Source organism: Lonchura striata, chromosome 4 (assembly GCF_050655825.1).
Source record: "Lonchura striata isolate lonStrDom1 chromosome 4, ASM5065582v1, whole genome shotgun sequence".
In the NCBI taxonomy this organism is placed as follows: Eukaryota; Metazoa; Chordata; class Aves; order Passeriformes; family Estrildidae; genus Lonchura; species Lonchura striata.
In genome coordinates, this window is record NC_140706.1 from 24261167 (window position 1) to 24405345 (window position 144179).

Sequence of the window (144179 nt, forward strand, 5' to 3'; positions counted from 1 at the left end):
AAAGAAAAATATCTACCACCTTTCAGGGATGAAATAGTTTATACATTTTGCTATTAAATGAAATCAACCAAATAAAGGTTTATTATCTAACTGCATTTTAGCTTCCTACTCTCATGCACATTTGTACTAGAACTTGTATTTGCAATCTGCTCATAATGTTTGCTTACATTTGAAGGAAGATTATGAAAAACTGAAAGCATTATATTTTCCACAAGTAGCATCAGCTATAGCCCAAGCCCTGACATAGTTAAAATCAAAATTTAGACAAGTAAAGCCCTATTTTATTCCTTTCTTTCTGTAGAAAAGAACTTGAATGTTTGTGTCATTGTACACAGCAATTTGTTTTGCTACTCTCACAATGCCACATGCCCTTCACATTTTTATTGCAAAATTCTCAGAAGTGGGCCCAAAGTAGAAGAGCCTGTTTCTGGCACAATACTTGTGAGCTGCTCTAGACTCTGCTGGAGCAGACTAGTTCACATTATCCATTAGTACTTTTAGTCCTTTGTGAGACCTGGGGAAAGATTGCAGCACTTCAGCAGAGATTTTGGGTATTGTCACGCTCTACATGAAGCCATGTTTTCTGCAGCCCACTGTGAATGAGTTTTGGGTGTTGTGGGACACATTGGCACCTCTCCCAATATGCATCTGTGAATTGGCCAAAATATGTGTCATAACTAGGAACACATGATAGATCTTAAGTAAGGTTTCTGTGTTTCACAGAATAAACATAACTACTTGTCATGTTACCCAACCCAAACATGATTACCCTGATTTTCTATTAAAGTTTTGAATTACTTTATTTTAGCATTTTACTTTATACCATCTATTTTAAGCTTAGCAATTCCTACTAGTAAGTGTGTATAGACCTACAGCTCATAAAAGAGCTTCAAATAAGAAACAAATGCTGCCCTTCAAAACTGAAAATAAAAATAACATGAAATGCAGTCTCTTCTCAGTAACCACTTCATGTCAGAAAGAAATGTGGAGAGGAACATTTTTATCTGTCCAAATTATATATTTAATCAGTAGCAGTGGTTATACTTACTTAGTAGAAGATGACTAGTAGTTACTTTATATGCTGCAAGAACAGTCAGAGTGATTTTTCCTGGACCATGTGCATTCATGGATACTGTAGGACAATCCTTCTCATAAGGTCCCATGTTCAACCGTGTACCTCTAGTGCTCTCCAATAATATTCCACCTAGAATGTTTAAATGTCAATTCTTACAGATGAAAGAGGCTATATAATCTCAACTCCTAAATTAGTGAAATTTAGCCTGTTAAGTAAAATTAAAAAAAAAAAAAAAAAAAAAGCTTGCCTGGAAGAAGCATAAGCTATGTATTCAGTTTTTTAAATATAGCTTTAAAATAATCACAAATAAAGGTCTCCCCACAAACGCATCAGTTCACATTAGACATTTAATAGTAATAAAAATCATGCCATTTCAAATATATTTATCTGGTAGTTTTCTGGGCTTTCAGTCACTGCACAAAGGACAGGCTCTTCACAACCTTTCTGTTCTCTTGCCCATATGTATCTCATCTCAATAACAACTTGAATGCTTTCTCTTCCACTATGTTCTCAGTGGCACAACCTAACAGTGTCTTACACTGACCTCTCACCTTCCTCTCTAAAGTTCTGGAAGGCTCTTTGTTACCTTTTACTGTGTCTGCTAACTTTTTCGGTTTTCTTTCTATTTTGGATATTCTTTAATTTCTTTCTTTTATGCCAAAGAACCTTGAGTTTTTCACGGAGACCTGGGTTTGCCCTTTCTGAGAGAAAATGCAAAGTGCCATTCTGGTCTATGCTGGGGCAGGATAGCTTCAGACTCATTACTCCTTGGATACAGAATTATATGAAAGTATGAGATCTTGCCTAATTTGTTGTTTGCTTGACTATTTTGTTCTGGAAGGCAACTATGAGACAACTCAAGTCAATCTTGTTACTCTGCATAGTGTCCCTTTGAAGTACACAGTGAAAGTTTGGTTTGGCATTGGCTTCTTGACCAGTTTATTTTAGGCAACCTTGATTTGTTTCTAATTTCTATGTCAGTAATCCACCACAATAATTAAATAAGCAAAACTTTTGTTCCTGTATCAAAGTTAAATTGTGTAACATTTAAATTCCTAATGATTTGAATAATGAAAAGTTCTTTCAGTGCAAAGCACTACTGGCATCACAGTCTCCTTGTGTAAATGAGCATTAATTTTTTTCTTTCCATTAGAATGAATTCATTTTTTTAACAACAGGAAAAATTAACCTGATTAAATTTATCACAACCTTATAACAAATGGAAATTGCTGCTTCAGTCCAGAGTCAGTGATCATGTTAGATGCTCATTGAAACTAAGAGTGTTCTCCAAAATGGTATTTAAGTAGCTTTGATGTGCAACTGCACTAAAAAGTCACATCTCTGGTGACACAATGGTCTTGTTGCCTGTAATAAAAACCACTGAAGTTGAGTTGCATTCTAATATTAACTGTGAATGTCCCTGCTGTGAAATTGTGGTGTTAGTGTTAATTTAGTTTTGTCTTTCTGTCCTACGATATTGGAACAAATCACCACCCAGTACAAAGAAATTCATAATAGCTACATCAGAAGCCAGGTCCTTCCTCCTTAATATAACTTAATTTATACATAATTTTTTGTTTCTGGGGAGGAAAGGACTGAGTAGATTATCTCTAAAGTAGGAGCAGTCTGTTAGGCAAACCAGAATAGACAGTGAGACTGTGAGACCTGTAATGGGAAAAAAATATGATACATGATACTGTAGTTTCTTTAAGTTATGCCATGGAGCCTTTATTGGGTTTCTAGCAAGTTTAGATTTTTTAGCACTGTACCTTCTGCTGCAAACTTTGTGTTACTGTAGGAGATCCACAGCACTTGAGCTTGGAAATGCAGTTTTAGAATAGATTTTCAGCAGCACTGAGCTCTTTAACAAGAGAAAGGATTTGAGACTATACACAGTAATAGCTGTAGATAAGTCAGGCTGGGCAGAAATATTGCCTAAATGCCTTCAAAGTTATTTGATCTGGAGGTAGTAATTTGTTAGTCTATTTTTACTTCATGGGGAAAGGTCATGGAATCCTGAAAAATATTGCTGGAAAAAGACAGCCTGCACACAGTAATCATGCAAAGATCACATGTCTTCTGGATTGAATGCAACAGAAATTCTGGCACAGCACAAGTGATTTTGAAAGACTTAAAATAATCCTAAAGTAATTGGCATTACAATCAAAGGGGCAGAAGTGTTATTTAATTCTAGGGAAAGTAGAGATATATTTGGGGAACAGTGATTAGCCAAAAGTTGCCACTGCACGTCTCCAATCATACTAAATGATGTAACTATATACATAAGATGGAGATTGCTGCAAATTAGAAGTTTGATGAACAGGAGTGAACAGGCAGTGAAACCATTCTTGTTTTGTAGTGATGATGAACTTAAAAACCTTTGGATTTTAAGTTCCTGATGAAAAGTAGATGCTGGTTCCACCTCTCTTAATCTAGGGGATTGCTCTCTCTAATTTCAGCTGCTTAAAGCTCATGATTTAAGTGCATATCATATATCACAATTTGGATGATCAGGCTGAATTTTAAAGATGCAGTAGAAGAATTCCCCTTTGAAAGGGTTTCTGCTGATCCAGTACCATAACTCAGGTGCCAAAGCTATGCAAATTATCATAGGATCACTTGTCCCTAAATATTTGTTTGTGTTTTCTTGGAAGAAAATACTTTCTGCTTAAATCTTTCACACCTCTTGTCTCACGTGGCCATACCACCTGAATTTACAGCTGGTCCTGGCCTATTACATTACCCAGTATATCAATCTGAAATATGACACAGGGGAACTATGTAGCCTCTGCAATATGACACACGTTGGAGCCATTATGTCAGCAAGTCATGATGTCTGTGTAAGGCAAATAAAATATTGACTATCAAAAAACAAAACTAACACTGGTCTCAGTTTTTAAGGTTCCTTGTCAGCTTTAGCACACATTTATTACAAACCTAGAAATCAAAAATAACATTTCATAATATATGGGGGATTGGCTGGTTTTCCATCCTCAGAGATAACACAGTAAGAATCAGGGAAATAAAATAAATAATTTGTCAATTGCTAAATTCTTGAAACATAGTAAAATAAGTAGGTATTAAAAGCTAAGTCTACTTTTTCTCATCTTGAACTAAAAAAAACCCCAAAAAATAGACAGGATTTACTAGTAGGGCAATACATTTGATTGATTGTTCACAGTAAAAAGGAGAGCATATCCTAATTACAAAAGATGAGATTTCATTTCAGAACTAAAATGATTATTTGGAATACATCACATAAGTTTAGAAGCTTGAAGAAAGTGAAAAATAATAACCCTCTTATCTAAGAAATTCTAAAAGCTCAAAGTTGCCCTTCTTACTTCTTTAGTCTTTTGGCAAATCTGGACTTATTGGCAAAGCTGTTGAGTTTCTTTAGCTTGAGCACCTCTTGAAGGATTTCTTGAAGCACCTTTCAGAAAAGTCCAAAGTGAGGACGTAAGAGAACCGGAGTGCTCCCCTTTGCATTCTCATCACTGTACTGAATTATTAAGGTGGAGAAAAGGCAGGAAAGAACCTGTCTTTGGCAGGATGGAGATTAATGCCTCTTTTAAATCTGCACCATTTCTTATGAGTGCCTCATGTTTGATTTTCCTCACTTGGAAAGCACAAAGTGGTGTGTAGGTGGGAATAGAGTCAAAAAGTCCTTTGCATGGTTTGTACTAGGAACTTTCACATCAGGACAGCCATTTCTGGAAGTAAGAAATACATGGCTTCTAGTGCTGGCAGTGCACCACAGGGATTAGAAGAAATATTGCCAACAATATACAAGAATGCAGTGAAACCACAAGTTTGATGAAAACAGCACCTGGAGGACAGCAGAGGAAAATGTTCTTCCTAATATTGCTGTAAATGAGAACCCAGCAGAGTAGGTAGATGTCCATGTGGGAAATGTTGTATATTATCAGTGAACTTCTTTCCTGAAAACATTTTATTGTCAGGAGTTTTATAGATACCAGAAGCAATTTAAAATGGTTAGAAAGCTTCTTAATGACTATATTGTTCACACATTGGGCAAAATTTGTGGTCACACTGGGACATCTAGCGATACCATGGACATGTTTTTACACAGTATTACAGTACACTTTTGTCATATTTTTGTCTTTTCTGAAAGTAAAAAAATGCACAAAAGCAAAATATCTGCAGGAAACTGGCTGAACTTGCTGGTTGCTTAAGAGTGTTTTCTGCAGTCCCAGTTGTTTCTGTCCCAGGCAATCCAGTGCTGTAAGCTTATCTTCAAACTCTCTTTTATTGTGATGGCAAAATTGTCACTGCTTTTCCCAGTGCTGTTCTTGCTTCTTGAGGGATAAATCTGTGTACCATGATGTAAGAGGGAAAGATCTGTTTACTTGCCTGCTGCTTTCTCTGCTGGCAGCACAATTCCCTGCTTCCCTATTCTGCTACTCAGAAAGCTTGTGTCACTTTGTTCAAAAATGAATAAGAAGAAAAAAGGCACAGTAATAATATAAGAGAAACAATTTCTGTTTGAATAAGAAAGAGAATATGTTGTCCCCAAAAATCTTCAGGACACCATAAGGTTAAAAGTGGAGGACAAAGCCTCCAGCTCTGGAACAGTGGTTTTATGTTCCCAAGAATAATTAGCTGCCTGTGGAAAAGGGCTGCTCTTTTTCACAAGAAATATATTACACTGAGACAATCCAAACAACATTAACACTGGACAAGGAGAAATCTGGTGAGCATCAGCAGTAGCTGAGGACCTTCATTCACAAGCAGTTACACAGAAAGAGAGGCACCCTTGGCTGAGATTAAAGGGATAAATAATGAACAAACTCAAAAGGAAACTACTTCTTTTGCTCTGGTGTTTTTAAGCCATAGCTTAAAAGAGATTGCTTCAAAGAAATAGCCTTCTTCACTGAGTCAAGCTTTTCCAAACCAGAGAAAAAACAACTAAATTGTTGTGTGGTATTTTCTCTTGTCACCCATGAGAATATTACTGCATTTAGGCTAGCAAAAGTGCACTAAAATAAATTTTTAAATGCTCATGATTATTTGGATTATATAAAAAGGTCTGAAAATGTAAGAGTGAATATATACTGTTTGGATAACTGTAAATATATGCATATAATTTTTTCCAAAATGAAACCATGTCTCAAGATATCTTAAGTAGGACATGGGTTTGTTAATTATAGATAAATACATATACATATACATATACATATACATATACATATACATATACATATACTAGATCTATTATTGGTATAGCATTTATAACTATGAATACAGATATAAACAAAAAAATTTACACCATGAGCAATCATATGGACCTCTTTAAGCCTTCCCTTTAATGCTTTGCTATGCATCATCATTCTCATATTTAGAGTGCTTGCTCTTTAGGGCCCTGAATCATCCCTTACAATTGATTTTAAATATATTTATTGGAGAAAGTGCAATAAATAACTAGAATATTTACAAATAACACTATATTTATATGAGCTTATCGCTGTTCTGTGGTCTCTAAGAGTTCAATAAAAAAGACTGATCATGACATGGTAAGACAGAGATTATTTTGCCTCCAGACTTGGCTCTGAAAGTAAAACCAAACTAAAATATTATCCTTACAGCGAATTTCTGTATTCTGGGAAGATGTGGTAGATTATAAAGAAGTTGATGAGTTTATGTAGGAAGTTATCAAGGTAAAACTGTCTCTCTATAAAAAATAATTATTGTAAGCAGAGAAAGTGTGAAAATATATTGATCACTGATTATATTATGAACCACAGATGAGAAGGTAAAATAAAATATGCTTGTATGGAATTTATGATAATTTTTATTTTTCCCCTGTAAAACAAATCCTGTTACTGCAATTTTCATTTGGCAATGAAGACAAATTCATATCAGACAGATGTTTTAATAGTAATTACTCAGATTGGGGCATACATAGATTTTATGCTCTCCTATAAGGAGGAAAAAGGTTGTTTCTGTTCCTAATTTCAAATCAGTGTTGTTACTTATGTTCCTTTTTTTCCCCTTCCTTCATCACCAAACTCTGCTCTGAGCAGACAAAGCCCTTCAAAGAAAAAAAGTACTGCATGGCATACTGGGCTCCTGTAATTCCCACTGAAACACCACTGAGTAAGGAAAACCTGTTGAGTGTAAAGCCTGCAGATCCTTAGAGATGACTTGGAGGACATTTTGCCTTTGACAGCTTCATCCCTTGCCAGACTAAGTTCACTGGCATTTTTGTTAACAACTTCATCAATGTAAGACTATGACCTCATTGAATATTATCCTGTGATGAGACTTTCTGTACTGTGTGATCTTAATTGAATGATGCATGGGAGCAGAAAGACAACAGAGCCATTATACTGAGTATTTTGCTGTCTGCTAGGAGATAAAATGACTGGCAGCACCTTTTTACATGCCTTTGAAAAGACAGCCAGTCAAAGGCAAGTGACCTTAACCAACAGAAATCCACAAAAAAGCCACAGAAAGTCACCTGAAGTGAAAAATGGTGTTGAAGTAGGGTCAGTCCAGCCCTTGTTTTTGTGAGTAGGAGGGCACATGAGCCAGGAACTGATTTTAAAATCAAGGCCATGCTGGCACTGAGCACTGGGAAAGTGCTTCCCATCTAGCATTTTCTTGGGGACGCTGGCAGCGATATGACAACCGTAACAACACAGATTTTGGCTGTGCACAGTAAGTGATCTGGAGCACATAGTAAAGCACAAAGGAAGGCTGAAGACAATTTGAGCACAGCTTTGGTGTTACAGTGGAGGCAATTGCGTTTCAGTGAAGGAACTCCACATGAACAGGACTGATACTGCTGTGCAAGTTGTGTGAGAGGGGTGGAAATGAAAACTGTCTTGCCCCAGCACAAAAAGGTCAGCATGCATTGACTGAGTCAGTGTGTGGTCACATTGGGACCAGCTGGTTATGAGGGAATTTAATTGGCTTTGGCAAAATTTGGGAAAAGACAGATGTTTCAGAGCTGGCTGTGTTCCTGCAGCATGATTGTCATAGTGTAATTTCCCACTGGTGTGTTTCACATCCTCGGAAGCCCAATTAGCCACTGAATCTTTGCTTGCAGCAGGCAGAACTAGGAATGTGCTGGTTTTCCCCCAAGCAGCTACTTTCTTGTTTTATGCATGCAAGGAAAAAAAAAAAGTCATCTTTTTCAGTTAACTGAGTCACAGCACCAGCATTTCATACTAGCAAATCTTTAAAAAGAGGCTCTTCTGTATATTCACAATGTCTCATATCTCCAAAGCACTCTAATGTTTTCCTTTCAAAATTACACACTGAGGACTTTTTGTCCCTTTTTCTGGGAAGTACATAACTTTATACCTGAGTCAATCTCCCATTCTCCAAGCCATTTCCAAAACATACTTTTTCTTTAGCTGTACAGCTTTATGACCACTATTTTCAGGGCCTTAATCCTCTCATCCAGATGAGTCTGCTTACTTTTCTTCCCCAGACTCTCCTTTTCCCCTTATCTCAACTAAAATCAGACATACTGTAGTCCAGTCCACACGTAGAAGATTTTTAAATTCATAACAGTGTTCAGGGAATACACCAGAGTCACTCTGCCCATTGTAAGCTGGTCTGGATAGTCTACCTCTTTCACATGGATGGAAATGGGTTGAACACTGCATCAATTAAAGAAAAAATGTGATGGTAGAAGGTTTATATTCTTCCTCGTATTGTCAGAGAAACAGTCTTCTACTTTTCTCCTTCCTTTCTCCAAGTTTTGCTAGTAGTGCTCTGAAGCAAGTTGATTGTTTTTATTGGTATCAGTTACCTTATATTGAGTTCAACCACCAGCATTTCTTGTCCGTGTAATCTTGTGCCTTGGCAAAGATACTGTGAAGATATTTCTCATGAAACTCACTGGAGTGTTTTAGAGAACATTGTCCATTAATACAGAATCCATGCAGGAAATGAATTTTATTACCCTTAGTCCATGATAACATGATGTGAAGATCAGCATTTGAAGACATTATGAACACACAATCAATCAAGACTATCTACTGCCACTTGGGATGACTTGAAAATGCAAATGAATAGTGCTAACTTCTTCATCTTCAGTATGCAGAGGTCTTGAGGGAGAATAATTCTTGGTCTTTGCAGAAATCTTAGAGCATGCCTCCACTGTGAAACAAAAGAAACACACATACACAAAAAGTGCGCATATAAAAATTACTGTTACAAGGGAGTGTTCCTAACTCTTCATAAAATTCATGTAACTAGATATGAAGATATTTAATTTTTTATGATCTATCTCCATCTGTTGAGGTTCAAGGCTTGCTAAAACTCCAAACTGAAAGTTTGTGATATAATAACTTACAAAACTTGTTCTTTTGTGGTAAACAGGGAGAGTTAGAGAATCACAAATGGAAAAGGGAGTTTCACTCTAACACAAAATGTTATGTTGGTACTGTGATGAGCTGTTATCATCACTGGGTGTTCTTGGACTTCCCCAAAGAAGGATAAGTGCAGCCAAGTATTTCTGTGTAGGTTTCAGGATAGAAACCAGTTATATTTGCAATATAGAAAGAACTCTGTGCCTTAGAGATATTGCACAGGTGTGGTGGTTTGCTGTTCTATAATTATTATTTTACAGCATTTCTCAAATGTTTGTTGTTTATAATGGTTTTGTCCCCCTAATGGTTTAGCCCTGAGTTGTTTACTTCAGTATTTTCCTGCCAAGTGGTTGTCAATCCCCATGTCATTTTCCTCAGCAACACCCTTGTCTCCTTGTATGCCCTTGTCAGTCCCCATTGCACTGCCTCCTACCCCTGTTGGTCAAGTTGAGCACACCTCTTTTGTTCTAGAATGTTTCTTGTCTGTTGTCCCTTCCTTAGTAAGCCATTGGACTGTCAAACCTGCTCCCTCCCCTGCGTGTCTTCACTGGACATTGCCAGTTGTTTTCTCCTCCCCTAATGCTTCCTCTTTGGATGAAGGCTGTTTCCACCCATCTTACCCTACTCTCTTTAAAGGATGTTGCAAAACCTTCAGCTGCGGTCTTGTCCGTGACTTCTCCTGGGTATTAAACTGCATTGGAACTCATCTAAGCGGCCCCTCTCCGTTTCTGCACCTCAGATCTTCGTATCGCTCGGTTGCTGTACCACCCAGGCCACAGCTTACTGCAGGGGGCTGCAAATCCCATAAGCACCACCACCCAAAGGAGGTCTTGGAAGGGATCTGGGGGTGGCCACTCTCAAAAGTGCCCTCCAGCCACAGGGAGTGAGCTAGCTGGGGAACCTCCACCCTGTGGCCACAGCGTGAGCCTTACACACAGCTCTTGTCCTAGTGTATAGATCTCTAGGATTTATAGACATTACAAAATCTTGAATAATTTTCTTTCACCTACCTGACACCAAACAGGTTGCATTTGACAAATTTATATCTCTGGGAGAGACATTTAATCTGCATACAAAGACATGAAACAATTAAAAATTCACCATTTCCCTTAAGATCCCCTATAATGATTAATCATCTTCATTGCTGGAAAAGTATCATACCAGAAGTGTCTGGCATTACTTTCTGTCCATATGTTCTTATTATGACCCTCCATATTAAATATCTTCTTAATACATAATTTATTACTGTGAAGGCACCTGCAAGCTGTAATCAAGCCACTTCTCAAGTCCCTCTTTTTGGGCTGAACAGATTGGGCTCTCAAACTCTCACTGCAAGGCAATTTCTTCAGCCTTTAAATCATTTATGTTTCTTTCATCTAGAGATTTCCTAGCTACCTTTTTGCTATGCAGACATTTAAACTATACACAATTTCATAATATTAATGTCAGTCTTGGCATAGCTAAAAATAAATTAATTTCTCATACACCTATTGCTAATTTAAGTATCAAGTGACTGCCAGCTCTTTTTAGTGCTCATCACGAGTCCTTGCGTGTAGTTGTTTTTTTATTAGGGGCATATACCAGGTCTTTAATTCCTTTGAAGCCTGCTTTTGGTTTCTAATACTAAAACATTGCTCAGATGTTTATTTTCATATTTACTGAAATACTAATTTAGTTCACTCATCCTGCTAACCTATTCAGTTATTTTTCTTTTTTTAAATTTTTTTGCCATGTTTTTTCTTTTTTATTTATTATGGTAAACATTATGGTTGTTAATGGACAAAAGCATTCTATGATGCTTCAAGTAGAAGCAGAAAATACTACCACAAGGAAAAAGCAGGAACATTAAAGGAAAAAAACAACCAGATTCCTTGCAAATACATTTGCCCTTCCATGTTCTGACTGGCTATGCTGTCTTTTTAAAAGTTTCTAGCCTTTTTTTTTTCTTATCATTATTTTAAACTCTTTTTCAGAAACCTTAGTTCTCCTTCGTATAGATATGAATTTTCTTTTTTTCATTAAGACCTTGGCTTTGATTATTCATTTGCAACAAATCGATTGCTTGTAAGCTTTATTGATTCCATGGCTTTTTTACCCTCCTACAAGCGTTTGCCAGATAATGATTTCCCACACTATCCAAACTGCTCCTTGATCCAAGTAGTCTTCTAAATATGACTTTCCTCCATTTTGAAAATATGTTTTAAAACAGACCCATTTTAATGTGTTTTTTTTTTTTGAAAAACAATAGTCTAGGAAAATCAAAATAATTTTTATTTCCAGCAGAATTCTTACTTTTTTGTGTTAATCATAATTTTAATGAGGGTGGGTTGACAGAGGCAGACTGGCCAGAGATTGCCTCCCCTTCCCTATAAAGCTATACCTTTAAATATTGTTACTGAAGAAATTCTACCAATAACACAGAAAACCTCAAGTACATAAAGGCCACACAAATGCCTGGTAAGGCCTAGGAAATAAATGTGCACAACAGAGAAACATAAAAGAATGCTCAAGGTAAAATGTAAAATGAACAAGTAGACCACACTGCTTGGATAGGTTTATTTTTATCTGACAAAAAGCTTGTTCTACTTAAATAAGCAGACCAAACAAACCCATTACACCCTACAACTACATGTAGCTTGAGGACTGTCAAAAACAAGCAGAGGGAGAAACAAATTAAGTCACTTCTCTTAACAGAGACTACATAATGCTCTAATTTCTCTCCTTTCCCTTTCTCATTTTTTTTAAATTTTCTCTTTTCATTGTGTATCACAAGCTTTTATTTAACAAAGGTTTTGATCTTAAATATATTTAACTTCAACCACTTATTTCCCAGCTAAGGTGCTGCCAAGCCTAAATGCTGGTTTAACTCATTAGGTATCTATTCACAATCTGACAAAGAAAGGCCATTCCCCCAGAGAAAGGGCGGTGCTGCTGAGAGCTGCTAAACCCATGTGTGGCTTCCCATATGTGACAAAGGAATAAAACTACTTTCTTGCCCTTAGCTCACTGTCCTGCTGGTGTGTGGGATGGATGTAACCTCTGCAGGCTGTGGAATATGGCAGAGTAATTACATTTGGGAGACCTTACAGCTCAGAACCCATTTCTGGGTAAAATCAGTCCTCTTGGTAATGATGTGAGACTTGTTGTCACCTTTGAAATTGTGGAAGATGGGAGATACTTTGGATGTCACATGTGAACCCTAGAAAGGTCTAGTTGTAGAAAGAATATTTAAAGCACTTACTGTGTTTTTTTTTCATATCTGGTGGATAGTACTTTTCGTTTCCTTTTTTTGTGTCCCTTTTCCTCAGCTGCAGCCTAAGGGACCAACATTGTATTTTCAGGAGTGGCTGTCTCTCCCACTGTGGAATCTTGTTTTATCTTGAATAGGATATATTCATGAAAGGAAACACCCAGAGGTTACTGAGAAGCTTCACTACCACCCTATATTCAGCTTCCTTGGTATTAGAATCAGCACAATGGGTAAGTAAAATATGCTAAGTAACTGTGTAACTGAATGCCCTAGATTTTCCACCAGATTAACAGCTGAGCTGTGAAAATATGCATGTAGTCCCAGAGATAGTAAAGTCACTATCTGTAAAAAGTTTATTCTGGACTTTTCTTCACAGAATAGCAAACATTTCACTAGAACACACTTTTATAAAAAAATATAAAAAAATTACAAACAGCTACTTAAAACTTGGTGGAGAAGATCAAGCACAAAAAGAAGTTTCTCATCACCTCTTGTGAGACACAATCCTCCCATCTAACAGAAAAGACACTAAACACAGAACTTGATAATTAGAAGCCTGTGTAAGTACAGTAGAAGTAATAAGCCAATCCTACATGTGGGGTGTGTTTAATATTAATAACCTCTGTGAATCCACAGATACACTAGTGAAATGATGCCAGAACAAAGCCCTTCATGTACCTTAGCAAGGCTAAAGCTTTAGAAATCTGCATCAAAAGAGTCTGTGGTTGCTCAGAAGAAATACCAAACTTCGCTATTCAGTTTTTGTGTACATGCTATTTCCTTTGCCCTTGTGGTTATCACTTTTTTTTTTTTTCTCACTGTATGTCTATAGCCCTTTTCCTTCTTCTTGCTGCCCTTGTGGGCAGAAGCCAGCCAGGACTTGAGCACAGAACACCCACAGAACAGGACTGATTTGTACTGCCCAGTAATCTCCTGTTCTTGACAGCTCTAAGTTTTCCCACAGTTGAGTTGGATCTTGGGGCCTTATTCACAGAAAGGCTATCACAGAGCTTGTTCCATTCACAATTGCATGTCAAAACAGTGTGTCATAGGGTTGTTTTACCTGACTGAGGTATCTTCCAATTGATTAATGGAAACCTTTTCTTTAAGGTTAAACTATCCTGGCTTTTTGTCTGGTCTTTTAAAGTTTACTTTAAAGTGGGGAACAATTATTGTTTTAGCATTTCTGCAAACTGTAAGGATTTATCAGTAAGAAAAATACTTGCTTCATGTCTGGTGCTCTAGCTCTTGAACTGGATTCAGTGTCGTGTGAATTACTGGCTACATGCCAACCTGAGATCTCCTAAGAAGGAATTCTTTATTTTGTTGTATTTACTTTTTTATATTCCACTCCCTCCTCCAATTTTTTTTAATATAAGCTGCAAAAATAGAGGTTTTAGTGACTTCTATGCAGAATTGTCATGTTAACGTACTTCAGATAATTTTCTCTAGTGGGGGTAGGAGGTAAAGAACTGTCACTTACTTTTCCTTTAGAATAAATTTACAAATTTTCATTAATAACAAGAAAAGTATTCATTTTGACATGAAACCTATTTTACATAGAAAAGACACAATCTTCTGAATCAAAGTTTAATTCAGCCTGTCCTTACATGATCACAATATTAAGGTTAGTTTTGTGATTAAAATCTTTCAAATCTGGTTAAAAGCTGCATAGTAATTATAGGAGTATTGACATAAATGGAGGAGAGCAAATCAGGAAATTGAAATACTAGTGATTCATTTTTGTAATGAAGCTGTTTATTCTCACTGTGAAAGACTGCATTTCTACAAAGTAGATTTTGAGGCAATTAATACAGTATGTTTTTATTAAGTCAACTTTGACAAAGGAACTTTCATTGCAGTTTTATCTCCTTTCAGTACTCATCTCTCTATATCAACTGGATTATGAGAATAAATCTCCTATTTAACCTGGCTGTTTAAAGCTCTGCAGGAGTTTCAGCAGATGGAGCTAGTGTGCTTCCAATCTTTGATACCTGTGCTCAACATGGAAAAGGATGGGTAGAATCGTTGACAGAACTGTGGCTGGGGATCTGTCAGGGTCAGGGGTGAAGATTTTCTTTTGGCTTAGCAGAAAAGTAGCAAGCATAAGAGGGAATTACCTATCATTTATCAAGTGATGGTGGATAACAGGAGGGCAGCTCAGTGATATGCCATAATATGGAAAATAACTTGAGAAGAATAATAATTACTGCATTTGTCTCCAAATTATTTTATGATATCTTGCTACTTTTTCACTGTTACTCTCACATAGTAATAGACTGTGTTCATAAAGTACCATAAAATAAAGTATTCAAAAAAGCTGTGGCAAATTGTTTAGGTCTTATGGGTTGTGTTGGTCATACTGAACCACAGTAAGAAAGATCTGTCTGTGGAGCTACAGTCACTTAATTCAAGCTTGTACTGACCTGAAGAATGTACTCCAGCTGTTTTCTCTGACAAGAGCCTTGTGCAGCAACTGACACTGAAATTTTAAAGCAGAGAAATGCTGGAAACACCCATCTTCCCAACAGAGTGGTCATAAGATTCCTGACAATTAGTAAAAATCAATCCTCTTGTTCTCTGTTTTTTAAACCATTAATTTCACTCTACACTTCTTGGCTCCAGAGGTACTTCCAGCCTTCCCAGCAGTCTGATTGTACTGATTGCAGTGGGACCTCACCAACAGTTTCCCTTCAGACTTCTCCTTTTTGCCTCCAAGCTTAGTTAACAGGTGCTCTCCTGCAGAGCTCTTCTTGCAACAGGAGTTTTTATTGCATGAAGGCCCATAGCTAAAGGTCACAAGGAAGGAGAGGACAGGCTCTTGGATATAATGTGCAGGTCTGTAGTGCCTATAGTCCATGCAGAGCTGTATCTGGCACATGCAGAAGGCCATAACCTACACTGAAGGGTACATGTGAGGGACACAAAAGATAGCAGAACTATGACAATTGTACTGGGCTCAGTTTTCAAGGTCAGTGGTTTTCCTTTGATGTACTAGCAAGCACAGAGGGTGGGAGCTTCTCACAAACCCTGCTTCAATGCAGTGCTAGAGGCTAACAGCAGGGAAAAGAAAGTGCTCGGAGTTCTTAGCCAATTTTTGGAGTGGTCCTGCCATGAGAAGAGCACCTGAGAGACTTGGGATTCAACATGCATGTCCACACTTTCAGTCTGGGAAAGGGAAGGGAGGCAAGAAAGCCAAATGGTTCAGGAAACTTTCCAGGATTTTCTCTTTGTGACACTAAATTTCCAGCAGGAGAATATGCAAATGCTGGTGGCATCCTGATAAGAGGAGAGTTATATGCTATTTCAGAATTAATATATAGTGTCAGTGCTATCACATTGTACCTTCTCTGCAGTTCTTCAGTTCCTACATTGTGATTTATCGTAGCACATTATAAGAGCAGTGTGTGAAAGTTTCAAAGCCATCATTGGTCATTGTTACAGCAGCATAGCACTGACAAGCAACTGATGGAAAGAAAGGTTTTATTGCTGCACTGTTCTCTCCTTCTTGCCTATTTAGGTCTTCAGCTTCAGTACTTCAGTGACTCCATAGGCTACTGAATTCTTGAAAAAAGTTTCAGTGGGTATAAAGTAAGGCATTATTTTGTTATATGCATGTCTGATACCAGAAGGACACTTTTATTTTACTGTAAATTGCCTACTGCAGCAACCAAATGAACCACATTTTTTGCGTAAAAATGTATAAATTTTTTGTTTGGCTTTTGAATTCTCATTGGTTAGGTTCTGAAAATCTAATTGCAATTTAGTTATCTTTAAGAGATTGTCCAGTGCAAATTTGAATATATTTTTAGTATTTTGAAACTTTTTTTACATAAATCAGCCAGTCCTGAATCCTTACTAGTGATTACTGCTCTCAGATACCAGGAATGTAGTAAAAAAATGTAGGGAATTGATCATATATCAGAATCTTCTCTGGGTTTTCATGTGTGTTACTTACATAGAGCATACATCCATCCCTAATTATATTTGCAATGTAATTTCCTCTAAAGGAGTAAATGCTGCAAAGTGTTTAGTTTTCCTTGTTACAATAAGTCAGCTGAATAATGACAATAAATCTTGGCTGGAAACCCAGAGATTTGAGGGTTGTAGCAGGTTTCCAAAAAAATTTCTGAATGACTAGTGTTTGTATCACATGATACCTTGGTTTCTAAAACAGTACTTGTGTTCATCTGTTTTTGTAAATTCCTTGAAATCAGTGGATGTAAAGGGTAGCATAAAAGATTGGTTTAACATTGCAGCATTGTCTACAAAAGAACATGTGCACAGTTTCCTTTTTGGCTGTGGATGACTTGGCCTTTGAAAAGCTGGTTCCCATTAAATTAGAGACTGAATTTACAGCATGTGATTTACTCTGCACTGGCTCCAGGTGAGGACATTCTCACTGTAACTATCCATCTCACCAGTGCAGCTGTTCCCAGGCCTCTGTACTGCCAATGGAGAGCCTCCTGAACAGAGGGACAGAGCATGTAAGTTAGACATGCTGTAAATTCCACTCTACAGGAACTTCTCTCTCCCCTCCTAACTACAGAATCTACACAGCTTATCCTTCAAGTGATGTGATACCTTTCCCACTCACCTGCTTTGCCTCTTATCATTGTCTGTGAGACAAATTCTTCCGTAATTTATTTTGGAATTGTACACATTCTAGGGGGATATACTCATGGGACTCAGACTCCCTCTACAACTTACAGGACAAAAAAGAGAAATTTATTTAGGAGAGCAAAAAAGTAGGAGACTGTCATATGTATAACAGAGATGTCTCTGCTTCTCTCTTTCTTACTGTCTTTCTGAGTGTAAAGATAACTTTTGGGATGAGCAGATAAGGGGGTGGATTGAAGAAACTCAGGATTCACACCCTCCCTAATTCACAACACTCACTAAAATCTGCGTTGTTAAGTCAAAGTGATTTGCAGCTTAATAACAAAACCACTGTCTTTATAGAAACTCCCAGAAAGTGAACCAGGGTCCTGGGGACAAAGATTCCACATTTACTCTTGGGAGTTTCTAGTATCTCAGCTATTACCAGTGGAACATTTAAATAAGCAACTTACAGTATTACTTTTCCAGTGGTAATACTTACTAGAACTAAAAGTACTTTTGGATCTTTACTACTGTGAAACTACATCCCAATAAGACTATTGCAATGAAATATAATTTTCTTACTGATACCACAGTTTTAGACCCATGTGACCCACTGATGTATGCAGAAAAACAACTTTAGAAGAGAAAGAGTCATATATATATATATATATATATATATATATGACTAACAACAGCACTTGGGAGGCAGAGCTGTGCAAAGACTAGCAGGAATTGTAGAATTTGCTAATAAATGGCTTCTGTCAGGATCTTGGCAGCAATCAGATAAAAAAAGCTGTAAATCTAGTGCGAAAGGAAGTAGAAATGTTTTTTGGAACAACTGATAAAGTCTTACTACCTAGAGAAGAGATCTGAATTCTGCGCTGGCAAAGAAATCTTCTTGACAGTATTGGTAAAGCACTCATCAAGGATTGGAGGCTGAAGTGGGTACATGAAAGGAAAGAGCTTCTATATTGCATTGGCTATGGCTAAAGAACATCAATTGATTATTGAGCAAAACTTAAAATATCATACCTTTGAATTATTCCTGCACACAAGTTCATGAACAATCACAGTGATGAATGAGATCTTAAATAGTTCTGTACCAGGAACAGATTCACAGTAACTGGAGAGGCCTTTCTAAAAGCTGCATGTTGGAGATGTGGGACAGGACAGAGGAAACAAGGGATTTAGCTGCTGAAATAGTTTAGGTTCTTCTTTAATGAGAAATATACTCTTATTTAGATCTTCTAATAATGTAATGCTCCAACAGTTGTAAATGAAATAAATTGATTGTTACAATGTAAATGTTTCTCTGTCCTGTGTATTCTAGGCTCTAGCTGTTACAACCCACCCTAATCCCAGAGGAGCAAAGTGAGCTCTTAGTGGATTACAAATCCTGAGGTTCAAAATATACCCTAAAATAGGATTAAAACCAAATGAGGTTAAATGTTGGTATAAAAAAAAATGATATATTTTATTTAACTGTAAAAGAGATGAAGGGAAAGAAAGAAAGAAGGAAATAGAAAAAGATGTGTGTGGGGGGGAAAGGGAATGTGACAGAGACAGATTAAGTAGAAGCATATTGCCTTTCCATGGGTCCAAATGATGTCTTGTTGCTTCTCTCCATCAGGTCTTCTTGGCAGTGAGAGTTTCCTGCTGAAAAGTATAAAATCCCATGGATTAATATACATTTGGGCCAGGTGGGAATGCCCAGGTACCTGCCCTGCAGGGCATATAGTTTGACATTGTGCCTTGCAAGACTGTGGATATGTTGCATCACGTCTTGCATCATGTGCAGTGCTCTGGTGCAGGATCTGGGGAGCCATTTGGGGAGCCTTTGATGGACCATGACCCTCTCTCAGCTGCTGCTCACCTGCCTGTCCTGTAGATGTGGCTCTCCTGTGCTGGGGGTTGCTGCAGCTGGGCTGCTCTGCACAGCAGAAGATGGGCGTTCACTGCCCTGTCAGAACCAGGGGTTTGCCACAGCCCCAACCTCCTCCTCCTCCTTCCTTTGGTGCCAGGGGTCTGTGCAAGCCTGGCAGCAGGTAAGTCCAAGGTTGTGGCTTCCATTCCAAAGCTGCTGTGTTTGGCTCTCCTGTGAATGCTTATCCATTAGTTCCCAGACCTTAGATGCTTAAAATGATAGTGTCACTTTCTCTTCTTTCTATCCCTTAGGTGATTTAACTTACAGCTGGGTTTCAGCCAGGAGACCCATTTAGGGTGAGCTTTGGTGGTGCAGGTTCATTATATAGTTTTGCTGTAATAGGCAAAAGTCCTTCATAAAAATTTTTAAGCCATAAACCATAACATTTCAGCCTCTAAAACTGGCATAGTAGGATTTGATGTTATTAGCTATGTTAATATAAAAAATTATTAGTAATTGGACTAATAAATCCCCCCACCAAATGTACTCTGAGTTTACGGATTGTTTCTTCTTAAGTTAGCTGAAAACTAGTCTGCAGTAACTTAAATATTTTTCTCCAGCAGTATGGATATTTTTCTCTTTTTTTTTTACCCTTTGTCTCTGTTATTTTCACTGAAGTGAAAACAGGCAAGAGAAATGCTTTTCAACTTATTAGTTTTGTACATAACTCATCAACTACACGTGGAACAGATAGAAAGTGTCCTTTTCAGTATATTTCATCTGAACGACTATTCATGGGGTGTGTATCTTGTTTAGAACTTTTATAAGTTAATATTCAGTTACATATGATTTTCTCTGGAGATTACACACATGCACAGGCAATTCTTTTCTTAGGTCAAGGTTCACCAAAATGCAGCTAACAAGACATTTATGACCCATCAATCTCTTGTATGTGCTTCACAAATCACATATGTCCTTTTGTCCACCCTCAACAGAACAAAGGTGTAGAATCACAGAAAGCTTGGGGTTGGAAGCTGGTTGGAAGTCTGGATGCTGTCTTATCCAACCTCCTTACTCAAGCAGGCTCACCTGGAGCAAGGTGTCCAGGACTATATCCAGATGATTTCTGAATATCTCTAAGAATGGAAACCCTGCAACCACCCTGCAGGTGCCAAGTTGCCCCCTGACAGTGAACAAATATTTCCCAGTGTTCAGAGGCAACCTCCTATATTTTGATTTCTCCACCTTGCCTTATGTTCTGTGACTGAGCACTGCTGAAATGATGCTGGCTGCATTCGAACATGCTGCTTTGCACCCTTCCTTGAGTGATTTATATACATTGGCAAGATCACTCTTACACCTTCTCTTTACTAAGCTGAAGAGTCAATTCTTTTGGTCTATGTTTGAAAGTGAGGCAGCGTGCATGCCATTAAATAAGCCAAAGCCAAGAAAATGGTTTTGACCATTACACTATAACCATACACACTGTTTAGCTGTTAACATGGTTCATGACTTTCTTATGGCTTACTAGATTGTCTAGACAACTCTGATCTAGGTTTGAGACACCTTGGGACAGTTCCCACAATGAAGGATAGGTGGGACTACACCAGTGCTGTGTCACATTGTGATTGAGTTCATCGTGCCCAGGGAGGGTGCAGCTGTCAGCCTGGGAACAAACAAGATGAGTCTTCCTTTCAGAAAGCTCAAGAATCCTTTTATCACCCTCAGGGAAGAGGGGTGGGATGGATACAAAAGACTGGGCAAAGGCAGGGTTGTGCAGTTTTATAGGGTATCGAAGGGATGGAGTTTAGGGTTTGGGTCAAGGGAGGAGTTATTAGCAACACAAAAAGGGTAAGGTAAATTCCTGCCTTTTAGGAACAGAAGCACTCCACACACCAGGTTTGTCTCCCTACCCTCTCTGTAGTCCTCTAGGTCTGCGTCAGAAGGCTTTGTATCCTCAGATATCCTTCCTGCTCTGCTTTAGGGCTATTGCACATTCCTTCAGACACATACTGTGAAAATTCCTCTTTAGCTGTAAAGGCCTACATGATGAGCAGAAACTCAACATCCTTTCTCCTCTAGGCAGCTGTACAGGACAGGAATGGAGATGTATAGGACTGAATAGGTAGAAAATAAAATGCTTTTTATGAAGAAATTTAAGTCTATCCTTGCTGCCTTACATTTTGGGCAGTCAACCTTACAAAAACATCATGCTGATTAGAAGGCATCAGCAATAATGTTGAAAAGCATATTCAGCAGCAGAAAATAAAGCATGTTAAACTTGACATAGCACAGGAGACTGCCATAACAGGAATGCTGTTTTCATCTGTGGAGTGACAGAAAAATTCTCAGAGGGCCTTGCTGCTCTCAAGAGCCCCAAAGATCACGTTGATTCAAAAAATAGCTATTCTGAATGCCACACTATTGATGAAAACAACACATGAGAAGTTCATCTCTCACTGGTGTCATAACAGATGGTGCCTCCTTTATGATGGTTAGATATAAGGGTGTTGTGGCACTTATGAACAGAAATTGTTGTAGAGTATGGAGCTGAAGACACTGTTTTATTCATTAGCAAACTCTTATTGCAAACTTCCTTAAAATAGAGCGTGTCATACACATTGATGTTGAATGCATGAAAGTCTCCATACCCAAAAGTCTAGTCCTCTGTGGAAGGCCATGGATCTGAATCTAGAAATTATGTGTATTCACAGCCATTCAGCATATTTGTGTGGCTTTGTTTTGTTGGAGGACATAGATCTATTCCTGCAAAAGAGAAATAAGCATAACAGCGCCTGCCAGGCTGGGACTGCACAAGCCATTTCATCTTTTTTCATGTCTCTGTGAAGTGAATCAGAAGATTTGCAGTGGCAGAAGTTCCCATCTTCCCTAATTGACTGTATGAAAACTTTGAAGGGAAACCTCAAGGCACTGCAGAAACATCAGAAGCATAGTGACACTTCCAGGTTGCAGCAAAGAAGAATTAGTGGAGAAAAAGCTTTTTTCTTTAGAATGTGAGTATCAGTAGTGACCCAAGAAATATCCCAGAATATGTGCAGGTACATCTTTTTGACTTGAAGTGAACTTTGAAGATAAAGATAATATAACATGGATGTTGTCTGTTTTTTTTCTACAAGAACTTAAATTATGAGCCTACTTAGTGATTGCTGGTACTCCTATGAGATTATCCTTACTTTTCCAAGTGTATCTAGATGTGAGCAAATATCCTAAAATGCAAGTATTAAAAAACATACTTTGGAGTAATGACATGAATGGTCACTTTGTATCAATCATCTTCATTACATCGAGTTCTAAAATCATGCTATTGCTAATAATCAGCAATAAAAATCTGATGTGGAAGTCCAAGTCAATGATAAATGGAACAACAACAGTGAATTCTCTTTACACAATCTTTGAATATCTACCACCCTACATCTGTGAATTTCTCTGAAGTCTTGTGTTGCAGATGGGACATTTTTCTATGACTCAGATCCTGATACCCTATCAGTATGTCTGTCCTGAATAAATTTGTGAGTGGGACACCTGAAATGGATGCTTTCAGGGTAGCAGTCAGACTTTATGATTCTGGATTCTTCCTCTTTTTTGAGTGCTTCAGATAAGAAAAAAAATGTATCTGATTAACAGAGAGTGAGTGATCATCAGGAATTCACCTCATCTTCCCCTGGAACCTATTTCTGACAGCAGTGATTTTACAACTGATTAGTTAGTATAAGGACATAATAGTGTGTATTAAAATAGGAAAAAGCTTTCAGAATGTCCCTAACAGCATCCTGGATGCCAGCCCTGTGATTTCTAGCACACAGAGTTACTGCCTCTCTGGAAAGACTCTAGCTTTTATTAAGGGCAAAAATTAATATCTGCTACAAAAAAATGCCACTTTTAGATACAAATGAATGCAGCTGGTCCTACAAAAGCTGTAGTACATGTTATTCAGTACTGCCAACACTGTGCAGGGCTTGCTGAAAATAATTTCAAATCCAGAGAATCGTCTGCAGATCAGTTTTCCCCCAGATCCTGCTGGTGTGTCTTCTCTATTTGAGCATGGAGTTAGGTCTTGAAAATAATTATCGCTTTATTTTTCTGAGAGAACACATTAAGGAAGGGACTTATACTTTCTCTTCCATTATTCAGTGCTGCCTTTTGTTTACATGTCTTTTCCCTCTTCCTCTCTCAATGAGGACTTGACAGTTTTCTGGCTAACTTCTTATCCAGAGTTCAAAGAGTTTTTAATTTGCCTGACAGTTTCAGTTGTCTAAGTTAGGATATAGCCGTCTTTCTTTCACCTTTTTTGAATTGTTGGCTTCATGGGTTATTTCCCTTAACAAGCAGAGATGTTATGGTGACCCTGTTTTCCAGGTCTTCTGCTGTTTTTTGTTGTGCTTGTTTTCAGCTGCACAGAGCAGTCTAGGCATGGGGGTTTCAAGGTGTCTGTGTTTCTGAAAATGTCTTTCCATTTTATTTTGCTTTATATGAGATAAACAGATAATTCTGAATTTTGCAGATTCTACAAACTTTGAGTTCCTTAGTTGTGAAGAAAGTCTACGGTCTGCAAACTCAGTCTGTGGAAAGAAGTATACAGCAAGCTAAGATGTGAAGATCAGGGAAAGCAGGTACTATTTTATGTCTAAGATATTGTTTTGTCAGTCATCTCAATAGTTATGACCAAACATAAGTTTTTCTTGCTTTACATGAAGAAAAATGTGTATGTAGATTTTGTATTTTTGTATTATGTATTTACATATATACGTAATTCTAGTTTACTCAGGTATTTTACCCAGCGAATAAACATTAGATCCCTCTTCCAGTTAGAAAGATAGAAAAGCAGAAGTTTCTGGATTAAGGATTTGAGAACATCGTCACTCATACTTGTTTTGTAAAGTGCATAGTGTGCTTTGGTTGTGGTTCCATTCTGGAAAATATAAAAGAAGCAAAAATTTTAAGTCATATGTATTCAGTATTTCTTCATGAACTACAAAGCAACAATGAGCAAATAAAAGTTGGGGTATTAATTCTGGCTCTGGGAAATAGCCTTACACTTGTTTATAACACATATAGAATTATATATATATATACATATAAATATATGAAGAGTGAGTTGCTATAATATTTTTATTTAAGAGACAGTTTAATTTTTATTTTAATTTTGTGGTTTTGCTGTTTTTTTTCCTTGTTTGTTTGTTTGTTTGTTTTAGCAATGGCACCTCTTTTTTCTTGTCTTGTCTTCTTGAAATAATTATGGTTTTCTAGCCCAGTTTTTCTTAAAATTGGGAAAGCAAGCAGATAGTACTTAAAACAGCAGTATGCAATACCTGTTGTTATGTGCACATGTGGATGCAGAGCCAAAAAGCATCTTTGGACAGAAGAGACAACTAATTAAAGTACACAGCAAGTTCCAACTCCCTTGCCTTAGAGTTATGTACCTTTTAGAGTAAACAGTGTACTTGCTAAGTACAACCTGTTATGCTTTAATGGAGTTTGTGACATACTGAATAACAAGCTAGAGGGTAAATGGAATAAATTAGCACCTATTTTGTCCTTGGATATCATGAATTTATATACTGTTGGAGAATTACAGGGAATAATGTCCCTGCAGGATTTTGTCTGAGTACCTGTTGTGTTAGCAGATTAAGGGAGCTGAGCTCCAGATTTCTCGGGTCTCTGTCGCTTCACACAGTCCTTGTTGGGAAATTTGCAGCTACCTTATCTATCTCAGCTTTGCTCCAAAGGAACCACTTTTAATCACAGGCTCTAGAATACTTTAAAACTACTCTTTCCCCCCCTTTTTTCTTATTGAGCCAGATGACAAATCCTTTCTTGTTAACTGCTATGTTTTAGCTCTCAGATTTCTCTTTAAACATCATTGAATGTTGTTAGATCCTTGAAAGATCCAGTGTCTTACTCTTTTCTCTGTTTAAGGAGATTACCAGCTCTATCAACCAACTCACAAATACTTATTTTCTTAGTAATTAATAATAGAATATTTTCTGTCATCTGTTTTCTTTGCTAGTATCTGATTAGGTGTTTTGGCATAGACATAAGCTCTATATAGAGACTCACACAGAAACTTTAAAAATGTGATGTAAAAAAACATCTTTCTCTCTTTCTGAGATCAGGACAGGGCTACAGCCACAGTATGGGATTGAGGTTCTCTCCCCTGTAACACCCCATCATCTATGAGGTGCTGAGGTCAAAGATTCCTTAAATCTTATCTATTTGTTGTACAAAATCTAGACTTTCACTGCCTGTTACCTTAGTTCAGAACTCTATATTGGCATCAGTAACCTCTCTACAAGGATTGGTGTAACTTACTAGCTCCCACCCCATTTTCTTCCACAATTTTGGATTGCAAGCATTCAGAAGTCATAAATCAGACAAATAATGTGTAATTTAAAAAATGGTTTAAAAACTAAGCTTGGGACTACTCTTTATTTTCTTTTAGTGCTGAAATATTAGGGACAAATTGTTCTGACCCCCAGAATGAAGAAGTTGGGGGTTTTAAACATATTTAATGTAAATGGAAATTTCTAGTAGCTGGAAAGTAGCTACAGGAGGAGTAGCTACAGTAAGACTTACTAAAGAAATGGATATAATTGAGTTAATGAGATAGGAGGAAAGCAGAAGAAATGGTTATGCAGCTTCCTGGATAACATTTTTTTTTGAAAGAGTTTGGTGTTATTTTGCTGTTTGCCCTAAATATGATGAAAAGGTTGGAACAAGCAGGGTAAAAGCATGTATTAGAAAAAAATTAAGCTATTTAATGTTTTATACATCTGCATTAGAGTTTCCTGTAGTGGTTATTACTATAATGCCTAAGTGTTCTCTAAGTAATTTAGATGTGCTCTGTGGAGGTCTTAATGCAGTTAGGTAGAATCATCTCTTCTTTTCACAGTAGAGACACAATGCTCAGGTGCACCACTCTCCAATTTTCTTCCTTGCTGTGTCTTACCCATGCTGTTAATAGTGGAAAAGCTTTCTCAGAGAATATAATTTTGCATGCATCTTGATGGTGGTCAGATGTGTCTGAAAGCTGATTGCACTGATAACCCTTTATAACTCTGAATATTTTCTGGTTTTGGTCTTTGTGTCTTTCACCTCTTATGCACCCTCCTAGTGCAGCATAGCCAGGCATGGTCAGAGATGCATTCAGTTTCAGGTGACTTCTTAGAGTAGAACCTACCTTAGAGTAACAAAAATACCTGTGAACTGAGAGAAATGAGCCAGGCATCATGTGTTTTCAGTCACAACACTGATCAGGAGGCAGCACTCACTGGTCAGCAGAAACCTCTCAAATCCCTGTAGAGATCCAATTCCTGTAAAACTGCGTGGGGTAATGCAATACAAGGTTAATGCTTTCAGATTTATCTCAACAAATGAATTCATTTGCTTTAACGTAAACTCAGTTGTGGAGTGCAAGGACTTTGCATCAGAACTGCAATATTTTAGTACCTAGAAAGGTTGCAATAGAAGGTTCAGTGCCTAACTGCCATTGAAGTGCAATTCTGAAAATCTCATGAGGCATTGACCTACCTCTCCTAAACCCTAATTATTTCTGTGTATTCCCTTATTGAAAAGCTATGCTTTCTCAGTAGTGCATTTTTGTGCTCATTCCAATATGGCACTCCAGCAACATAACTATCCAGAAATGGCATCTCCTGTGGTTAGTACTGTTCCTAAATAGCAATTGTATTTGCAGAGAAGAGATGTATATGTTCACTTCTTTCTTCAGTAGTTTTACATACTTGTTATAATTATAAATGTTACTTGGTTCTACCTGTAATACACTGTGTCTCTCTGGTACACTCATAGATACTCACTTTTCCAATAGTGTATGAAAATCTACCAATTGCTATGTATATTAATAATTTTTTCCATTTACAAGATAATGAGCAGATGTATAAAATGTAGATGTCTTTGATTTCACACCTTCCCTTCTGCCTTTGATATCAATGTTCTTCGTAGGTGAACAGTTCTCAACCTTTGACAAACTGAGACCATTAATTTAAACCATTCAAGCTGTAATTTATATTCCTCTCAGCCATAATGAAATTGAAGTGTGTTTTAGCTTTCTGAAGATTGCTTTTGATTTGCTGAGATATGACCCTATGCCTGAGACCACTTGTTTTAAATTAGGAAAAACTCTGAGAAAGTGATGCATATATATATATATATATTCATAAGGCTTCTAATGCCATCAGTGTTCGTCTCATGATAGCAGAGATGCTTAATTTTGGAGAAAACATTCATGCAAAGAATACAAAATAACAGTTATTATCTGCTAAAGTTTCTCTTTACATGATCTTCCTTTCCATTTTCTATGTCTTACAACAATGTTTAGGAGGTTTGGAGTTTTTTGTATTCTTATTGAATCTTTAAAAAATGCTGAAGTTAAAGGCTGAGAGGCTATTGTGAACTGTTCAACCATTATTTTGACTCTTCCCCTTTGCATTTATTGATAATTCTGTATCCTCTTCAAGATATCTGAGACTCACTTAATGAACAGCATTATTTGGAAGTTTTTTAAAAACAATTGTTGAGGGGATGGGCTAAGGACTTGTCTTTCCTGGAAAGACTTTAATACAGCTCAGGACCATTTCAGAGAAAAGACAGGAGTAATTTCTAGACCAGTGACATCATCAGCTTTACCTCTCTAGGTTTTGTTCTAAGGAGAATAAATACTTACAGATCACAAGAACATGCCTGTAATCCCCTGAACATATTCTGCTACTGGTCTGGGATTGACAATTCTGGATGTCTTTTAGTGCTCGTAATGGCACATGTTCCAGTCTAATGCTGCCGTCAGATCTGAGATCTGAGATCTTCAGCTTGGTCCAGAGCTCTGAGTGTTAGAGATTTATTTAACTCAAAAGCTAGAACTGGAAGATGAAACAGTGGAAACAGCCCTGTTTGAATAGAGTCTCTGCAGCTCCAGTAGTTACCTTTGTGAACTCTCCTGAAATCTGATTTTCTCCTCTGCAAATACATGAAAATACCATATTTCAGAAGTTTCCTTACAGTAAGATTCTGTAATTCTGGGATATGCACTGGCTGGTATTTACACCAGAAACCTTTATACATGAAAACACCACTGGAGCTGCTGAAAAATAAAACTTGTCAGAAATGTTCAGTTTTTGTGAGAAGGCACTAGAGATAAATGATGGGAATTTGTTTCTGTGTTAAGCAACACATAAGTCTGAGCAGATCAATTTCAGTCCACTAGAGGTCTGTGAAATCATTTTCCAAATATGCTTTTAATCTTGTTTTGCAGCAACATTGCTGTGTCTGATAGAGTTAAAATAAAAAAACTTTTTTTGATCCAGTTTCTATTTTTCTTAAACAAAGAACTACTTCCACAGAGTTCTATTTAAGAGACATATCTAACCTAGAAAGCAATCCTAGCTGATTCCTTATCCTTGGATCAGTACAGGGAATTGCACTAACTACTGATGGACTAATATTTATGTAAAATATTGGCTTTCCTTGCAAATGGTCATTTTTTCAAATAGGAAGAGAGTACCATGTGGTGCAGAGAGTTCATTAGCATGAAATACCCACTCCATCATGGTTCTTCTTAGTGCTAAATTTACTTAAGTGGAAAAGGAGCCAAGATCCATGGCCTTGCATTGCTAATAAGGTTTTCCAGAGCACTGAGAGGACACAGGTGGTTATCTATTAGCATCTAGCTCATTCTGTTTGACTTGTTTTTAAATCGCTTGTTAAACCTCAAAATTTAAGTTCAAAATATATCTGAGGTATTATTTTTTTCTACTTTTTTGGTGCTATACTAGCTAATTTTCTTTAATTTCTACTCTAACTATAGTTATATTAAAGCAGATTTTATCCCTAATTTTATGCTGCATGTGTAGCCAGTTTAACTTAAACAGATGAAATAATGCTCTAAAAGGCATTAGTAAATTTGTGATTTTTGTAATGAAACCAGTGCCTGGTGTTAGCTTTCATAAGCAGAGCATTACAAATCATAAGATAATTGTGGCTATTCAGAAAGATACAGGTAGGCTCCATACAGTCTAATCTTCAATCCCAGTTGCTGCAGTTCAAAGAGAGTGATTGTTCAGAGCATAAGATGTAGCAAAAAATGGTGGTATTCAAAATTGCCTGAATTAATTTGAATGTATTATTTTCATCTCTGTTCAGGATTCAATATTTCACTTGGTTTCAAATACAAATTCTTTGTATTTGGTTGCTATTCAGTATGAAGTTCGTTTGTGCACTGCTAAACAGTGCTACTGCACAATTATTTTTTGTGCCTTGAAATATAATTAATATAAAGCTGAATATCATTGATAAATGTTGGTTACTTATCAGTATTTAGCATATAGGGAAATATGAAAAGGAATAAAGTAATTTGTCTAAAGCAATTAGTTGTCTAAATTAGAGATAAAGGATGAAGAATGAGACATTTAAAGAACCAAACAGAATAAACATATAAAATGTTCAAAGGTACAAACACGACACTTTTAAATGGGTAGCGCATTGTAAGATAACAGGTGCCTTTGTATTTGCTGTGGACAAACACAGAGCACACAGTATTAAATGATGCCTAGGTGTGATACACATAATCACCCTAGAAAGTAAAAGATAGGAAAGGTTGCAATGCATTGAAGTCTTGAAACTTGCTCATTGTGACGTGTTTCCACTAAAATGAGTGGTGACTACTGGCAAAATACATGGAGAAGCAGAAAATAGTACATGAACCTGCTTACAGCACTGTTACTTTTGATGTCTGAAATAGATTGTGCTGGATCTTAGATTAGAATGCACTTCAGCTGCCAGGAATCAGATCTGCTGATTTTTTTTTGACCATAGGATAAAAGTCTGACCAAGGACTAATGCTGGGCCCTGTCCTGTCATCTGGATGTGAATAACAGCAAATGCCAAATTGATCAGGAAACTATGCCAAGTATCTCTGGGTACTTGTGGCATTTAAACTATATATATATATATATATATATTTACAAATATATACAAAATTACCTTTCCTTCTCTCCTGTCTCCAAAGTTGATTCAGCACATATTGAGCATCAACTGCACGTTGGTCCATCAATGCCTTGGAAGCCTAGTCATCATCACTTGTATCACAAAATAGAAAGGTACATTTTTGTGTCTCTTTTTGTCAAGGAGTAAGAGAGAAGAAACTCACACAAGAGCCTGGGATGTTTAGAGGGTTGTAAGAAAAACATCATTCTACTTTGTGGGTGTTCCACAAGAGGCAAAGACAAGATCTGCAGGAATGCTAAAAAAACCCCTATGGGCTACCTTCCTAAAAGAAAATGTAAAGCTACCGAAAAAGAGTTCCTCCAGGGTTGAAACTCTTTTTCTGGTCTTTTAAAGTAGATCAAGAGTTTCAGTAGTTGGGTGACACAGCAAACATGACCTTTATTTGAATCAAAGATAATATTATGGTCTATGTCAGAGCTTGAGTAGCAAGTAAAAGAGAATGACCCTGATCCAAAGGACAGGACCAATTACAAAACAAGACCCTTCACAGAATCCAACTTCTTTTCCTCATTTCTGTGAAACAGAGGGTAGTGTAGTCATCATCACTACTGCCATGAAGAGGCTCTGGTATGATAATGAAGTGAAAGTACCTTTGAAACAATTATTTATGTATCATTTTTCAAACAGAACATAGAAGATATTGGGATGACTTTGTAAATTTATTTTATGGGCAATTTCACAGCTTTTCTCTCCTGCTGAGAATTTGATAATGGATATTGATTGTCTCTAAAGTGAGTGCAGGAGTGTGTGTAATGGTATTGCTATGGTCTATTTGCTTTACATGCATTGTAGCTGAGAAAATAAATAAGAGTCCCCATGTTAACAATTATGTCACAGAGAAGATCACTTTTGCATTTATGGATCATGGGAATATATTACTAAGCAAAGGTGAATCCTAAATGCCCCATATAAAGTGCCTGTTCCCACTTGAATGTCTGCTTTTAGACCCAGAGTGCAGGACCTCAGACAGAGCTATTCTAATCTGTGATTCTAAAGGGTGAAAAAAACAAACTGTTATGCTCCTGGAACTCTCTCTAGAGGAAATGTTGACCCTTTTTTAACAGGAAACTGCATTTAGTGTAGATCTACCATATTACATACTATCAGCGTGATTTGGCTGACTGCTGTGGCTGTCAACTCACTGAAATGGAAGAGAATCTTAGTGAAGAGTTTTCTTCTGTCCTGAAAAATACAGTTGTGAAGGTCAGTAAAAGATCAAGGATGACTTCTTGACGCCCTCTTTTCTTGTGTTATGTGAAGTTTGAATGCCAATGAATAAGAGGAGAGAACGGATACGCCTGCATTCAGCAGCACCCTATGTCTTTATTGTGGAAGTTATAGTGGTCTTTAGCTGGGCATTGGTTTTCTGGGAATGTGGGCAGATCAGAGTCTTGAATTCATATGGCCTGTGAGCCAAAAGTAGATGGGGCCTCCAAATAGATCCAGGAGCAAGTTCCTACCAAATTGCATATGAACATTCAGCATGCTAGCTACAACTAATTTCTTTTGTCTAAGTTACTCTGCTTGCTCTTGATTGCATAGGAAAACTGAGAAGAAAGTATTTTCATTACCAGTGTTTTCTTAGACAATGTTATTACCTCTGCATTTCTGATTAGTTTGACTACTTCTGTTTGAAGCTTTAGAGGACTGAAAGCATTTCCTTAAGAAAGTATGCACTGTTGTCACAGTCCAATAGACTTCAACCAGGTTTTTTTAGATATTCCATATGTAGACAGTGTAAGGTATAATATCAAATTTACTTATTTGAAAATAGGTGAAATTACTTGGGATATCTGAATTAGCAAAGTAATACAAAATAGACTGAAAACACAATACAAATCTAAGTACCACCTAGCAAAATATAACAACTGTACTGGGCATCCCCAGTTACTGGGAAGGAATACATGGCTGGAAGCCAGCTCAAGGCCATTGCTCTCTTCTGAATACTTTTGCTATTTTTCTGGATTTATACTCTGTGTTGGGCTGAACCATGTATTCACTCCCCAGCCTCCATGCTGGTCTGGCTGAGAAAGGAAGATATTTGCACTCTTTTAAAAACTCAGGGAGAAACCCTTACACCAATTGGTGAACTCAGCTCTTGGTATCTGTTTCTCTAAAACAAAGGCTGCCTTCCACTCCCCTTTGTGTTGTGATATATAGTCAGCTTCTTTGCAACAACTGTTGGCAGTCACAGCATTACTCCCTGACCTTCACAGGCACAGCCCTGTTGCCCATCTCCTCTGAGTTATCTTTTATTATAAGGTTTTATTGGCCAGTATGCAAAGCAATATTTTTTACTTTTTCTTCCAAATATGAAAATTATAGGATTCATTAATGTAATAGGTGCAAAGATGAATGAAACTTAGTTGTGCAATTCTCCTGATTCTTCAAAGAACCCTTAGCTTTTCTATATCCACCTCTTTTTAAAACATGAACACGTGTAGTGTTCTAACTGAATGTCTGAACAAATTCTGGCTTATGGTGATACAGAGTTCCCAGTAGTATAACTCTAGCTGTGTCCTCAAAGAAACACCTATTTAACATAGGCATGTAGCAGCTCACTACTGTAATGTTCCCTGAAGAGGAATTTAATTTTTAATTAAGTGAAGCAGTGTGTTTATTCTTGCTATAGAGCTGATTTATCAGAGCTTTTTTAGCTGTGTAGGGGAAAGAGGCTAAATTGAACACACCTTTAGTGAGATGATGGGGAGTTGACCTTTGCTGTCATCTGGAGGACAATGTATAAACACAATATTGAGGGAATTGGTCCAAAGAGGTTATATAATAGCCATTAAGAGGCATCTTAAGTAGTGGCAGATTGGTGGGAAGAAACCTAACCCATGTGACTAAATTAGTTTTGTGGAAATTGTTGAAGTTACATCTCAATTATTAATAATTACCTCTGAAAAAGAACCTAATGTAGCACAGTCTGCCTCTTCAGAAAAATTAAATGATCTGCAGGTCCCCTGATGACAAAGTCCTCAGTAAAATATATAGTTTGTCACAAGATCACAATTATTTTGCTTAATATCTTAATTAGGCAAAGAGTAGAAATGGCATGAAGATGCTTCTAGTAAAATTGTGTTGCTGTGAAGTCAGTAGCAAAAGTATCAATTATTTCTGCAGGATGGAAATTTCATATGAGATCTTCCTACTCCATCCCTAGTGCAGTACAGTATAATCCTTGTGCTAGGGCTTCATTTGGACAGGAAGCAGCCATAATTTTGTCAGTGAAGTCCTTGTACTGGGATTAAATAGATCTGAGCATGTATTTCTTGGCAAGTGTAAGGTTAGGGAATGAATTGACTCCACCAGTGTGCTGGTGACTCAAGGGAGAATATATCATAGCAAATCATTCTTATAACAGCAAAAAAATAATAACCTGACATTAATTTTTTATCCCCTTAGTCTCTGAAAAAAATGTACTTTGTGGGAAAATTGCTACATATTATGCTTTAGTGAGGGCGTCATATTTTATGATGAGGTTATATTGCTAAAAATATTTAAAAATATTCAGGTGGTTAGAAATAAAAAAATATGAAGTTTGCTTATGGAGTTATTGTATGGTTTTCTTAAAAATTTTTTGCATAAAACCTATATTGATGAATTACTCCTCTACCATTCAATCACTAGAAAGAATAATAATTCAATCTTTATATTATCTTTTTTCTCCTCTAGCCATTTCAATTAAGCTGCTATGTGGTCTCTGTTCCGAGGACATCAAGGGGAATTAACCTCAGTGATTTTTTTAGTTGTCTCTGTCCTCATTTATGCCTTAGGCACTACTCCAGGGATACAACTAGAAGGTAATTATCTAGACACCAGGGAAGGAAAGTTAGTGAATTGGAAAGCAGTATTGAAAGGTAGCCTTTGCTAATGAACATGCACATTTTCTGGCTCTGTGAAATAATGTCCTTGGAAAAGCAGTGGCAAAAAGAGAAGGCCTTTAGATATTTCCTTAGGGCTTTTGTATATGCAGCTGCATATTGACTTACAGATGTGGACTCATGAAACCATACAAAGTGATATTTCAGAGCAACCTTCCAGTACTCCTTATAGGGCTGAAAATCAAATTTGTTTTATGGTGGATCATATTTAGTTTATGAAAGAGTTATGTATTGATAACTAGTGATTGGACTGGACCTGTTTTGCTTTGCTTGGACTCTCTACATTATATTGGGTGTGATCACCAAGCCTTTCAGTTTGTTTTGAGCAAATTGCTCATGACTATTTAATGATGATTTTTTTCTACTTCAGGAAACTGAATCAAGGACCTTTTAAAATTGCAACAGATATTTTGAGGGAACATAGGGGAATAAGATATAGCTTTCTGCTTGATGCCCACAGTGAAGTTGCTCTGCTCTTTTATCTGCTAAGAAATGCATCTGGCATGTTGGAGAGATGTGGAGATGAGTGACTCACACTCTGCATATATGGTGTATGAAGTAGTTGTGATTCTCCTTAGAGTATCAAAAGATGCAAATCATACAAGCATGCAGCTTCAGGAGCTGAACCTGCATAAAGGTACCCCTATAGCCTTGTAACACCATTGCCTATATAAAAAGAAGAGGAGGATACTTCTTTGTTGCTTCCTCTTCCTGACAGTACATGCCCAGAGGCTGAGAATGCACACAGCTAATGAAGCCTCTCTGGTCTACGCCTACTGTCAGAAATTAGCAGCTTATTCTTTCCTGCTAGAAGAAAAGGAGGACCTAATTCCTAAGTAAGATGTCTCCCTTTCCCCTTGTTGGAGGAAGCTGCTCTGCACTTTGCTCTCCCTTGGTATCAACACATGTCTGCCATGTGTGCTGTTACCAGTGTGCTCTTGTGAGTCTGATTGTGAGCTGGGTAGCTTGAGATGCCAGGGTCAGGCTGTTTGCCAAGTTCCATTTGAGGTCTCTTTCTCACATTGCTTCTTACAGCAGGTGTTGTCATCATCCCTTGGGCATGAGGTTTGACTCACATTGTTGCGGCTTCAGGAGGTTCCAGCACAGGTGGTGAGATAAAAGATTTCGCCATGAGGGCTCAGAGTTGTTTTTCTGTTCTGGACCCACTCATGTGAAGGTGTTAACACACCTGGAGTATCTTTGCTTAACCCTAACAGGTGTCTTAATATGTCCATGACCACTTTGATGCATGAGTTTTACTCCAGTAGTAAAAGGACTCCATGAGTGCTTATGGCTTGTTCTGCATTGGTCTGGGATCATAAGGTCAGTATACTATGGAAGCAATCATCTTTCTTTCTATTCCATAAAGGAAGTTGGATAATGTTGATTTTTCTTTTATGGCAACTATGGGAATGTAAGCTTCTGGGTAAAGAGCGGATTTTCATTGTGCTTTATTTCTGCATCTTTCATCCTCAATGAGCACAGGCATAATCTGATCTAAAGAAAAGTCACATAGTGAGCTGATGCATATTTTTGATCCATTGTTGCTTTATAGGTGCATTTCATAGACAAGCAGAATTTCTGAGTATTACTTTAGTGACTGCATTCTGCCAGTAGATTTGTTCATATTCTGGGAAACGTTTTTCCACTTCAGTTCCTTCTGTTAATAAATTTTAAAAAATAACAACTTCCGGTTGATTTATTGCTTCTAGGTATTGTGTCTACCACATAAATTAAATCACAGAATGGAAGAGACCACAGGAGGTCATCTGCTCCAACTTCCCTGCTCAAACAGGCTCATCCCAGAGCATAGGATAGGATAGGCATAGGATTGTGTCCAGATGGTCCTTGAATATCTCCAGTGAGGGAGACTCCACAGCCTTTCTGGGAAATCTGTTCCAGTGTGTGGTCACCCACACAGTAAATTTCACTCAGTAGGAATTTCTTGTGCATCAGTTTCTGCTCATTGCCTCTTGTCCTATTGCTTGGCACCACTGACAAGAGTCTAGTTTCATCTTCTTGACACTGAACCTTCAAATATTTACAGATATTGTTGAGATGCCCTCTCACTTGTATTTTTTGAGTCCGAACAGGCTCAGCTTCCTCACTCTTCCCTTGTAATAGAGATTCTCAAGTACCTTAATCATTGTTGCCCTTCTTCTGGGCCTGCTCCAGATATGGCCTCACCATAGCTGAGCAGGAGGGCAGGATCACCTCCCTTGACCTGTTGGCAATGCTCTTCCTAATAAGCTCCAGAATACCATTGGCCTTCTTGGCCACAAGGTTAATGGACAGCTTGCTGTCCACCAGGACCCCCGGGTCCTTCTCTGCAGAGCTGCTCTCCAGCAGGCTGGCCCCCAGCCTGTGCTGGTGCCTGGGGTTATTCCTCCCCAGCTGCAGGACCCTGCACTTGCCCTTGTTAAATTTCAGAAATTCTTCTCTGCCCATCTCTCCAGCCTGCTGAGGCCCTTCTGAAGGGCTGCACAGCACTCTGGGGTATCAGCTGCTCCTCCCAGCTCTGTGTCACCAGTGAACTCACTGAGGAGGCATCTGCCCCTTCATTTGAGTCATTGATGGAGAAGTTAAACAATCCTCTGCCCAGTACTGAACCTTGAGGGACCCCACTAGTGAGAGGCTTCCAACTCACAAAGGCTTCCCTGTGCCATCGATCAAAATCCTGTGGGATCTGCCATACAGCCAGTTCTCAACCCACCTCATTCTCCACTCAGTGGAAAATATGAATAAACACACATTAAGCATAATGATAATGGTCTGATGTTTCTCAAGACCACCTGGCCTTCTGTTCTATGCAGTTCACAGAATTCATATGTGTAGATTATGATGATGAATGATCAGGGTTGTAGAAGATATATATTTTACTTGCTATCAAGAATTTTCAGCCTCTATTACTGACAGTGTTTTGCTATACTGACAATCAGAATGTCCATAAACCATGTGTGCTATAGTGGGTGTTGGATTTAGCATTCGAAATAGTGAGCTGAGTAACTACTGTCAAGAACTTAAAGTATTCTGCCTTTAATGGACATATTTTCCAGTAAAGATGCTGTGTTATTCTGTTATTCCCAAGCAGGAGGTAATTATTTCTCCTTTTTTTTTTTTTTTTTTTTTACAAGGCAAAGAATAGAAAAAAATTAAATAAGAATTTCATATGCTTGCCAAGGAATCTCTGTTCAGAGTAATGCACAAAATGCGTGACATGCATTTTTTCATATGTTTCTTATTATCAGGAAAAATAAGAGGATTTCTAATTAGTCTGATGAACTAATCTGTATTTTACAAAATTTTAATTAAAGTGCAATAATACATTGAGAAATTACGCCTAACAAGGCTGGGAGGGGACAATTAAAATTATTGTTTTCATTTTATTTCATGGTCTCTCAATGAATTCTGTGTAAGTCATATCAAGAAAATGAATTTTAAAAATATCCACCTATGTAAATTTAATCATCAATGGAAGTCAACAGGGGAACATTTTACAATTTTCAACACATCATCTTCAATATTTTTAATTTATATTTTGTGAATAAATACATTATTGCTGCATGAACCAGAAAACAATCCATGTTTTGCATGTATTGCTTTTATTTTATGTGCTGTGATTCAAAAGGCTAAAAATATATTTTTATAAGAATTCATAGAGGCTAAAAGTACAGTTCACAAATTCACTAACATGTACTTTACAACAAACAAATTCAGTGTTTGCCAGGCTGTACCTTTGTGGGCTTGTTCTAGTATAGATGCTTGTCTTTTTGCAGTGAGTGACAATGTTGGCTCGTGCTTCCCTTGCAATCCATTATAAACTGCATATCTTTTCTGTAGAACTGCTGTCTAGGCAATCATTCCTGATCCTGGGTCATGCAATTTATTATTCTTGTCTCTATGTGTGTTCCTGCTCAACTATTACTTTTTTCAACCTGTTTTCCTATATATCAGGATGCTATTGAATTTTAATGCTGCTCTCTGTCATAGTAGTGGTGTGTTCTGGAGTGATACCCTGTACTGAATTAGTGAGAATAATCTCTCTTCTACCCTCCAGGTCTTCAATATATGTACGAATTAATACAAATATATTAATTAAGGCCAAAGAAAAAGCTTTGCAAAACTGCAAAGTGTCTTTCCATTTTGATCACAAACTGATGACATTCAATCTCTGGCTAACCATTTTCCAGAATTTTGCAATTTATAATAGCTTTTCTGTAATGTTTTTGTCCAGCCCAGGCTTCTCTGGCCTGTTTGTAGGAATGCCAAGTGAGAAAGTGCCAAAATATTACTAATCTTTGGAAAGAGAGGAGACTGGCTACTTAAATATGTTCCTGGTTACTGGGAAAACTGATATGACGTTTTATCTCTGACAAACCCATCTGCATTCCTCTTTGTCATTGTCCTCTTCATGAATCTTTCAGCTGGTTTGGCTGTCCGTTCCTGGACTGAGGTTACACGGGTTGATAGTTCCTCGGCTCCCACCCCACAGCTCTGTAGAGACAAGTCTGTGCCATCTGGTACTCACCTATCCTTTTCTGAAAAATAACTGTTAATGTATCTGACATTGCCTGACTCCATTTCTTAAATTTACGTGGTGAAATTCTTTAGGTTCTGTCATTCAAAAGCAACTAAGCCCTATAAATATCCTATAGCATAGAGTGGCCTACTTTTCTTTTTCTCCCTGCTCCCTGTTTCCCTAAGGAAAAGAAAGCACCCAACAACAACAACAATAACAAACCCCAAAACCATGGAAATGCATATGTATTTATAAAAAGGAGAAGACTAGACACTCCACATGTTGGATTTCTACTGCTCTGAAAGCCAGAGCCTTTATTATTTCTAGGCTATATTAGTAATTTAAGATACTTTTCAGATACTTGAGGCAAAATAGCTGTGAAACAATGAGTTCTCTTGTGAAATTGTTCCATTTCACTCTCCAGAATGAATTAATTTTATCATGACAAGAGGGCAGCACTGCTGAACTGAAAAATTGTTTTATTATTGATAAGGTTCACCCTTATCCTATTAATCCATTTCCAGTTATCTTGTAGATAGAAGGTATTAGACAGAAACCTCAAAGGTGGACAGAAAGCAAAATTATTGCCCCACACTTGCCAAGGAAAAAGCTGCAAAATGGTTTGACTATGTAAGAGACAGTAGAAATATTAAAGGTTATCACTGTAACATAAGTATAGGATCTGTGTCAACTGACAGTGATCGAGGGGCTTGTAGGATACAGTGAGAGTTTAGTACATGACTTTCATCTTGCTTGAAAGACAGTTTCAGGTTCAGGACTTGTACTGGGGCCTTCAAGATTAGCATTGTTTCTGGAAAACCTTGGGTGTCCTTATAGCATCACATTCCCATCTCAGAAACATTTTAGGCAACGTCAAAGAAGATATTATCAATGCTGATATAGAATAACTACTTCAATAATTATGTGAAGATATCATCGGGATTTTTATAAGAACCAGGATCATCCATTTAGCATTGCCACAGACAGTGGTCAGTGTATCTGTACGTGTCCCAGGTGCTGTGGTTGATGCTGGCTGGTGTTGCAGGAGGGAGGAGGTGGCTGGCAGGGCCCCTGCGCTCCTGGGCTGTGGGGGCTTTTTGCCCAGGGAGTGAGACAGACATGGGATGTGGGAGAGATCTGAGAATGGCAGTGGTGTAAAGCTGATGACACTGAGGTTCATCCACCAGAAGATCACAGAGGTGTAGGTTTTGCTAGATTTCCTATTCACAGGGCTATTATCCTTTATTATGGATACAGAATTACATTAGAGGATTAAACTGAAAAGTTGGGTTTTGCCTTATCAGAAGTTTAATCTGCTAGTCGTTGTATATATTCATTAAAACAGAGATGTTTGGGATGCTGCAAGTTTCTCTTAAGAGATAAAGCACCTTTTTATTTTTAAGGAAAGATTTTTAATGTTGCTTTTTTTACCCTTTAACTCTCTTTTGGTCCCTGCTGTTTATTAATCTAAAGGAATATAGGATTATCTTCTCCATAATACTGATGTGCCACTTCTAATGTGTCTAGAGGCAGCATTTGAGTGACATAATTGAACTTGGTGCGAGACTGTTTTAATTACATTAATTATAATTATATACAGTACATTATAATTACAGAAACTGAGACAGAGGGGTTCCCATCTATTAAGATCCTCTGCAATATATTTGCATAATGAGACCTATTTCTGTGTGCAGTGTTACACTTTTTGATGGCTTCATTATTGGTGGAAGGTAGATTTTCTTAAAAATTTAATTTACATTTGTGTTTCTAGTAATCACATTTAAAAGCCACCTGACAGCCTTCATTCCCCTGCACCAAAAAGATGCATTCTAAACAAAATATTTGAAATTGATGACAAATTAAAGAAGCTTCTTTGCTTGTTCCTCAGTTCCTGTGCAAGACAAGGCTTCCAAGGATTTAACCAGCAAACCAATGTAAGAGTTTTTATAATAGTTGAAGAGTACTCATTTTTAATAAATGAATAATGCCCTACATTTCTGTTCACCACAAAATCTCCATGGCTATGGTCAAATAAATGTTTAGAGGGGTGTATATTTGCCAGTCAATATAGATTTCTCACATCTATCTTTCATCTCTGCTACCTTTCTTAGATCCCACTTTTATGTCCCTTCTGTGGGAAATGTGCCTTCTTGTGTTCAGTGTGGAAGCTTCCCTGGAGTCCACAGAAAGGTCTCAGTCCATGTCCACTCTCCATGTGCTGTCCCATCCTTTGCCCTGGCACACAAACTGTGCAGGGTAATAAATTTCCTTTTGTAGGAGCATGGTGATAAAAGGCTGGCACAGGGCTGGCTCAGCTCTCCTTTCAACACTGAAGCGACTGTTAATAAGTCCTGGGTGGGCTCAAAGTCATGGGTTTCATCCCCAAAAGAGGAGCTGTGCAATCAGACAGATTGTGACAATACTAGGCTACGGCGACCCTCCCCCTTGGCACTTTGTGGTATGCTTTGGAGATAGATTGCACCTTTAATTCTAAAAATGCCAACACGCTCAGAGTCTGCAACATTCACAGCTGTCATTTACTTCTGCTGTCTTTAAGCATTTCCTAAACACCTGTCACTCTGATACTACATTAATTCACTGAGCCTAACCTCAATACATTTTTCTCTCACAGAGCAATATTTCTTTGCTTGAAATTCCTTTCTTGTGGGATTTGGAGGATTTTTTCTTTCCTACTGAAAACTTTCTCACTAAAGTGAGACATAAGAGCAAATACAGCAAGGAACAAACAATAATTTGTTTTGGAATAGTAAGTGAATGTACAGCTCTGGGGGTTTGTTTTTTGAATGCCTCTAATTAGCAGTCTGGAATCTAGACCATAACATCTAAATATACCTGCCTGATTCAATACTTTATGTCTGGTCTTTGAAAAAACATACAGCACTTCTTGAGGTTTGGGGCACAGTCAGATGGATTAACACATCTAATCTAATTAACTGCTCCATACATGTTGGTCTTTTCTATTTTCTCCTTCCAAGTGGGTATTTCCCTCTCCCAGTTCAGATGACTGCTTTCTCCATCTATCTTTTACCTAAATAATTTTGTGTAGAATTGGTAAGGTAGTAGTAACACCAGTAGACTGGGATGTAGTGTGGGAAATGAGGCACAATTCTCAGTACAGAGGTAGAGGTACACAGCTGGAGATAGTAGTGGTTTATCTTGAATCAAAAAGAGACAGAGTAGTTTAGTCTGTAAATTCTCAGAATACTGAACTGCTCACCAAATATGAGACATGATCAGAAGTTTTCTAGTCATACTTTATTGAGAGTAAACAATTAATGGAAAAATGAATTCTTCGTCTATCTGGAAAATCTTTATTTTGGCACTTTCTAATATTTAATATTAAGTTGAAAATGTAATAAATTCAATGCTTATTTAAATTAATTCAGTATTTAATAAGAAAGTGTATGATGGGTATAGTAAAATCAGAAGCAAAATAAAGGTTTTCACTGAAATGAAATAAAAAATTGAAATTCAAATTAGGTTAAGAAAATATTCATTGGCAATTTTCTTTAGTTCATTGCTGATTTAGTTATAGTTTGTGTCCTTTTCTTCCTTATCAGCCACACTCCCTGAAGTGCTGTATTCTGCATTATGTAGTGTGTTTTCACTCTGCCCAAGCTTTGCATTGTGAATCATAAGAATCACATCACTGTTGAGACAATTTCACCATACAGTCCAGCTCAGATAGAAAACAGGCCTTGTAGGACACTCATAAAAGGGCATTGTCATATCAGAAATATGGCTAATGCTGTCCTTGTTTAGGACAAGCTTGCTGGTAGAAATCCTAAACTGAATTTAATTTTGGAACTTCCACCCTTTAAATGTATTTTTATTCTAAAACATGATCATATTTTGAGAGAGTTTAGTTGTTCATGTGGCTCAACTTTCTTTGCAATAGAGTCAGTTGTAAATGATCAGAATATACCATAAAATTTTTAATTTTTGTTAGTTATTCCTTTGGATCTAATACTGAGCAGCAGGAATGAACAATTCCAACATTACAGCCTTTTTTTGTCTCTTTGCTCTGATCATTAATTAATACTGCTAACACTAAATTTCATCTTTAATTTTTATTACTGAGCCATTCAACAACAGGCTTTAATTTTGCATGACCCGAATATGCTCTGTACTGGGTTGGCCCTGGGTAGAAACCAAACCCCTATGCAGTCATTCATTTACTCTGCCCCACTTACTGGGGAGGGGATGGTAAAGAGGGGAGAAAACAGTAAAAAAAAAAAAAAAACAGAAGCAAGACAAAGTCCAATTAACATAATGGGTTAAAGAGCTGATTTGGGGAAAGTTAATTGCCAATTAATATAAGTATTTGATTACTAATTTGAGCAGTATGAAACCAATATCACTTCACCTTTCCCAAGCTCAATTCCACTCCTTTGCTCCAGACCCCTCTCCTGTCTGTCACTGCAGGTCACATTCAGCCCTTTTAGTGAGGTGAGGAGCAGCGCTGGTTGGTGGTTCATGGCTGTTCCTCTCTGATACTCCTTCCTCCTTACACTTTCCTTCTGCTCCAGAGTGGGCTCTCCAAGGGCTGCATTCTGCATCAGAAAATTGTGTTGGCTAAACCGACAAAATTTAGTGCAATTTTTAAAAGGAGTATAAATTTTTAATAAAAAATTAAACCATTGGACTGTCTTGTGAATTTAAATTTAGCAGTGTCTGTAGATATATAAGTACATTTGTAACATATTTGTTACAAGAAAATGTCCTTCAGGATCCTCAGGGGGTATTGAGACCAGCACTGTTTAGTGTCTTTGCTGGTGACACGGACAGTGGGACTGAGTGCCCCCTCAGCAAGACTGACTGTGACAGAAGTCATAGTGTGACTTGCACACAGGGTGTGGTGTGGTTGTCAGGCTGGAGGGAAGGGATGGCAGCCTTGAAAGGAGGGTCTGTGAGAGCCTCAGGATGTTCAACAGGGCCAGGTGCAAGGTCCTGCACCTGGGTTAGGGCAATCCCAAGCACAAATGTGAGGAGAATGGATGTAGCTGTGCCTAGAAGGACTTGGTGGTGCTGAATTGACAAGAAGCTCAACACATTTCAGCAATGCACAGTCACAGGGTAGAAAGCCAACGGGGACGCATCAAGTGTGGGCAAAGGAGGCGGTTCTGCTCATCTTCTCTGCTCTTGTGAGACCTCTGGAGCACAGCATCCAGCTCTGGGGCCTGCAGTAAAGGGAAGACGTGGATGTGTTGGAATGAGTCCAGAGAGGGGCTGCAAAGATGTTCAAAGCATTGAAACACCTCTCCAAATATGGACAGGCATTAGGAGTTTGGGCTGTTCAGGCTGGAGAAGAGAAAGCTTCAGGGAAACCTTAGAGCAGCCTTCCAGTACCTGAAAGGGGCCTTCAGGAAGTCTGGAAAGGGACTTTTTGCAAGGACATGTAGTGATAGAACATGGAGAAATGGCCTTAAGATTAAGGAGGGTAGGATTAGATTAGCTATTTGGAAGAAATTCTTACCTGTGAGGGTGGTGAGACACTGGTTGCCCAGAGAAGCTGTGGATGCCCCATATGTGGGAGTGTTCAAGGCCAGGTTGGATGGGGCTTTGAACAATGTGGTCGAGTGGAAGATGTCCCTGCCCACAGAGAACCCTTAAAGACCTGATCTTTAAGGCCTTTTTTAACCCAAACTGTCCTATGATTCTACTATTCTGTGACCCTTCATGCATGCTACCTTTGAATACAGTGCTGCAGCTCTGTTTAAAATTCTACAGAGTGATTCTTGTCTGTGTACTTCTGAATGTGCATAACAAATGATATGAACCCAGGAGGAATATCTCTTTCTCAATCAACAGGTCCTCATTAGCGGCCCATGGCTGAGTCTTGTTCATGCTGTGGAAAGTAGTTAATACAACAGGAAAAATATGTGCAAAAAATCTCACGGAGAAGAAAGGATACATAAGGACAGAGGAAAAAATAGCATTGAAGACTGGGAGGCCTGGATGGTCTGAGTCACAGAGCACAGAAAAAAATTAGAACTAGAATGAATCATGAAAAAGAAGCATGAAACAATTTCATTAAAAAGGAGAAATTATTTGTCCTTATCTGAGGAGATTCAAACCTGGAATAGAGCACTAAGAAATTTTTTGTTTTCAGATGACATTATTTTGGAAAACTGAGCCTTCTCTCCTTCAAGGCTTGATATGGCCCTGACTACACATGACAAAAATGGTGTGCCAGAGCAGGTGATGTTACATACTGTATTAAAAAATGGATGCTAAACTTTATTGTTACCTTATTTTCTTAATATTTTAATTGCTTCTACAATTATACAATTGGCTTGAATGGAGACAAAACTGTGCATTTAGTTACTTTTGTCCTCAAGGGGGAGAGAGACTTTGAAACAGATCTTGATACCAGAACAAGGGCCAATGAATGCTAATGCTCCATGCTCTTTGCTTCTTGCAGAATATGTATTTTCATAACATTTCCACCAAATTATATCCACATATTTCTGTAGATGGAGTCTAGAAATCAATTCTAATTTGATTTAAGCAAATTAGTCATGGGTTGTCCTGTGGCTGTATTTAATCTGCTGCTCTCTTTCGGCTGATCTGCCACCTTAAAAATAAAATTGGAAAGGTTTTATATTCACCTTGATTTTGTTTTATTCTTCCAGATACATTTTGCTCTTGCCTGTGTTACAACCTGAAGAAGAACTAAGCACGAGTCAGCTCATTTTGCAGAACTGTGAATTTGATTTTTTCTTTGTTGTTTTGCATTTGTTTGTACAATTTGTAAGACTCAGCTCTGATCAAGGAAGCATTCTGAACTCTGAGCCAACAATCAAATCTGTAACTTTAATTTTACAGTCTCAATTAGAACTCAGTATTACCAATCAATTAAAGAATAAATAGAGATGTGCTGACTCATTTGGAAAATTAATGGTGTTGGCAGTAAAGGAGAGTGGGCAGAGCAGGTGTTTGATGTCTGCCCTTGAGTAACTAAAATACTAAAACTGGGACTGGATTCAAGACCAGGTATAATGTTTGAAACAAAAACATTTTCTGGTACACTGGCTCACATCAGTCATATTCCATCACTCACTTGGTTTTAAGCCACAGTACCATAACAATGTTTTTCCGGATGGGGAATGCCTGAGCTGATTATTTTGGAAAACAACTTGCCTGGGGATATTTTCTCATTGCTTGCATGCAAGGAAAAACATTACATATGATTTATGTAATAAAAAAAAGTATATTTGCCCAGACATAAATAGATATTAAAAAAGGGAACTGTTCTCCTCAGCAATATTTTTCTCTTTTTTAAAATATCAAAATAGTTATTTATTTCTGACAAAAGGCTAAATTCTCAGGCCAGGCTTTGATTAATCCTTCTGGAAGTCATCTCAGTAAGATTTGACAAGACACAAGTAGAGAATGACTGTTCCATAAAACATAAGAAACCAAAATAACAAAATTCCCCAACAAAACAAGTAACATGCACCCCCCCAACAATCCTGAATTGGGATGAGGCTATTTATTCAAAAGATGTAGGAACCAGAAATATTTCGCAATGCTCCTAAAGAGCCTGAATGTGAATACAGTCTACGAGATCTGAAATAAAGGTCTAGATCCAGAAGTTGTTTTAGTAGTTTATACAAAGTAAAATGCCTTTAAGATAATATAATTGTTGCAGACCAGAGATAAGGATATTTGCCTCTCATGTCCTCAAAGTGTCCACAGCAACTCCCTCTCTCTGGCCCAGCAGCTCAGACATGGGGGGTTTGAAAGATCCCCTTGTGCAGCCAAAGTGCTGCTGGAGGGAGGGAGGCTCAAGTCCAGTCACTAATTCAGGCAAGCAGGCAAGTGACCACGTTCTCCCCCCATTTTGGAGGTGCCTGGCCTCTAGGATTCACTGTGGTGCTTAGGTGTGTGGTTTAGTGGTGGTCCTGGTAGTATCAGGTTAATGGCTGGACTCTGATTTTAAGGGGCTTTTCCAATCAAGATGATTCTATTATTCTGTTTTGGGGTGCCCCCTATGTCAGTGTATTGTGGAGGAGAGCAAGCTGTCTTAAAAGAAAGGTTGTGAAAACTGATGCCACAAAGAGATGATTTTTTTAGAGAGCACATTCTCTGATGAAATTCCACATGGTCAGAATATTCACAAATGGGCATAGTTGCTGTCCTTGGACTACAGAACTCAAAACCCAGTATAATTAATGTAATTTAAATGTTTTTCTAGCTTAAATTCATTCCTAGTACAGTACAAAATTTTGGAATTGGAAACATTTGTCAAGGTTTTTGGTGGGGATATTTGCTGAGACGCATCTTCAGGTACCTCCTATAGTGGTAAGTAGCAAGGACTCATTACACAGATACACTGGGTAGCAGCACCTTATTGAAGCACTGAGTGGGTGATATTCTCCCTCCAAAAAACAGTCTCCTGGGCAGTGATACTAAATTCCTGCATGCTGAATGATTCCCTTTAGGAAATAAGGAGAAAGGAATCCTCATCTATGCTGTGCTGAAACATGACTGCTATTCTGCTTTACTTGGAGTCTTTTCCACGTGCTGAAGTGAGGACAAGATTTGCCTTTTAGCAGCACATACTGGTGGTTTGCACACAGGGCAATTAGAGAGACAGAAGTGGCAAGAGGAGCAGATAAGGTTCAAAGATGCACTTTAAAGAACTTAGGATTTGTTCACCACACTGTGAAACAATGATGGTTACCATGGAAGGAAATCACATCTGCAAGGTGATAACAAATAATCTTAGAAATGAAAAGATATAGTACAGGTGTGCATGCTCAGTGCAACACTGATATTCCAAGTACTCTTCAAATGACTCTTAAAACCCCACCCACTCATGGTTTTTAATAAAAGGATGTCTGTATATTTTAGCAGCAAATAATAGAGATGTTGAAGAACACTAGTAGCTTAATTTTATTTTAATTTGTTAGGTTTGTGAAGCAAACGGTACTGGCACCTATCAGCAAATCTCTCAAGAGGGATAGCATCCTTAAACCTGTGCATCCTCACTACGAGATGGTTTTTAATGCCCCTAGATCTGATATGTGTGGCACAGGCATCCAGATAGAGAGGATCCATTTCCCAGAAGAAATAGACATATTTTTGCAAAAAAAATACTGTTTAAAACTAGAATTATACTTTAGGATATAGCACTTCATGGCTGTTTGTCACAGCTTTCCCTCAGTTATACAGTGGGCTCCATCCTTGGTGAGCCATCAAAATACTTCATCAGAGCTCCAGGTACAAAGTCTCATGAGAAAAGTACTCTGATTGAGAGGTCTGATGAACACAAAGGAAGAGGAAATGTGAGTGTCTAAGCAGCATTTGTGATGAAATACTACATCAACATTCTCCAATTTTTGATAGTATGGATAATTTTTCTAGCCACAGAGAAACATATTTTTTTCAGCAAATACACATTTTCCTGTCAAATTCTAGTTACAAACAAATAAATTTTGTCAGCTGTAACTGCAGAACAGTTTGGCAGAACACCTTGCCTGACACTTTGCATATCTGTATTACTTTCATTCCAGAGAACTAAATGTTTCACTTGGGCAGAGACTTCCAACTAAAAAGGTTAATCAAATATGGGGAACAGATTGCAGGAAAACAGAATGGATGCATCAGCCATACACGATTAAATTCTGTTTTAAAATCTGCTAGGACTACTGACAGCAGTGTCCCCTTATTCAGTGTAATTTAGCACACATTGGCTATAGTTACTTCAGTGATACAGATGCTTGTATAAAGGCCTCATTAAATTTAGGATGCTTAAGGTAACTTTTTGCTGTATGGAAACATGTCCCATAATGGGTTCCAAAGGGATGCTGAGTTTATTGTATTTTGAGAAAAGACACCTCAGAAGTGGAGGTTATGCACACATCATCTGAAAATTATGGGACTTCCTTGCACTTAAAATTAAAAAAACCCTCATTTTTACATACTGAGTTTGAAACAAGACATCATTCTATACTGCCTTGAGTCTAGTTTGTAAATAAAAGAAAATTATTTCCCTTGGTGTATATATTTAATAAACCAAACTGTATAAACAGAATTGCTAATGAAGATCCCCAGGCCTGAAGAATTCACAAACAATGACCTGAACAGAGAACAGTGTTTGAAAATGACTTTATTTTCCCTCAAAAAAGGTTAGCTGAAGAACGCTAACATCACTCTCCATTAATCAGTAGTTCTAAACACCATGGGGAAATGACAATTGCCTTCCAAGCTCCTGTCTTTACAGCTTCCCTGGCATCCTGTGGACTCCTGCTGCAACCATCACCCACACAGCTTTGCTCAGGTCATACAATTTCAGTGTTTTATTCTAGTTTATCATATCCACTTTTGTCCACTGTTAACACTGTAGAAATGAACTAGGTGGTCTCTCAGGAGTCTGTGCATGCTGGAATATATTTATACATTAATGGCCCAAATAATGTTTTGGTTTTGGTTTTTTTTGTTATGTTTTGTTTTTTTAATTATATTTTGCTTTATTTTTACTTTATTTTGTTTTATTTTCAAGTACAATTTTACTGTGCCACCCACTGTGTGATATCCTGGGGTAAGATCATATATTTTAACTCTCCAGAATCTCTTTTTTTCATAACAAAGGCAGTCCTTCTGAATCAGGTAGGCTAGTTTATTTTCTTAGCCAAAGGAAAACATCATCTAACTTTTCAGGCAAAAACTACTGCAGCTTTGGACTGCAGAAGGTCATTTAATCAGACTTACCTCAAAAAGAACAGAGATGCCAACTGATAGGGAAACAAGCCATGGAGCTTCTTGTGGATATTCTCAGTTCAGTCAGAGAGCAAAAGAGAGACATTCTACCAGGCTAAGCCTGGGAAAAGTCTGAAAGGAATGTAAATCATTTATTATCTCTCCTTCTGTTCATATTGTTTATAGATGTGTTCTGCCACCGTGTGCTATTCATGGTGCACCAATGGTGTGAAAGGTTTTCACTGTGAGACCAAGCATATTTCACCTTAGCGATCCTGGTTATAAAAGAGGAACACTACTTATGAATAAAGTTTTTTTCTTTGCCTTCTGATCTTCGAGTCATATTCATTCCTGTCCTGCCTCAACAGCGACAGCTTCTGACACCCTCTCCTTCACATAAGAACCTAAAGACTCATTTTTTTTACTATGGTGTTTGCATTTACCCTGTCATATAAAACCAGAGGCAAGAGACACACTCTTTTTTGGGGTTTTTGGTTGTGGTTTTGTTTTTGTTAATTTTTTGGCTGTTAATGATTTATTAGTATTTATGATTTTGTAATATAAATATGTTTTTAGTCCACATTTACATATGGAAGGATATGAGAAGTGACAAATTTGATTGCCTGTCACAATAAGGTCAGTCCCTGTCCTCAGTAAGGTCAGGAAATTATTTGGTTTCCACATGTCCAGGGCCATTTGGTAATAGAAAGAGTCCTCTGCCTGCTTATGAATTTCTGTTGCCTAATATTTTGGTCTTAACAATAACACATCACAGAATGCTGATCCTTCTTTTCCTGTCTGAAGGACATTAGGGATCTATTCCCAAGCCCATACAGCCAGTGAGACAGTTATTTTAAGGATGTAATGTGTTGATAGGAATTGTACCTGGCTCTAAAGGATAGCAGACAGCCTTTGCTAGCTCAGCACTGTGAGCCATATGCCAAAACTGTAGAATTAGACTTTTTTACAGATGTCCAACCCTTGCTCTGTGAGCAAAAAGAGGTCCAATGTTTATGCTACAAGGACATCAAGGTTAAAACACAAATCCTTAAAGGGATATGAAAAGAACAATTTTAAAGACTGAATATACATTTATAATTACTTCTGCCTTTGCTTGCATTGCAAAGTATTTTAAAGAGAGGCTGAGGCATCATTCTCTTAATATGTGACACAATAGCAGCCCATTCTTTGTCTTTTTTCTTGCATCTTGGCTCAAATTTCTTAGGAGAAAGGGCTGAAAATACTGCATGTGTTAATTTAAACTAAGGCAAGAGCTTTAAAATGGAAAGTCTACAATGCCTTTGGAGAAGTTTTTGTCAGCATCTTCTATTTTAATCTGAAAGCAATTGAGGCTGTGGCTCAGGAAGAGATACAAACTTTTCAGGATGCAAGGGGAAATTCTTAATACTGCTATATGGGTTTCTGCAATTTTCATGACATTCTGTCATATCTGCCTCTTTCAATATGAAATTCAACCAGAACCAGATGGAGCATATCAATGAATGGAATAAAATTCAGCACTTTTTAAAGGAGCTAAAGAAGTTAAGAGATTCCTGAGGATCTTTAAGCAGATTCCTCACTGTCTTTTTGCTTTTTATGGGACTTGAATTCTATGGATAAGTTATCTTAGGGGTGTCTTTTACTTATGGAAGCAGGTAACAGTCTGTCACTTTGTATAGTATCTAAAAGGTATATAATTGACCCCAATGGAAGTATAACTTTTTAAGTCCTACTGTTTTCATGTCTTGGTCAATTTTCTTAAGCTGATCATAAACCTAAATCCTGGACTTAAGCAATAAAATCAGAAGGGAAAATAGTCCATTATAAATAGCTTAGAAATAAGAAATTCTAAAGTTGTACACGAATTAGAAAAATAAAAATATTACAGAGAGGGGTGGAGACTCACTAAGTTTTTCAAAACAAGCATATGTGAGAAATTACCATGATATAGTATGGCTTCAGGCAGTTCAGAAAGTTCTGAGTGTGGTTGAATGAGACAAAATTTTCATAAATATAATTTTGAGGAGAATTATATTTCATTTTCTTGGAAGAAAGAGAAACATATATTTACTACTGTTATTTTCTGATTAATTTCTGCCAAAAATGTGCCTTGGCTACTTACATATCTCATTTGATGAGCTTGAGATTATGATGTTTTTGAACTCTTATGTCACTTTTTCCTGGTTATTAGGTAGGAGACCTTTTACAAAAGAAGCATTTTTTTCTCTTCAGCTGTAGAGAGATTTTAAAAACATTACTTTTTTTAAGTTTGAGCTGTTGTTAAAGAGGTCTATCAATAAAGCAATTTTCTAGTGATTCCTACTGTCTTACTGTTGCAGATGGTTTGTGCTCTTGCAATATTTTCAGTCTGGCTTCACCTACTCAAACCCTGTGAAATGCCAAAATGAAACTCTTAGAGCCCAGCTTTTCTATTCCTTAAAACTTGAAAGTGCTATTGATTCTTTTACAGTTGGGTATCTATTACAATTATCCTAATAATGTAACATACTCAAAAAAAATATTGGTCAATCATTTTATTCACCAATCATCTCCGCCTACTGAAATGCTGAGGAGAAAGAGAAAAAGAAGAAATAAATCTCACGGAATCTGCATGTAGAGACAAGAAGGAAAAACACCAAACAAACCCTGTCATAGTTTAACCAACAAACTTCAACCCAAATATCATCATATTCCATGTTGTTTGATGAAAATAATATTAATAATAATAATAACAGTCCAGAATATTTTTCATCAAGATGTGGCAGTCAGTTCTAATAGATTATTAACCTATTAGAGAGAGTGAATGCTAGGGAAGGGAAAGAGTGAAGTCTCTGCATATTATCACCTACCTGGAAAATATGAATCGATATATGGATTATCTGCAAAACTATTTCCCAGTTACTTCTGTGTTTTGTGCAGGTCATACACAGTCTCTGTAGGAATCCATACAGAGCAAAGCAGGAGCGACTTTGGCATCTTTTGTAAAGTGGTTGAAGTTTAAATTCTTTGGACTGAGAATTTTGGCCACTTGGACAGAACCTCCATTTCTAAGCCTGCTGTGAATGAAGAAGAGCTTCCAAATACCCAAAGCAGGATGTTCAGGGTGTGCAGACAGACAGTTCTGCTCCTGTACCTTTCATCCTCTATTTCAGCCTTTTTGTTTTTACTTACAGAAAAAATCTACACTCATTACCTGGAGATTTTTAAGGATTCCCTTTGAAATAAAATGATTTTAAAAACAACAGTCCCAACCTGAAAAATATGTATTTTGTTATAGACAATTTAAATGTATGTAACAAAGAAATGCTAATACTAATTTCCTGACTTCTGTTAACTGGCAGAGATGAATGTCACATGGTGCCAGTTATCAATACTTTTAAAACCAGTGTCGTAGAATGCTTTGGGTTGGAAAGGATCTTAGAGATCATCTAGTTCCAGCCCTCTGTGCATTGGATAGGGGCATCTTCCACTAAACTAGGGTGCTCAGAGCTCCATCCAACCTGGCCTTAAACATTTCAGGGATAGGGCATCCACAACTTCTCTAAGCAGCTTGTTACTTTTACCTCCAGCTGTATGGAGTCCAGCCAGTTTCACTTGCACCTTATCTGCATATTATTCTGGCCATCCAAACAAGGTATTTTGGCATGCTTTGAAGTATTGATGAAGGAAAGTTAGTGTTGCTCAGCTGTTCTTAATTTTTTTTAACAAACAAACAAACAAACAAACAAGAATAATTTACAACATCTACGTCTAGAAATAATTATCAGAGAAAAATCACTTAAAAACCTAGGGCATATGATATGAACCTTCCATAGTGTTTTCACTAATGCTTATATTTTTCTAGAAATGGTCTTATATAGTTTTCTCCTGTCCCTTGGCACACATACATATCATAAAACCATAGGAAGGCCACAGTGCTCTACTTAGGCTATTTCTCAGCATTTCAGTGATCTCTGAAGACAGAGGATCCACATGTGCCAGCTGATCAGATGATTGCTATGAGCCCTCAATGAACTACAGCTGTGAGAAAGGCAAATGTTATCTAAGACGACAACAGCTGAGGTATCTCAGCAGAAATAAGAGAGATATTAAAGTACTCTGTAACAGTGCAAACCTTGTTCACTTCAATGAATTTTGATTGTCTACAGTAAGTAAAAGACAGAGGGAACATTCAACAGCCACAGAAAACTATGAAAAAATCCTGAAAATAAACAGAGCCCCAGTCCATGAAAAATGAAACCAGAAGGGGATTATTCCCTTCAAATACTGGGAGAAATAAATGATGGGTAGTGGGGGGTGGTGTGGGTGATTATTAGACTTTTTTACATTGGACCAAGTGTTTTAAACTGATGTAAAACAAACTAGAAATTCAAAGATGGATATAAATGAGAATTTGGAACAGACCTCCAGTAGCAGCAGAGTCTGGGGTCTATTCCCTCAAAATCAGATACTGGCTTGATCAGAAATTGATTAATTTCTTGTTAATATGCCTTTTTGCTTTTATGTCTGCCTTATTCTCATGAACTGTCAAGGTCTCCAAACTTTTTCTAAGTGAAATGGCCTTTGTTGAAACACCTAAACACTCTTTGGAAGAAGCTAACAACATTGTTCCTGTCATTAAGCAGATTGGTCACAAAACAATTACTGAAGTGCTCCACTGCTAAACTCCTGCCTGACCTATTCCAGCATTGATGCCTGATGTTTCCCCTTGTACCAGTTGCTTAACTCATCTTTTTTCAATGCTGAGCAGACCCAGCTCCCTCAATCTTTCCTCATAAAGAGATATTCCTGTCCCTTAGTCATCCTTGTTGCTTTCTGTTGGAGCTGCTCCACTGAGGAGCCCAGAACAGGACACAGCACTCCTGATGTTAACTCACCAGGGCTGAGTAGAGGGGCAGGATCACCTCCCTTGAGCTGCTGGCAGTGCAGTTCCTAATGGCCCCCAGGATCCCTTTGGCCTTCTTGGCTACAAGGACCCACTGCTGGCCCATGGACAGCTTGCTGTCCACCAGGACCCCCGGGTCCTTCTCTGCAGAGCTGCTCTCCAGCAGGCTGGCCCCCAGCCTGTGCTGGTGCCTGGGGTTATTCCTCCCCAGCTGCAGGACCCTGCACTTGCCCTTGTTAAATTTCAGACAATTCTCTGCCCATCTCATCATGTTTCAATAATGATTGATCATTTAATCTTCGTTGTGGCCTGGTAATCACCCAGTGTTCTGAAGTTCATTTGGAATACAGTACATTTTGCTCTTGCTCAGGAAATGTACTCTTTTAATAGCATTTGGAATAACATAAAGGGAGAAGCATAAAAAATAAAAGTATAGAAAGTTCATAAACTTGCTTGCATGTATTTAATTTGATCTATGCTGAGATCAAAATATGGGCCAACTTAGAAGAAAGATTTACCTGTTTTTCACAGGCAATGGAATAAAGAACAGTTGTGAAAAGAGATCCAGTTTTAGAATACACTTTAATTAGAACATGTTAAATTACCTTCATTCTTTTTAGGTGACAGTAGGTTAATACTTGACAGTGAAGCTCAGATCTATATCCCTGCTGTAATATGTCCCAGAGCAACATGCTTCAAAGAAGAATACTGTGGCTTAAATGACAAAACTAAGTATAGACCAAGGACTATTGGAAGAAAAAAATAAATTAAAAGTATAAGCAGAAACCAAGAAAATATAAGGAAAGAACAAAAGGAATAAATTCCATGGATATAACAATAAAGAAATCAAATTAATATAAATAATCCACTACTGTAATTTACTTTCCATGCATTCAAGAAAACAACAAGTATATCTGTTCCCTTTGAAATACAAGATTAGCTCCCACCCTTTGGCTTTTTAATAATTACAATTCTTCTTTCTTCCTGGTAAGGTATTGAAATAATATTCTTTGGAAGCTGAAAAAACACATGCCAATCATGAATCATCAACTTAACAATTATGATTTTTTTCTGAAATATATTTTTTCTCCTCCATGCCACACCACTCATAACATTACCGGTTATGCTATTTCCCTTTGTTCACTTATGCAATTGACAAAAGTGAACAATCTAATACCATCAATATCTCTCTTACATATGTGGTCTGTCAGTCAATAGTCTGCCTTGCTTGCTAGAGTTTTTCATGAAGCTTCAGGAGTGAGGAGAATGTTCAAAACTAAGAAAATGCCACATAAGCACATAATAATAAATAATAATACCAGAAAAACTCACATTAGTATTCAAAAATACAGCCCCTCAAAATACAAGAGTAATTTTCTTAAATTGACTGCATTTTAGTTGGGTATCATTACATTTATTGTGTAGTAAATCTGTTTTCAATTTCTTGATTGACTGTGAAATTCTGAGTATAACATCCATCAGCATAAATAAGCAGCTAGATACTAATTTTTTAAAGGTTATCCTACAAGAGAAATGAGGCCTGTAAATTTATTGTACTTCTTTCTCACAAATCTTAGCTACTATTCTTATTTCAGGTAAAGAGAAGATATGATTTGGAGTGATTTTACACAGCTTGAAAAAGACCGAATAAATAGTGCTGTGTTTGGTGAGGCTGAAATGATTGCTAATGCTATATAAAAGAAATAGGTAAGATTCTTAGATAAATTATCTATACTTAAGTTATGCATTAATACTTAAATAATATAAATACACTATTTAGCAGTCCTTGATTAGCAATATTTATGTAGTAGATATCTCATTTTGTGACCCAAAAAAACCCTATTGCTTTCCTCAGTGCAATCAATGTTGCACTTTCAGAAATTTTACAGTAAAATGGAAGGGTCATCCTAGAATAATAGAGCTGGGCATTTAGCCTGTCTTATTAAAGGTTTTGATTCTGAATTGTCTCCTGCCTGTAAACACATGCCAGTGTACAGGAGCAGGGACAGAACACATCATAGAATATGGTCTGGCTGCTAGCGTGTCATTTCTGCTCTGGACCACAAAGTGAAATCTCAGTATGACATGGGAATATGCCACTGTAATGGTGAAGGTACAGTAGCATCAGCTTTCATCTGTGCAAAATCACATGGACATCAGAAACACACTCTGGGTGCTGCAGTGAGCTACAGCTAATATTCCTCTATTGTCACTGGGCTAGCTGAATTTAAATGTTTCATTTTTTCTACTGTCACATGTAGCAAACACAGCATTATCCAGGATGTAGCTATAACCTAGTTATAACCTAGTCCTGTGTGGTTTAAACCCAGCCAGTGGCTGGGCACCATGCAAACAACTTGCTCATACTTGCTGATAGTAGTGGTATCAGAGAAAATCAAAGAGTAAAAGTGAGACAATTCTGGGTTGATTTAAAGATTGTTTCGTAGGAAAGACATGCACACAAAAGAAAGCAATACTAGGAGTTCATTCATGGCTTCTCATGGTCAGGCAGATGTTCAGCCATCTCCAGAAACACAGGGTTCCATCACAGCTAGCACAGCACAACAGGAGAAAGTCCTGCTTGTCAAGCTTGATATCCTTCTGCAACTGCGTAATCTACCTTACTGATCTAGGGAACTCCAATAAATACAATCTTTTTGAATTTCACAGTGTCCTTATGGATAGAATGTCCATCCCACAGCTGAACAACCGAGTTAGGCACTGGGTGAGCAGCTGGCTCACAGGTCTGGCACAGAGTTACAGGAATGGGGTGACATCAGCTGGTGTCTGGTCACCAGTGGGGTTCCACAGGGCTCCATCCTCAGCCCGGCACTCCTCAACATCTTCATTAACAACCTGTGCATAGGGCTCGAAGGAATACTGAGAAAGTTTGCTGATGACACTAAATTGGGTAGCACTGTTGACTCCCTCAAGGGCAGAGGGGCCCTGCAGAGAGACCTTGACAAATCAGAGATGGGCAATCACCAACTCTGTGGATTTTAACAAGGTCAAGTGCTGGATCTGCACCTGGGATGGGGCAGCCCTGGTTGTGTGTATAGACTGGGCAGTGAGACATTGAATATGGGTCAGCAGTGCCCTAGCAAGGAGGGGCAACTGTGTCCTGGGGTGCATCAGGGACATCATCACCAGTCAGGTAAGGGAGGGGTTGCCCTGCTCTGCTCTGCAGTGGTGCAGCCTTTAGGGTGTCACAGTATAAAAGACATTAGACTATTAGAGAGCATCCAAAGGAAGGTCATGATGATGATGAAGGGTCTGGAGGGGGAACCGTATGACATTTGAGGTCACTTCTGCTCAGCCTCTAGGAGACTAAGGGCAGATATCATTGTGGTCTTCAACATCCTCACAAGGGAAGTGGAGGGGCAAGTACTGGTCTCTTTACTCTTGGGATCAGTGAGAGGACTCGAGCAAACAGCATGAAGCTGAATCAGGGGAGTAGAAGGTTAGGTAACAGGAAAAGGTTCTTCACCCAGAGAAATGCTTGTGCACTAGAACAGGCTCCCAGGAGTTGGACTTGGCTCCTGATGAGTCCCTTCTAATGCTAAACATTCTATGAAAAACAAAAACACATAGCAGTGAATTGGGAAGACAAATGCCATCCCTCCAAATGTTTCCCTCTTCTTCCCCTGCCTTTATATACTGAGCTTGACACAATATGGTGTGAAATATCCCTTTGGCTGGCTGAGGTCAGCTGTCCCATCTGTGTCTTTTCCTATTTTCCATACAACTCCATGGGTGTCCGTGTGGCTGTGAAGAAAGTTAGCTCTACCCCAGCCAAAACCAGCACACCTAGACAGAAGGCATACTTGAGGAAATAAGGTATTAAAAGTTTTCAAATACTTCATCAGGAATGAAACTGATGAAATTGTTACTAAAAAAGGTAATGTTATCCACAGAGTCTTGAAGAGATACATGTCTATTGCATTTTCTATCAGATATTTGTGATATCTGTAAAAATTTATTCAAAGCAAATAATTGTGAGCTAGTTCACCACATGAAGATTCTTCTTCTAACATACATGTGTCCTCAGTATGAAAGGTATCAATTATTGAAGCTACTCTCTGTTTATTGCCAATGTTACAGTAGCGACTTCAGTGACACCGAATACAGGACTTTGGCTCATCTCCCAGCACAAGTACTGCATTCAAGCCCCACTGGTGTTTTAAGAAGACAGGGCTGTAGCCATCCAGCTCCTTTTCTTCACTGGTGAATCTTACAGAGTGCTTCTTCTCCAGGGAACTCAGGAGTACTGAGGTGTGAGCAATCTGCTCCTGCTGCTAAGCCTCCAAACCATAGGAATATTGCACCTAAAAAAATATCAGCAATAACTTAATAATAAGATGCTCCATGTAGAGCATTTTGGAGCAGAATTTCATGCACTCTGACCACTGTCAGGTTTTAGTCTTTTTTTTTCATTCACAATGAAAATTAGCTCAATATCCATAGCTAATTAAGTGTAGCAACCTCTTCAATTTCTAATTTGTCCTGCTGAGAGATCAACTGCTCTGGAGGTTAGTTCTAAGCATATACTGCCTCTATGAAAGCACAGGCTCTAGACTATGCTAAAGAGTTAACACTAAAGTAGTATTATAAAATGTCTGTGCTGTTACAGTGCTTTTCAAGATAAAAGAAAAGAAAAAATAATCCACTTCCAGAAAAAGAGATAGTATTATGACCTGCCCCTGATGACAGGGTAACTGAGATTCTTGTTAGTAATAGATCCCTTGGGACATATTAGGGGGAGATGACACTAAATGTGTGGCAGTTATAAATATGTATATGGAGGTTTATTTCAGCACAATTTGGTTGCAATGGAAAAGAGGTATGAATCCATTTTGGTTATTATCTATAGAAATGGAACCATATAAAAGCATAAAATAAGAAAAAAAAGAGAAAAAAATAAAAGGAAAAGAAAAAATAGAAAAGAAAGTTTAACAATACAACAGCATCACCACCTGTGGATCCAGCAATGAGACCTATTTGCTGCAATTTCAAATCCATTGGTTAAAGTGATGGCCACAGTCTTGATCTGTCAGGGGTGGAAGAGGCCCATGGAATATGAAGTTCAATGGATTAATATATATTTGGATTCAACTAGGAACATACAGGTACCTTCACTGAATGGTGGGGGAGTTTTACAGTGTCTGATGTAACACGGTGGATCATGCTTAGTCCTTCCAGAAATGAATCTGGGGGCATTTTGGGGGTCTTTGATGGTTGATGACATGTTGAAAGACATGACAGCTGCCTCTTACATCAGTGTACTTGAACCAATTAAGCTTCATTGTAAGGAATTAATATCTTCAGTCCTCTGTCTGAATGTCATGGTTCTTCCTGGGGAGGGGGTAGAGGAGTTTTATACCTAAGAACAAGACTTTTTTGTTTAAGGTTGTGTTAGGGGAGATAATGGCTTATAAAAAGCATTGTCTTACCTAGCAGGATTTGCATCTTATGAGCCTTTTCCTTTGTCTGGCTCAAACTCCAGCTTGTAGCCTCTGGTGGTTGGTGTGCACCCCTCTGCACCTTGGCTGTTAACCATGCATTGTCAACAAAGCACCCATTGCTTTTCAAAATAGCCAATTGTTTGAGTCATTAAATTTCAGCCTTGCATAGACAGAAAAAAAAAAAAAAATTAAAGAAGTAATCCAAGCCATTTGAAATTCTCAAGCCTCCTCAATACTTTTTTTTTTTCATATAAAATGGAAATAAGAAAATAAGGAAGTACTTGGTATTTGTTCCATACCATATTGCTTCCAAAAAACCCAGACCTGACTGAATGAAGGGCAGTTCTGTGGAGAAGTCTTCCAGTGTTCACTTTCCCACCATCTTCCCTCTATTTTTCTAAAGACAGGTGTGACCCCATGAATGGAAGATACCTGTCCAGGTTGCCGAAGGTCAGTGTCACCTCAAACCTGTGACAACTCTTAGGGCACTTGCCCTTTTTCTTCTCACCTGAAAAATCTGACGGTGTTTAACAATCTGCTCTTGAGGAACAGTCTCTGCCTCTTGATTCCCACTGACAACACCAGGTGCTATTTGAAGAAAGTGGCAACTGGTTTAGAACACAATGTTTGCATCTCTGTGGGACCTGGAAGATATCCATGTGTCCTTTTATTGTCCAAGTTAGCACTGCACTTTTGCGAGATTCAGATTTATGCTTTACTTCAGCCCTTTCATATCCTTGCTGAATGTCTTGATTTATTAGTTCAGCCTTTCTTCTGCAAGCACAATTCTCCTTGCAGTATCAGCCTATGGAAATTGTTATAATATTATGGGAAAAAAAAAAAAAAAACAACAACCAAAAACCAGGAAAAATACTACCAGGATCATTTGTAGTATGTATACACTAAATATTTTCTGGAAACTTCAAAATGAAAAGCAAATACTTCATGTCAAGAAAGCAATTATAATAAGGAACTGACATGGATGCTTTGCAACAGTACACCCGGTGCCATCAATAAAGTGTTTTGTTCTTCATTTGAGTGCAAAACTCACCCATCCCCAACATAAAATACATAATTTTGTTCCAGACTGACACATGCAGTTTCCATCACTGCCCGTCTGCTGCACACATTTCTATTGTGCATGAACTGATAACTCCCAAGTGAACTAAAATACTGCTTGCATTCTTCATACAGACCAGTCAAAATTCCTATTTAGAAACATAAGTCTTTCTTCACATATAAGCTTTCTTTTTCTTAAACACCATGAAGAAGAACTCTAAGATGGTTTATTTTGATGCTTTGGTTTAACGAGCAAATTAGAATCCCATGATGGTTGAACTCTTTTGCTGTCTTTGATACTGAGTGTACAATATAGCTCAGTTTTGCTGAACTTTTTTCCCCTTCCCCCTGCCCAAGGTAGGTCATTTTTCATGGTAGTCTGAAAACTATAAAAACCCCCAACAAATAGCAAGTAGTCACCAATGACACACAAACCTCAACTTAAAAAAAGGCCTATTTTCCCCTCAAACCCACAGAACATAAATTAAAAAAAAAATCACTTTATAGCCTTGTAAGGCTATTCAGTATTCTGATCACTGTTATTTTATATCTCTTTTATATATTGTTTATTATCGACTCCTAATTTTTACCTATGCAGTAGAAGGTAAGAAATGCAAATGTAACAAAAGGTCCTTAAAATGCCACCATGCCATTTTGTATCTAGGCACTCAAATTTTCATTAAAAAATTATTGACTCTAAAGCAGCAAATATATAAAAAAAAATTCTTTGCAATAATATAAAATATCTCCAGATAACACTTGACATGAGAATTAGGACCTTTGTTCAAAATAATTTGCTTTGAGTTTCAAAGTGTAAGAGTTGTATTTTCATTGTATTTTCATACAATGTATTTTTCATTAAATGTATTTTCATTGCACACTTAACTTGAAACACAATATTGAACAATTCTTTGGAGAAAATCCTCCCTCCAAGGAACTTGTAATCATACATTGGAATCTGATATTCCTCTGCAAAGCCAACAAGGCAACTGATTGCTGGAAATGAACACATCATCCATATATATGGTGCAGAGATTTTTTTTCTTTTGACTGGAAACAAACTATTATCCAGCATAATTTTATGGGTCTCTAATTCCTTTCTCTCTTTATATTCTATTAAGCTTTTGGCCAGAATATCTGAACAAGTCCTAATGAAGGGGATTGACAGCATGCAATGACACATAATCTGTAATTTATATTGATACTTTCTTCTTTTTCTTTCCCTGTAAATTCAGTTCTTTTACCCACGACCCACCAGACTGTGAGAATGATGAACTTCATCAGGCTCTCAGCTTTCTAGAGTATTCTTTAAGAGTATTGCAACAGAAATTAAAAAATTATCAACAGCTAAACTGTATTGGTATATATCTGCTCTGTCAACATCTAAATCACATTCTCAGCAAGAGATGGCCAAGTGACTTCTCTATCCAAATATTAATGTCAAGAAAACATCCCATGGTTCCTCCATCTACTCCAAACAAGCCCATAATCACACACATCACCTAAATTTCTATTCCAGAAGAAAGGCTAAGATGCACCACCTAACTCAGCAACCTCACCTAGAGGGTTTTCACAGCTCTTGCTTCTTTGAAAGTCATTGTATAGTCTGCTCTTCCTTCTATTGCCAAAATCTTCATGGAGATTCTGTTCTTCCTTGCACTAAACTGACTTCTCTGTTCTCAGCTGTTCATTTTAATCCTTCCACCTTTTCCCCCATTTGGGCACCTGGAAATTCTGCTGCAGACTGAACATCTTACCATGGTTAAATGGAAGACTTTCAGTTCGAGAATGTCATTTGTCCCTATGCATCCTACAGTTTGTCACCTATTGAACAACTATGCAGCTCATGTTTTTCTACTGAGCTGTATAAACTTGTACCTTTTTAGCATGCACTGCATTATTCTAAAGAAAGGCCAATCCACTCCATCGTCACCAAGAGGCAGGTGATGTTATTACACTGTCAGCTTCCATAAAGACTTTGGACAACCTCTTGTGACAGCTTTGAAACTGCATTTACTTATCTTTTTCTGTGTACAGGATTCTTTCAGAGATTTCTGGTAACGGTGTCCTGAGTCTCCTGCAGGCAACCTTGGAAGTTTCGGCAATGCACTTTTATTTTCTCTAATTCTGAGTAGGCCATTATAATGAGAGCACATAAATTGTTGTGGGTGATTTGAAATCCTCTGTATTTCTGTTCACGTAGGACAAGTTTGGAGGCAGATAATTCTGCTTTGAATAAATAACCATAGAGAAAATGGCAACTAATACTGGAGTCAAGCAGACTAAAAATAAATCAGAAAAAATTGAAAGTTTTATTTGTCACTGAACAGAGCTTCAGAAACAGCAGTGGAAGCATTATTTATGTCCAGCATGTACTTGTATACATGAAGATTTGATTCAATGATCTGTTCACATACCTCTGGCATAGACCCTTTTATAAATGTTTTGTGGTCAGTTTTTCTTACATGAAATATAATGTTGAATATTTTTAAATGCTTACTGCTGTGCTAAAAGCCAAGAATATAAAACTCAAACTTAGTCTTATAATTTTGCTAGCTGACAACTAATGATGTAACACCCATCCATAATGTAGGAGTCAGCAAGGAATAAAAGCAAGAAATTACTGAAATTATTTAATAAAGCAAAGTATTAATTTTTAATTGAAGGTTTTATTCTAGCATTGCAAAAATTATTAGCTTGACTTCATTTACTGTAAAAAGAGCCTCTGAAATATATCTGAAGACTCTTGACCAACCTGTAGAGAACCAATCCTACACTGAAGACCATAGACAGATAAAAGTGCCATAATTTATACTGTACTGTAATTTATATCACTCTGCATTATTATCTCTGCAGATTCAGATAATACTGTCACAATCAGCAAGTCTCTAGCTTTGATGCAGACAACCTCAAAGTACTCCTGTATTTCATAAAGCATACCTTGTATCACAGAAAATCTGTTGGATAAACTTGGTCTCAGCTAGTAAAAATCAGAAAGCTTAGAATTAGAAACAGCTTATAGAGGTAGTTTATGATTGACAAGAAATAAAAAATCCTTTTCTGTTACAAACTATTACAACAAAGAAAAAATCTATCATGTTCATAGACAGAACATTCTGCAGACCTCATAATCCCTGTGCCTCAGTTATATCATATAGTACACTATATATACTACAAAATACTCAAAACACTTGAAATCCCCACACTCCCTGCCCAAAATTTTGGCTAAATAAACACCCTCTTTCCCCAAAACCTCTATACTTAAGATGGTCTAGGTCCTCTGAAACCACTATAGCAAGAAAAATTCATGTCTGCAGCCAAATTTGCCTTAAACAGACCTTTTTAACTGCCTGTAGTACCAAGCAAACTTTAGAAAGATGTCAAAGAAAGACAAACAGCTCAGATACTTATGTTAAGCAAGTTCAACCACATTTTGCAGAAATATAACAGCAACACATCAGAATATAGCTCTGAAGTAACAACATGTCAGAATATAGCCCTGAAATAACTTCCCAGCATAACTCTTCCTGTGACATTCAGGTTAGCAGTCAATGGCAATGTCACAACATTCAAGCAAAGAAAAGCCCCCTGGATCAACTCAACAGGATGCTGATTTCTGAGAAGCCAGCCAGCTACCTCTGCTGGGGGCTTTATTGCCTACAGGTCTGTTTGTGGGTCAGTGGGATTTGTTAGGAGCAGAAGCAGTGAAACACTTGTCAAAGGCATCTGATGGAACAGGTGTACATGTTCTTCCACCTGAATTAATGGCAAAACTCTGACACATGAGAGCACGTCTTCCTGAAGGAAAATGTCTTAATAGCCTTAATAATTTGAAATAGTAAGATGTCATTACTACTCGGTCTTGCCTCTTTGGTTTAAGCTTTGCTTTTCAAATTCAAAAGAAACTGAAAAACCCGACCAAAAAAAAAAACCCCAAAAAACCAAAACCTGGAGTTTGAAAAGAAATAAGAAAATTCCTGAGATACTGACATTCTAAGGATTCACTTGCCTCATTTCATTACTGAAACATATTTTTAATCAGAAAACTAGGAAATGCTTAAGCTGTTTCTGGTAGTGTAAAAAAAATTACTCCCTGACTAATGTAAAAATGAAAGTAAGTGTTTCACTGGAACTTTAATGGAATCTAGTGTTGTTATTGAGCTATTAGTTTAATTTATCTTCATATTGCAGGTATGAGACATACTCATGGACAAAAAAAACCCAAAAACACCACAGACAAACCCACTCCTAAAACCCCTTCTCTTCCTATGCAAGTGATATAATTTATAATAACAAAATTAATATTTATATATATATATATGAGTCCTGACCACATACACAAATTCTAAAGCTTTTACCTGATGCTATTTTGCTCTTCTTTAAATATTTTGCTTACCTATATTGTAAATATATTTTCTGTAGTAAAATGTTGACATTTTCTCTGGCTGAATGCCTTTGCAAACAAACTGCATATGTAAGTTTTCCATGTCTTGTCAGTTATTAAAGTGGAAATAGCTTAACCATGGAGACAGAAAATCCTCTCTTGATGGGTTTTTAAGACCACCTGGGAGTGCTCTAATATGAAGCATAGAGCTCCATTGCAATTTCAGTGCAAGCACTGGCCCTGGTCAAAATTCACTTATTGATTCAGAGGTTTCTGGGACACTCAAAGCATTTTCTCCCCTTTCCATCTTCTGAATATGCATGGTTTTCAGCTTCAAAGGGAATTTTTCCAGTAGCAGGAAAAAATTAGCTAATTTGCAGAACTACTGTTAGTCCTGGAGTACTCTTTACCTTACCTCTATAGTTTCTATGTGCTCTAACAATTGCCAAGTCTTCCTTCTTGGGGTCACATGCTAGAGGCTACTGAGAAATTGTGTGGACAAGTAAACTAACTACTTGAAGTGCAAAAGAGAAAACCTTTCATTCCTTATGAAAGTTATCCTAAAGAGAGGCAGAAAGGTTTTTAAATCCAGCAAGACTTGTAATAGAAGATAATGAAATACACACTGCATATTTTTTGTTTATATAGAGCTTTAGTCAAAGTTTGTTGAAATCAAAAGAAAGCTAATTTTTCTGTTGAGAGCTGTTTTAAGGGTGTCCAGAATACTGAGTCATCACTTCCTTTCCTCTTCCGATGGATAAATCATCATAAAAATCTTCAGGTCATTGAAGAGAATAGTTTTCTGTGATGAAAGGCATGGCTTTCCTTAGTTGAAACCCAATGACTTTGAAGCCCTACAATAACAACATTTTAATGGAAGGAGAAAGAGAAAGCAGAGAAGATAAAATATTGTGGGAGTGAAATGACTGCAGGTCCTTTAAAGGTGATTGCTTTTGATCCTTGCTCAGTTCAGTAGCAATATAAAGCATGGAAATAAGAATTTTTGTGACTAGTTAGTGTGTAATAAAATGCTAAGATGGTGATCAGATGGCTTTCTTATGTACAGATGAACCCAAAGGCAAAGAACTGTTATACATCATCTTTCCCAAGGGTACTGTATTCTTACTCGCTCTAATAGGAATTAATTCCCCAAAATTCTTTGGTGCTTTTAAAAGGTATTATTTCCAGGCATTAAAATTCCAAATGGTCTAGGCATATTGTGATAGAAAATCTTCAGAATATTGAAGAAAATTAGTATATTGAAGTCTTTCCTTGTACCACCAATTCAGCTCAGGAATTGTATGGGAAACTATAGCTATATACTACTTTTTTTGGTTAATAGCCAAAGGTTTAAATGTTATATTTGGAAGTAGACTAGCTCAGCTTAGAGCTGAGCTTATTGGTGAAAGGCAGTCTTGTCTCTCTCCATGCTGACTCTAGAGATCTTTCATTAGCAGTCTTCAGTTTCCTTTATGAAATAGTCTTCAGTTTCAGTTCTATTCAAGCCATTAGTATGTCATAAAAATTTACATAAACCTCAATTACTGCCAGACAAAATTAAATTTTATAGAGAGGTTATGGTTATGAAATTTCTAATTAAACAAGAAGAAGAAATAAGTAGAAGAAGAAATTCCATGAAGTCACTCAGCTGCAGTCACTGAAAATGTCCCCATGGGTCTAGGATTGAGGGGCCAAACACATTTTTATACCCACTCTCAGTTACTGACACCATCTTAGAGAGGTAATTTCTTTCATGGACTAAGATTGTCAGGAGAAACTAAAGACTTGTCACTGATAGAAAATGAGTGTCCCTCTCAGTCCAAAGGCAAAGTTCTAAATCTCTGCTGCACAAACAGCCTCATAGCCACCCTGCTGTGGTCAAAAAGGATAATGGCAAGGTCTTGAAGCTCTCTGGGATGAGTGGCTCAGGAGCACGGATCTGTCCTAGAAGCAAGATTTTGCCAGTCAGCTCATCAGCCATTTCTTGCAGCTGTGAGAGATGTGGCTGCAGGGCCAGTTTGGTTCAGGTTGCTTCAAGAATATAAACAGAGCAGCTGTTCCCATTCATGCTGGAGACAAATTGAATGGAGCCCTTTCCTACATTCCCTGGCTAATGTGATTTGGTTCAGCGTGAAACGTGAAGCATCCTGACATGAAGCAGCTTGTGATAACGCTTCACTGTTTGTTTTATTGACTTAGCAAAGCACAAATGCCGATTCTTGGTTAATGCTCTGAAAATATATGATAATTTAATGAAAGACTTAAGGTATCTGGAAATATTCTGATAAGGAGACATACATGATATTTTGGAGATACTTAGGCTTGCAAAACAACACACAACTCCTCCCTTCACAAAAAAGAAGAAGAGCAGCTCTCTTTTCTTATTGTCTCTGTGTAAACATTACACAATCACACATTAAAAAAAAAAAATTAGCCTTTTTAAAATGTTGATAAACAGCTGCAAAGCAGGCTTCAACTGCTTCAAGCATTTCAAGCTTTGAGTAACTCCAGCAGTGTTGAAAGATAGGTTACTCTGGGCTGTTCAAAATCATTACCGGTATACATGAAACATTTTTTTAACTGCAGTTGTTGGGGATTGTAATGAAGGAGAGTGAAGAAATATTGAAAGTGACTGCAGGGCAGAGAAAGGGCCAAATGCGGAAGAAAATGAACCTTATTTCTTAAAGTGCATACAAGTGAAGCCACATGGATAAACATTGGTGTGTTTTCATATGTTAGTCTGTAGGAAGTCAGGAAAGATGAAAAGTATCTGTGAAACAGTATTTACACTAATTTTCCTTGGTTCTTAGATCTTCCAGGTTATTCCCTATTTTTCTCCCTTCTACCCAAAACTTATACTCTGACTTTCCTCTGTCTTTCAAGGTCAGTTTCCTGTTGTCTTCCTACAGAGGCAGATTCTGAAAAAGATATTTAACAGGGTAGTTAAAGCTGCCACAGAAGTGAGAAGTCTCAAAAGGGGTAAGATTGCTTCTACTTTGCATTGATCAGAGTAGTATACCCAGGACACTGTAAAGCAGAAAAAAACTCAGCTATTTCCACCCTTAATTTAAATGCAGAGATATTTTTTGCACAAGGGATACTTTAGCTGTAGCAGGATGTAATTGCTATGCAAACCCATATAAGCATTTTTCTAGTCTTCTCAGTCATCATTTCCCCTGTCTGTCATTTACTGATATTTCTTATTAAAATGCACCCATACAACATGTGCAGCATCCATCCTTCTCTTGTAAAACACATTGTTTTGGATTTTAAATATTGGAGATTCAGACATGAAAGTATGGAATTACTGACTCTATTCACAGACTTTTCAAAACCCTCGGATTTTTTTCACAAAATTCACCTGGATTGGTAGAGCTAAAAAAGCAACTCCTCAGCCAAAAAGAAAACTGTTAAAGATTTGCTCTTGAGCTTTCATTCCCCATCTACTTCAATCAGCAAATTTTATTTAGCTGACATGCACAATTCACTGATTTGGCTTGTTTGGAGTTTTCTGCTTGTGCTCTCCTGTGGTAGTAGGGAAAAAAAAAGCTGGAATTGCAAGTTATTATTGTATGACTTCTGTATATAATTTGTATCTTGGTTGACATAAACAACCATCAAAAATGAGAGTTTCATGTTCACAAGTACAGACAAAGAAAAGTGCTGAGACCTTGAAGTGGGTCAGTTCATCATTACATGAGAATTGTGCATTCACTTGGTTTGTTGTTTTGCAAGAGAATGAAAACAGCAGCAAAACTACAAAAGTATAATGCTGTTTATAGAATCTCTCAAAAAGGACAGCAAAGAGTGGCTTTTTTGGGTTATAAACAAAGCTCAGTGGCCTTTTTCTTTCCACTGGTGAAACCCATGAGCACATATCTGTTGCTTCGTACCATGGGAATGTAAAATTTCCAATCAGAGCAGTTCTTTTGGGCCTGAACTCCCAATCCTCTTTTTCTCCAACTTCTTTGTAAAATAACCATATCCTGAGTTTGCTTAATGACATCTAGAGGCAGCTGCTCTGAGGCCCTATCTAAACAAGAGAAAACCTCAACTCTTCCTGAGTTTTGCCTCCTGTGGCCAATGACACATATTAGAGTCTCAAAGTTTGATTGTGTCTGTGGAGAGTTTCCTGTCAATAAGCCATCACAGACATTTCATTGCCACTATAATGCTCTCACTATTACCATTCATAAATCAGCAGCAGACAGAGAAATAGGCATATTTTACTTAGATGAAAAAGAGCTTTAAAGTTTTATGTTGCTTTCTCTCAGTGCATAAAACAGCTATTTTGAAAGCCTTCATGGCAGGAGCTCTTATGGACCCAAAGTATTATTTTCCTTTTTCTCCTTTGCATTGCCCTTCAAGAAAGGGCATGTTAGCTGAGGAAAAAGGAATGAAGGAAGCACAAAGCATACTTTTAGAGTGTAGTTGTACAATGAAAATGGTGTTAATTTTATCCAATATCTTTCATCTATGATAAAGTGCCACGCCAGAGATCTGCCCTTCATTTTTTCTAGGACATATACATATACATACATACATACATATACATATACGTATACATATACATATATATATATATATATGCACACATTCCCCATTATCCACACCACCCATTGTCCCAGGACAAGAAACTGGCAGCACTGTTTTAGCCCATCCTCCAAACAGCAAATATATGAAGTTACAAAGGCACTTCCCATAAAGCATAATCTTAGAGCCATCAAAAACATATCTACCACAAGTTAGGGGATATCGTCTGTTTCACTTTTTGGCACTCCTACAGCTTCCCATTCAGGGTTGTTTAGATATGCATTTTTTATTTGACTGTTGCCATTTACAGATCTGTGAAATAAGACAATGTTTAATCTGTCTACAGTGGAGTTGCTACAGAAAACATAAAGACATTAAACTCTTCCTAATTTTTTTGTCATTCAGTACTGTAAGATAATTCTAACAAGTTTAATGTGCTAGATCCTAATGAATAAAGCATGTGCATTATGCAAGGTCTGTCCTTCTGTGCAGATTTTCAGTTTTTTCACTGTACTTTTCCAGCCTGCATATTAAGAATGTAAATTTGCTTTTACTAGTCCTTGGTATAAATGTATGTCAGTGGATTGTGCCACTATGGGCTTAAAGAGAATTTTGTTTAATCAGAAGATGGACAGTCAGGACTCTTTTCTTATTCAATATCTTTTTTCTATTCCTACACCACTTTTACCCCACAAATCTCTGGATATCAAGAACATTGTAAAGAAAAGGTTATTAGAAAAATGAGTCTTCTCATACTACTCAACACTATGCAAATGACATCCTTCATAAGTCTTCTCTTCTGTTTCTTCATAGAATCACAGAATGGCCTGAGCTGGAAGGGACCCTAAAGATAATGTAGCTCCAGACTCCCCAGCCATGGGCAGGGACACCTTTCACTAGAGCCGATTGCTCAGAGCCCCATCCAGCCTGGCCTTGAACACTTCCAGAGATGGGGTATCTTTCTTCTCTTTCCTTTTTATGTGAATAGCATTTACATGTAGCCTAACATGAACCTGCTGTGATGGTCAAGAGGTCATAGATACTTGTACAATAAAATCTGAACTCAGATTGGGAATGAAAAGGCATAATCACCTTGCAGGTGAAGGAACAAGTCCTGGAAGGGAACACAGCAGAAGTAAGGTGTTAACTTCCATGCCCTGTAGTGAATAGGTACCTTCTGCTGATAAAATCATCTCCTGCCCCTCAGAAACAAAATCTTTTCCCTGTCTGATGGTCAGCAATATTATTTCTCTCCTGGTTTGCAGTTTGTCCTTTTGCATTGTGGTGTTAAACATAAATTGCAACGAATCCACACAGATTATAGTGAACATCCCTCCATTTCAGTGAGCTAAATTCAGAGCTTTGAAGGAAGTTTCAGCTGCCAAGGTAATAGGCATAAGAGCAGTAAAAGTTTTGGAATTTAAAAAATAATTAGCTTGCTGCAAACCAACAAAATTAACCAAAGTGTTGGTTTGAGTGGGCCTGCTCAGTAAGCTCAGATATAACCATGAAAGCCTTAGCAATATGAGAAAATGCTTAGCATGTTTAGCATTTCAAATTTTTAATAAGTGATTTATCTTGAATGGTGAAATCAATGTTTTTGTAAAATAATATTGATTTTCAGTTAAGGTGTTGAAGGGATGTCATTTTGTGCTGTTTCAGTTTCTGCCTACACACTACACACTGGTCTCTGTAAGAGATTTTTAATTTTTCAGTAAGTTTTATGTGGTCATCTGGGATCAAATTATTCTTACCAAGAAATTTTGACAGAATGCAGATGGAAACAATCAGAAGAGATTTAAGAAGTAGGGCTGATAGTTCATCTTCTTCAACTTACTCCTCATATGCTACGAGGAGTAGGGAAAAAATAAAATCTCAGTGAAAGATCAAGATCAATAGGAGATTCAAATAGACTTTAAGAAATTTTGAAACATATCTGTCTGTAAATTGTTGTCTGATAATTTATCTTTTGCATTTTATATGACTCATAAACACCTTTTGAGTCTCAGATCTCAGATGAAAATTTACAGCATGATTGTGCATTCCAAAAAGACAGTATTAAAAACAACTGAAGAATTTCACAACTTTTCCCTTACTTATCTTTTAGCTGTTGTAGAATTTTTAACTTAGAAATTTCTTTAAACATAAAAAAATTTGCTTGAGCTCTTGTGATAAGGCAAAAATGGTAAGTGAAAAAGAATATGGGATCACTTAATAAATATTGCTATAACTAAGCTAAGAAGGTATTTAAATGTTCTTTTTGTGGAAATTATTTTTTTTCTGTATTTATATTCATGTCAGTAAGAACTTATGAATCAATTGAAATCTTCAGTTTCTGTTTGCATTCTTTAGTTTTCATTTAATAGTTTGCTTTTTAGTTTCATTTACCTGGGAAAGTTCCAATTGAAATAAATGTTGCCCAGGATATGTTTTTACTTTTGGAGAATAATTATGAGAATAATATACTTATTAAACATATAAGCTTGAAGAGAAAAAGGAATATTGGAGATATCAGTCTGAAAATTTTAAAAAATCAAACGTGATTGCTTACTATGGCACAGTTGAAAAGAAATGTGTCAAATGGTTATAACATGAAAGTCTCATTGTACTTAAGGGAATTTTTAAGGAGAAGAGTTAGGTACCAGTTCATGGCCTTGTTTTGGCTTGGTTTTTTCTGAACTCCTGTATACAATTTCTTACAATGTGCCAACAGTAAAAAAACAAAAGTCAAAGCTGCTTTTAAGGACATAGCTGAAGTTAAAACCAGATTTAATTAAATAAATGAAATTCATTAATTTACTATTTCAAGTGAAGGCAATGCATGTGGAGTTCCATCAAGGTTAATAAATTTATCTGTCTGAAGGGACACAACAAAATGGTGTGTACCAGATGAAGGTGTTGAAGTTTGTTTCTTATTGGTGAGTCAATAGAAGTCAAGGGATTTGTAAATAATTTAATCTCATTTTTGTAATAAAATGACATTATTGACATGTGTCAAGACACCCTATCTCACCAATTTTAGAAAATTGTTAAATATAATAATCACAAATAACTGTTTTATGATTAACAATGTATATTACAGAATTGCAACACAGGTCATTATTTGCCTGACCCTGTCTTTTATAACATTGTTCTCAGTTGATTGTCCTATTAGCAATTTTCAAGATGTGCATGCTGGGTGTATCCTACAGAATGTTTTAATGGCATTTGTTGAGCTTGCAGCCCTGATGGAAAACTTGCATAAAAATGGTTTCTTCACTTCTGAGAAAGTTATGTTTAACAATGCTGCAAATAAAGCTGATAAATTTTGATTTAAAACATTTGAGCTTCCCATTTGGGGTACAAACTTTTATAGGGCTTGATCTGGGGGGTAGGCTGGTGCCAGCTTTTCTTCTGTTGTCCTGCAAATAATGATCCAAATCCAGGCACTGAGGGGCTCCTCCCATGCCAGTAACTTTAACTTTCTAGGAGACATCCTCAAATACTGGAATTCAATCCAGTCTTAAACTCAAAACAAAGCAGTGTCTGCCATGACTTTGGCCTGTGTCAAACAAGGTCAGGGACCATGACCAAGGGTGTCTTGTTTGCTGCACCCTTTTGTGGGCTAACACACTTTAACAGCTTGGACACAAATGCTTCCATTCCAGTCTGGGCTCTGTCCACAATGTTTTCCATCAAGTTTAAAATTATTTTAGCCTTTATAAATTACACTTTATGAATGCTTGTACAGTTAAGCAGCCAGAAAATCAGACCTCACTAGGAAAACTTAAGCTTTTAATACCTCAAGTAATGAAAAATGTTTATGCGTGTGACTGGATTCAAACATTGTTGTGGGTAGATTAGACAAATATTACAAACCAAGCATTTGAAAAATAAAGTGTGCATGTTCAAAACCTTTAGCTACAGTGATTTGTCCAGGAACTATTGTTACCTTAGGCAGTGTCCTGTCACCCTAATCATGATGTTATAAGTTTATTTTTCTCTTTTCCTTTCAGAGCTTTTTTTCCCTCATTCCCCATTGAAAGTCTGCAAGAAAGGAGTCAGACATCAGTGTTTTGCACAGTACATTGACTGCTTTCCAGAGAGCAGCTGTCATTCTATGAGGCAGGGGAAAGAATGGCATGACACAGAGACATTTACTGAAAAAACAAAAGTTAAATTCTCCAAAGCTGTGCAACTTTTGCCTACAGGACATCATCTTAAAATAAAAAAATATTTTACAATTATACATAGCAAGAAAGATCACACCCTAAACAAAAACTTCCTCTCTTGGACCACCTTTAACTCATACTCCCTTGATTAGTTCTTCATTTTATATGTTCCTTAGATTTACAAGAGTTAAAAACACAGAGATTCTTAATTATAAGGGTTAGCATGAGAAATACATGCAATAATTTCTGTGTCTGTGTGTGTTTATATGGCACGTCTAGTCAGTGGTAAGGAAGACATAACATGGAGTTTTTGGAACTGTACCTAAACTTTTATGTTTCTTTCATTGTTTTCCTCCATACACAATGAACTGAGTGATGTTTTTCCTGAGCTTGGCACTTCAATACCAAGAAAATAAGCAAGTGGTCAAACATATTTTAGAAGGGAGAGATGTAACTGTTTAATTGTAGCTTACTGAACACATATATGTGCAAAAAAGAGATTATTATTAGTGATATATAACCTTTTTAAGAAAATTGTGTTTTATTACAGAAATTTCAGTCAAAGTCCATGGTATTTAAGTGTAAATTGTAGTCACTCCACTTTCTTATCTTCTAGTTCCAATATATGCTTGGGTTTTTTAAACTGTCCCAGTTCTCCCTCTGCTGCAGAGAAAGGGGTGGAAAATTTAGACTCAAATTCAGCCAACTGTTTAATGCTGATTTACATTGACTGAGTTACTCTTTACCTAAGCAAGATGCTTTTAATTAGTCTTTTAATGCAGTTAAATTGCTCCTGTTTTGGACTTACTGCAGTGTACCAGATTGATCAGCATATTTTATTTTTATGTACCGTGAAAAAAAAAAAAATATAGGTAGAGCTCATATGATCTGATTTGAGTTCCTGAGAGTCTGAAACTCAGTGCGAATCTGTAAAACCTGTTTGTATGGAATATTTTGTGCTTACTTCCACTCTGGAAATGTCATTTATTTCCATGTAAAAGTATTCCTCCTAACAATAACATAAAACACTGGCTGTGCTTGACATGATAGTAAGTGAGAGAATAAATTAGTTTGCCTTTGGGAATTCCAGGTGTTTTCTGAGTATTGGGATTGAATATAATATTTTTATCAGAACACACAAATAAACTTACATTTTCTTACTGAATTGCTCTTAATTTACTGGCAGTAAAATTAGCAGAGGGGTAATTTCCTTTAGCTATTCTTAAAAATGCAACTAAAGGTGTTACTATGAAACTAAACGTGTTTACACAGATTGTAAATAAACTGTAGCTCAGTCAGACCTACAGTTAAGTTTACATTATCTTTTAAAAGATATTATCAAAATATTTTAAATTGGAAAGGTCAAATCAGGGTGTACTGTGAAATGGATAATGACTAGACATTTAGTGACAATTTGCAAAAAAGATATTAGGGAATGGTCATAGAGTTGAAAAGGACCAAGGAACGAGGATAAACTGACAGTAAATGACAGTGCAGGTGCTTTGTCCAACTCAGGTTTAAACAGAACTAGTGCAGAAAGCTGCAGGGATGCCTAAGCCAGGCTACTTTTGCTGCTTCCAGGTGTGTGCATGTGAACTTTTTTATGAGAAAGGGTCAAACTTTCAAGCCACACAACTCTCTTGTGTCTGGAAAGTTCACTTCTCACTGACCATCTTGTAAGTCTAATGTTTTTTTATGCTTGATTTGATATTGCTTGCAACAGCTGCAATATCTGAGCACCAGATCACCAACAAAGCATCCTTAGAAGTCTTGATGGAGTCTCTGATGTGATAAAATCCAAAGTGTCAGAACTTTGACTAGCTGCAAGAAATGCTGAGAAAACTCGGGCAACCTATGAAGGCATTGATGGCTGTTCAATGAAAGACTCCTAAGTCTGAACAGAAAGGCAATTTGTGGACTGAACTTGAAAATTATTTATTCTGTGCATTACATTGTAGCAAAATTCAGGGGATCTTTGTACATATCTCTGTTAAAGTTGAACCAGGAAATCTTAGACTTCCATTGTGCACCCTGCAGAAGCATCACTGTGTCTCACTGGCAGAAAGATAAAGAATTACCATAAATTTCGTGACTGATTACCTGTCTGGAGGATTATAAAAATGCTTGTTTGTCATCCACCTGAGTGTGGGTTTTTGTATTCCTTCTGCATTATTCCTAGTTTAAAGCTCTCTTCACCAGGCTGGCCAGCTTGTTGGCAAAGATGCTTTTCTCCCACGCAGCTGGGTGAATGCTGTCTCTCCCTTTTAGGCCTTGATCTGCAGGGGTTGTAAGAATCAAATCCCTGTTGTTGACATGATACACAGCTGGGTGCTGACCCAAGGGATCTTCCTGTACTGTGAATATTCATGAATGTTTTGTTCATTCCTTTTGCTGATAGGAAAAAAATAATTGTTCTGAAATCAAGAACTGTGTCTCAAGAGACTTACTCAGCTGCCATGAGTTTGTAAGAAAGTCATTAAGGTGTTGTTAAAATTTTGTTTTGTCATTTCTGAGACATGAGAGAGTGTCTGGACCACATTTAGAAGTTTTCTTGGGCCTCAAAGACTAAATACTTCCAAGATATTTTAAAAATGCAAACTGTAGCACACAGCTTTGTATCATTGATGTATTGAGGGAAAAGGCAAAGAATCCTCAGTCATAGAGTCTGTCAACCAGCTTTTGATTTCCAGCATGCTACATTTCTATACCAACAGTAGTGAGCATAAGATTTGTACTTTCCCCCAATTCAAGGGTATTATGGAGCAAGTTGTTTTCTTGTTGTGAGGACTTTGATGGTTTTTCAGTGAAACAGTTGTGCAGACTGAGGATACTTTCATTGTTGTCAGGTATTCATAAGTTTTAAAGTCTTTATACTGTGGAGTGATGAGGTGGAGTAATGTCATCCTTTCACTTCTTCGTTTGCATCATTAATTCCTGCTTTTGTTTTTTGAATTCTTCCTGATTTTTAAAACAGTAAACAACTGTTTCTTTTACTTCTTCCAGTTTTAAAAAAAAAATTATTGAGCTGGAGAAGGACCACTGTTGGGATCTCCACTTCCATCACACTTGTGATAGCTAGACATAGGTAAGATCTATTGTGATTGGACTGTGAACTTTTGATCTAAAGTATCCATAAAGTACCCAGTATTTTTACAGGTGTAATACAACTACATCTTGAATGACAGCTTCACAAAAAAATCAAGAATTGGAGGACAATAAACATAACCTGTCCAGAGGGTTTTACCCCACAAAATACGATATTTACATATGTAGAGAACATGAAGAAAGCCTGTGCTATTCTGCCTGATGCTAATAATAAATTACATGCATTTCCTTTCTAAAAACATACTGAATCTTGCAAGAAACTTGGCTATTTGGAGTATGTTAAACATCTTATATAAATAAAATATCTTATAACATCTTATATATATAAAATATATTTGCTTATTTTAACTGAGAGAAGCTGGGTGTTAAATTATTAAGTAATAATTAATTTTAAATTATATCAATTTTCTCAGAAACAGGTGAAAATAAATCATGACTTCCTGTTTTAGTCTTTTCTTTTGACATGAGCATAAAAAAGGGAAATGAAGTAAATTGGGAAGTAAATGCAGTAAAAAGTGAAATAACTCTACTACCACAGCATAATCAAATTCTGTCTGAGATCTGAGATGGCCATCTGGTTTTGGGTAATAGGGGACAAAGGCAGAAAATCTATGAAGGCAGTAAGAATGAGAGCATATTTAAAAAAAAAAGGAAAACATCAGTACAATACATGCAGACAACATAAAATGACAAGATCACCTATCTGTATCTGAAATTGCTAAAATTTCATGAAGATGCTTAAGATTCAGAAAATACTCTGTCTTTTTATGAAAGAAAATATTTTCCACATAGATCTGGATTTGCCTTGAAAGTTGCTGAAAAGTTAACTTTCCTAGAAGAAAAAATATTTTCTTTATTTTTCTTTATTATGTTACCTAAAAACAATGTATAAGATAGCTTGAGATAAAGCGTTAATGATTTTATAATTAAAAAGGCAGAATATGTCTATATGAGCCATTTAGAGCAGCAATTTTAAATTTTATATTTATTTGTGTAACTATAAAAACAAGTCAGTGTTTCACATTAGATGTTTTGCTAGCAATGGAGAATAGTTATTCTTCAAAATAAATGTTTCTTTCTGCTTTCCCAAATTGGTCTATAAGCTAAAATGTACATGATAGGTGCAGAATTGCTTCTTCCAAAATCCCAAGATTATTCCATATTTATCAAAAGGATTGTGCAAGAAAAGTGGCAGTTGATAGAAAAATAGCCCAGAACACAATAAAAGATTTGAGGGAAACCATCTCCAGCATTTCAGATACTGACTCTAATTGCTGGAGGCTGAGAAAACAGAAACTGTTGAATTTCAACAGATAAAGACAAACAGTGATGAATAAAACAAAATATTATTTTCTCACCTATTTTTTTTCACTTAAGAGCATGTGACAGCCACAATTTATCTTGTGTAAAATATTTGGCATCTGGTAACAGCCATGCTAACAGATGGAATTTTGGTGTTATGTGTATTCTTTTTTATGCATGAGAATTGGGAAGACTGGATGAAGGATTACCAGAATGTGAAGATATTACCTGACTTGCAGCAGAAAAGGGGTTATTCTCACCTCCAGTTCCCTTTCCTTTCTAAGTTTGCTTGTGAAAAAGATGGAATTTGAGGTTTGGGAGGCATCAAGGCAAGGCTGCATGCTAAATGTTACAGAGAAGGCTTAAAAGCAGTAGCTCAGAGAAATTCCTAGTGCCTTATCTTCACTCTTATTTTGATTTCCAGGTATTAGTATATGCCTTGACAAAACATACAGCTGGCTGAATGTATTTTTTTTCTGGTGAAAAAACTTTAGCTGACCTATGTTGACACTAACTGCATTTTTTTTTTTTTTAATATTACATACTTTTCTATACCTCAGACAAGCAGGAAGTAACTCAAGATTTGCAGTCATCTGAAGGAGCATGTTTGTGTTGGGAAGGCCTATCTGAGGTCACCTGTGGCTGTTAAACACCAGAGAAGAGAGATTTCACTTGCCATTCCCCAGCTGAATCTGTTTTAATAATATTTATTATTAAAGACATCCATTTTACCTTCCAAAATCTATAAAAAGAGAGACAGGCAATGAAGGTCATTTTAGACATCTGTAAGCAGAAATGGCTATTGTCTATGGCTTGTGTTATTGTCTGACTTACATAAAAAAGCAGGTCTTGGATTTACTGACCTGCATTGTTTTGCAGACTACCTTATAGTCATTTATGCTTTTGTCCCTCTGATTTTTTTTCTCTGTCATAGATGAATTAAAAATGCATAACCAACTGCCACTGACATCCCTGTACTGACATGTACAACTTTTTATTACAATTAGTGATGAGAAGCTGCATGGAAATAAGTCCCAATCTCAGCGGATTCCTGGTAGAAAAGAAAAGCTATGGCTTGACAGACTAGGGACTTTAAAAAAGAAATCCTTGCCTAGATGATGCTGAGGAGGCAGTGCAAGAAATGCAGAAGACAGAAAGCTGAAGCAGTAATGGTCAGCATGAAGCTCAGTGAAGTAGATTGTGAGACTCCTTTTAGACAGCACAGGAAGACCGAAGCTGTTGAGTGCTGTCAGGACAAGAAAATTACTTCAGAAAGTACCTTTAGCAGGTTAAAATAGAAAAACATAGTAGTATTTGGAAATGTTATGAAGGAAGAAACCTTCAGGTTTAGTCAGACCTGTGGCTGTGAATTCAGAGGCTGAATGGGTTTTCTTTGAGTAGGAGGCTGTGTGACTAGCTGGTGGTTTCAATGACTGGGATCAGCAGGAATGCAAAATCTGAAGCAGAGTGACTACCAGACCCCTGGGACACAGTGTAGAGAACCCTTTCAGCCATTGAAACCAGATGATTTTTTAAATTTATCCTTTACTAAATTATGTTTTCTTTACTCTGACCAGCAAGTTGGGTAGTGCAAGAGAAACTGTATTTCTATGCTCCAAGAAGGTAAGTGTGTAAAATACCAAAATTAAATAAAATCCTGGAAACTAACTTGAAATTCAGCATAGTTTTACTTTTGGTTTATGCCTATCATAGCCACAATCTGAAGAGGCACAGTGCCTGATTGTACATAGGACCAACAACATTCTGCATCAAAATGTGAGTGTGCCCAAATGAACCAAAAACCCTGTGGCTTGGAAAGAAAATGTTCTCATTACTTTTTCATCTTTTATATATATATATATATATATATATATATATATATATATATATATTATCCTGTTTTCTTTATTCTCATTCAAATGGGGTAGTTCTTGATTTGTTGTAAGATAACACACAATATGATAATGGTAGAACAGCTATCATGGGGAACAGATCAGTAAATGGCTTTTCCAGATGACAAATGATGCTCCACTTGTGATTCATCTAAGAATATGTGCGCTTACTGTGTTAGTATCAACATTTTAATGCTGTATGTACACACATATCTAGGAAAAGGTTGAACTGTGACACAGATTCCAGATTTTCATTCTGTACAAGGCATCCTCTTATTTATTGGCACAATATACTGGGCTTCCAGGTGATCTCCTTCAAGTATTTTCAATAAATGGGAAATGGGAAGGGAGGGTAACACCTAGGCAGGAACAAATAAACAGAGAATAGCATCTGTCAACTGCTGGAAGAGAAGGTGGAACACAATAGTTCAAGTGCAAGTGACTCCAAAGCTTTTTGAACTGCCATGTTTGGAACATGAATTTCTGGTTATTGTGAGAAGAGGCTATAAGAGCTCACTGAAGTGTCTGAGTAGAAAGCAGGAGAAACATTAAAGAATTTGTGCACTTTACCTGACTGAAAGAAGCTTGCTCTTTGCTTCAGATCTACCAAGCTCATCCTGGTTTGGTTTTCTTTTTCATTTTTGCTGAAGACACTGCCACCTTTGTTATCTTCTGATTATATATATGTTGATACTGAAATGAAGTGAAAAAAAAGGAGGTTTTGGAGTCTGGGTAGAGACAGTATGTCAAAATGTGTGATCTGAATAATTAATTCTCAGTGTTGTTATGTATTAGAAACTTAAAGGGGAAAAAGCTCCAAATATGTGTACTGGGTGAATCAAAGTATTTGGCTTTCAACTTGTCTTGGCCCCTTCAAGATTTATTTAGATTGTATAGAGTCTGATTTAGAATTATGACAAAATGCCATGTTAGAGTGTGAACCCTTTCTCTGGGAGATGCTCTGGAGTCTGCCATGTGTCTACATTTGTGTATGAAATTTTGGTTAAAGAGAGCAAAATCAGAATGGCTGTAGGCTTGAACACAGGATCAGATCCTACTTGGATAATGCATAATACAGAGGAAGCATAAGTTGACTGGCTTTAATTCCACAAGAAGACAGTTCTTTTTGTCCGTCTGTTTTCAAGGACAGTCTAGTTTAATGTTTTAGAAGCATTAAAGGAGGTAAAGAAATCTGCTGTAGGTTTCCTTTACTGATTTCTTTCTGACAGTTTAATCCAAGAAAATCTATCAGGTTCAAGGCAAGAATTCTTCCATGTGCCAAGTGAAGCTGATGGAAGTTAATCTGATTGACTACAGACAGGTATCCTCCCAAAAAATGGATGCTTCTTTTCACAATGACTGTGGACAGTCAGAGGTGCATACATGTTTCATATTTTTAATATTTCTCTGTCTGTCCATAATAGAAAGAAGATACTTGTTATTGAGGCATGAAGTTTCAGGTTCCTAAACAAAAGTATTAATGTCTTGACAACACACTTTTGCTTCTAAGTTAGTTAATTTATGATATAGACCCACATTTTGTTCAAAGGCCTAAAGGAAACTAAAAGTGACCAGTGTCTTTGCAGTAACAGCTTTTCACTATAAAATGCAGACAAGTATAAATCCCTATTAAAATTTAATGCTATGCTTTAGATAGATTTTTCCCCCTTATGTTCTAATTGCTATAATTTGAAAGTACCTTATACTGGTGTAATAGAATTAATGTGAATGTAAGGTCTAATGCCCTCTCTCAATCCCATTAGACAGCTTTACGTGCTTTTGTAGGCAGGCGTGAGATCAGCGCTGCCCCTTCAGGGATGCAGGATGGAGCCTGTCCAGCCTTGCTGGCAGCCTGTACCACCTTGGGCAGCATTAGGGGAAAGGCAGCCTCCCCTTAATGACCTTTCTATTTCCAGTCACTTCTATTAAATCTACCCCTTTCATTGTCATAGGTTTTTAGTAACTCACAGCAAGTGCATTAACAGTGCTTTTCGGGTTACTGGTGAAGGTTATCCCTGCTTTATAGAGGAAGACCAGAGCTTAAGTGATTTCATGAAGGTCACAGTATGTATGATCAGGAAAAGTGGTGGTTTTGTTTCTGTCTCAGCTTTCTCCCTTGCATTAAAGGTAAAGTTCATGTGAACCTTTTCCTTTCACAGTGCTATGATTGGGGAATAAGTGTGTTACTCAGTGGTGTTGATCTGACATCTTGATAAAGAGCTTGTTGCAGAAAACACCTGTAAGGGTAAAAAACAGACTTGAAAGAGCACTTCAGCAGACAGTTCAGAAGTCAGCTGAACACCTGCAACTCTCCCTTATAATCAATACTTCAAAACATTTAGTTAGAGGAGATTATGTCTGTAGTTTCTACATTTGTCTTTCCCTTGCCAGCTGCAGAAAGAAGTACGGTTTTTTTGCCACCATATAAGCTCTGATCAACAATAACTTGGTTTTCCTTCATCATGCCTCTCTGTACTTGGATGCTCTGGAAAGAGGTACGACCAATGTTTAACTTTCTGTCATAATTTGATATGGATGGAGAAGGAAGGTTGATCTAAGCTTTACCTATGTTCTCTCTCTTTTTCTTCAGTGGTGTGTCTAGTTACAAATTAGGAGACCATATTGAAATTTTTGCTTTGCAGACCTCTGATTTTTTTTGACATAAGGTTGATTTTTCATTGTATATTTCTAAGTTATGTAATTTAGAAATTGTGAACATTTAGTTCTGCTAAATTTGTTTATAACTAAATCAAACAAGGTAAGTAATTGACTTAGAAAAGTTTAATTGTAGAATGCTGAAATACACACTATTAGGCCTTTACTATGGTGAAATAAAATTTGGCTATAGCCTAAGCAACTACATTTCTTTTTTTTTTTTGAAGTCTGTGTCACATGCCTGAAAATAATTTGCAACTGTTTATAGCACTTATAAGATAGCTGGTTTATGTGCTTTTAAATATACTGCTATTGATTACTATTTTTATTAAAAATCTAGCAGAAAAGGAGAAAAAAAATAGTTAAAACTTCATTTTTTCCTCATAAAAGCCCCTCATCATTTACAGAATACCTAAAATGTCCAGAAGAAAATGAATGAATTAAAGATGATATTTATTTTAATGAAGACTATTAATTTGATTTCAGTCCTATTACCTTAGAAAATTGGCAACAAGACAGTTAATAAATGCTTTTATTGACCAATATACTTCAAGAAGACAGCAAGAGGCAGGAGCTTTATTTACATGTATAAAATTATAGGATTTAGATTTAACAATTTAACAAATAAAATGAAGTATCTGGCCTGGCTTAACCTGAAATGTTATCATGTTTTATAGAAGTCAACACAAATTTTTTTTTCTGCTAGGAACAAATATTTCCTTACAATGTTTGAAAAAGTTCCTGCTTTTACCCTTAAAACTTCAGTTTTAAAAAATAAAATAAATGCTTGATCATTAAATGAAATTACCAGTTAAGAAATGAAAAGTCAAAATAATGTGAAAACCAATAAAAATAGTATGCTTTTACTTTGTTATTTCTTAATTTTATATTTTTCCTTTATTCAATAGAATCTGATTTTTTAAACAATTTTAGAAACTATATTTTAGGTCACATTTTCCAGCTGCCAAAACTGATATTCTGCATGTAAATCTGCTCTCCCCTCTCCTTTGCTTCCCAGCAACATGTGCTGTTACGGTACTACTTTTTTTCATATGTTTAGAAACCAGTGGACAAAATGTACAAAGAGAAACTTAAAGGAATTGAGTGCTGACTGGGGGAAACTTGCCATGAGACTCTTGCCATGCATCTCATGGAATGGGACAGATAACTGTGTTTCAAGCTAAGCTACCTCTGAGGGAAAAAGAAATTTAAAAAGTCTGCAGGAACCAACTTTCTTTCAGGAAAAGGCAATTTGATTAAACAAGCATCTGGGACTACAAAATAATAAAACTAGACACTTCAGATCTCAGTAGTAAAGCTGCATTTTTTTTTCAGACATAATACCAGAGTACAGTAGCAGTGAAAGAGCTGCTGCAGCTTGAAGAAGAGTTCCAAGGAGTGCTCTCAGCACTGTTCTGTCTGCAAAAGGCAAATACAATCCTCTTCACTTACATGTGTAGTTTACTCAGAACAGCTGCTCCACAGTGCTGTGTGGCTGGTTGGTGACAGCTCTCTTCAAAATTTATCTTAAACGTTAAATGTTTGCACTGATTGCAGTTAGAGTTTGTCTAGCTTTCATGCTTCTGGATCAAATGATTTTCCAAGTATTCAAAACCCTTTCCATCAAAGTTCATTTCAACAAAATGATGTTCAAGATTTTGGACACACTCAAGCATACACTCATACCTATCCAGTCACCTTGCTGTGCTAATGATACATTAGACTCCAAACCTGAATATTCTAGTCCTAAAACACTATTCTATGCCAGTTTAATGGTAAAAGTTTTCTGTCTGAGTAAGTAAAATAAGTCACACAATACATTGCCACTTTGAAATATTAATAAAAGAGATAGAGTACTTAATAACATTTGTTTTCTTTGATCATTTTCTTCCTCTGAAGAGAAAAGATAAAAAATTTCATCTTCTGGCCATGTTCTTGTTCCAATTCCATGAGTTTTACATTGCTTAAAAATGGAGTTATGTTCTGAATTCCATGAGGGATGCAAGCATAGCTGCAGGTTCTAACATCGTACCAGATAAAAATGATGAGCAATTGGGAGGATAGTACCATAAGGAGAAGAAAGTTTAAAAATCTTGGAGTTTACACTTGCAAGTTCCACAGTTTTCCTTCTGTAGATATTATCAGACACCAAACTGAGAATTAAAAAAATGGAACTTTCAAAACTCCCCCCCAAAAAAATAACCCTACACGAATGTACCACTTCTATTCCTAAGAAACTATTATATTATTATTGCAGTAAGATAAAACATTGTCATTTTAATACCTTTTTTGGCTCTTTGGCCAGTAACTGCATATTTTGAATTTTAGTATAAAATTCTAAAAAGTTAACATCAAATTATGACTGCTCTTGGGCTTCTTTTTTCCTCATTTATCCATTAATTTTTCCTCTGTGAATGTGCCTACGTAACTTCCAACATGACCAGTGGAGAAGGAGGTCTCTCCCTTCAGGGAGGCATCTGCTGATGAGCAGGAGATTGTGCCATCGAGTCTGGGCAGACCAGCTGACCAGCTGTCTTCTTCCCAAGAACTATGTTATCAGCTCTGTGGATTTGATTTCTGCAGAGCAGCTGTGGCTGAGTGATGTGTTCATGTAGAAACACATCTGGAAGGCTTTTTGTACACTTGTATATAGGGGCCTACACCAGGGACATCTCAAGGAATCTTCATTGTGTGGGTTTTACAATTCCTATGGCAAATGAACTTTTTACTGTTTGGTAAGTAGGAGAAGATTATATTTAATTGAGGGAATCTAGCTGAATGTTATGCAAAGCTAATCTTATCTTTTTCCACTTAGTATGTAGGTTAAAAGCTTGAGTATGTGACTGACTGTAAAATAACCCATCAAGATCATTGCTTGAACTGGCCCATGGGAAGAGATACTGCCTCTGGTTACTTAGGCTCCTTTCTGTTACTAGGTTTTTTTATGTCACCCAACATCTTTTTGACGTCACCTGTGCCTTTTTCTATTAATAGATAAAATGCCATTCAAGTCACACATAGTCATGCGATATTAGCAGAAATCAAAGCTGTCAAACCCACAGAATATATTAATCTCTGATTTGTTTGAGACACCCCTGAAAAAAGGGTCTCAGAAAGAGGTACTGACAATAATACCTACAGATGACAGGTCTCTGATCTTTCATTGGACAATGGCATTAATGTATGTATGTGTAGTGCCATTCTGCTATGTCCACTAACCCTTTTTAGGAAATCCAGTGCCTAGCGATGCACCCCTATCCATACTCTTGCTTGGCTTTTTAGCTATTGTAAAGACTAAAGCTTGGCTGATTTCATCCATTCATCTTAATCCACAACATTTCCCATCTGTGCCGTGCAATATGCAGAGAACTTCCCTAACACTCAGTGCCTTACCTGCTCTGCAGTCATATATCCAGAGTACTGAACAATTACATTCTCTCTAGACAAAGGTGACTTGATGTATACTAAGCAGAAGGTTGCACTCCCAGACTTTATTGACTTTTTTATTAAGATGTGATGCCTAATGAAATGGTAGGGAGTTTGGCTTTAGTAGGCTTTTTTTTACTGTTCAATTTCTCTTTTTTAAATTTTGCATAATGAATATTAATCTTCTAACTTAATTGGCTTCATTGATTTTTACGTTATTATTTAAAACATTTGCATGAGTAAATAACAAGTATTTTAAATCTTTTGCTTCTGAATAGGAGTTGTAATAAAGAAGCACACAATGAAAAACAGTGCTTAATAAAAGGAAAATAACTCAAGCTCAACAAACTTATGTTTGTGAAAAATTAAAATCTGAGCACTGGTTGTGTATTTCAGCAAGGTGGGATATGATCAGCAGTCAGCACTTGTTTAAAGGCAGTCAGAATGGAATTCTTGTTCTTTTCTAGTCTGACACTTGCTTAATTCCCATCGCCATGAGTACAAATATTAGTGCTTATTTTTTTTACTGCAGGCTGATGTCTACCTAACTCTGGCTCCCTTATCACACAGTTCTGAGATCCATGGTAATACACCTCTGATTTTTTCTTTCCTGTGAAATCAGGAGTCACCCCGGTGTTAGCTGAGCAGTATCATGTCCCAGAACAAATCTCTAGAACTAGTAAGAAGGAAACACTCCTGAATTACCCATCCATAGCTTAAACTTTTTTTTTTTTTTTGAAAATGAGGGACAAACAAGGCATTGTATAATTCTTTTTTAATAAATGATTTAGTAAAATTTTCATTCATGGCAGACTATTAAAATTATTTTAGCATCTTTTTATTTTCCCTCTAAGCCATTATTTAAAACTTTAAAATGTTCTTATGTTTGTAAAATTGCATACTACATTAATCTGTCCTAAAAATGCTGAAGTTTAGTATTGCAATTATATAGTTAGGGTAATTAAATATTTTAATTTCTTACAGTGCATTCACAGCACGTGGTTCAGAAAACAAGAAATAGTACAGAGACTTTAGATAACTTCTTTCATTACCAGGCAAAACCTTCTTGAAACGGTGCCTTTCTGACTTTGTGCTGGGATGTTAGCAGAAGGTTATCTTCATAGGCAGAAGCAAGCAGGCAGCAGCACAGGGCAGACAAAATTGCTGTTCCTCACAGAAAGAGCTGTAAGCTGAGCCCTAAGTGAGCTACACAGAGCTCTGTCAAATGTAGGCAGTGAGGATCTGGCCAATTCCAGTCTTTAGAAATACAAGGAATAAGAAGAGAATGCCACAGGAACAAAATCATAATGACAGAGTCTTCACTGCCCTGAATCATGTATCCACACAAGTTTGCAGTTTTTATCTTGAGAATCCTCAAAACCCACAAATGTGCATTTGAGAATAAAATTACTTGCATCAAAGTAGCAGAGAAACTTCCAAAGATAAAGATTGCATTATTATTCTTACTAAGCACAAAGAAATGTATTGACAATCAGATGACCATATATTTCTTGAGATGTACTGTCTCACATTTCCTTTAGTGAATACTTTGATGGAAAGTATTAAGGAGTACCTAAAAATTTTTTTCAATATTTTGATTTTTATTCTGAAATTAATAGTTAGGATTGTTGACACAAAATTTTTTGCAACAAAGTTCATCTTAACAAGCAGACATTTCAAAAGGTGTGTAACATTTCCTATTAAAAATGCCTGTGTGCACTTCTGTGTACTGTTTGTTACTGTTTGATACTTTCCTCATCCTTAATGCAGTTCACTTATCTCACTCCAGCAATTTTCCCTCTAGCTCTGACCTTGCAGGCCACATCTGCACTGCTCCTGCTAATCTGTCAACAGGGAATCTGAAACACACCTGCTAAATTCTGGGAAAGCTCTGGCCATGTGTCCAGCACCAGAAGTGTTTAGAAAAGTTTTTGTAAAATTTCAGAATAGTCTTTCAGTTAAGACAAAAGTCACAAATAAAATAATACTCAAATCAGATCCATGTAAACTTTATTAGGATTCTTTTTGCTCTTTTTTGTAACTATGGGACATCTTTCAGGTATGATCTCTCAGTTCACACTAGAAATCGCTTTCCTGAAACAAATTTTCATTAAGATTGAAACTAAACCACATGAAGTTTTCCTTTAAACAATGACAAAGTGTTTTTCCCTTATTTCAGTAATGTTTTATCCAGATTTTTTGAACTTAAACCAAATCCTTCACAGCATAGCAGGAATATAGAGTATACAAGTGTAATACTAAGACCATAAATAATTTTAATAATTTCATCAAACCCCATTTGAAAACAAGTTAGGTTTCCTATTTCATTTATAAGGTGGTATGGAACCTCTTGCAAAAAACATTAGAACACTTTCTGTTCCTAAACTGAAAAATTTATAACCAAATATATGTATCTGCTTCAGTCTACAAAATTGCTCTGAACAAAAGCCTAAAAAAGGTACCACTGTCTTTTTCTATGAATCTAAACTCAAATTCCATTTTTAAGAAACATCTTACTCTGAATATAAATCCATTATCTTTGAATATAATGAAAGTTTTCCAGTGTTTTTTCAGGAGCATGCACCTAGATATAAGATTTTCTTTTTTCTCAAACGGAATTCAATCCACAGAAAGTATAAAATTCATTCCTTTCTTTTCAGTCTACCGTGACAGCCAATTCCATTCCTGATCAGAGTGATTGAACCAGATCATGTCCAGAGACCCTTTCCAACCTCAACCCTTCTGTGATTTTGTGCCTAAAAGGCTTCACAAAATTGCTGCTGAATAATCTCCTGTCCAAATCTAAAACCAAGTAACTAACCAAAAATGAATTCAGAAGAGTGATCTATACTTTCAAAAGTAACACCTACTAAGTCCGGTCTGAAAGCTCAGTTTCTTCTCCAGAGCAGTTTTATATTTTTCTTTTCATTCCCTTTTCACTTTATTTGTAATAACCAATGTATCTGCCTTTGCATTGACTAATTCAAAGTTCTCATTAATTCTGCCCAAAGAGGTTTTAAAATATCTGTCCTGGGAATTATTCAGAACTTGACAGAATATGACCCTGAGGAATGTGGTAAAACTTTGAAGTTGAAATTGACTTTGGGAATGCTTTGGCAAGGGAGTTGGACTCATGGGGATTCCTTCCAACTTGAATTCCTTTAGCTTTTTTTTTTTTCCTTTCAGTTTTTAACTGAACACTAGTATGACAGTAGAAATAATGAGACATTCTTTGGTACATCCCTTTCTCAACCACAATCACTAACAAAAAGAATCAGATATTTGTCTCCTCAGCAAAACCAATCCTCTCAAAATGCTAACAGCTTAAAAGAGACAATTATGTGTCTAAATTAAGGTATTGTACTATTCCTTACTTTTCTACATTTTATAATATGTGTAACTAGTGATTGTAACTGATTATTATGGTGGGGCTTAAATGAAATAAGTTTTAATGTCCCTTTCAAACCAAACCATTTTTTGATTCTGTGATTCTATGACTCTATTCAAAGGTGTAGGTATGTACTGTAGTTGAGCAATTTCCACTTGTTAGGTATGTTCATTTTATTTAAAGTAATTTTTAGTTCAAATGAATGAAAAATGTTTTATTTTGTGTTAAGAAAAATCAAGGCCACCTGTGCAATTATTGGTCCAAGTTATTTTCAAAAACTGTTTCAAAGAGTAAATGATAGACTAATTAGAAATAGATTACATCTTTCTTTTTCTTTACAGGATCATATAAGCCATGTTGGCTCAAAGTGGTATGAAAGAGACCTGGGACTTCCCACCTTCAGTTTAGCTGCATAAATCTTAGATCAGCCAGGAGTTCTTGGAGTATGTCTGCTCTCTGCTCTCTTCTTGTCTTTTCCTTATGTCCGAATAGTAATGAGGAGGACAGCACAATCCTCAGCTCATACAGCCAGATGAGAATTCTCCTTCTGCATAGGAAATGGTAGTTGAACAAAAGCAGAAAAAACCTTCAAAGTCCTTGATGGCCCCTTATACATGAGGATGTTGTTATACATCATTCAATAAAGTAGAATTTAATAATTAAATACATACATTTTTGCTATTCAGTCACTGAGGTGTGAAAAAATTTCTAGGCAGTTTATGTCCAGAAAAAAGAACATTGCAACAAAATATGCAATATGCACACAGGTTCACTTTTATGCTTGGATCTTCACCACAAAATTGTGAGGAAGGTTTCTGACTGAAACATTAATTAAAATGTTTTTTGAACCACTCTAAAGACAACCCTGAATAGATTATGGCATACACTGACTTGAAAAATACAGTAAAAATTAATTTGTGTACTTGTGTGTGCCTGGGAGAGGAAGGGGTCAAACCAATTTGAAATGTGTAGAGCATGAAGTCTAAATTATGTAAGCTTTACAATGCATAAAAGCTATGCAGTCTGATGCACACACCTGCTGAAAGAAGGTGGGAAAGAGATAAAAACATTGCTTCACTTTTTTTCTTGCAGACTTTTCAATGTTTTTAAAATTCTCCAAGTCCTTTAAGCTATTTCAGAGTTAACAAATGTAGTCTAGAAAAATGGTTAAGGAACTCTAATGCCCTGGAGAAGCAAAACAGATCATTTTCATATAAATCACAGCTTATTTTGTTAGCAGTTCCAGTATTTTTAAAAAAGTTGTAATAATTTCATTATTTTTCTACCAGAAAAATAGTTTTATTGTGAGGAGATTTCTAGCAAATGTTATTTCCTTTCTACTTCTATTTCAGACACTCTCGCAATTTGCCAATTTTATTTAATGAAATTACCTTTCATGTGTAGTGTGCTGGCAGTTTTTTTCTGTCCACACTCCCCACATCACACATGGTGATTCATGTGTTTTTATTTACAAACACTCATATTGCAAGACTGTCTGGAGAAACAGACTCAGGAGGTCAGGATAAAAAAAGAAGGATGGAACATGTTCTTTTGTTTCTCAGTCAGGATTCAGGGCCAAAATAAATCTGACTGCTTTACCTGTTTACAATTAAAAGACATGTCTGATTTCTAAATCCCTTTCTAAGGACCAAATCAATAATAAATGTTTTAAAAGGTTCATAACCAAGAAAAAGTAGGACTGTGCCTCTCTTTTTTCCCAAGATCTTGTGAAGGAAGAAACCATGGGGTGGCTTGTCTTTGTTGCAGCTGTATTTTCCAGTTCTGCAACCTCCCTCAAGGTGTTATTTCTTTTGGCTTCAATTTGCCTTTGTTATGAGATGTGTGAAAGCTTTACAATGATGTCCCCATTACAGATGGGTGCCATCCTACCTGTGGTCCAGGCTGGCTGAGTGCCACTCATGAAGCCCTGGATGTGTGCTCTACAGTGGCCACACTCACCTACCTGCCCACTCAGAACACTCAGAAATGGCAGCTCTAAATGGAGCATGCGGGAAGATCAAAGGACTATAGCCCAAATTTTTGTGCTACAAGAGCTTGCCAACATAAAAGCAGGTTTTTCTTGTGCTTTTACTGGCTTTTCATCAGGAAGGACTCTGAAACCTCTGAAAAACCTCCACTGCAGGTAGCAGGGCGGGTCCTTCAGTAGGCAAGAGACCTGCACCTGTAGACACGTTCCCAGGTGTTGGTTGCTTGGACATGAAATCATACTGGAGAAACAGCAGATGTCATTGCCTAAGGATAAATTGGCCACTGACCTCCAGACACTGTGAAGCAAACTTCAGTAGGGAATGATTTTGGTGTGAAATCAGGGAGATATCAGGAACAGAGTATTTCTTCTTTGATGCAAAATAAATTTGTGTCTTGCCTGCTGAAGATAGAAATTTGTTAGGATGAATTTCTAATCCATTCTAAAAAAAAAAATCTCTAAGGATTTTCTAACAGGTGACATAAAAGTATTGAAAAATTTCCATATTTGACCTCTGTAAAATGTGACTCCTGCAAATGACTCACAGATTCTTTCTGCTTTCTGTTAAATACCATAATATATTTTTTGGTTATATTTAATCTTGGTGTACACATTTATGTTTTGTAGACAGAACTGTATTTATATTTGGAGGTGTATCAGGCATGTGTTTTTTAAACCACTAATTTAATGAAAGGAATTCCCTGAAGGTGATAGAGGAAGCAACTATCAGAAATTATAATTTAAGCTGGAAGAACCAACATTTAGAGGAAGTAAAAACTTCTGTGGCCATTTCACAAATTTCAGGCTTAGGAATTTTGCAGTTTGGTGGATGACATTGTTTCAAATATGGAAAACATTGGCCATATACTTATTAAAAATGTAATAAATTTGATTATTAAAGGATGCATCATTATTTCTTGTTAATATATTTAAGGTATTAATTAAATAATCTTTTAGTTTTGTTCAAGTATACCTTTTTAGACTGTGAGCAGACGTATCTTCTCTGCAGCACTGTTAAGATAAGAATTTGAAAACAGCTTTCCTGGTGAAATCAAAGATCCCTTTAGGTAAGTCTGGAAGTGATTTTACATCCTGTCGGGCAGTGGCCATTTGTGGATGCTTAGCAAAAAAAAAGAACAAGAACAGGACAATTGATACATTGGCACTTTCCCTCATGTGTCTTTCCAGCTTTCAGCAATCTGCAATTTAGGGACTTATAAAGACATCAGTGTAGAGACTTAATAATCTCTAGTGGATGTTTTTTTCATTAATTTGTTTTAAAAAGTACTTTCTGAGCCTACTTATAGTCTGGCCTCTGCAACATGGTGTGGTGATGAGTTACTTAATTTAATTATAATATGCATGGTAATTTCACTGTGTACCCTCTGTTCTTTCATCATGAGAAACTATAAGAAGTCTCAGAAAATTGTTCTGCTAGCAGTCTTTTTAGTATCTTCTCTTTTCCAAGCTAAAGCATATTAACTTCATTTTTCCAGGTACATAAACTGCTGCATATCTCTGGTCACCCCTGTAGCCTTTATACCTTTTTTTTTAGTCCTGGGCTATTTTGCAGATGAGATAAGAAAAGCTGGAAGCACTGAGGCTATAGATAAACAGCATTTAATCCATGAGCTAACAGTAGAAGGAATTATTGTCAATTATTTTCTTAATATATTTTACATTTCATTTCCTTTCTGGATTGCCATTGAGAATTGAGCAGATATTTTCAATCCTCCTGTAAAGACTTCATATTTTGTTACTTACACTGTAATTGTCATTTTAAAATACATCATAGTGTACATGCAGTTCTTTTACTCCAAGTATTTTCCTTTGCACACAAATATTTCAAGTCTGCCATTTTTGCTAGTTTTTTTTCTTTTCTCTATTTAGACAGTGCTATAAGAACATATTGCAACACTTCTCAAAACTTTGTTTTTTCCTTGTCCTAATTATTTTTGTGTTGTCTACAAATATTGTGGCCTCTGTAGTCAGTTTCTTTTTCAAAAATATGATTTGTTAATCATACCACAGGTCCTAACACAAATCTCTACAGGGTGCCTCTGGTATTCTCCATTCATTCTTCTCCACACTGACATGGTCACAAGCTGGCTGATGTGATGCAAATCTTATAGCTGCTTTTTAAGATTTGTTTGATTCAGCAGAAAAATAATTAAAAAATAATATATCCTTGCCGAATATATTTTAAATGATAGTATAAAATTCCAAGGAACACATGACCACAATTAATTTTTAATATATCCTGAATTAGTCTGTGTTGTTGAAAATAAACATCAGATTTGATCACTCATAAAGTCAGTCTGAATTCAGTTTTAAAATGTATCTGCTTTGTTTTGAAACTATGCCTGACAAGCATGAAATATATTTTATTGTTCTCTTTAACTAGACAGAAATCATTACTTGAATCTATAGCATGTAATTTTGTGCAGGAAGCTGAGTTATATTTTGAGATTAATGAGGGAGAAAAGAAGCTGACAGTTTTAGGCCCTAATGTCTGGGGTTTATAAGATATTATGACATGCTTAATTTGGAGAATCACTTTTTTATTTATGTGTGTATGCACACACATCTCTTTGAAAGGACAAATATTCCTTTCCTATATCCAACAGATGTTTATTATACCTGTTCTTGCAGCTTCAGACAAATGACACTCCATAATATTCATACAGAGCCTAGTCTGGGACTGATGTATCAATCCTTTTGAAAATCCTTTTTATAAATCCAGCCTAACACTGATTTTGTGCAAGTAAGCCAATCAGCCATCTTATCTTTAAAAGACTTAAGTGTAACTGATAATATTGTTGTTATAAAACCCTTCCCAAAGAGAAATATAGTTTTGTTCCTGCTTCAAGCTTTCCTAATCAAAAAATACCCCTTTTGTTACTCTCCTTACATTAAATTTTCCAATATTCCATCCCTTCCTTAAAACAAGCACAGTTCAAATCCAGTGGAACCTTTTTTTTTTTTTTTTTTTTTTTTGTGTTTTCACCAAGATTATTTTACATATCATACTCCTGTTTTGCATTCACACATCTTCATATCAGCCGAATACCATTTTGACTATGAGCATGAATACCATACTCTGACCAGGGTTATTCAATGCTCTCTTCACTCTGTGCTCTCAATTGACATTCTCATGACAAAAATGAAAGGTGGCATAACACCACATGAAAGTAAAAATACTCATTTATCATCACAAACTGAGTGTAGATCAAGAGCTAATAATGGGAGAACTAAAAGAAATACAGCAGCTGTGCTTTAAAAATTCTTCTCAATAAGTTCTATTCAGAGAAGGAAACCACAGAATTTAATTAATCTTTTCTGTACACCACATTAATATTATTTATGTTATATAAGGCATTTTTTTACTTCCTCTAGTTTGAAGAAAGTACAAAGAGAAACAAAGTACATTCTTTTTAATCATTCTTGGCAACACCAAACTTCTTTGTGAAACTTAATTTTGGGAGAGAAAACATCCTGCTGCAAAAGGATTTAGTTCTTTTTTTAAAGTAAATTTTTCAATTTGATTTCAGAAAATAATGTTGAATAAAACTAGTTACTGAACATGCTGAATCACATGATCTACTCAAATCCTTTATTTCTCTCTGTATATGTTCACTTGCTTTATATTTAAATTCCTTCTGATTTTTCTTACATTGTTTTTAATAAGCTTAATTTTTGATACAAGTTGTTGTCTATTTTTACACTTTCTTTTAATGGCTTTGTCTGGCAAACATTGTTCATATATTCTAGACTGATAAAAGATATATGTGTACTGATGGGAAACATTCATAACAGTTATTGTAGGTCATGAAAATAAGTTATGGTTGCAAGCAAGACATTTTTATTATCTTAGCTAAACATTTTTGGATTATCATTAGTGCAGGGAGATTTATGACTTCCTGAACTGAAGTTTAGGATGAAAGTTATTTCCTCTCCTTTTTTTCCTTCCTTCTTCTAAGTTTTAAATGTTTGAGATAACTTGCAATATATTAGGTCGTACAAAATTAATTAGTTTCCTTACCTCTGTGAGAGAAAGAAATATACACTAACTATAATTATGAAATGTCATTCATTAATTAGCACAAGGTTTGTGGATCCCTTATTGCCACTCTGCAATCTGTATTTTTCTGTATTGTGTGATGAAATCACACCCACATAGCTCAATCAGGTGGTAATTCCAATTGAGGAGGAAGGGGTGTATCAATATGGAGTGATATCAGTGGGAGAACTGGAGATGCTTTGAACAATGACACAGCCTCTCATTCTAGGAGACAAATGTGTGACCTATTGCAGTAAAGAATCTCCCAATGAAGACTGTACCTTTGCCATTTTTTTCTGTTTCACTTTTGTTAGCTGGCACTGTAAAAAGTTAAAAGCTAATAAAAAAAATAATTATTTTGGAAACAAAACACACAAACATTCTCATTCTATTCTATCACTAGAAAAACTGGTAGAGAAAATATATGTCAGTAGAATAACAGAAATTATTAGGGATACATAATTTTTCAGTTCTATTTCAAATCCCAAGACTGATTACTGTTTTCATTCAGGGCAGAATGACCACGGGGAAAATTAATTTGAAACATTATTATATTGAAAGTAAGTTTGAAAAACTGTTTTGAAATATTTGAAACAAAAAGAAAGATGTCAATATATTACTGTGTTCCATTTTGAAACTAATATGGTAAGAATGGCCAAAACACAGAAGTCCCTTTCATGCATGCACACCATTTCCACTTGATCAGTCTGGCCAGGACCAATATTCTGTGGCATCTGGGAACAATCATGTACAAAACCAGTCAGTAGACAAAGAATCAATGTCAGTAACAATCTGTAAAATGATTCATTATGTATTACTGTGAAATGCTGATTTCTAAATTTCACTTTTTTTGCTATTCCTATTTTATCTGTCAACAGGCTCTTGTGTCCATTTCAAAGTATCCAAATTATCTGTTAACAATCATGTACTCAATTCTATTGCCTCTGAACCTGCTGGAAAAAAAATCATAATCCTGGACTGATGTATTGGACAAGAGATAGAGCAAAATTTTTTCTTCAATTCTGTTAAAAAATATCTCTACCATATTCATAGACACCCTGTAAATATACCTACACCTACCCTTGTCTTAACTGCCTTGTCTCTCAGCAAGCATGGAGGTCTGGCCAAAGAAGTTCAACATAGCAGCCACTCTGTGTCCTCCCATCTAGCTCCTTAAAGCTCATAATTTATAGCAGTTCATCATAATTATGATCTAGACTTGTACCATATATTTTAAAGATTTTCAGATGTACTGCTTTCCTTACATGGGAAATGTTTGGGTTAAAAAGAGTTATAGAAATGTTTTTTTTTTCTTTAGAGAGGGTAATGGTGGTTCCACATCTATGAAGCATCTATAAGCATAGGTGTCATAGGGGTTTTTTTTTTTGTGTGTGTGTGTATGCACATGATATAGCTCAATGTGATGTGAATTCTCTCCTATTCTGTGAAGGGCTTTTCACTTTTCCTGTCTGTATTCACAGACTTCATAGACTTTTGGCAATGTTAAATTGATGTTTTACGTGTTCTGATATAACTCCTGATATCACACACATACACATATCACTAATCATGCCCCCAAATTTGGCAGCCTGGCCACGAACCTCATCAGAAGAAATTCCACTATCACTTTTCCTTAGCAAGAATACAGTAATTCTGCCATTGCTTTGGGATGTCCAGCTGCAGGGAGAAGTCAAGTTTACCTGACAGGCTCACCTTTTACATGAGAGTGTATAATTCTGAGCAGTATAGAAGAGTATAAAACAGCCTTACTGAGGATTTTGCTTCTTGCCTTGCACTTGTGCCCCAATTCTTGTCCTGGAGTTATCTAGCCATTGCAACAAAAAAAAACCCATTAAGCTGTCCTGTTAGATTTAGCATGAAGATGAATCCATCAAATTATGCAGGTTTTCCCATATATGAACCTCTACAACACCCTTGAATATAACTTGTAAAAGGAAAGGTCTGAAACATAGGACACATTCTACAAACTCCTCACACTGTCACTGAGACTTCTGGTATGTATGGGAAGTGCCTTTAAAATAAATTACTGTTTGCAACTGCTTGTCTTCCTTGTCACAGCAGGATGTCTCACTTCATGGGCTAGAGAAAGCTGAAAGAAAGGTAAGGCAAAGAGGTATAAAAAGAAGTATTTGTTGCAGAAAAATAAAAGTGTAAAGCTTATTCCAGCTCTATCAAAAGTTTCTGGAAATCAAAGGAAAAATCTATTGCCTTGGGCTGAGTATACATCACTGGGTTTTATGGCCTCTGTGTTATTTCCTGCCCAGTTGTGTCTAATTAATGACAAGAGAAAGAGTTTTATGATTATGATGATGCAAAGGTTCTTTGGTTTGCTCAGACTGGTAATAAAGCTGTGTATGCTGAGAATAGAGAAAATGGATCAAATGACAAATGATCTCATTCAACATAACCTGAATTTGAACGATTTTGAATTAAACATTGGCAGTTAATGTATTTTAGAAAAGGAATACCTATTGTGCACAACCTGCAGTATTTACTGGTTTTGGATCTGATCCTGACTACTGCCAGAGTACTAAAAGTTACTCTGAGATGATATTAAATGGGGCAACTCAGAAATTTTGTAGAGTTGGGACCCCATGGAGTAGGTTAGGGAGGGAACAGAAACAGAAGATATGGCTGGGGAATGATAAGTACTGCTAGACTGCACTGACAAGTTCTGCTTCAGACACCTTGGAGGCTGAGGTAATTAGCTCTTGCAGTGTGTAACAGTCAAGAGGGGACTAAAATTTGTGACTGAAACTTAAGATGTGTGTCCAAAAACTTTTCTTACAATGTTCTTGGAGGTAGCTTTAAAGCACAATCAGCCTCCCTAGAGCACCTGCTCCAGGAAACTCAGGACTGATGCTTTCTTTTTTCTTGCTCAGTTCAGCTTCAGCTGCCTCCAGGGTGCACCAAGGCACGGACTGAGCAGCATTATCCTCACTGGCTGAGTCGCAGCAGACGTCCCTGAGGACCACACAGCAGATCTCACACCCTGCTCTGGCACTGCTTCCCAGCACAGCTCTGCTACCAGATGAGGTGTGCTCCTTTGTTGATCAGGGACAGAATTACACAGATTGCAGTACAGAAATTTTTATTCCTGATGACCCTAGATAGAATAGAGGGAGCTTTCTTGGAAATCCTGGACCACAGGGATCTGAAGACAGAGTCCTAACTCCAGTCTTCTGAAAGTGAGATGGCTCTGCATTTTTTCCTTTTGTCCTAGGTGAAAACTCTGCAATAAGTAATTAAATGAATGTTTAAACATATTTTAAAGACTATTTCAGCTAGATATTATCTTATTACTTGCCCTGCTTAAATCAGAAAATTATTTTTGTTCTATAGAACTCTCACTCAAAAATTATTCTATATTATATTGGAATTTCCAACTACTAGAAACTAAGGTAATGGCAGTACTCTTTCAAAATAAATATAAAGAATATCTTTAGTTGTCCATAAGGCGAATCAAGGTATTTGATCACTCATCTTCCCAAGAAATGGCACGAGGATATGACAAATCATAAGACAAGACATGACAGCCTGTGAAGGAATACACCAGAGAAACAGTCTCTGCACTTTGGATTTTAGCTGAGATTGTAGTGTTTTAAAGTTAGCAAAAGTAACACTATTTCAGTTATTAGTTCTTCACTTTGGAAGAACAGTTACTGGAGCCTGATACAAAATTAAAACCTTCATCATCCTCCATTATACAGCCATACATAATTCATAAAAATTTATGTATCACATAAAAAAGCTCAGTGTTTAAGTGTATGGAAAATTATCATATGTATTTACAGCATTCCAGGCACTAATGAGTTAATCTTGCTTCATATGTTAGCACTCAGGAAAAAAAAGCAGATCAGGAGTTCATTACCTAAGCCACTTCAGAGACTCATAGTCAGAAGCCTTTGACATGATTTTAAAATTAACTCAGTGGGAATAGCAGAAACAAGGGCTAGAAGGAGATAAATTAAGGTTTATAATATTCACTAATTAGACCAAAGGTTGTTTCAATGTTCCTCTTTATTAATTATATAAATAAAGATATTTGGAATGTTAGCAATTTTAGATGGCCAATTGCTGCTTTGAGTGTTCTATACCGAGCATGTGATATTACTGCTCTGACTTTACATGGTTACAGCAATATTATCAGTGCCAGATCCAGCCATTTCAAAATAAAAGAATAATAGCAACCTTGCTCCCTGGTATTTTTGAATTGATTAAAATGATGTTAGACTATAAAGTAAACACAAGAGTCCATTTTACCTGCCTTACAAACCGTATTTGCAAGCTTTGCTCAAAATCTGTGAGCTTTTTTTCCTTCCTGATTATTCATTTATCTAGCAACCTAAAAGTAACAGCTGAATAGCTTTTCTAATGATTAGCACCATTGATATCACTGGGAGAGCTGAGCCTTATCTTAAGACACACCCTGCATTGTATTAAGCACAGCTGTCCATCTACTAGTGACCCATTTTATTTTTTTTTAAAATGTTATCCAATATGTTGACTTGTTTAAAATGATCTTACAGGAGACATTATTAATGAGATCACTGGTCTCTCAGAGTGGAATTGGACACCCATATTCCTGTGGTCCTTTCTGAACTTCACAGAACAGGGAAACCTGGCATCAGGGACTCATCACTCCCTTGGAATGGCAGCCACCAGGAAGAAAAGCATTGTCTTACTCCAGGCCATTTGGTGAATGTATTTGAAGTGGGAAAGCTGAACACCAGGTTCCAACTAAGCCACTGAAACGGCTCTCTAGGCTGGAAGGCTGCTTTGGCTTTTCAGAGCTCCATTACTGTCTTTCCTGAATTTAAATCTTTTCCATCAGTGTACTGCAAGACTTCAGTAGACTAAAGGATTAATTTACCAGGATTTCTTTTGTGTCAGACCCATATATCTCAGCTACTTCACAGAACAAACAGAGGTTCCAGATGTTCATTCAGGGCCCACTACCCCCCACGCACATGCAGCAATACCATGCCCAAACTGGAGGCTCAGCAAGGGCTCACACCCTCCTGGGGAAGGAAATGTGAGCTCTTGCACTGAGCCCTGCAGCATGGAGGGCTCAGGCCAGCCCGACCATACTGTGAATGAACTGCAGGCAGCAATGCCAAGCTTAGCTCTTCTGGGCAGCAGGAGGATGCCTGGAACCCCAGCTATGACCTGGAAGCAGCATGCAGGGAGGACACACAGGCAGCAAATCCACAAACAGTCCAAGGTCCTTATTGCTGCTATTTCACTACCGGTGGAAAGGCAAGGTAAATTTTCACCTGACAGCTCATCCTGGTTTATTTGTGACAAAGTTAATTTCTGCCTCTCAGCTCCTAGAAGTGGAGCTGTGTCCATTTCAAGGAGGATTTCCACACTGAGCCACAAGCCAGCTTCCCAGCACTCATGGCTCTTTGCCAGCCTTTTAACCCTAGCCTGTGATCAGGAGAGGTTTGAAATAGGCATTTAGAACCCAGCCAAGGGTGAGCCCATGAATGAGGCTTACTAAGCAGAGATCCATTGCTAACTGTAATCATGCCAAATATTGATTAGATAGTTAATGTATTTTTCTCATATCAGACTATACCTCAGTTACATCAGACAAAACAAAGGGCAAAACCTTCACCTTCACTACCTGCAGCCTCGTGGCTTGAGTACATATGGAGATGTCCATCCACAGCTTTTACTGTTGGCAGAAGTATTAAAATTCTTTATAACTTTAAATATCAAACTGAAATTATAAAGGTGCTTATTTATATGATTGTCATTCCTATGGGATGATGTATTAGCCTTTTCAAAGGGAGTATGAGAAATATTCCCCTCTTTCTACTATGTATAAACTACTTTATTTAATAATAGAAGTTGCTACAAAGAAGAAAGCCTTCTAGGCTAACATTGCTAGATTTATGATGCAGTGTTAGCCATTTGTTCATGGCAAAAATCAAAGTACAAATTTGACTGAAAATGTATTGTTTAAAAAATGCTACTCTTGAAATGTATGGCAGAAGTTTGCTCTTCCCTGCTGGGAACTACACTTATAACTAGAAAACTGCAATTGAAATTTGCAAAGATGTAGAGCTCACTTGACATCTGATGGGCCTATGTTTGAAGTCCCATCTGTGGCTCCACCAAACAAATGACTACATCAGACAAGTCCAACGTTTCCTCCACGGGCAGTTCTCTTACTAAATATTCAAGCACAGAGAGCTCATGCTTTATCACAATATGAGCATGAACAATTATATTTACAGGAAGGAAGCTGCAGTGACAGCTTTTCACATATAAGTTTTTTTTTACCTTGCCAGTACCCATACCTCTCTCTCCAATTGAGGCAGTACCAGCTATTTTTCTTTTCCAGACTGTGGAGCTACTATTATGCTGCCCATTTAGGGATTTCAATGATTTTCTGTATGAGAGGTGTCATGAGAACAACTGAATTCCTGTAACTATGAAATCTTTTTTCTGTTGAAAAATGGTTTAGGGTCCATTTGCAGGATCAAAAAAATCTAGATTTTAATGAGTCAGTATTAGCTAACATTGCTAATGCCATTATCTAGATGGTGGATTGCTGCAAACTATCTATGATGATAATCTTGCTCCACATCTTCCCAGACATAAGAAAAGGAAAAATGTTCCTTTCATATTCACATCTGAGAGTGGAAGTTTCATCATTCTTTTCCTCTTTTGGTCTTTGAAATTTTACTGTCTGCCTTGAAGTCTTTCAGATGCCACAGAGGATGCAAAAACCTACTTTGTTGGAAAGAGTCATAAATATCACAGCAACTTCATACAAAGATAATGGTGCATTTTAGAAGAAAATGTGAAATATTTTCAAAACGTGTACCACCATAAGAATGAAAATAAAGAGCAGAAGGTGGGTGTTTTATCAATAATACGGCTTTGAATGTTACCTTTGTAAAAATAATGCATGTAGAAGATATATTCCCATCCCCATCAGGATGGCAATTGTTCTCCTGCAGTGAGTTTTTTGTCAAATACTCTTTATGTATGCACCTGCTGATTTTTTAATAGTAGTCAAGAATATTCTTGTGTTAACTGATTTAATTTTCTTTTAGTAATGGCAAGATATCATATGGGTATAATCTATTGGTTTAGACCTGGCACATTAACCTTACACTTTGTGCATCTCTAAAGCAAAAACATTATTTCTCTGATCAGAGGCAACAATCTGTGACTGAACTTCAGAACAACTTTCAGTGCTAGTAGGAAAGAAATGCAGATTATAGCCTTGCTCTATCCATTCTTGCAGAATCACATCTCCAGTAAGGACAGCCACCATCACCACTCCTGCTAATATATAGCACAAGCAGCACATACTTCTCTTCAAAGCAAATGACACTTGTTTTATTCAGAATAGTTTTCAGATTTAAGTGAATTATTTTAAAAACTTCAATCAGTGTTTTCCTGTGTTTAGCATGTACACTGCAATATATTGGTTTTATTTTTTCTGTTAAAAATAGGTCTTTATTAGTTAGGCTTTTTCAATTTTGCTGAAGCTTATGCTATATGATTCTGAATGGAGAGTAATACAATTTTCCTAAGCAGCATGCCAAGTGTGATATCTAACATCCACAAGAGAATATTTATAGTTTAACAGACATATAATACAAAGACTGTAAAACAAATTGGCCAGGGTTGTTTAAGCCTGTAGCTTCACAGACACACCAATAAACAGCAGGTGATGTTTTGCTGTGTTCCATGCAATTTTAACCACTGAAGACAAGTAGTTAATTAATGAGTCACAAGTTCAGTAAGATTTGACACTGTGGAAAAGGACTAAAAACCGTGCCATATGATGAATAAACCAAACACTAAGAGGCAAAGAAAATAACTCCCATGGTAAAATTACATAAGGTAATGTAAAACTAAGCAAGTGACAGGCCTTTTATATTTTAATGTAAAGTAATGCAAGAATGAAAAATATCTAAGAATGCTGTTTAAGAGGTCTCTGGAGCTGGACTGAGTCTATTTTACTGCCCTTACTTTTCTAGTAGTGTCTAGGGAAACAACATTGGGAAAATTATGTCCAACAGTAAAAACAGGGACAGAAAGGCTCCAGGAAGCATGACTTCAATTGATGCAAACAATTTTAAATTTAAGCCAGTAAGTTCTGGTCCTTACCCAAGGACAATTTACACATACCTGTGATCTTTTTAAAATGAGAAAAATATTTGAATACAGCAAACTAACTACAGGAGGCAGAGGCAATGCACCTGTGCAATTCTTTCCCGAGTAAAGAAAAGGAGAAAGCAAAAGAAGTACATGTGGATAACTGTTCCCAAGAGGAGCCAGAAGACCTACAGAGACAACTGAAAGGAAAGAGCATGTGAACCTTACAGTTGCTAGGGGATCAGCACTGCAGAAGAAGCCACATCCCATCTCACAAGCGCAGCAACACTTGTGGAAGTGTGGAGCTCCCCAGACAGCAAGGAGAGAAAATAATGTGCTTTGTTTGTGCTTCTGCCCAGCTTGCTTCCTTTGGGCATCACTTGGGGCAGGCTTGGTATGTCTCAAGTAGGCAAACACACCTGAATTCATCATGGAATGTGCAGTCCCCTGCTGTGCTTACGAGTCTCTTAAAAACAACTTTATCACAATACTGATAATTAAGGTACATTAGAAAAATTGCAAAAACATGGTTGTTCCAATCCTTGAATGACCTCCCTGTCCCATGGGAAACAAAGAACCTTTGCTGCTTCTTACTGGAGAAAAAGTTTAAGCTGGATAAAAGGTGAATTTTTGTCTGTATCAGTATCCTTAATACACATGCAATGCAGTTTATGTCAGGTCCGGTCTTTGACACCAGTAGGATGCTTTGATGAAAATTACTTGCTATTTATGTTTGATTATGTTTGTTGAGTTTTAAATAAGTCTCATGGGATGACCTCAATTGGACTTAGACACCATGGAGATTTCATGGGTAATGAATATTAGAGACTTATCAAAAGTATAAATTAATCTGCTCAAGAAATATACATTTATTTAATTGTAAAATAAATTTTAACTATAACATAGCTGCTACACTGCAATGAGTTATAGAGCATGGTAAGAATAGTTCTCATATAACTGGTATCACATTGGGACTTTGCTTTAAATATTTACCCATGATGAAAAGATTTCTAATAAGACTAAAGATTTTCATGTTAATTCTTAACCTTGCTGTTGGTTTTTTTCCAAGAAATAAAGGATAAAACATCTCTGGTCATTCTTTAACACCAGGGGATTTTTTCCCCATGCTCCAGTATTATTTGTTTGGGGTATTTTTCAAATATTCTTTTCTTTTTTACATTTGCAAGACATTTGTTTTCAACAGTGAAAGACATACTATAGCCTAACTTTTGGTTGATTATTTTATGTCATTATGCTTGACAACCTCAAACTGTGCGTGCAATGTGAAGCTTCTGTTCTACAAGCACACAAACCATGAAAGGCACAAGGATACACTTCCAGGGAAGGTATTGAACTGGAAGAGAGAGGCTCTGAAATAAGAATATTCTGCCTCTGTAAGTCTGCATGCTTTCCCCCTGTGCTCAGGTGAGAAATGGGCACCTACCTTTTCCAGGTACCTCTAAAGCTTTGTTCTGAAACATAACCAGAACTCAAGGCTAAGAATTCTGGTCTTGTTCTAAGAGGGATTTATTAAACAGCGCTGAAGCTTTCAGTCTACAGATGAATTACCATTTTTTCATCACACTCTCTCTGCCTCTTAAATCTACTAAGCAGAGTTGGTGAAGTCCCTGTCTGATATAATTTGGTTCAGCAGGAAGACTTGCTTTCTAAGGTGCTGGATGAGTGGTTCATCATCCGTGTTGCTATAAAGTTGAAATTAATTATATCAAAGTAAGTGATGCACCAGTGCAGCCTAGTAGTGGTGCACAAGGTACGCCTTGCTCCTTCTCTTTAAAAATATTCTGTTCCATAGCTCTGATGATCTAGTAATCTTCTGCTTCCTTTCTTTCTTTTTCCAGTCTATAAAGATAATGCTATCTTTGAAGGAGTGACAATGCATCTCATTTACTGTGAGATAGGAAAGAAGAGAAATACAGAATATTGCAAGGATGAGAATGAAATTTAGCTAAGATTTCATTATTCCCCATTTTTTTTATTTAATTCTGGTTTATAAATCTAAATAGAAATCTTTGTTTGTTTTTGGCTTAATCCTTTGTAGATCCTGAAGCTGATTTTCATTCAGTTCATGTTCACATTTGTCTGACATATATAGAAGTGGTTCCAACAGTTAACAGTAGTCCCTTCAAAGTTGTGCTTGTGTCATTAAATGTTTATTGTTCTCTCCTTTTGTAAAATATAAAGATACCCTCCCCTGTCCTTCACCAACATAATGAAGCTGACAATTAGGTCATAAGTGTTATGACTTTACCATGACATAGGGACCGTTTTTTATGATACTTTGGAAGCTGGAGAATGAGAATAATGTTATTCCAAACAATTAAAGACATGCATTATTTCTGAAAAATAGCACATTTTCATTATGGCTAATCTTTTACAAAGCAATGGGAAATTTAGAGTTCAATGTAATTAGGAATACATTCTGTATTAGCTTCATAGCTAATCCTCAAAATATTTTTTTTCCTCTGAAATGAATTTTAAATAAAAACCAAAATCATCTGCTATCCCACATCATTTAATAGATAAAATCATTAGGTACATCAAAGCCTTTATGTTTGATGAGGTCAGCAAGTACTGCTAGGCACCCTGCCCCTTTGTATTGTCCTTTTCTTAGCCTCCCATTTGGTATTTTGATATCAACATAGTCTCACATGCCACTGTACAAGAAGGATGAGTGACAAGTAAAAAGGGTCACTCCTCTTGTGACTTTAGAAAAATACTCTTCCTTAAATACAGCTTCCTCAGCAAAGTGCCCATGATTGTACCTTGAGGGGCACTTCCAGTGGTGCCACTTGATTTGGCACAGGATCATCACATCATCTGAGGGGTGAAGCATATTGTAGTTCATTCCTTGGTACTGGAATCATTCATAAGGATCCAGTTAGTCCTGCAGAGCTGCAGCAGGAGCCATCCACTCTTTCCACTGAGTCATATCAGTCCACTTGGCCTTCTTTTCATCTCATCTTCCCTGCTTCCCCAACACAATTCTGAGCTCAACACTAACTGCAATTACAGGTGCTCATTCCTCTGTCAGATCCCAAGTACTGCTCATCACAGAACCTACCCATTTCTGACCTGCTGTCAGCTCTCACTAGAGTCTATTGAGAATTTTACCTAGCAGAAAATCCACAGGAAAAGAAAAAAATTACATAAGATGCAATTACAAATATCTTTTGAAGGGAAAAAAAGACTTTCTAGTCAGAATAAGAAGAATCAAACCCTCATTATCAGACAGTTTTTTTTCCTAATGCCATGAATTGTTTCAACAATGTAAATTGGCTTCTCCCCTAGCTCCAATATTTCAAAAGCCCCTCATATTTTCAGTCCTTATTTTGTCTCTGCTTCTCTCTGATTTAATCCAAATTTTGCTTTAGAAAAATATCACTGATGTATCTACTTCAGAATGTCTTTGAAGGCAAATCTGTGACCCTTTTTGTGGTACCTGTCTCTGTTCAACATCCAGCTCTGAGCTGCTCCATTTTCCTCATCCTACTTTTAAGTTTTTTACCTACTGTCAGTGATTATTTCTTTCATGCCTTAAGCATTCCTTACATTCATTTTTCTGATTATTTCCTCAAGTTTTCTACACTTTAGGGAAACAACGGCAGTTTAATTCTAGATTATATCATGAGGGAACATAAAAATACTACTTTCCCTGATCCAGAGATTTCCAAAATGGGTTTATTCTGTACAAGAGTGAGGTCAAGAAATAATTTAGAGGCAGCATACAACCATTTTTGGGTAGAATATTGTTTATCTTTTTTTTTTTTTAATATTATACTTTTCGCAACAGTTTTAAGAGATGCTTCATGAAAATCAAATTAACACAATGTCATGTGTCTTCTACAAAATAAGTATTCTTTTTTAAAAAGCCTGAGAATTTTAATGTCAAACAACTCTGTAGTATTTCTAAAAATTAACATTTAAGAACTGCTTAATAGTTATATTTAATAATGTATATTTTAATTCTAAATGCATTGTCTGCAGCATGTGTCTAAGTTTCCAACAGTTGATGAACCTAATTTATAACATAATAAATATAATATAATATAATAAATAGAATAAATATAACAGAATATATAATATAATATAATATAATATAATATAATATAATATAATATAATATAATATAATAGTGAAGAAAAGATGCAGCTGTATTCCAAAGTCAAAAGTGTTTCTTTTTTTGCAACAGTTTTTCTTCTGAATATTACTGGTCTTCAGTGTTGAGGGAGATCTCATATATTTGTAATTCTTTTCCATTGTTAGTTCTATTCTCTATTCTCCACACTTCTTCAAATATAAACCTGCTCCCCTTTCATGATTAAAAAGCCAGGATTATTATTTTACAAGACATGCAAGATGTTACTCTAAAGGTTGTTTTGATATTTTTAATTGGTGAGAGGAATATTTTTACTTCTGCTCTGGGTTACTATGTGAAGAATCATCATACTGAAATATCACATCTCTGAGGTTAAAAGCATGCCATAAAAAAGAAATGCTGTGGAATACTGAGCATCATGACCACCAGCAATACCAAAACCAATAAAAAATATAAATAAGTAAATTAAATAAGCCCTAATCCTCCTCAAAGGACCTCTTTTAGGTCAAATCTATCAGAAAATGCCACATTTTTATTCAATATTACAAGAGGCTTGGGGAGTGTCTATCTTCTTTATTCTCCCCCTCTGGTTTCCTTTTGATTTTCTTTTACTTGGGGTTCAACTGCAAAATCTCTTTTATTTATATTACCAAAAAAAGTGGATGCCATTTGCTCATCTGCTCTTCTGTTTGACCAGGATACAGGACTGGGAGCCTCTTCTTTGCCTTCTTCCAGCCCTTCTTCACTTGCCCACACCCAGCACTTCTCCTGCTGGCCCCACTGACTGCTGCTTTGGCTTCCCTGCACAGCAGAGCCTGGACTCTGCACCTCACACTGACTCCTTCATCTCACCTTGCATTTCTGCCCTCTACATTCTACTTTGTTGAAATCAGAAAAGTGGAAAATAATGTGATTTTCTCTTTTGTTCTTTGCATGTGCTTTTTTTTAAAGTTATGTTAGATGGTTAGAGCCTCTTTCTCAGCTCGCTGAGACTTACTGATTTTTGCTGTCCTATACTGCTTGCTGCCATTTCAATCTTCAGCTCTGAGAAAACTGAGCAACTTTATTATTATTGTCATGCTAAATTTACATGTAACTGAAGATGGGACTATAATAATTTATATTGCATTATGAATTTAAACTCAGATTAGTGTTTGTATTTGCTTTGTCTCCATGGTATCCATATACAAATCCACTGAAGCTACAGTTTGTAGGTAAATCTCTAAGCGAGTGGGATAGAAACTGGACATGTAGCAAAGACCACTGTGTACCTCATTGAAGGTAGTCTGATTTGAGCCATGCAGTCAGTCACTGTGCTGGGTGTCTGTTCAAAGATCTTATAAAAAAAACCCTCACTAAGACCATTGGGATGCTTTCTAGAGAATATTAAAATTACAGGTGATATTTAGCTTGTCAATCTTGAATATGAAGAAAATTTCTGGCACCACAAAAAACTGCTGAATTGTTCTGTAGTACTTCGTATACAGCAGCCAGGAGAGGTGAGAGAATTCCTGCCAGGTTTCATCCAGGAGTGCCTCCACCACAGATCCAGGGGAAAGCTAGAAGCACATGACCAGGGCACAGTGGTATGCCCACAACATACAGTGCTTTTTGTTTCAGGGACTTTTTGCATCAGAGGTAATAACTTCATATTTAGCAGTCCTCAGTGGACTGTCCTTCCCTGAATGTGCTCTGTTGTTTATGAGCCCATGTACATTTACTGTAGAAAATGTCCCATGGAGGTTTCATGGCTAGCATTACACTGTATGAGAAAATATATCCTTGCTTTTCTTTGAAGCTGCCTCTTGCTGGTTTATTTGATGGCCATTAAGTTGTGTATTGGAAGAGACAGTGAGAGGGTCCCTACTCTTCTTCTCAATGTCTGTAATGATTCTGTGATGCATTGCTGCATTCCCCTCCAGCTGCTCCTTTCAGCCTCAAGTGTTCTGGTCTTAATAAATTCAGTGGCTTCTTACACAATGTCATTCCATACCTTTAGACATACCTATTTCTTTTTCTGCACTTTCCGAGGCCTGCTATGGAAATAAAGCAATATTCAAGATAAAGGGCATCCTGGATTTATACAAAGGTATAACTTTTTTACTTTTTTTTTTTTTTAGGTTTTTTTTTTTTTTTTTTTTTTTTAGTTTTCCAATAGTTACTAAAATTCCATTTTCTTTTTATGGGACTACCAAGGACTGAAATTGTGTTTTCACAGTTGTGTTTATTATGTCTCAAGGTCTTATTTTTAATTTTTTTTTTTCCCCCTGAGGAATATAAATTCCCTTTTCATGGAATTTCACCTACCATTTTATCATCTCTTTGTTATTTGTACTCATCTTTTCCACCCTAAAAGTGTAGTATTATTAGAAAACCTTTTCAGCTGACTTTTGAAAACTTTGCAATGTACATATTAAATAAATCCTGGTTTTGATTTTGGATTCAGTCAGAAGAAACATGCCTTTAAAATATGTAACACCAAAAGCTTGGAAGTAACTAGTAAGTTCACATGTATCATTGTCTCGAAACAACACTGACTTGTAATGTGAAATAAAATCATGCACACAGCTTACCATTTGTGAATTTGATGAAACAAATCAAAGTTCAGTTTTCCTTGATGCCATTCAAGTAAATGTCATGAAAGGAAAAATTATCATCCATCAGTGTCTGTAACTAATTAAGAGTTCTGTACTAGTAAAAAAGATCAGTGAGTAATGAAAATTTAAAATCTATTTTTCAGAATAACTTGAGCTCACCAGAAAGAAATAGCAGGTGTACCTTAGGCACTTATACTCTCGGGATACAAATGTTTTATGTCATATGCTTTTATAGATTTAGAGCCAGATAATCATTCCTATATAAACTATCAGTGAAGAACACAGAAAGTGACAAAGATCTAAGAGCAAGTGAAATCATTGCCCAGTTATTTTCACACAGCTACGTGCCTCCTGGTGATGGGAATGACTGGACTGGTGGCACTCCCCAGTAAGTCGAGTCCCTTCTGATTTAGAGCAGAGAGAGACACTCCAGAGCTGAGAGAGACACTTTTGCAAGCATCAGTGAAATATAGAGCTTGCCATAGCTTTTACATAACTTTTCTTATTTACCTCCTGTATATAAGATGTCACTAATGCTGTTCTTAAGCATATTTTTAGAATAGCTTTTTCAAGTAAAACTCCTAAATATTTTTATTTGCAGTCTATTTGAATATAAATGCTAAATATGGCTGATAAACAGCAGAAATGTGCCATAATATTATTCTCACTTATTACCTAAGTCACTCAAGAATGATTTTGAACCATTGTCTTTCCATTAAAAGTTTAAATAACTGTTAATAGTGTTCAGAAACAGGAATGATTCAAACTTGGGAAGTGCATTCTTTTTTTGACTGGTGATGAGATACTAAAGGAGATGTCACTCTATACATTTTAACAGAGGGCAGAAAAGAATGACTATTTTCTCAAGTCACATTCTGCATTGTACCAGAAGACAGATTGTAACTAAATTGTCATTTTCTCTTAAAGACTGCACATGGGGGTTCCAGTTTCTATATTTATGAAAGAATTTAAGAATGACAGGTTGCATTTTGTTTGACATTTTTGAAGTGAATGCAAGATTGAAGCATTTCTCCACAAGATAATTATGCCTATATTAAGTCAATAAAATTATCTGAAATAGTCTCCTTTGCTATTATCAGTTTAATTGATTAGCAAAGTCTATCTGACATGCTGGAGTCCTTTAAATTTTATATTTTTAAAAGATTTTAAAATTAGAACCATTTGAACCTATAGATACTGATGGTTATGAAAGACATGTACCTTTTATGATAAAGTATAATAAATAATTGATTCAAAAATATCTGAACATGTGTCACTCTAAAACCACATCCTACACAAAGGAAAACAATTCTAATATACTTAATTCTGTGAAATGCCCTCATTTTGATGTCAGAAAGCTAGATTACATTAACATAATTCACTTTTTCTGAAAACTTTAATTCTCTAAGTCTGCTGAGCATTTTTAAAGAACAGATATTTAACAGAAGATGAAGCATTGTCAAATTTTAGGAAAAATATTGTTCTTTAAGATAAGTGGTAGAGTGTTTATTATTCAGGAATTCTATATGAAAAAAGTAATACAATTCTTGGCATTCTTATCCTATACCATTTTAATAGACAAAACAAAACCTAAGCTTGTGTAATTTCTTTCCTTATTTGCATTTAAATGCAGCAGTAGAAAAATATTTTCTTGAGTAAATAAGCTTGGAAGAATTTCAGAAACCTGATAAATATTGATTCTGTTAAGGTAAAGTTCCAAATAAATTCCAGTTGTAACTTTAGACTGGTTTATGAATTGGTTTAAGAAAAAAAAAAGCATCAGATTTATTGGAATCATTATTATAATTGAAATATTTTGATGTTTATGACAACTGAAAGCAGTAGAAATGTTTAACTGAGAGAAAAACACAATCAACATCAAGAAAAATAACATGCAGTTCACTAAAATGCTTCTTTAAAAAATATTCTTTATATTATTCCAGTCATCTTTACCCCTAAATAAAGAAAAAGAAGGAGAGAAATATTCTCTCTACACATATTTGAAAAATATGTGTATTTGAGATCATTCCTTCATTAGTCTCTGGAGAAATCTGTTCAAATTCCTTTAAGTTATTTTCTTTAGAAGCCCTGTTCTTTTCCATCTCCTATGATGTATAGGCTTTTAGTCAGAGCTTTTAGGCTTAATGATATTGATTTCACTACCTTGATGGACCCTGCCCAAGTGATATGTTCTCCACCTTGTTACAAACACATAATTTTGGAGGAGAAATCATAGTTAAAATTTAATAAAGAATTGCCCAAAACAGAAAGAAATTATTTTAAATTTGAAGCTTTTTTTCTTACATGTTGAGCTGCCTAAAGCTGCTATCTCCTTTAATTTTTCACCTAAGATTCACAAATAGCTTTTATTCTCACACACCTATGTACACCAGACTATTTCCCCAGATGGATTATATTCCTTCAGTCAAATTGATTTTAACAATATTTTACAATTTTTTATGATATTTTAACAAAATTAACAGTATTTCAACAATAAGAAAAATTTACTCTGAGATCATGGTGAATTAACTCTGATTTAGTGTGGTCCAACAGAATTTAAATAAGCTTAAAGAAGTCTATTTTAGTTTCAAGAACTATGTTTTCAGAGAGATACTGAGGCTTAAATGTGCAGTTATGAAGCTGGTATGTGGGCTTGGAAACAGGATAAATAGCACATGTGAGTATATTACTTGATCAAATCTTTTTACCTCAGATGTTTTCATGTATATTGGCTCCAACAATGTCCACATGTAAAAATCCAGGACTGGGGGTTAAGAAATAGTGCCTGTACAAGCTGATCTCCTCTCTGATCCACCCCTGCAGAAGTTTAAGGACTGCCTGTGCTTAACTCCCTGTTAAGTTTAACTCCCTGTGTTGTACCTGCTCTGTTTTTCTGTTTAATGTTCCCTGATGAGTCAATCTTTCAGCAGTCTTCTGAATTTTAACAGACAACATCCTGAGAATTTCAAAGTTTAGTGTGAATGGTGAGAAGAGCTTGTGTCACTTTTCAGTCTGGAGCTTGCTCACAGGAAGGGATGGTTCCTGTGCCCAGTCTCTGTCCCCTCCCAGGCTGAGGAGCTCTGGAGTATGAGGTTCATCCTAAAGGGGATACAGGATCACATATTTTATCACATTTCAGTAGACTTATGCTGCTGTAGCTGGACTGATACTAAACTTCAGGGCTGCTTAACTAAAGCTGGCATGACTTCGCTGCAAAGTCAAACCAGATACTGCAATGCAAAGTTTCTCCAATAAAACAACTTCCTGTTCTTTATGATCATCAGCTACAATGGAGTTCTTGATATTGCTCTCCAAAGAATTTCATATTTCTAAAAGTAATCATTTATTCATGACAGTTTGAGTATTATTTTTTCTAGCTATATTAAACCTGAAAAATTAGCTCCTACAAAATGAACTTGAGGCAAAATCTATTCTGCTTCCTAGAACCTACTCTATACGTAGAGTCATATGATTAGTTCCTGATTTAAACCTCAATTCCAATCAAAAGCTTGAGGGCAAAATTGCTCCTTCAAGGTAATTGTGCCAGGAATTTTGAATTCTAGTGGTGGGTTGAAATAGTTGGTGTGTTTTTCAAGTTGCAGGAATTAATAAAATCTAATCTTTTTATGTGTTGGCTCTGAAAGCAGAGACTTCAATCTCTGTAGTAGAAACATTGCACTGAGTCTAAATATTCTTAATTCATATAAACAGACCACTGTTTCTAGTTTCTGTGTACTAATTTAATTAATAGAAATCTCTAGTGGATTTATTTTGAAAGAGCATTGTAAATGAAATTTTTAAAAGGCTAAATTTACTACACCTGACACCAGAATGCAGTTAGACCTGTGAAATTTTACAGTCATAGAGTAAATGTATTAATTTCTGTTCTCCTTGTGTCTCTGGAAGCTATTTTGATTTTTAATCTTTAAAATATGCTTTTGAACTGACAGTGAATCCTACAAGAGAGAAAAATGTTACCCCAATTAAACTGAACAGAATATTGTGAGGGGCCTGCTGGGAAAACAGTCAGCTGAATGCTCTTTACTGAATTCAAAATCCCTCCTTGATTACTTGGGTAATGTTTTGTACTTGGGTCCTGGGTAATGTTTTGCAGATGCAGCAAGCTGCCTCCAGAAGAGAGGCTCTTTCCCAAGGAAAACAGAGGCTTGGTGACCTTCATAAAGACACTGTAAGCCATAAAACTAACTGCTTAAAACAGTGGAATGTCTGAAGGAGTAAAAGTTGTATGTAACAGATCATAACTTTCTGAAGAATAGAATCCTGTTCAGCAACCAAAAAGCATTTGAAGCCTGACAGGAGGAGACAAATTAACTTCATGGGTTCCGGCTGCTCAAGGGTCCATCTTATGAGTTGGGGACTATCACAGGCCCTTAACCCCACATTCACTTCTCCTTGGTTAAACACTTGTAAGCTGAACTTGGCTCAAGACTAACTTGGAAAAACACATTTCCAAGGAAGTTGTTCCAGTCAGACACTGAAACTTGTTTTGTCCCGCTGGTTACCCACTGAGCTTGCAGCAGTGGTGGGGCAGGTGGGCTGCACAGCCCTTCAGCTCCCCTTGGGTCTTTGCAGGAGCAGATGCTGCACCTCAGGGTGCTAGCACAGAGGAGGGAGTGACTCCCAAGTCTTGTGAAGTAAATACACTCTTTCCACTCACTAATAATTGCTGCTTTTCAGGCTCTAAGATAAACAGACTGCAGATGCTGTCAGGCAAATTAAAAATAATTCCTGATCTGTAATATACTTCTTGTTTAGAATTAAGAAATGTTTCACCCATTTACTTGTCAGAAAAAAAAATAATTTAAAAATGTGTCTGGAAATGCCTGCCTTTGTTCCCAGACATTGAGGATTCACTGCTCCTAAGTGCACTGAGCACATCTGAGTAGCACTGCACAAGTAGTGCTTCACTAGGTTGTTAACAGAAATGAGGCTGCTTACATGAGGCCACCCCCAGAGACAACTATTTTTTATAATTAAATGTGTTCTGAGGCAAAACTTTCATATTCTTTGTCATTTATTATCTATCCTGCCCAGGATGGTAAGACAAGTAGCATTTTTTGTCATTTAATGATACATTTATAAAGCACACTCAGTTTTGCAAAGTTAGAATTTGGAAATTATGACATTTATTGTAGGTGCTATAGTAGCAATTTTACTTGCTTTTCAGGAGATAGATTTTCTTTACTTTCAGCTTTCTGAAAAATTGATTGCTGGGAACAAAACTGTCTTTGTTTAGTATCTTGTCATGCTTCCAAGGAAGTTAAGACTGTGATTGTTCAATAGCAGTAGGGCCAGTGATGATTTTACATTTATAGTGCTAAAAACTACTTAGAGGAAAGGTTGAAGGGAAATGTTTTTGATTTGTTAAAAAGAATACTTTAAATACCTCCAAAATATCAAGACACAGGAAAATACACAAGAAGAAACTTTTTGGAAATAGTAAATGGTCAGTTTTCCCTCTATCTCCACTTGTATTATGGTTATAAAATTTTGAAGTAATATGAGAACTTATTTACCCCTGTTTTTTGGTTTATAGGAATATTTTCAGTATATTTAAAAAAAAGTGCAAATGAACACCATCCTCAGAAGTGCAACTGTTGTAGCCTGTCTTTGGTAACAGCTAGAACAGCACCACTGCGGTGCAGAGGAAGGCTGAAGGGGATTTGACACTTATTAGGATATGAATAGGACGTGTTTCCTTTGTATAACACATAAAACTTTTGACCTGGAGCTCAATTAAAATGAATACTTTCTGTACAAGAAGCAGAGTAATTCAGCAGAGGATTTGTATGTTTGAAGAAATCTCTTTACCACAAGGAGTGATACTTAAGATAAATAGCATTTTTCCTCTTCTAGAAGATAGTGACCTTAAGACCCTTATTATATGGAACTCTAGAATTTTAGGAACCATGCTTTTCAACTCTTTTTAAGGAAATAAAATATACATTATGTGTATCCCAAGCCCAAGGGATTTAAATTATGCTCTGGATAAGATGTTGCAAACACACAAACAAAACCAGGGTTTTATCTCTGAGGTAAATGGGCTGAAACAGATAAATGGCAATTCTTCCACATTTGTATCAGACAAAAAACAAATGTATGGAAATGCATGTTTCTTGAGTCAGCTTACTTGTAATTTTTCAAAGCTTTATAATACATTATAGAAACATGAACAAAACATATTCCTCTTTTACGTTTTTTGGTCTTCCTAATTTGAATATTCTGATACAAAAGTATAACAATTATAGCAATTTGTGGAAATTTTTATGCATGCATTAAAATGAGGGGTTTTTTTTATGTCTGAATAATATTGTAATAACAAATATTTAAAAGCCAGACTACAGTAAGGTCTTGGTACATTTACTGTAAGTCATTAAGATAACCCAAAGTGTTTATTAATTCACCACTCTGTGTAACCTAGGATTAACTTAGAAGTAGTCAGTACTTCATATACCTGGGGTTTTTGAGGCCAAACACATTGTGGTTTTTATCTCAGACAAATATTCAACCCAAAAATGTGTTAGGAAAAGTAAAGGTCCATGGAAGGGATGACAAATGGGAATGTTTCCTGATTTCATAGTGCTTTCAAATTTCACTGAGTATAGGCACTGCATGCTTTCTCTAACAGAACTTAGGTAGTGTATTAATTATGAAACAGCTGTTCATTATGATAATTAAGAGAGTAATCATTATATCTTTTTAAAAATCAAAATTTTCTTCTCCTGATACAAAAGCCATTGATAAGGAACAGTGAAAAGACCTGACTTAACTCAGTCCTAGCAAACTGACATGGGTTCAAGACTAAGGAAGCACCTTCAGCCTGTTGGAATGCTATGGCAGTTTTGTTTTTACATGCTTTTCTTTAACATGAGGAACTATGTCAGTTTATTTATACTGTCTATTAATCATTAGAAAAATTCTCAGACATCCCTTTGGCCGAACTTCTTTTGTAAACTGTGGGATGAATGAAGAAGGGAAACACAATTGTATTCCCTGGGATGATTAGGGCCAAATGACTCAATTTTTAGCATCCTTACCCTATCATAAAGAGATATTGCATCTCAGGTGCTATCTGCTCAGGTTTCCTTGCCTGTGCAAAGTAGAAGGCATGGAAATGTTGACCATAGACCAGGTATGAGCTTTCCATTACATTCCTCCATTACTGCTTTTCAATCCATGCTGGAGCTTGGGGAAGATTCAGGGTATTTTAATAATTTGATCAATTTATGAAAAATGTGGAAAGGCAGACCAGTGATTTCAGGTAATTTTCAGACATATACTTGTCTATTTGTATAAGAAATATTTATTGAATAGCAAAACTATTTTATGCAGCTCTCAGGATACTATGAATAATTTTAAATGAAACTAGACTGCTGCATTTACTGCTGCATTTCTGGTACTGAAGTCCTCATGATACACCTGAGACCTGCAAGCACTCTATCTTACATTTTGATTTTGTTCTTGAGAGAGAAAAGAAAAAATAAAATCTATCTATCTAGACATATATTGCAGACTGTCAGTCAATGTCATTTAGAAATTTAAACTGCTAGAACATAATATGAGCATATGTCATATTGTCCTTGCTCTACAGAAGATTATACACTGTTCACAACCAGTGAAATTATTTTGGTTGGACACAAGACACATGGTACAACTAACGTGCTCTCCCCTACAAAGTACTCAATGCAGATTACTAACAATTATTTACATCCTGGGCCTCAATACACTGGAATATTTTTTTTGAAGATATAGTGAATAAAATACAATACTATATGAAGTATTCAAAATCACAATATTCATAAATCACATAACAGGAAATGGCAACTTTTCTTTATTCACTTTCTCTGCTTATTTGTGCTAAACAGCAAATGGATGTTTTTTCCACTAGATTGCATCCAGGACACAAAAAAGCCAAGCTGTGAGCAGGTTTTTTTTTTTTTGTTGTGTTTGTTAATTATTTTTGAAAATCTGTTTCCAGGGATCACTGCTTTCTAAGAGCTGTAACTCAAATAAATTTGCTGATATCATTAATATGTTATTTGGGTTCATAAAACCAGGAAATTCTAATTGTTTCATGTCAATGAAGAGAAGTAAAATTCCAGACAAGCTTCCTATAAATAAAAGAACAACCCCTATTTTTTTTTCATAGTTCCATTTATTCTGCATGCAGAATCCTATATTTATCTAGTTAATACATTTTTTTCTTTTAGAATTAGATACTCAGCTCACATTCTGGCTCTTAGAAATGATCAATAAATCTGTGGTGAGTTTGCATAAGTATTTTTCTCAAATGAATCAAGTCCTTGACTGAGATATTTTAATTGCTATAATTTGAATAACTAATTCCAAGTTCAGAAAATTAGGTGAAGGTAGTATGTGATTAAAAGCTGGTAATGAAGCTATTACCTGATCAAGTAACATTTCATTCTTGGAACTGATTAACTCTAAATGCAAATGAAATTGATCTGAATTGTCAATTTTTTGCTGAATTTATAGTCCATCTTTTAAATATTCTGCAACTACTGTTATGCAGTGTACTTGGCCATTTTTATTCTTCTGGAAGTTCTGTAAGTTTATATGTCTAACACAAAATCAGAAAAATTCTGCTCCAAACAAGAAAAGTGTCCATTCACATGCAAAATTTTCTTTGCTCAAAACATTAAGCCAAGATGAAAGTTAAACTAACTTTTAGTCAAATAGGAGTTAGTAATTATGCTAACAATTGCTTACTTCACACAGACTATATTGGAATGCAACAAATTTTCTAGTGACAGGATATAAAATTATTCATGAAAAAGGTTCATGATGCTGTGGTATTCATTTGTTTAAACATCTGCTGGTCTATTTTCATAATTTCTAAACTTTTATTTAGTTCTAATGTAAAGAATGTTAAGAAATAAAAGTGATGGAGCTGTGCACAGAACACTGAAAATTTTGGACCTAGAGGGATCTTTACCCAATAAAATATAAAAAATTGTGAACGTTGATTTTATGTTACCTATGTTATTATGTATACTGCAATATCCCTCACTCAGGTCATCCTGCTGTTACAATGACCTTTCCACAATCATTTGTACTGACATACAAATCTGCCTCAAAATATTCTTCAATAAAATGGATAAGACAAAAAAAAGATCTGGAAAAAGTAATGAAAAATGTGTTTGCGGTAGGAGGGGTGGGTAGGACTGTCTGTTGTCACAAGATGCTTAAGGATGTTAAGCAGCAGCTATCATAGAACAATCTTAAAGCCACTAAATGACTGAAATCTATATTTTCCTCCATTTTCATCAAACGTCTCTGAGTGTGCTAGGGAGGCCTGCACAACTTAAGATAAAACATGTCAACATCTAAACTCTGCTCTTGCATTCTAACAATATTAATGACAGAAAAAAGTATAAAGGTTCTTTCTTCATTATGCAGACAGAATAACGGTACTAGAACTATTGAAACAATTTATCACATCAGGATATTTTCATGAGAGGGGAAGAAAATCATCATGGCATTATGTAGGATTTACAAATGATCAACCTACAGAGATTCTGTGACAATAATAGCAAACAGGGACATAGCAAACTGTTCTACATCAACATGACTGTAATCATGAAAGATTGCTGCACGAATACAGATAATTATACAGGAGAGACCTGTGCTGTCTGTAAATAAGGTGAGTATGCCTATCTCAGGTTCTGAGCTGTACAGATATTCTGTTACATACCAAATATGAATTTTAAGAAATGGAATAGAAATCAGAAAATATATCCTGACCATTTTATTTATAAAAAGGACATAATACCTTCTCCAAAAATAATTTCTAATTATGTAGCTAAACTGTATAAGCACCTACATCATGCTTCTCTAAATAAGCTATAAGTATGCAATAAATAAATAAATTCCCATTTACTTTTATATACTTGTCATCTCACATTCAATCTAGAGTAGGGTTATCATTAGGATGATAAAAATTTTTGCCAAACTGAAGGAAAAATAATTTGTTCTTCTAATAATTTACAGGAGACAGTAATGCTGTATGGTCTACAAATTATGCAAATATCTTAGATGAACATGCTGGGTACAAGATACATGCAGTTTTCCTGGGCAATGGTTTTACCACTTACCATTGCCATAAAATTGCAAAATTATTAGGTCATGGCTCAGTATGCTAAATATCCATCAGGTAAAACAATACAGAATAAGTGATGTTAAATGTGGTTTGGTATCATATCAGCATTTCCTTGACAAATCCATATCCCTATGTTCTTGCTTGCTGTAAAGTCAGACATCCCAGAAATGCAAGAGTTCCCTAATACAGGTTCTTCTTTTGCCACTGATATTACTATATTCTGGTTATAAGGGATCTATTTCAAATTTAAGTGTTATGCAATAAGAATAGAGCTGGAAGAGCCTAGGCAATGCCTCTAAATTAATTCTGAAAATTACTGAGCTTCTTCCAACATCAGTAAATTCTAGGAAAATATGTCTTTCCTGGATAATAAGAAATCCCCAGGCTGGCTAAGATTAGCCAACAGCACTGTACGCTCATTTTCAAAGGAGGAAATGTACTAGAGACCTTCACAAAGACCACACTGAAGGGAGACAATAATCTTCTCTGTAAGTCTGAGCTAAACAGGTGATGATATTTTCTCATCTAATGCATGTGATAACAGTTATAGTATATAGTATAGTATAATTTCTGGAATTGTAAGCTGTCTTGCAAGGCTTCAATGTGAGCTAATCCTTCTCCTATAGATCAAGTAGTCAGTATGACACATAAATGACTAATAAGTGCAAGAGTAGAACAAGATAAATGTGTTTGTTGAAATTAGCACTATATCAATCACTAATTCTTGACAAGGTGTGAAATAGTTAATACCTTTCCAAAGCAGATTTTAAGTGCAAAAAATAGCATGGCTCTCTAAACCTAGAATTCTCTGGGAACATATCTGGTTCAGCACTAACAATACATAAAAAATAGACAGCTCAGCTACAGAAATGGAGGTATTTAAGAGATGAATCACTGGAATGTGTGTGTATGATGTTGGTTTCTCCAGGTGTTCACCGTCACATCTTTTGATACAAAACCAGAGATGATTGGAAAATGACAGATATTGTACCCGTTTGCCTCACCTGTCCACTTGGGTCAGCGCTGAATTTCTCATTTAGAGTCATTCTGGGAAATCCATCATTTTATAACAGCACTGCCCACATGGTAGATACCCTGCAATTGAAGTGTTATAAATACATAAATGCTTTCACAACATAAACCTTTATAGTGCTGCACACTGGGTCTTTAAATATCCTTCACTGTCAATGCAAGTATTCTTTGAGTCTCACATGCCCAGCTATGGAATTATACAACAATATTACAATGCAGCAAGAAATTCAAATTATTCACTAGAGTTTCCAGGAAGTTTTCATAAAATATGCATATTTCTATCTAACTTTAACTATGTTTTCTCCTTTTCCTAGGCCCCATCCTTTTTTGAACATAGAGTCTTGAAATAGTTGTCCATGTTATTCCATTTTTCAGATAGTTGCCAAGTAGGGATGTTAACAGTTGCAGTGACTCAAAACAAAAAAGCTTCATCAGTGTTAAACAAGAAATTGTATTTTGGAACCTATAAGCTCTCTGGGTCATAAATCTTAACTAAATTTTCTCCCTTCAAATTCAGCCTCTGATTCTGTAAATCTAGTGAAGAGTGCTGTAGCTTAATAACTGCAGTATAAAATGTAAGCCATTCCCAGTTCTGCCTTATAATAAGTTCTGTGATCTAGGGTAACTATTTAAATTCTGAGAGTAGTTTTTTTCCTTTCTTTCATTTGTTTTCTGTAAGGGGTATTAAAAATTATATATATATATATATACACACACACACACACATCTGTGAATTTTTTTGGGCTCCTAAGCTAGCAAATCTTATGGTTCTTTTCTTAGAGGAAAGCCAATAGGGTGATGTAATAGTTTTTATCAACTTTCACATCTATGAATATATGAATAATTTGGTACTTTACTGAGATAACAAGGTTTAGTTCATTAGCATAAGTGGGCCCAAATGAGAACACAAGTATAAAGAGGGAACAGGAAATATAATCCAGCATCCCACTCAGTGTAAACTGGTATTGTCTCATTCAGGACACTGGTCTCAGGGACACTGGCACTAGGTAACACAGAAATCAGCACAGCCTGGGTATATTTGTGAAATAGAATGGTTATAATCAATGAGTAAACTCAAGACTTATGGCAGGAGAAGTGAGAGGAAAGTATGCTCTTTTCTATAAGCAGGAATACAGGTGAATAATTCATAACAAATATTTTGTTTATTATATTTGATCTATTTTTCTGGGCAATATTTGTCTGTATAAAGGCCTTTATTTTCTCCAATGTATTCATCATTCACTGTATCATTTCTCTGAGAAATATTTACTCAAAAGATTGCTGTTAGAAGTTTATTGCAAGCATTCATTATTCAAAATTTGTGCTGTTCATCATCAAAATATATCATCTAGTATCATTTTGCTTCATTGCTTGATGATTGATTAAGCATAATTCTTAGATTTCCAGTGTGAACCATGAATTGGAAACTTGCTTTCCAAGTTTATTATTCAATACTATTTATTTGTTGCTGTGTCAATAAATTAAAAAAATATTGTAAGACCCATGAAGATCTCAGACAAATGGGTGCAGAACTTTATGTGGTATAATTTATCACTGAAGCTAAATACCTATGAAGACATTATTTGCACTATGGTGATCTCTATGTTTATCAAGTTTACTTATATAGATGTTTTCCCAATTCTAATGTTACTTTGTTGGCATTCCTTGGAAAATTGCCAGTAATAAAGGAAATTATATGCATGGTCATTTGACTTGTTTTACCTCTGTTGCTGACCAAAACAGGAATTTTCTCAAGGTGAAGAAGGCCTGCATTAGCAGCACATGACAATCCTTTAAATTCTATCATGTCCTATTCCCTAATACACATTTTTTAGTGCCAAAGTCTCATTTTCCTTACTTATATGAAATTTCAACTGAATTTTTGACTGAAATTTTTGAAGGAAATTCTGAAATTTTTAACAGCTGGGAGAGAAATAGACTGTAGCTGTTCATGGAATAAAAGTAAGTAGGAAAGAAGCATCACAGCTACCTATGCTGGTAGACGTAGACTTAATAATCACCAGAATTAAATGTCTTACTTTAATTTTGTCTCATGATATTCTTCTAAAATGCTTCTCATGGAACAGCTTGATTTCCATGATTTCTGTCATATCAATCAATATTTTGACAGTGCATTTTAGTTGTATCATGTAAGTGATAACCCAAATGGAAGTTAACCCAAAGATTTTCTATTCCAAGTCCTTTTCTGAAGTCATACTCCAAAACTGCACATGCCAGGTTCTTCCTTCAGCATTTATTTTTGTTCCAGCTCCTCAGCACTGCTGGATTTCAACAAGGAGTTAAGAAAAGCTTTTCTTTGGTAGCCTTTTCCTCTCAGTCCTGAATAGGCACTAGTTGAGGGACCAGGCTCACTGGCATCGTGTGAAAAATTGTATTGCATTTGTGATAATACATAATTAGCCTATATTTGAGGATCAAATTGGGATAACTGCATCTCCTGTAGCATTCCATTTTTATTAACATGCTGCAGGACTGGATTTAGACATTGATTTCTTGAATAGTCTAAGGTTCTTTTGGGACAAATGAACAAAATGGCTTATGGCTTTGACTATGTTTGTGTGGCAAGTGCTGCTTGAGGGCATCACTTTAATCTTTCCTTTAAGACAATTAAAAATACAACTGTATTTTTATATGCCCACACATTGTAAACCTAGGAAGGGAGTGTTCTGAGGAGGAAGCTGCATTAATGGCATTTGCAAATTAGCATTAAAAGTCTTTGTCTATCATGGCATATTCTATTAACATGCTTATCATCCCAGTAGCAAAGCAAAATGAGGAAAAAAGTCCTGGTTTGGTGAAAAATCAGTCATAATTTCCCTGGGGCTTGATTTTTAAAGATATTTTTATGAGTTTGAGAGAATCTGGTTTTATATTCAAAGTCATTGAAGTTCCTTATCATATATACTTATCAGTGCAACCCTGAGTAACCCTGTTGGAAGTGGTTGCATAAATTATGTACATAGAAGTTTTCCTAGGTAGGTCTAACTGTAGTTATATTATAACAGGATGAAATCAGTCACACAGTAACATTAACATTCATCCTGGAGCAATGCACCAACTTCAGAAAGTCAGCTCGGCATAAACATTGTTTCTCTGAGTCATCTCAGCTGTGAACAAGCTGTCAGAAGAAGTGGAAAGAACTGAAAATTTTTCCATCATCTAAAAAATACATTGAACATTAAATAAAAGAATTTTATTCTACATACTTTTAATTCTATATAAAACCTGTGCATTCAATGTAAATATATTATAGAAGCATGCTAATTCTAATTAACCTTGTCACATATAATTCATTAAGATTAAAAACCTTGTAATTATAAGTGTTTTTAAGACTACCCAGGAATCCACTTATTGCAAGGACTGATGTACCTATCTAAAAAAACTTGAAAAATTGAAGAAATCCGACACACAGAGAACAATGAGAAGGAAAAATACTGGGTTTTTTTTTGCTGAGATTGGAAGAAAAACCAAGAGCTGAAAAACTAGAGAGCAGGTTTTGTTTCTTCACGTCCTCTTTTTTTCATCTATATAAGCTTTCTACCTCTTTGGGATACCATAATCCTCATCTGTACTGAGCCTCTGATCTTAGGGTTTTTTTCTTCATTCTGGTGCTCCCTGTGGCTGAGGGCTTGGTTGAAGTGCTGCTGAAATAAATCCCTGTGAGCTGAGCCAGTCCTGCCTGCCTGCTGCTGCAGCTGGGGAAGCACCCATGGGGTCAGCACTGCTGGAATCCCCAGGCATCCAGAGAGACTGCTGGAGTTGTGCTGGGCAAAACAAGTGTGTCTCACTGAATTAAGCTTGGTGCTTGATGCTTACTTGCTTGCTTGAAAGGGGAGGTGGGGGTCTTCTGTCCTTTTGTTTGTATTTGGAGTTAGGATTACTTGACAGCATTGAAAATAGCTCTTCATGTGCAGTATTGTGCAATTCTTTTGTGCAATTCTTTCAAGGATCAAAGAACCTTTAACTGTGTTACAGGTCTAAAAGCATTATTACTGCTTTTGTGAACATCAGTACAAGTTTCCAATGAAACAGTTTTATATATACATATATACATATACAAAATTACTCTAACATCCCAAGTTTTTAAAGGGCTGGTCTGAGCTGCCATAGGATTTTAACAGACAGCAACCTTTTTGATAACCCTGTGTATTCAGATCCTTTTTTCTTCTTTTCTTCTCAGTTTCAAACACTGCAGCTTTTTAGTCTCCTGCTAAGTCTCCCACATTTCATTTTCCATGATTCCTCACATCACTTATGCAGTTTCTGCCTTCACCATCCATCTATTGTTGTGCTGTAGTCATTGGGTCTTCCTTTCTTGCTGGTCATCTCTGTGAAGTCTTTGCCTTTCAACTGTCACTTTTGGAACTCTTCTCCACTTGAAGATAGTTTTTTTTCACTCCAGTGTCTGTTTTGCTCTCTGGGAAGACAGTTCTTTCATCTCTGTCATCTGGTCAGCTCCCCACTTGAAAGAGCAGTCTCAGTTCTCACTCCCACAAAGTCTTTTGAAGGAACAAGTTCAAACAATGACCTTCCATGCCCTGCTGTTGGGCCAATCTCTTTCCCAGACACCTGGATGCTTTTCTTCTCCCTGTACACTGATTTTATCCATAGAATATTTTTCTCTCTTCTTCCACTGACTGATTCAGCTGATGCCCACCTCCCAACACCCTGACTGTTCAACCTATTAGTCTGAAGGGCACATAACCACAGTTTCACTGACATAAATGGGTTAAATTTTTATTACAAAGTCATAGTTACTATTACTTAATGACCACTGTAGCTTGCTAAACAAGATAATTTGTGCAAGATTTTCAATAAGAGAAAATAATACAGATCAATATGTAAAATCATGTTGCGATCACACCAGAAAACAGGTGCTTATTTCAAGACCTGCCTCTGAGGCTGAGGTATTTTTTGCTTCTAACTCAGTGTGAATAAACATTTTATGTATTTCTGGGGAATTCATAGGGTATGCTCCCTTAGACTTTTATGAAACACCTAAAATCTAGAATAAAACCTGTGATGATCCTTAATCAGAAATAGCCTGAGAAGTTTTGCTGCAGGAATGCTATAACTTACTTTAGCAACTGTTTTCAGCTCTGCTTCACAAAAAGAATATTTTGGGGCAGTTACTTATTTAAAATATGTCTGTGGAATACATACAATATTTAACTTACTTGTCTAAAACTTCAATGTCTCTGTAAGTAACAACTAAAACCCAACAGATTTTTAATTTATTAATTTTATGTTATGACATATTTTTCAACAATGAAAAAAGTCCTGTGAAATAAAATGTAAAATAATAAGTAATCATAATCACAATAACACTTCAAAGCTATCTAAATATTTCAAAAATGGTCCAAATCACAGAATCACAGAATCATAGAATCATTAGGGTTGAAGAATACCTCCAGACATGATCTAACCTCCCTGCCCAGACAGGGTCACCTGGAGCAGGTGACACAGGAATGTGTCCAGATGGGTTTAGATTGTCACCAGAAAGGGAGAATCCATGACTTCCCTGGACAGCCTGTTCCTGTGCTCTGCCAACCTCAAAGTACAGTTCTTCCTCACGTTAAAGTGAAATTTCTTGTGTTTTAGTTTATGGCCATTACTCCTTGTCCTGTTGCTGGGCACGACTGGAGAGTTTCTGTCACCATCCTCTTGGTGCCCATCTGTGAGATATTTGCATGCATTTATGAGATCCCCTCTCAATCTCTCCAATAACCAAATCAGTTAACTTGATCTGGAAACTGTTAGTAATCTCACAGGCAAAGATCTTTCTCCTCTTCTTTCACTGACATATGAGGCTCTTAACTATGAAAAATTATAGGTGGACATCTGGGGTGCATTTACCTTCTTTCACATTTATGAACCCTAAGAAAACCCTTTGCACTGGGATCACTATTGTTAAGAGTAAGAAAGTTCTGTTGCATAAATAAATGAGAGACTTTGACTTCTGGGCTAATCTGTGTTGAATTACAAATGAGAAATGTGAAATACTTCAGTAAGAAAGGATCTCTTAAACTAATGGTGAGAAAAGTTTTGTTTCAACAGCATTAAATTGTCTATTTCTTTCACCTATCTCTTTTACACATTCAAACAAAAAAATTTGAATTTGTGATAGATCTTTTTTTTTTCAAATGTGAAAATAGAGTATCCTGCTTATTTCAGAAATATATTCTTATTTAAAAGTAAATTTTAGCAAAATGTACATGTTTGCACAGCACTTTCCATGGAAAACTCCTTCTAAATGGGAATGTGTTATGCTTTTCCTTATTCAATAAAAAAATTCCTCCTGACTTGAAAATGTACTTAGTCCTTCAGACTACTCAGAAATCTAACATTAAAACCAGTAGGGGCAGTCTAACTTCAATTTATTCCATGCTAAATTCAAACTAATGTGATCCAGGGTTCCAGATATAATGAAGTGTATGGCAGGGCTAAACCCTAAAGATTAACCCATGGTGGGTGTTGTTCTTGGGAAAAAATGCCAGTATTTTCAAGGTGCACTTACAAACAAATGACTTTATATTTTATATTCAGAGGTGTGCACAGAAATATAATACTGTCATGGGTAGGGAGTCCACAAGCATTATACTGGGGGGGGGGGGGGGGGAAAGTAAATTAATACACAAAATCTAAAAGATTTTAAAAGTGCAAGTAAGTCTGCAATTTTTTTTTTCTCCAGAAGTACAATTTGTTTTTTCATTTACCCGAAGGCTGTTCATTTAAACTTCCTTCCTCCTGTTAATTCTATCCACATTCAGAACATGTATAGAACATGTATCCACATTCAGAACTTGTTCTGCTATATAAGGATCAGTTTTTCATTAGACTATAAGCAGAACTGAAAGTGCAGAACAATCTCTTTTCAAATTAAAAGCAACTTAAATTCTCAAAACATATTATGATGTTGTTGTATATTTGATAGAAAATAAATGTCAGTTTGTTTTAGTATATTGTTTCTGAGATTTCTTTCCATTAAATCTGAATATGCGTTAGATTTTTTAGCACAAATCATAAGTAGATGAATGAAGTCAAATAATACTGATTAAAAATTTTTGGGGACATTGTGTTTTTGAATAAACTTGTTAAAAGAATTAAAAATGTATCCTAATTTTTAATAATGAACATAGTTTTAGAACATACACTGGTGCCTTTGAGTAATTTCCTTTCCAGATCCCTACATTTCCAATTTTATAAAATTTAAAGGGTACCATCTTTTTGTTGGTAGACAACTGGGGCAGGGGCGGAGGGGGAAACATGGGGGGGATTAATTTAATATTTTTACATGGAACTATTATTATTAAAATAGTAATTAAATAATATTATTATTTTAAAAATATTGATGTGAAAATTATACAGAAGTGATTAGGCTATGGGGTTTTCCCTTCTATAAGGTTCTGTCATTAATTTTATCTACCATTTCCTGATGCAATATTCAAGGAAATACTTGGCTAATGCATTATACCCATACACTGTTTTATGAAGTCTGGAGGAGAAGTCAGAAAAGTCTTTGGCAGAGATAGGAAGAGTTTCTTGGAGCATAATATGCATGCCAATGACATTGCTGAAGTGAGTTTTACCTGCTGTGTGACAATTTAAAAAAGGTGCCTGGAGGCTGAAACTGGGATGGGTGTGAGGGTCGGGGCAGGGAGCACTGGAGAGGGGCAGGACAGGGGCTGAGCCTGAGTGGGGACATGAGGGAGGACACTGTCCTGAGAGGAAGGATGTGGGACAAGGAGAAGAGCAGGAGAAGTTGCAAGGGGAAGGAAGAATTAACACTAGAAGAAGTGGAAAAAACACCAAAGTATCCTTCACTGCAGATATTATGACTGTAGTCCCCTAAGCCCCATCAGTTCCTCTCTCATTACTCACTTTCACTTGAATGTCACTTTTCTTTAGTCCACTTTCCCACAGTGTCAGAAGTGCTCTGGGCTCTGGATGAGTCCTTCAGGTAATGACTGAAAGGGAAGAAGCTTTGTCACATGCACCTGCTCATGACATTAGCACTGTCCTTTCCATGTAACACTTACTACTTAAAAACCCCTCAGCCAAGCAGATTTGTTTCACCATACAAGTGGTCAATGCATGACAAACATAGAAGCCAGCTTGATTTTGCTGCTCAGACCCTACACTCACTTCAGGAAATGGCACCAATTTATTGCTGAAAGGTATGGTTCAATGTCCTTGTCCCTTTGCTAGGGTACAGACTTGCAAAACAACTTGGTATCTGTATCACACCACAAAGATAGTGTGATAGTATACAATGGATTTCTATTCCACTGCAGAAATGGCAACGGAATGGCCAATACCTTACACTAAAGCTATCAATTCATGATTATTAGGCTGGATTTTCTTTTCTTTCCATCTGCTTCATAGGCTCTCAGTAGTGTCGGAATCCTGTGAGTGTCTCAAGAACACTAAGCAACAGCAAGCAACCCAGGGAAGGCATCAAGTGAAGATTAATTCTGAGGCCATCAAGAATGACCCCTCTTATTGCAAACACTAAAAGAAATGACCTGTGGAGATGGAAAGAGACCAGGTCTTATTTTTTCGAGCTAAGATGAATGCCTAACTTCATTGGATGCTTTGAGGAACAGCAAAAGGAATGAGTAGAGTACTTGTAAGTGCTGTAAGACACCATACTTCTTATTGAACAACTGTATTAGAAATTATGAGAAAATCATTGCCTCTCTGATTTCCACAGTGGAGGGAGGGAGTGCAAGTTCTATACATTCTGTAACAAAGATTTCTGAGGTAGACATGACCTTGCCTCAAAAAATGAAATGCGTTATTAGAGATAACTAACAGGGGAAGGGGGAAGGATAGTTCATATAAACACTCCAAGCCTTTGATCAGAGCCACATATTGCCAAGTGCTAGTTACCCATACATATACTGTGGCTGTGTTGGAGGAGAGGCTGCCCGAAATAGTCACAATTTTAATCTCAGGCACAAATGGTGGTTGTAGTCTCACATGAATGTGCAGTTGGTAGGTGTTTATTAAAACACCTGTCTTAGAGTGACATGCTTGCCGCTAACAAGTCTGAGTCTAATTTTGCGTGTCTCTGAAAAATGTTAAACAGCAATAAAAGCTTGCTCAGATGAGGGAACACAACAATGAGGTATCCTCACAAAAGAATGCTATGAATAATATAGAAGAGAATAATAACAATAAAAAGCAGATATAATTTGTTTTGGGTTTTTTTCAGGATTCTGGCACAGAACCTTACCCAGAGGGAAAGCTTACTATCATCAATAAAATTGGTCATTTCTGTGCCATGAAAATACCTTTGCCTTACTTGTGCATTTGAAACAGTCTTTAGTGTATTTGAATTTATTTGCAGTTTTTTCTTTCTTTGTCATGCTAGTCACTTGAGCAAAAAAATAAGAACTTTTGTAAAGATTTTAGCTCAGTTATTTTGTGGTTCCACTTATTTGTATTTTTTTCCCCCTTTGCCCTACATTTTCTATTAGAGTGAATAACTTTTCTTTGTTCTACCATGTAAGTAGGTTATAAAAAGGCTTTGAATTTACATAAGTAGTGTATTCTCTATATAGACACTATATCTATTTAATGTATACAAATATGTGTGTATTTTATACACACATATTTATATACATTAAATTTTTATACATTTCTCTTCATACATTCAATATCTGTTATGTCACAGTGAGTGTTATGTTCTGAAGCATGCAATCACTCACCAAAGTTATTTTAGATGGGTTTTATAATAACTGTTCTATACATTTGATAACACCACTGATTGTAGAAGCAATTTTGAACATACCATCATTGCAGGTTTCCCTATTATAATATTTTTAAACTGAGTAATTTCATGTTACTTAGTGTCATCCTATTTCTTTCAGAAGAATAAGCTTTGAAAGGTTTGTTTCATCTCTGCCAAAATCAGGATGCAGGGGAGAATGATGATTTCTGCACAGCACATTATTCAATATAATGTGATACAGCCTTCAAGGAAAGAGTTAATCCCAGACACCAAGTAAAGAAAGAGCTGAAAATGTGCCTGACTTTTTCAGAATAGAACAAAAATGAAGGTATTCTTTTCACACAGATGGAGTTGGAAAAATCCCTACTGTTTTTTTTCACAGGACGAGAGAATAAACTCTGACAAAGCAGTTATTTGATGTGCTAGGGGTCTTGTAGTAAAGGCTGATTAGAGATGAAATCTTTGTGCAGATGAAAGGAGCCCATGTTCTTTTCCTCATCCACTTGGCTATCTGCATTGGTACTGAGGCAATAAATCAGACTATGCATAAGGGAGCTCCTGAAGTAATAATCTCTTCCAAAGCAGAGGTCAGGGGTCTTGATGTGTGATAGTATTACTGTAGTAATGGGGAATGTGGCATCCACTGTCAAAGTGACATCTTTTTAGCTTAACTAAGGACAAATTAAGTGTGGCTATTCTAGTTTTTTGTGGGAAAGGCAGTACTTAGTGAGAAAAAGGAGTCTGATCCTAGACCAGTATTCTTGCAGTGATGATGTCAGAAGATAGATTTTGATAACAGAATTTTAATCCAATCCTTTCAGGTCTTAGTGTCAAAACTGAATGTTTCAACCATGAGATAGGATTTGAGGATGCACTCATAGTTACCAAATAGTCTTCTACGATTTATCTCTTTGGGCAGCTCTCACCTCATCATGATGTACAGCTCATGGAGAGATGTCAGGACTAAGATCCATATAGATCCCTTGAAAACATGAATAACATTTCAATACATAAAATTTCACTTACAGGGTTAACACCACATTTTTCATGTTGGGTTTGAGAGATATCACCATGAAATTAAAGCATGTCTTTCCAGAACAAATAGGTTAGTCAAAGCTGCTGGGATCCTGTGATATGTGAATATGTATTTCTACGTGTAGTGTTCCACAGACTATAGAATTTGTTAATTTGCATAAAAATATTTAAAGTGATTTCCAGTTAGGTCAAAATTCTTCATTTTTTAATTAAGCCTTTAATTTTGATGTGTGTTACAATAACCATAACTTTGAAACCCTGTCCATAACTGTCGTTTAATTAAAACTGGACAGCTCTGATTGTCCATTTTATTTGCTGAAGTTTGTTGCTTCCCAAGCAGAATTATTGTCTGAGCTGCACTAAATGAGCTGCCTGTCTGTTTCTGTCCTCTTCTATTGCAACGATATGAACAACTGATGTTACCAGCTCTGAAAAAAATGGGAGTTCTGAGTGTTTGCATATTGCATATGGCATCACCTTGCCCCAAGCCTTCAAAACATTGAAGCATTGATGTGCATTGTGCAAAAAAAGCTTTTTAATAAAATATTTAGGAATTTTAGAATAAATCAACATATCAAGGAATAGATGATTTTTAGTGCTGTCTTGTACACAAAACAAACTGAAGAATAACCTATTGCATCTTTAATCTATCTTAATTGGATTTTTCTTAACCTTTATAGGTTAGAAGAGGTACATCCTTATACATATATAACTTTTCCACTGACTGTATTCTTTAGACTGTAAAATAGAGACGTTTTATGGTGTATTTAAGGGATTACTTAGTTTTGCTGAAAACTGGGGCCACTTTCAGAAGGCCCTGGTTGCTAAGTCTCATTCTGTATTTTGATAGTACATTTTGATTGCACATTCACAGAATATACTACTTTAAATTGATCCATCTGTCCTTAATTATCCCACAGCCTCTTCTTTCTGAAGTTCAACACAGGACTGCCTATGCAATTGTAATTCTTACCTCATTAAAGAAAATAAAGAGACCTCACTTCCTGCCATCTGCCTTAAGCAGAGCTGCGTATGTGTCTTCAGCTGTACTGTGTCTGATTGGGAACTAGCAAATCTGTCACTTACCTCCACATCCAAACTAGTGCCAGGAACGTGCTCCACAAGAAAATATTTATTTGTGTGTGTCCTTGTGCATTTTCTGGTGACCATGTCCTTTACTTGATGAAGGAAGATAAAGAGTTACTTGTGTTTCCCACAATGAGATGAGACTACCAGCAGAAAGATTTATGTCTTTCTCCATGACACAGGAGCTTGAAAGGGGCACAAGGCTCCTGAGGGAAGCATCTGTGTTTGTACTTAACACAGAACAATGTATTTTTTTTTGTTGTTGTTAGGTCAGTTTCTTGACAGAGCACAGCACAAATCATCTTCTCCCACTTTACTGTGGCTTCAGAGGCTTCTCTCACTTTATTATGGTTGGCTGATGTCTAACTTAAAATTTTGATGTCTTAGGCTTCTTAAATTATATTGCCAATTTTAATGCATTTACTGATGCTTTGAAAATTATATTTCTACTTTACCTAAGGAAAAAATAAGTGTCCTAAAGGCTTCTTAGTTACTGCCAAACTCCCTCTGTGGAGCTTGAGAATGCTGAGAGTGATAATATGATAAAGTATTCATTCCAGTCTCTCCTAAAAGCTAATTGCTTCTTGATAAAAACATTGCCTTACAAGAGTCCTACTTTTCTGAAAAACTCACTCATACTATGCATTCAAATAAAGCAGAAGGTTTGAATGGGAAGCATTTTAAAACTATATTCATGCCCTAGCTACTTGATTTTGATGTATTTCTTGGGGCTCAGATCTAGGGAAAGGAATTTGCAATGTTTTGCCTAAGTGGTTCCTGGGAGCCTCACCAGCCTTACTATTCTGCACACTAAAAGCAGTCTGAAATTTGGAATTCAAAACACTTTTAACACAAATAGTTTTTAGAAAATTGTTGAGGATAAATTTTCACACTTCCCTGCTTCTTTAAGCAGATTTATGGGGGTTTTGTATATCAAGATACACTACTGTTATCTGAAGGAAGGGATTTTTTTTTTAGGTGAAACTCTCAGCTGTGATTACCATTAAAAAGCTTGTTAGCCTCACCAAATAAATTCATCTTTACATATACAGTGGGTTACATAGCTTTATTTGAACAAGTTTTAAAATTAGTTTGTACAAAACCACAAAATTATATCATGCATTTTATGCAATTAATATTTCAGGCTAAACACATAAATTGTCCAAGGAGCAGAGAGCAGAAATTTATACCTCCTTTCCAGTAAGTGCCCTCACTGAGGGGTCACCAGGCCTCATTCTTTCAAGCACTTCTTGATCACGTAAGTCCTAAACTATTTTCAGCAGTGCCTGAATTTTAACAGGAAATTGTAGGTCAGGGTATTGCCCCAGCTGCTGGAAATACAGATCTGCCACTGTGAAGGTATTGAACATAGGTAAGTGCTATAAATAAGGATGAGAAAAAAACATTGTCATGCCTTCTTGAGTCTTATATGATTTAGAAGAAATTCATAATTGCCCCTCTGAGGAATTTTGTCATTATGTTTTAAAGACAGTAGTCAGGGCTGTGATTCTGAAGCAAACTTTCTAAGATCCAAAGGATGCTGAAAATAATGATTGACACCAAACTCAGGGTTCAAGTGTACAGCTAACTGGGATCAGTTGCAATTCTTATCTTCCCAGGGCAAGTGTCTTTTTGTTTTATCTAACTCAAAGCATTTTGAGTTAGACATATCTCTGATTGCAGCGAACATTCAATCATTGTTCAATAGCTTGTACCTCTAAACATTACTCTAAAGGATCTAGGTTAAATATGTAATTATTGCTTTCTCAAAATCACAGTGGATTATACCACACTGCCTCTGGAGCATATTATCTATTTGTTTTAGGAGAGTGACTTCTATAAAAATTTTTCTGTGTTGTAACTACAGCAGTACTTACAATGAGAATATGGCTATTGCCTGACAGGTTGCTATTTTCAAGCTCAGGTTCTGTGGAGGATGTTATTACCTGACACTTTTATATCAGGACTTCCTACAACCATTTGTTCCTGCATTAGGATCCTCATCATTAGACATTATTTTCCACACTTTTGTCTTATTTCTTTCTTCCTAGGCTCCAGCTAAAAAGCTCACTGCCCTGAAGCCTGGATTACAGTACCCCACCTGTAGCTCTCCAGAAAAAAATTGGAACTGAATCCATGAAGAGCAATGACTTCCACTTTCATGGTTGCAAAAGAGCAGCTCCATTTGAATCAATTTAAGAAAGAAATGAGGAGAAAAAAAAACAAAAAGCAAACAAGCAAACAAACAAAACAAAAACAAAAAACCTCTGGCCAGAGAATATTTTCCCCTCTTATTCTCTCTTTCCTCAGAGTTCTGTTAAAAAAAGAGATTTACCACGTAAACTTTTTCACTTGTGAAGTTCTTTTAAATTTTGAATACAGGAGCTTAGTCCTTGGAAAGTATATCTGGATCATATTTTGGTGTCTATTAGATCTTTTCTCCTTATTTCCTTTGTGTTGAAAATCTATCCTTATTTTAAAGAAAAGATTGGCCATTGTTCAAATGAAGATTGGTGGACATATGAATTATTATTTTTCATAAATATATGAGAAGCAAGAGAATATGACCATGCTTCTTTTCATCCCTTTTTATAGCACATACCTGTCTCCAATTTCCTCTCAGTGACAGATCTATCCTACAAAGTAAATTGTGTACGTGAAACCTACATTTTTTTTCTTTTCTTGTATCTTTCTGTTTGTATCCTGTTCTATTCTCTTTCACTATCTCATTTTTTCTTCATCTAAGTAGTTTAAAGGTGTAAGAAAAAGCTGCCTAGAGGCTACTTTCTCCCATTCTTCCATGCCAACAGACTAAGTGCCAACTTCTACAGAGTTGATGTCTTCACATCTTACAGTCTTGATTGCTTCATTTTATGCCATACTGCAGGAAAGAAAAAATGTTCTACAGCTGTACTTCTGCTAAGGATTTTAATCTTTACTAGCCTAGCCCAAGAGTGCTGCTCATCTCTAAAGACAGTTTTGCAGAACTTTCTCATTAAGCAACTGTTGCACTGGGCTGTCAGTACTACTTCTCAGTAGTTCCTGACAATTCTCTCTTCAGGGAAAATGGGTTAAGGTTTCTTCATTTTGTGGAAAATGTTCTACATCTCAGAATATTTGGATCCCTTTTTAGACCTGCTCTCAAAATGAATGTCAGTATGAGAGCTTGGCTCTTCCTTCCAGCCTGGCCCACTAAAGCTGTGGTAAATGACTATTGTCTGAGGAGATATCTCAGATCCTTGGTATCTGAAAAAAATTCCGTAGTAACTGGGAAGTGTCTGACACACAGGGAAGCCTTCCACAAAACCCAGTAGAGTTCTCCCTGAAAGAGAGAAGTTGAATTTCACTTGTTCTGCATAGGTTCTTCTTGTAATGGTGCAACAGCCTAGCAAGTAATTTTCAATACCTATATGTACAAAATTCATGCTATCCTGTTCAGTGGTTTATCTCTATAATCAATGAAGAATTATAGAGAGAGAACTGCAGGAGGATATATCAGGCCTTGCTAGTAGCCTAGTACCACCCTGCAAAACATTTGTCAGGCTTTCATTAATCACTTCTGTGCAAATTATAAAAAGTAACATTTTCTTGGTAGATTTTATCTTATCTTTCTCAATTTTATTTTAATATTAAGATGGATCTGGACTGTTTCTATAGCAAGTAGTGTTAGAGATGCTAATCATGGCTATTAATCCAGAGGTTATGGTAGATAATCAGGAAAATGCTGATGAAGCATCTTCTGATATTACTTGAACTTTTATTCAGTAGATTTTATTACTCCTATTCACAGCAGTTACTGAATAAATTATGTTCATGGTTTTAAGAATGCACTGATCCTGGATGTTAATTCATGCTTATTGTAGGAACTTGTCTTATAATGAAGAATATCTTCTTGATAAAGTGACCAAAGAGAAGGAGTGAATAGTTTTAGAGTTTTGTGAAGTGTTGATCAAACACAGCATTGATTCTTTTTACAGCAATTTTTTTGTGAAATGCAAATTAATAATGTGAAAAGTTCAGAATATATATCTTTAGGAATAATAAAGAGGAGGAATTCTACATAACTGTTAATGATCTGATGAGAAAAATTAGTCATTGTAACAGCCATATTTGGGAACTGTAATTCAAAAGGACAGAAGCTTGGGGAAGGGAAATTAATCATAGGTATGTGCAAACATTTTTAATAGACATTTTTTCTTGTCTTCTAAAATAAAAAGCTGAAATCAATTTTGTAAACATCTCATTATTTGGAAGAATTCAGAGGTGTTAAGAAGAGCAGCTGTAATGTCATTTTCTCTGTAACTCCCAGGATATGGGTTGAGAGCTTAAGTTAGTATACCTTTATATCAGCATATATTATTATTCTTTTCTGGTTCTGAATTTATATTTTTCCCCCCAAAGATACGCCTCTACTTCTATTGTTTAGATATCTTTAGGTACCTTTTACTTCAAGCTCATATGAGCCTCTAACTCCATCATCTATGATGTACTCAATCTTTCTTACAGGAAGAAAGGCTCCTAAAATATGGAGAGCAAATTGGATGTAAATGGAATTATTATTTTTAAAATATTTTTGGATTCAGTATTACAATTGATAAAGAAGAAAACCCTCTTCTTTCTATATCTTTCAAGGAAAAAATTTTGGAAACGTTTGTCTATTCATTGCAGTTCAGAAAACTGTTATTCATGAAGAAGCAAAGCCTTTTCCCAAAACTTGTTCTGCTGTTGGCTCACTACTGTCTGCCTACAGTTACAACAACAGTAAACTGAAAATAAGGATGTTCCTTCTTGGTTGTAGAAAGATTTATTTACACTTGTTTGGCTAGTGCTTTCTTCCTGAATGAATTCAGTGCTTCTATTACTGCAAGCCTTGATGTAGTTATGGTAAAATAATGATGTGAATATCAGACTCCTTCTACCTCCTTTTACCTCATGATGCAGACTCAGGGAAATACCATGTTCCTGTCCCTAGACAACCTTTGCTGCTCTCTGCTCAGCCTGCTCCACATCTCTCTTGTCCTGAGGAGCCCAGAACTGGACAGCACTCCAGATGTGCCTCACCAGGGCTGAGGAGAGAGGCAGGATCATCTCCCTTGACCTGCTGGCAATGCCCTTCCTAATGCATACCAGATTGGCAGTGTACCAAATTAGTACTCTAATATGTGTATTAATACAGGAGGAAAATAAGATTTCCATGTTGAGAATTGTATTCCTTATGGTAGTTTTAACTCCTTAGGAAGGACTGAAATATTTACCTGCTGGTATCATAATAGCTTATGATATTATTCTTATCTACAGCAGATGTTTTTTAAAATCTCACTAGCCTGATCCTTTGTAAACATGATTCAAAATTATGAAATTGGTTTAAAAAGTTGCTGATTTCAAGCCAAATTTCAAAAACTGTAAATACATACAGCAAAAAAAAAAAAAAAAAAAAATCAACAACAAAAGTAGAAAAAAATTTATTCTGTCTAAGAACTCATTCAAGTCCTTTCATTCAGTTTCATCTTCAGACTCCTTAAAAATCTGCAGTGTTGTCATGAAAAGTTGGCTATCTAAAGACTAAAGAATAAATGCTCTGGTGACTAGAAGTGGAGAAGAGAAATAAAAGAGACACTTAGATTTTTTTTTAAACCATAAAAGTTTTTCTTCAGCATGTCCTGCCAGTATTTTTTTTTTACTTTTCAACTTAATCTATTTGTATCTCTGAAAATCTGTCAAAATAGCAGTCTATAAGGAAATAACTCCCTTTCCTTAAGAATTAGTGTGGTATATGATGGGTGGTGATACTCGCATATACTCTCAGATATTCACAGAGCCACACCTAAAGTTTTATAAAGACATCCCAATTCTCTGCTCAAACATTTTTCAAGCATTAGGCTGGTTTGAGACCGTGCTCCGAACACATGGAGATCCTACCTTTAATGGATCACATAACAGCTGGAGCTTTATAGAAGACATGCATAATGTGGATTGAGTAACTCAAATTACTGATAAAATTATAACTGTCTTATGATGTATAATTATCTGCACAAAGAGCCCATATAATACAATAACTCTGTCCAAGGGGCTCCAGCTTGTCTTTAATGTGACAATAATGTTACGTACTTTACTTTTATGTAGCTCTTTCTAAACACTAACTAATTAAACCTTACAACACTCTTGTGAAGTGCAATTGTGAAGAGTCTTCAGCTTAAATTGTGAGCAATTAGGGTTAGGGTTAGGGTTTGGGTTATATTTTTTGTAATATTATCTCCCATTTCATGGTGTGTTCTTGAAGGCTTTAATTTAAAATAACTGAATTAGAAAATATATTTTTTATATTATGAAAAAGCAATTTAAAGCAGTATTTTTGACATCTTTTTACAGAAGGAAATTCTGAAATAAAACATTCTGGCCTGTCATGTCATACTTGTCATGTTGGAGCACTGTGTGAAGATCTTAACAGATCTTTAGCCGAATACAAAATATATTCATGCTAAAATTTGAGGATGATTGTCAAAATCTTCTGGACAAAGAACTGGGTCATAAACCTACAGGGACTGGCTAACTTGAGGGAGAGAAATTGCCCTGAGATTTTTGGTGGTTTTGGTTTTAAGCTTCAGTAGCAGTAGAGCTTCTAATGAAAGGGAGGAAAAGAGGGTGCCCTGCAACACTGGCTTGCTTTTCATTAAAGGAGGATAAAGGCATATTCTGATTAGCAGGAGAAATAATTAAAGGAATTCTGTATTCTCAGAGGTTACAAGATCAGGCTTTGATATGATACCAAATGCAATCACTGAACAAAAACATTAGATGTCTTATTCAAGGAAAATACATGAATGCTATAGCTGGTGATGCAATCATATGGATTACACTCTTAATTCTTTTTATTGTCTTCCTTGAAATTTTGTGGATTTTATATATTTTCTTACAAAAAGGGGGGAAAAGAACTTAGTATAATCAAGAGCTAATTTAATGTCCCTTTTGAAGACTTTAGCATCTTTCTAAAGACTTACTATGAATCATAGTGTAGGAAAAAAATTAAATTTGCATGGAGTGGGGGGTATTTTAATTTAAATTTATTTTCAATTGACCCTTTCAATTTATAGATTTTAGTACTTTCACCATTAAATACATTTTATTTAATCTAAGCATAAGGACTCTTAATTATATTGGACGAGTTATTAATTATGCCATTTCCAATAATGCTGGAGCTTCTTTTTGTGTGAGACTAATCAAAGGTAAAAAAAGTCAGAGTGTACTTTGGAATGAAATTGGAATGCTTTTGTGCTCTGGTGATTTCACATCAAGCAAATAGTCCTCAAAGAACTCTTGATGGTCTTCCTCTATACAATTTTAATGTCTGAAAATATCTTTTATACCAGGTGAATGTTTATTATGTCTACTTATTAATCTCTAATCATATCTTCCTGTGCAAACTCAGAAGGGATGAGGAGAATAGATACTAAACATGATCAACCACTTGAATTGCTCAGTGCTTCCTCTAAAAAGCAGCTACCAAAAGTAAATGCTTCTTCAGATAGTTTACATCTTAACCTTGTTTTTGTCAGGTTTTTTTGATGTTCTGAGATGGAGACCATGCTGGTTTGGGATGGGGTAGGATTCATTTTCTTCATGGTCACTAGTATAGGTTTGTGTTTTAGATTAATGCTAAACCAGTGGTAAAAATACAGGGATATTTTCAATACTGATGAATGGGATTTGCATGGCATCAAGGCCATTTCTGTTCCTCAACAGCAAGAAAGCTGGGCATGCACAAGAATTTGGGAGGGGACACAACCAGGACAGGTGTCCCCAATTGACCCAAGCATAGTCCAGACCATATGTAGTGATCAGCAGTATACAACGCTGAGGGATGAAGATGGAATGGGGGGTGTTTGGAGTGGTGGTGTTTGTCTTCCCAAGTCAGCGCGACACGTGGTGAAGCGCGGCTTTCCTGGACATGGCTGAGCCCCCGCCTGCCCATGGGAAGTGATGCAGGCACTTGCAAGGTTTGGTTTGCATGCATGGCTTTTGTTTTTCCTGTTAAACTGTCTAAAACTAAACCCATGAGTTTTGTCCCTTTTGCCTTTCTGATTCCTTCCCCCATTCTGATGTGGGGGGAGTGAGTGAATATCTGAGTGAGGCTCAGTTGCCAGCTCAGATTAGACCTTGACAATGTCAAGGCATGTGGTTATAGCAGTTGATAAGAGAGATGTAAAAACATTTTCAGAAGGGAAAAAAAAAAAAAAAGTAAAATCTTATTAAGCAAACATGCAAAGAAAATACTTTTCTCTTTACTGGAATTTGGTTTTAACTGTAATGCCAGAAGTCAGACTGGACAGACAATTAGGATTAAATGCTCACCCCCTGTAGAACTACCAGCAGAATTGCTCCTAAGTTTATTTGAGGCAAAGATATATAGTAACTAGCTTTCTTAGATAAACATAGGGGATATTCACACAAAAATTTGAGATATCAAGTATAAAAGGTGCTTCAAAGAAATTTAGTATTCCCTATAATATTCTAATTTTTCTCTTAGGGGCATGCTTATATTGCCTTCCAATGTGCTGTTTCATCTTGGTAAATTTTATTATTTAAGAGTGTAAATCAGTTCTTATATATTTCAATGAATCTTATTTCAATTAATAAAATAATATATGTAAATTAAATGAATCTGTGATTCAAGCATAGCACATATCTTATAGAGTTCAACAACACCCTGCTTTTTTTACAGAGAGGAAATATCACAGCTTCATTTGATACAGGGATGGACATAGTAGATGCACAAAATTTAAAGCTCCTAATAAAACTAAGAATTTAACCAGGGACTACAGAATTCTTGAAGCATCCATAGCCTTGTCAAAATCCTTTTCACATGATTTTCCTTACACAAAAAAAAGCTGGTATCAGTTCTGTTCTCAGGCTGCTATCCTTCTGTAACTGTGCAGCTATCTGTAAATTCAACACTTTTTCTGGAAAAGGTGGAAGGATTAGGCTAAATTAATATATTTTTCTTTCTGCATGAAAATGTAATGATAAATATTTGAGAATTTGTGCATTTCTGGATGCAGTCACACCAGTGTTTTTGTGGTTTTATGTCAAAGTCACATTTTTGGGCAAACATTTTACTGGTGTTTCAAATTACCTTCCAAATAATTCACAACTCAAACAATATTAGATTATACAAAACCAGACTGTGTTCTAACTCTAAGACTGTATAAAAAACAATATTTGCACCTTGTTAAACAAACAAAAACAGTACTTGGGTCTGGGTAGCTTCTTTTAGCCACACTGCAAAGATTATCTTCTTGCAGAAAAGGAATTGGCTTTGCCACTGAGGAGTCCTAAACCAACAGCAAAATAAATTTAAGTGTTGGAAAATAAGAACCTTGCAAGTTGTGACATTTGGAAATAATCTGCAGGTTATAGACATATACGGTCTTCAAGATACAGTGATCATTGAGGGTATATGCCTTACTGTTTCTATGAATTTGGGATGAACAAAATTAAATCTCCCCTATAAAGTGGAAACACTGTTGCACCCATGAGGATATCAGATTTACATATTCTTATCACTCAGCCTACAATAATATACCCTAAAGAGGCTGGTTAATTAGCTGGAGGAAAAAACAATTTCCTCCTCCTCTTCCTGTAATACTTAGAATCATAGAATAATGATTTAGAAAAATTGTCTATAACTGATTTCTGCATGCTGGATTTTTTTTTTTACCTGAGTTAGGAGTGTCAGAAAAAATGTGTCTGCTAACTTTTGTGATTTACAAAATCTTAAACGTGAAGCCACAGATTAAATTTAGATGTGCAAAGGATCTGAATTCTTGAAAAAAAGGAGATTTTTCTTGAGATCTGCAGTTTTTACTAAATGATGAGGTTCTTTAAACTAAATTCAACACCAGAAGAAGTTTCATTAATTTTACATTATTTGGTGGTGCTAGGCTTGACTATTTGATATAACTTTTCCACAGTTAATTCCACATATCCATGAAACACAAGATGCTTATTAAAGCTAGGCTTCAATGGCAATCCTGGTCAGTACTGCTGGAACAGGACAAAGGTATAATAGAAAAAAATTATGTAAAAGGGATGTAACATGTACTTTATATTGAACAATAGCAGTACAACTGGTACAATAGAAGGTGAAAAAATCCTACAGGAAAAATCGGGTGTCTTGTAGGTGAGAATTATACAAATGGAGTATCACAATTAAAAGGTCATCTATTCAATGGCTGATATGAATTTCTGCAATAAAGTCATGTCTAGCGAGCAGAAAATGTCAAAGGAACATTAAAAGATGACTGTAACTGATTTGTCCATGAGACTATGACCTATTGCTATGCACAGGCTGTGGAAAAGGTAGATAGGGATATTTCCCTTCATTATGCCTATGTAGCTGTTCTGAGGCATACCACTGACTTAAAAAGTGGTACAAGTAGCTTATTGAGAAAACCCTATGAAAAGCTGGTTATGACACCTAAAGAAAGACTGAACTCTTAAGGAACTGCTGTTAAAAAGACCTAGAATAGTGCTCAGTGGCATGGAGAGGCAAAATGAAAAAGGCCCAGTTGCTTATCTTGGTAAAATTAAGGCTGAGTAAGTGTATGAGCATTCTCTCTAATCAATAGATCAGGAACCAACCTTAGAAAGGTTAAACAAAAAAATATTGGCAACAGAAA

At 36.4% G+C, this 144179-nt stretch overlaps 1 long non-coding RNA gene across 1 annotated transcript; it reads left to right on the forward strand.

Moving 5' to 3' along the window:
• The first annotated feature begins 23118 nt into the window (after positions 1 to 23118).
• LOC110484981 (uncharacterized) lies at positions 23119 to 88756 on the forward strand. The gene is made up of 3 exons (XR_002467854.3): positions 23119 to 23174; positions 23656 to 23764; positions 82469 to 88756. It is a non-coding gene; the product is annotated as an uncharacterized LOC110484981 (long non-coding RNA).
• The last annotated feature ends 55423 nt before the right edge of the window (positions 88757 to 144179 follow it).